Source organism: Mesoplodon bidens (genome assembly GCF_964165515.1).
Source record: "Mesoplodon bidens genome assembly, chromosome: Y".
NCBI lineage: Eukaryota > Metazoa > Chordata > Mammalia > Artiodactyla > Ziphiidae > Mesoplodon > Mesoplodon bidens.
Genome location: NC_138180.1, coordinates 21,430,250 through 21,574,428, shown reverse-complemented (window position 1 = coordinate 21,574,428; position 144,179 = coordinate 21,430,250).

Below are 144,179 nucleotides of genomic sequence, written 5' to 3'. Positions count from 1 at the left end.
CCCCTGTAGCTGATTTCTTCATTATTGTGTAAATTTAGATCATGAGCTCATGTTTAGCTAAACATGTGACTTTGTAAGAGGCTTAGGTGTGAACACTCATAAGTTTCATTAGAAAGTCCGCAAAGAGTTATTTGTGTCCCACCAATGAGTTGCCCGCGAGGACCCCGTTTTCTACAAGGGTTGGTCCACTACTCCCTCTAGAGGCACGGCCTCAGACAAGGCTGCTTTGCGCCCCACGATCTGGGGCAGTGGCAGTGGGCGGCCTATGGCCCGTGTAGGAGCCTCTCTGCGTGAGTCCCAGGGACCCATCTGCCTGCGAGCTTCGGTCACCAGGCAGGAAGCTACGATGCCCAGACCTATGTTTAGCTGTGCAGCGAGGTGTACTGCGCGGACAGGTTCCACACACACTTCAAGTAAGAGTGCGGCCTGAGTGGAAAGGTGAGAATTTGGGCAGCTGTGCAGACAAAGAAGGCGCCCTTTGTCCTGGGCCTAAATGCTTGTGACACCCCACTGGGCCTATCGGGCTCTGAGGGCCCTGCCCTGGGGCCCCTGCTCCCCTGCCCTTTGTTCAGTCACAGCAGAGATGGCCACACCCACTCCCGCTGTGAGGGCAGTGTTCCAACCTCCCTCAGCCCCGACCCTTCTCCGCAGGTTACCATGGACTACCGATGCTGCATTCTGAGTCCAGGGCATACCGAGAATGCCAAGGGCAGACATGATGACCTTAAATGATTTCCTCTTTTGTCAGTTTTGGTAAACTTTAGGAGCTAGTAAATGGTCCTCTTTACACAAATGTTCAAATTTACTGGCATTTCATATATTCTCTCCTATAACATTGTCCTGATTCTTTCTGGATATTCTTTACTTATGTTTATGATTTCCTTAATCAAAGTGTGTCTTTTAAATCTTTTCAAAGAATATTCTTTGGACTTACTAAATCACCTGAATTTTATACGTTTTCTGTTGTATTAAGTTCTGCTCATATCTTTATTTATCTTTTTTTCTATGTTCTCAGGGTTTATAATTTTGATTTTCTGATGTCAAGTAAAACACTTGGTTATTCATTTTAATAAATCTTTTTACTTATAAAGATTTGAACTTTTAAAGATTCCAGCTTACTTGTACGTTTCTAAGGGTCCATTCCTCTACACTGTTGCCGGCCTAAGGCTTAGTTCACCATATAGCAATGTATATATTGACATATTATCCCCTCGGCTTTCTGTGATTCCCTACATCTCACCTTTCTTTTCAGACAAGCCATTTGAAATACCCTTAACTTATTTCACAGCCAATAAGTCTTTGAAATAATGTGTATTTTTTAGAGAAATCATCTTATATAATTAGGCAGAAAATCTCACCTTCCATAGTTTTCTAAACAGCATAACTTCACTCTTCTCACTGCTTAATTTGTTGTATTAAACAACCTTTGTGTATTTAGCTTTATCAAAGACATGTACTTTAAAAATGCTTTAGAGACCCTACCAGTCTTTGAAAACATCCTTGTTCCTTCTTTCCTTTCCAGGTTTATGTATATTTTCTGCCTAGCACCTGATTATTCCAACATCTGACGGGTGGCCTAGGGAATCTCATTCTGGTATTGATTGTTTTTGCTGAGTGTCTCCCTTTGTAGCTGATTTCTTCATTATTGTGTAAATTTAGATCATGAGCTCATGTTTAGCTAAACAGCTGTCCTTGTAAGAGGCTTAGGTGTGAACGCTCGAAAGTTTCAGCAAAAAGTCGGCAAAGATTTCATTGTGTCCCTCCAATGAGTTGCCCACAAGGACCCCGTTTTCTAGAAGTGTTGGTCCAATACTCCCTCTAGGGGTAGGGGACTTAGACAGGGCTGCTTTCGGTCCCCGATCTTGGGCAGGGGCAGTGGGCGGCCTGTGGCCCGGAGGAGGCTCTCTGCGTGTGATCCTGGGAATCATCTCTCCTGCGAACTTCGGTCACCTGGCAGGAAGCTACGATGCCAAGACCTATGGTTAGCTGTGCACCGAGGTATACTGCGTGGATAGGTTCCATACACACTTCAAATAAGTGGGTGGCCTGAGTGGAAAAGTGAGAGTTTGGGCAGCTGTGCAGACAAAGAAGGTGCCCTATGGCCTGGGCCTAAATGCTTGTGACACCCCACTGGGCCTGCCGGGCTCTGAGGGCCCTGCCCTGGGCCCCCTGCTCCCCTGCCCTTTGTTCAGTCACAGCAGAGATGGCCACACCCACTCCCTCAGTGAGGGCAGTGTTCCAGCCTCCCTCAGCCCCGCCCACTCTCCGCAGTTTACCATGGACTACAGATGCTGCATTCTGAGGCCAGGGCGTTCCGAGAATGCCAAGGGCAGACATGATGACCTTAAATAATTTCCTCTTGTGTCAGTTTTGGTAAACTGTAGGAGCTAGGAAATGGTCAACTTTACAGAAATGTCAAATTTACTGGCATTTCATATATTCTCTGCTATAACATTGTCCTGATTCTTTCTATATATTCCTTATTTATGTTTGTGTTTTCCTTAATCGAAGTGTGTCTTTTAAATCTTTTCAAAGAATATTCTTTGGACTTACTACCTCACCTGAATTTTATACGTTTTCTGTTGTATTAAGTTCTGCTCATATCTTTATTTATCTTTTTTCTATGTTCTCAGGGTTTATTGTTTTGATCTTCTGATGTCAATTAAAACACTTGGTTATTCATTTTCATCAATCTTTTTACTTATAAAGATTTGAACTTTTAAAGATTCCGGCTCACTTTTAAGTTTCTAAGGGTCAGGTCCTCTACATTGTGGCTGGCCTAAGGCTTAGTTCACTATATAGCAATGTATATATTGACATTTTCCCCTCGACTTTCTGTGATTCCCTACATCTCACCTTTCTTTGCAGACAAGCCATTTGAAATACACTTAACTTATTTCACAGCCAATAAGTCTTTGAAATAATGTCTATTTTTTAGAGAAATCTTCATATATAATTAGGCAGAAAATCTCACCTGCCATAGTTTTCAAAACAGCATAATTTCACTCTTCTCTATGCTTAATCTGTGGTATTAACAACCTTTGAGTATTAGGTTTATCAACGACAAGTACTTTAAAAATGTTTTAGAGATCCTACCAGCCTTTGAAAACCTCCTTGTTCCTTGTTTCAGTTCCAGTTTTATGTATATTTTCTGCCTTGCACCTGATGATTCCAACATCAGAGGGATGGCCTAGGGAATCTAATTCTGGTATTGATTGTTTTTGCTGATTGTCACACTTTGTAGTTGATTTCTTCAATATTGTGCAAATTTAGATCATGAGCTCATGTTTAGCTAAACAGCTGACCTTGTAAGAGGCTTAGGTGTGAACGCTGGTAAGCTTCAGCAGAAAGTCGGCTAAGATTTATTTGTGTCCCTCCAATGAGTTGCCCGCAAGGACCCCGTTTTCTACAAGTGTTGATCCAATACTCCTTCGAGAGACAGTGGACTCAGACATGGCTGCTTTTCAGCCTTCGATCTGGGGCAGGGCCAGTGGGCGGCCTGTGGCCCGGGCAGGAGCCTCTCCGCATGTGTCCCAGGGACCCATTTGCCTGCGAACTTCGGTCACATGGCAGGAAGTTACGATGCCCTGACCTATGGTTAGCTGTGCAGCGAGGTGTACTGCACGGACAGGTTCCCAACACACTTCAAATAAGAGGGCGGCCTGAGTGGAAAGGTGAGAGTTTGGGCAGCTGTGCAGACAAAGAAGGCGCCCTTTGGCCTGGGCCTAAATGCTTGTGACACCCCACTGGGTCTGCCGGGCTCTGAGGGCCCTGCCCTGGGCCCCCTGCTCCCCTGCCCTTTGTTCAGTCACAGCAGAGATGGCCACACCCACTCCCTCAGTGAGGGCAGTCTTCCAAGCTCCCTCAGCCACGCCCCCTCTCCGCAGGTTACCATGGACTACAGATGCTGCATTCTGAGGCCAGGGCGTTCCGAGAATGCCAAGGGCAGACATGATGACCTTAAATGATTTCCTCTTGTGTCAGTTTTGGTAAACTTTAGGAGCTAGGAAATGGTCCGCTTTACAGAAATGTTCAAATTTACTGGCATTTCATATATTCTCTGCTATAACATTGTCCTGATTCTTTCTGGATATTCTTTACTTATGTTTATGTTTTCCTTAATCAAAGTGTGTCTTTTAAATCTTTTCAAAGAATATTCTTTGGACTTACTAAATCACCTGAATTTTATACGTTTTCTGTTGTATTAAGTTCTGCTCATATCTTTATTTATCTTTTTTCTATGTTCTCAGGGTTTATAGTTTTGATTTTCTGATGTCAAGTAAAACACTTGGTTATTCATTTCAATAAGTCTTTTTACTTATAAAGATTTGAACTTTTAATGATTCCAGCTTACTTGTACGTTTCTAAGGGTCCATTCCTCTACACTGTTGCCGGCCTAAGGCTTAGTTCAACACATAGCTATGTATATATTGACATATTATCACCTCGGCTTTCTGTGATTCCCTACATCTCACCTTTGTTTGTAGACAAGCCATTTGAAATACCCTTAACTTATTTCACAGCCAATCAGTCTTTGAAAAAATGCGTATTTTTTAGAGAAATCATCTTATATAATTAGGCAGAAAATCTCACCTTCCATAGTTTTCTAAACAGCATAACTTCACTCTTCTCACTGCTTAATTTGTTGTATTAAACAACCTTTGTGTATTTAGCTTTATCCATGACATGTACTTTAAAAATGTTTTAGAGACCCTACCAGTCTTTGAAAACATCCTTGTTCCTTGTTTCATTTCCAGGTTTATGTATATTTTCTGCCTAGCACCTGATTATTCCAACATCTGACGGGTGGCCTAGGGAATCTAATTCTGGTATTGATTGTTTTTGCTGATTGTCTCCCTTTGTAGCTGATTTCTTCATTATTGTGTAAATTTAGATCATGAGCTCATGTTTAGCTAAACAGCTGACCTTGTAAGAGGCTTAGGTGTGAACGCTGGTAAGCTTCAGCAGAAAGTCGGCAAAGATTTCTTTGTGTCCCTCCAATGAGTTGCCCACAAGGACCCCGTTTTCTACAAGTGTTGGTCCAATACTCCTTCGAGAGGCAGTGGACACAGACATGGCTGCTTTTCAGCCTTCGATCTGGGGCAGGGCCAGTGGGCGGCCTGTGGCCCAGGCAGGATCCTCTCCGCATGTGTCCCAGGGACCCATTTGCCTGCGAACTTCGGTCACCTGGCAGGAAGCTACGATGCCCTGACCTATGGTTAGCTGTGCAGCGAGGTGTACTGCACGGACAGGTTCCCAACACACTTCAAATAAGAGGGCGGCCTGAGTGGAAAGGTGAGAGTTTGGGCAGCTGTGCAGACAAAGAAGGCGCCCTTTGGCCTGGGCCTAAATGCTTGTGACACCCCACTGGGTCTGCCGGGCTCTGAGGTCCCTGCCCTGGGCCCCCTGCTCCCCTGCCCTTTGTTCAGTCACAGCAGAGATGGCCACACCCACTCCCTCAGTGAGGGCAGTCTTCCAAGCTCCCTCAGCCACGCCCCCTCTCCGCAGGTTACCATGGACTACAGATGCTGCATTCTGAGGCCAGGGCGTTCCGAGAATGCCAAGGGCAGACATGATGACATTAAATGATATCCTCTTGTGTCAATTTTGGTAAACTTTAGGAGCTAGGAAATGGTCCGCTTTACAGAAATGTTCAAATTTACTGGCATTTCATATATTCTCTCCTATAACATTGTCCTGATTCTTTCTGGATATTCTTTACTTATGTTTATGTTTTCCTTAATCAAAGTGTGTCTTTTAAATCTTTTCAAAGAATATTCTTTGGACTTACTAAATCACCTGAATTTTATACGTTTTCTGTTGTATTAAGTTCTGCTCATACCTTATTTATCTTTTTTCTATGTTCTCAGGGTTTATAGTTTTGATTTTCTGATGTCAAGTAAAACACTTGGTTATTCATTTCAATAAATCTTTTTACTTATAAAGATTTGAACTTTTAAAGATTCCAGCTTACTTGTACGTTTCTAAGGGTCCATTCCTCTACACTGTTGCCAGCCTAAGGCTTAGTTCACCATATAGCAATGTATATATTGACATATTATCCCCTCGGCTTTCTGTGATTCCCTACATCTCACCTTTCTTTGCAGACAAGCCATTTGAAATACCCTTAACTTATTTCACAGCCAATAAGTCTTTGAAATAATGTGTATTTTTTAGAGAAATCATCTTATATAATTAGGCAGAAAATCTCACCTTCCATAGTTTTCTAAACAGCATAACTTCACTCTTCTCACTGCTTAATTTGTTGTATTAAACAACCTTGTGTATTTAGCTTTATCAAAGACATGTACTTTAAAAATGTTTTAGAGACCCTACCAGTCTTTGAAAACATCCTTGTTCCTTCTTTCCTTTCCAGGTTTATGTATATTTTCTGCCTAGCACCTGATTATTCCAACATCTGACGGGTGGCCTAGGGAATCTAATTCTGGTATTGATTGTTTTTGCTGAGTGTCTCCCTTTGTAGCTGATTTCTTCATTATTGTGTAAATTTAGATCATGAGCTCATGTTTAGCTAAACAGCTGACCTTGTAAGAGGCTTAGGTGTGAACGCTCGAAAGTTTCAGCAAAAAGTCGGCAAAGATTTCATTGTGTCCCTCCAATGAGTTGCCCACAAGGACCCCGTTTTCTAGAAGTGTTGGTCCAATACTCCCTCTAGGGGTAGGGGACTTAGACAGGGCTGCTTTCGGCCCCCGATCTTGGGCAGGGGCAGTGGGCGGCCTGTGGCCCGGGCAGGAGCCTCTCTGCGTGTGATCCTGGGAATCATCTCTCCTGCGAACTTCGGTCACCTGGCAGGAAGCTACGATGCCAAGACCTATGGTTAGCTGTGCAGCGAGGTATACTGCGTGGACAGGTTCCATACACACTTCAAATAAGTGGGTGGCCTGAGTGGAAAAGTGAGAGTTTGGGCAGCTGTGCAGACAAAGAAGGCGCCCTATGGCCTGGGCCTAAATGCTTGTGACACCCCACTGGGCCTGCTGGGCTCTGAGGGCCCTGCCCTGGGCCCCCTGCTCCCCTGCCCTTTGTTCAGTCACAGCAGAGATGGCCACACCCACTCCCTCAGTGAGGGCAGTGTTCCTGCCTCCCTCAGCCCCGCCCACTCTCCACAGGTTACCATGGACTACAGATGCTGCATTCTGAGGCCAGGGCGTTCCGAGAATGCCAAGGGCAGACATGATGACCTTAAATAATTTCATCTTGTGTCAGTTTTGGTAAACTTTAGGAGCTAGGAAATGGTCCGCTTTACAGAAATGTCAAATTTACTGGCATTTCATATATTCTCTGCTATAACATTGTCCTGATTCTTTCTATATATTCCTTATTTATGTTTGTGTTTTCCTTAATCAAAGTGTGTCTTTTAAATCTTTTCAAAGAATATTCTTTGAACTTACTACCTCACCTGAATTGTATACGTTTTCTGTTGTATTAAGTTCTGCTCATATCTTTATTTATCTTTTTTCTATGTTCTCAGGGTTTATTGTTTTGTTCTGATGTCAATTAAAACACTTGGTTATTCATTTTCATCAATCTTTTTACTTATAAAGATTTGAACTTTTAAAGATTCCAGCTCACTTTTAAGTTTCTAAGGGTCAGGTCCTCTACATTGTGGCTGGCCTAAGGCTTAGTTCACCATATAGCAATGTATATATTGACATTTTCCCCTCGACTTTCTGTGATTCCCTACATCTCACCTTTCTTTGCAGACAAGCCATTTGAAATACCCTTAACTTATTTCACAGCCAATAAGTCTTTGAAATAATGTCTATTTTTTAGAGAAATCTTCTTATATAATTAGGCAGAAAATCTCACCTGCCATAGTTTTTAAAACAGCATAATTTCACTCTTCTCAATGCTTAATCTGTGGTATTAACAACCTTTGAGTATTTAGGTTTATCAACGACATGTACTTTAAAAATGTTTTAGAGATCCTACCAGCCTTTGAAAACCTCCTTGTTCCTTGTTTCCGTTCCAGTTTTATGTGTATTTTCTGCCTTGCACCTGATGATTCCAACATCAGATGGATGGCCTAGGGAATCTAATTCTGGTATTGATTGTTTTTGCTGATTGTCTCACTTTGTAGTTGATTTCTTCAATATTGTGTAAATTTAGATCATGAGCTCATGTTTAGCTAAACAGCTGACCTTGTAAGAGGCTTAGGTGTGAACGCTGGTAAGCTTCAGCAGAAAGTCGGCAAAGATTTATTTGTGTCCCTCCAATGAGTTGCCCGCAAGGACCCCGTTTTCTACAAGTGTTGGTCCAATAATCCTTCGAGAGGCAGTGGACTCAGGCATGGCTGCTTTTCAGCCTTCGATCTGGGGCAGGGCCAGTGGGCGGCCTGTGGCCCGGGCAGGAGCCTCTCCGCATGTGTCCCAGGGACCCATTTGCCTGCGAACTTCGGTCACCTGGCAGGAAGCTACGATGCCCTGACCTGTGGTTAGCTGTGCAGCGAGGTGTACTGCACGGACAGGTTCCCAACACACTTCAAATAAGAGGGCGGCCTGAGTGGAAAGGTGAGAGTTTGGGCAGCTGTGCAGACAAAGAAGGCGCCCTTTGGCCTGGGCCTAAATGCTTGTGACACCCCACTGGGTCTGCCGCGCTCTGAGGGCCCTGCCCTGGGTCCCCTGCTCCCCTGCCCTTTGTTCAGTCACAGCAGAGATGGCCACACCCACTCCCTCAGTGAGGGCAGTCTTCCAAGCTCCCTCAGCCACGCCCCCTCTCCGCAGGTTACCATGGACTACAGATTCTGCATTCTGAGGCCAGGGCGTTCCGAGAATGCCAAGGGCAGACATGATGACCTTAAATGATTTCCTCTTGTGTCAGTTTTGGTAAACTTTAGGAGCTAGGAAATGGTCCGCTTTACAGAAATGTTCAAATTTACTGGCATTTCATATATTCTCTGCTATAACATTGTCCTGATTCTTTCTGGATATTCTTTACTTATGTTTATGTTTTCCTTAATCAAAGTGTGTCTTTTAAATCTTTTCAAAGAATATTCTTTGGACTTACTAAATCACCTGAATTTTATACGTTTTCTGTTGTATTAAGTTCTGCTCATATCTTTATTTATCTTTTTTCTATGTTCTCAGGGTTTATAGTTTTGATTTTCTGATGTCAAGTAAAACACTTGGTTATTCATTTCAATAAATCTTTTTACTTATAAAGATTTGAACTTTTAATGATTCCAGCTTACTTGTACGTTTCTAAGGGTCCATTCCTCTACACTGTTGCCGGCCTAAGGCTTAGTTCAACACATAGCTATGTATATATTGACATATTATCCCCTCGGCTTTCTGTGATTCCCTACATCACACCTTTGTTTGCAGACAAGCCATTTGAAATACCCTTAACTTATTTCACAGCCAATAAGTCTTTGAAAAAATGTGTATTTTTTAGAGAAATCATCTTATATAATTAGGCAGAAAATCTCACCTTCCATAGTTTTCTAAACAGCATAACTTCACTCTTCTCACTGCTTAATTTGTTGTATTAAACAACCTTTGTGTATTTAGCTTTATCCATGACATGTACTTTAAAAATGTTTTAGAGACCCTACCAGTCTTTGAAAACATCCTTGTTCCTTCTTTCATTTCCAGGTTTATGTATATTTTCTGCCTAGCACCTGATTATTCCAACATCTGACGGGTGGCCTAGGGAATCTCATTCTGGTATTGATTGTTTTTGCTGATTGTCTCCCTTTGTAGCTGATTTCTTCATTATTGTGTAAATTTAGATCATGAGCTCATGTTTAGCTAAACAGCTGACCTTGTAAGAGGCTTAGGTGTGAACGCTCGGAAGTTTCAGCAAAAAGTCGGCAAAGATTTATTTGTGTCCCTCCAATGAGTTGCCCACAAGGACCCCGTTTTCTAGAAGTGTTGGTCCAATACTCCCTCTAGGGGTAGGGGACTTAGACAGGGCTGCTTTCGGCCCCCGATCTTGGGCAGGGGCAGTGGGCGGCCTGTGGCCCGGGCAGGATTTTCTCTGCGTGTGAACCTGGGAATCATCTCTCCTGCGAACTTCGGTCACCTGGCAGGAAGCTACGATGCCCAGACCTATGGTTAGCTGTGCAGCGAGGTATACTGCCTGGACAGGTTCCATACACACTTCAAATAAGTGGGTGGCCTGAGTGGAAAAGTGAGAGTTTGGGCAGCTGTGCAGACAAAGAAGGCGCCCTATGGCCTGGGCCTAAATGCTTGTGACACCCCACTGGGCCTGCCGGGCTCTGAGGGCCCTGCCATGGGTCCACTGCTCCCCTGGCCTTTGTTCAGTCACTGCAGAGATGGCCACACCCACTCCCTCAGTGAGGGCAGTGTTCCAGCCTCCCTCAGCCCCGCCCACTCTCCGCAGGTTACCATGGACTACAGATGCTGCATTCTGAGGCCAGGGCATTCCGAGAATGCCAAGGGCAGACATGATGACCTTAAATGATTTCCTCTTGTGTCAGTTTTGGTAAACTGTAGGAGCTAGGAAATGGTCATCTTTACAGAAATGTTCAAATTTACTGGCATTTCATATATTCTCTGCTATAATATTGTCCTGATTCTTTCTATATATTCCTTAATTATGTTTGTGTTTTCCTTAATCAAAGTGTATCTTTTAAATCTTTTCAAAGAATATTCTTTGGACTTACTACCTCACCTGAATTTTATACGTTTTCTGTTGTATTAAGTTCTGCTCATATCTTTATTTATCTTTTTTCTATGTTCTCAGGGTTTATTGTTTTGATCTGATGTCAATTAAAACACTTGGTTATTCATTTTCATCAATATTTTACTTATAAAGATTTGAACTTTTAAAGATTCCAGCTCACTTTTAAGTTTCTAAGGGTCAGGTCCTCTACATTGTGGCTGGCCTAAGGCTTAGTTCACCATATAGCAATGTATATACTGACATTTTCCCCTCGACTTTCTGTGATTCCCTACATCTCACCTTTCTTTGCAGACAAGCCATTTGAAATACCCTTAACTTATTTCACAGCCAATAAGTCTTTGAAATAATGTCTATTTTTTAGAGAAATCTTCTTATATAATTAGGCAGAAAATCTCACCAGCCATAGTTTTCAAAACAGCATAATTTCACTCTTCTCAATGCTTAATCTGTGGTATTAACAACCTTTGAGTATTTAGGTTTATCAACGACATGTACTTTAAAAATGTTTTAGAGATCCTACCAGCCTTTGAAAACCTCCTTGTTCCTTGTTTCCGTTCCAGTTTTATGTGTATTTTCTGCCTTGCACCTGATGATTCCAACATCAGATGGATGGCCTAGGGAATCTAATTCTGGTATTGATTGTTTTTGCTGATTGTCTCACTTTGTAGTTGATTTCTTCAATATTGTGTAAATTTAGATCATGAGCTCATGTTTAGCTAAACAGCTGACCTTGTAAGAGGCTTAGGTGTGAACGCTGGTAAGCTTCAGCAGAAAGTCGGCAAAGATTTATTTGTGTCCCTCCAATGAGTTGCCCGCAAGGACCCCGTTTTCTACAAGTGTTGGTCCAATACTCCTTCGAGAGGCAGTGGACTCAGGCATGGCTGCTTTTCAGCCTTCGATCTGGGGCAGGGCCAGTGGGCGGCCTGTGGCCCGGGCAGGAGCCTCTCCGCATGTGTCCCAGGGACCCATTTGCCTGCGAACTTCGGTCACCTGGCAGGAAGCTACAATGCCCTGACCTATGGTTAGCTGTGCAGCGAGGTGTACTGCACGGACAGTTTCCACACACACGTCAAATAAGAGGGCGGCCTGAGTGGAAAGGTGAGAGTTTGGGCAGCTGTGCAGACAAAGAAGGCGCCCTTTGGCCTGGGCCTAAATGCTTGTGACACCCCACTGGGTCTGCCCGGCTCTGAGGGCCCTGCCCTGGGCACCCTGCTCCCCTGCCCTTTGTTCAGTCACAGCAGAGATGGCCACACCCACTCCCTCAGTGAGGGCAGTGTTCCAGCCTCCCTCAGCCCCGCCCACTCTCCGCAGGTTACCATGGACTACAGATTCTGCATTCTGAGGCCAGGGCGTTCCGAGAATGCCAAGGGCAGACATGATGACCTTAAATGATTTCCTCTTGTGTCAGTTTTGGTAAACTTTAGGAGGTAGGAAATGGTCCGCTTTACAGAAATGTTCAAATTTCCTGGCATTTCATATATTCTCTGCTATAACATTGTCCTGATTCTTTCTGGATATTTTTTACTTATGTTTATGTTTTCCTTAATCAAAGTGTGTCTTTTAAATCTTTTCAAAGAATATTCTTTGGACTTACTAAATCACCTGAATTTTATACGTTTTCTGTTGTATTAAGTTCTGCTCATATCTTTATTTATCTTTTTTCTATGTTCTCAGGGTTTATAGTTTTGCTTTTCTGATGTCAAGTAAAACACTTGGTTATTCATTTCAATAAATCTTTTTACTTATAAAGATTTGAACTTTTAAAGATTCCAGCTTACTTGTACGTTTCTAAGGGTCCATTCCTCTACACTGTTGCCGGCCTAAGGCTTAGTTCAACACATAGCTATGTATATATTGACATATTATCCCCTCGGCTTTCTGTGATTCCCTACATCACACCTTTCTTTGCAGACAAGCCATTTGAAATACCCTTAACTTATTTCACAGCCAATAAGTCTTTGAAAAAATGTGTATTTTTTAGAGAAATCATCTTATATAATTAGGCAGAAAATCTCACCTTCCATAGTTTTCAAAACAGCATAACTTCACTCTTCTCACTGCTTAAATTGTTGTATTAAACAACCTTTGTGTATTTAGCTTTATCAAAGACATGTACTTTAAAAATGTTTTAGAGACCCTACCAGTCTTTGAAAACATCCTTGTTCCTTGTTTCATTTCCAGGTTTATGTATATTTTCTGCCTAGCACCTGATTATTCCAACATCTGACGGGTGGCCTAGGGAATCTAATTCTGGTATTGATTGTTTTTGCTGATTGTCTCCCTTTGTAGCTGATTTCTTCATTATTGTGTAAATATAGGTCATGAGCTCATGTTTAGCTAAACAGCTGACCTTGTAAGAGGCTTAGGTGTGAACGCTCGAAAGTTTCAGCAAAAAGTCGGCAAAGATTTATTTGTGTCCCTCCAATGAGTTGCCCACAAGGACCCCTTTTTCTAGAAGTGTTGGTCCAATACTCCCTCTAGGGGTAGGGGACTTAGACAGGGCTGCTTTCGGCCCCCGATCTTGGGCAGGGGCAGTGGGCGGCCTGTGGCCCTGGCAGGATTTTCTCTGCGTGTGAACCAGGGAATCATCTCTCCTGCGAACTTCGGTCACCTGGCAGGAAGCTACGATGCCCAGACCTATGGTTAGCTGTGCAGCGAGGTATACTGCCTGGACAGGTTCCATACACACTTCAAATAAGTGGGTGGCCTGAGTGGAAAAGTGAGAGTTTGGGCAGCTGTGCAGACAAAGAAGGCGCCCTTTGGCCTGGGCCTAAATGCTTGTGACACCCCACTGGGTCTGCCGGGCTCTGAGGGCCCTGCCCTGGTCCCCCTGCTCCCCTGCCCTTTGTTCAGTCACAGCAGAGATGGCCACACCCACTCCCTCAGTGAGGGCAGTCTTCCAACCTCCCTCAGCCACGCCCCCTCTCTGCAGGTTACCATGGACAACAGATGCTGCATTCTGAGGCCAGGGCGTTCCGAGAATGCCAAGGGCAGACATGATGACCTTAAATGATTTCCTCTTGTGTCAGTTTTGGTAAACTTTAGGAGCTAGGAAATGGTCCGCTTTACAGAAATGTTCAAATTTACTGGCATTTCATACATTCTCTGCTATAAAATTGTCCTGATTCTTTCTGGATATTTTTTACTTATGTTTATGTTTTCCTTAATCAAAGTGTGTCTTTTAAATCTTTTCAAAGAATATTCTTTGGACTTACTAAATCACCTGAATTTTATACGTTTTCTGTTGTATTAAGTTCTGCTCATATCTTTATTTATCTTTTTTCTATGTTCTCAGGGTTTATAATTTTGATTTTCTGATGTCAAGTAAAACACTTGGGTATTCATTTTAATAAATCTTTTTACTTATAAAGATTTGAAATTTTAAAGATTCCAGCTTATTTGTACGTTTCTAAGGGTCCATTCCTCTACACTGTTGCCGGCCAAAGGCTTAGTTCAACACATAGCTATGTATATATTGACATATTATCCCCTCGGCTTTCTGTGATTCCCTACATCACACCTTTGTTTGCAGACAAGCCATTTGAAATACCCTTAACTTATTTCACAGCCCATAAGTCTTTGAAATAATGTGTATTTTTTAGCGAAATCTTCTTATATAATTATGCAGAAAATCTGACCTGCCATAGTTTTCAAAACAGCATAATTTCACTCTTCTCAATGATGAATCTGTTGTATTACACAACCATTGAGTATTTAGCTTTATCTACGACATGTACTTTAAAAATGTTTTAGAGATCCTACCAGTCTTTGAAAACATCTTTGTTCCTTGTTTCAGTTCCAGTTTTATGTATATTTTCTGCCTTGCACCTGATTATTCCAACGTCTGATCGATGGCCTAGGGAATCTAATTCTGGTATTGATTGTTTTTGTTGATTGTCCTCCCCTTGTAGCTGATTTCTTCATTATTGTGTAAATTTAGATCATGAGCTCATGTTTAGCTAAACAGCTGACCTTGTAAGAGGCTTAGGTGTGAACGCTCATAAGCTTCATCAATAAGTCGGCAAAGATTTATTTGTGTCCCTCCAATGAGTTGCCCACGAGGACCCCGTTTTCTACAAGTGTTGGTCCAATACTTCCTCTAGAGGCAGGGACTCAGACACGGCTGCTTTGCGGCCCCCGATCTGGGGCAGTGGCAGTGAGCGGCCTGTGGCCCGGGCAAGAGCCTCTCCGAGTGTGTACCACGGACCCATCTGCCTGTTAACTTCAGTCACCTGGCAGGAAGATACGATGCCCAGACCTTTGGTTAGCTGTGCAGCGAGGTGTATTGCGCGGACAGGTTTCACACACACTTCAAGTAAGAGGGCGGCCTGAGTGGATAGGTGAGAGTTTGGGCGGCTGTGCAGACAAAGACGGCGCTATTCGGCCGGGGCCTAAATGCTTGTGACACCCCACTGCCACTGCTGGGCTCTGAGGGCCCTGACCTGGGCCACTGCTCACCTGCCCTTTGTTCAGTCACAGCAGAGATGGCCACTCCCACTCCCTCAGTGAGGGCAGTGTTCGAACCTCCCTCAGCCCCGCCCCCTCTCCGCAGGTTACCATGGACTACAGATGCTGCATTCTGAGGCCAGGGCTTTCCGAGAATGCCAAGGGCAGACATGATGACCTTAAATGATTTCCTCTTTTGTCAGTTTTGGTAAACTTTAGGAGCTAGTAAATGGTCCTCTTTACAGAAATGTTCTAATTTACTGCCATTTCCTATATTCTCTGCTGTAACATTGTCGTGATTCTTTCTGTATATTCTTTACTTATGTTTGTGTTTTCCTATATCAAAGTGTGTCTTTTAAATATTTTCAAAGAATATTCTTTGGACTTACTACATCACCAGAATTTTATACGTTTTCTGTTGTATTAAGTTCTGCTCATATATTTATTTATCTTTTTTCTATGTTCTCAGGGTTTATTATTTTGATCTTGTGATGTCAATTAAAACACTTGGTTATTCATTTTAATAAAATTTTTACTTATAAAAATTTGAATTTTTCAAGATTCCAGCTTACTTTTAAGTTTCTAAGGGTCAGGTCCTCTACATTGTGGCTGGCCAAATGCTTAGTTCACAATATAGCAAAGTATATATTGACCTATTTTCCCCTCGACTTTCTGTGATTTCCTACATCTCACCTTTCTTTACAGACAAGCCATTTGAAATAACTTTAACTTATTTCACAGCCAATAAGTCTTTGAAATAATGTGTAGTTTTCAGAGAAATCTTCTTATATATTCAGGCAGAAAATCGGACCTGCCATAGTTTTCAAAACAGCATAATATCACTCTTCTCAATGATGAATCTGTTGTATTACACAACCTTTGAGTATTTAGCTTTATCAATGACATGTACTGTAAAAATGTTTTAGAGATCCTACTAGTCTTTGAAAACATCCTTGTTCCTTGTTTCAGTTCCAGTTTATGTATATTTTCTGCCTTGCACCTGATTATTCCAACGTCTGATCGATGGCCTAGGGAATCTAATTCTGGTATTGATTGTTTTTGCTGATTGTCTCCCCCTGTAGCTGATTTCTTCATTATTGTGTAAATTTAGATCATGAGCTCATGTTTAGCTAAACATGTGACTTTGTAAGAGGCTTAGGTGTGAACACTCATAAGTTTCATTAGAAAGTCCGCAAAGAGTTATTTGTGTCCCACCAATGAGTTGCCCGCTAGGACCACGTTTTCTACAAGGGTTGGTCCACTACTCCCTCTAGAGGCACGGCCTCAGACAAGGCTGCTTTGCGCCCCACGATCTGGGGCAGTTGTAGTGGGCGGCCTGTGGCCCGGGTAGGAGCCTCTCTGCGTGAGTCCCAGGGACCCATCTGCCTGCGAGCTTCGGTCACCAGGCAGGAAGCTACGATGCCCAGACCTAAGTTTAGCTGTGCAGCGAGGTGTACTGCGCGGACAGGTTCCACACACACTTCAAGTAAGAGTGCGGCCTGAGTGGAAAGGTGAGAATTTGGGCAGCTGTGCAGACAAAGAAGGCGCCCTTTGTCCTGGGCCTAAATGCTTGTGACACCCCACTGGGCCTATCGGGCTCTGAGGGACCTGCCCTGGGGCCCCTGCTCCCCTGCCCTTTGTTCAGTCACAGCAGAGATGGCCACACCCACTCCCTCAGTGAGGGCAGTGTTCCAACCTCCCTCAGCCCCGCCCCCCCTCCGCAGGTTACCATGGACTACAGATGCTGCATTATGAGGCCAGGGCGTTCCGAGAATGCCAAGGGCAGACATGATGACCTTAAATGATTTCCTCTTGTCTCAGTTTTGGTAAACTTTAGGAGCTAGGAAATGGTCCTCTTTACAGAAATGTTCTAATTTACTGGCATTTCCTATATCCTCTGCTTTAACATTGTCCTGATTCTTTCTGTATATTCTTTACTTATGTTTGTGTTTTCCTAAATCAAAGTGTGTCTTTTAAATCTTTGCAAAGAATATACTTTGGACTTACTACATCACCTCAATTTTATACGTTTTCTGTTGTATTAAATTATGCTCATATCTTTATTTATCTTTTTTCTATGTACTCAGGGTTTATTGTTTTGATGTTCTGATGTCAATTAAAACACTTGGTTATTCATTTTAATAAAACTTATTCCTAATAAAGATTTGAACTTTGAAGATTCCAGCTTACTTGTAAGTTTCTAAAGGTCAGGTCCTCTACATTGTTGCTGGCCTAAGGCTTAGTTCAACATAAAACAATGTTTATATTTACCTATTTTCCCCTCGACCCTCGGTGATTCCCTACAGCTCACCTTTCTTTGCAGAGAAGCCATTTGAGATACCCTTAACTTATTTCACAGCCCATAAGTCTTTGAAATAATGTGTATTTTTTAGCGAAATCTTCTTATATAATTAGGCAGAAAATCTGACCTGCCATAGTTTTCAAAACAGCATAATTTCACTCTTCTCAATGATGAATCTGTTGTATTACACAACCATTGAGTATTTAGCTTTATCAATGACATGTACTTTAAAAATGTTTTAGAGATCCTACCAGTCTTTGAAAACATTTTTGTTCCTTGTTTCAGTTCCAGTTTTATGTATATTTTCTACCTTGCACCTGATTATTCCAACGTCTGATCGATGGCCTAGGGAATCTAATTCTGGTATTGATTGTTTTTGTTGATTGTCCTCCCCTTGTAGCTGATTTCTTCATTATTGTGTAAATTTAGATCATGAGCTCATGTTTAGCTAAACAGCTGACCTTGTAAGAGGCTTATGTGTGAACGCTCATAAGCTTCATCAGAAAGTCGGCAAAGATTTATTTGTGTCCCTCCAATGAGTTGCCCCCGAGGACCCCGTTTTCTACAAGTGTTTGTCCAATACTTCCTCTAGAGGCAGGGACTCAGACACGGCTGCTTTGCGGCCCCCGATCTGGGGCAGTGGCAGTGAGCGGCCTGTGGCCCGGGCAAGAGCCTCTCCGAGTGTGTACCACGGACCCATCTGCCTGTTAACTTCAGTCACCTGGCAGGAAGATACGATGCCCAGACCTTTGGTTAGCTGTGCAGCGAGGTGTATTGCGCGGACAGGTTTCACACACACTTCAAGTAAGAGGGCGGCCTGAGTGGATAGGTGAGAGTTTGGGCGGCTGTGCAGACAAAGACGGCGCTATTCGCCCGGGGCCTAAATGCTTGTGACACCCCACTGCCACTGCTGGGCTCTGAGGGCCCTGACCTGGGCCACTGCTCACCTGCCCTTTGTTCAGTCACATCAGAGATGGCCACTCCCACTCCCTCAGTGAGGGCAGTGTTCGAACCTCCCTCAGCCCCGCCCCCTCTCCGCAGGTTACCATGGACTACAGATGCTGCATTCTGAGGCCAGGGCTTTCCGAGAATGCCAAGGGCAGACATGATGACCTTAAATGATTTCCTCTTTTGTCAGTTTTGGTAAACTTTAGGAGCTAGTAAATGGTCCTCTTTACAGAAATGTTCTAATTTACTGCCATTTCCTATATTCTCTGCTGTAACATTGTCGTGATTCTTTCTGTATATTCTTTACTTATGTTTGTGTTTTCCTAAATCAAAGTGTGTCTTTTAAATCTTTTCAAAGAATATTCTTTGGACTTACTACATCACCAGAATTTTATACGTTTTCTGTTGTATTAAGTTCTGCTCATATATTTATTTATCTTTTTTCTATGTTCTCAGGGTTTATTATTTTGATCTTGTGATGTCAAATAAAACACTTGGTTATTCATTTTAATAAAATTTTTACTTATAAAAATTTGAATTTTTCAAGATTCCAGCTTACTTTTAAGTTTCTAAGGGTCAGGTCCTCTACATTGTGGCTGGCCAAATGCTTAGTTCACAATATAGCAAAGTATATATTGACCTATTTTCCCCTCGACTTTCTGTGATTTCCTACATCTCAACTTTCTTTGCAGACAAGCCATTTGAAATAACCTTAACTTATTTCACAGCCAATAAGTCTTTGAAATAATGTGTAGTTTTCAGAGAAATCTTCTTATATATTCAGGCAGATAATCGGACCTGCCATAGTTTTCAAAACAGCATAATATCACTCTTCTCAATGATGAATCTGTTGTATTACACAACCTTTGAGTATTTAGCTTTATCAATGACATGTACTGTAAAAATGTTTTAGAGATCCTACTAGTCTTTGAAAACATCCTTGTTCCTTGTTTCAGTTCCAGTTTATGTATATTTTCTGCCTTGCACCTGATTATTCCAACGTCTGATCGATGGCCTAGGGAATCTAATTCTGGTATTGATTGTTTTTGCTGATTGTCTCCCCCTGTAGCTGATTTCTTCATTATTGTGTAAATTTAGATCATGAGCTCATGTTTAGCTAAACATGTGACTTTGTAAGAGGCTTAGGTGTGAACACTCATAAGTTTCATTAGAAAGTCCGCAAAGAGTTATTTGTGTCCCACCAATGAGTTGCCCGCGAGGACCACGTTTTCTACAAGGGTTGGTCCACTACTCCCTCTAGAGGCACGGCCTCAGACAAGGCTGCTTTGCGCCCCACGATCTGGGGCAGTGGCAGTGGGCGGCCTATGGCCCGTGTAGGAGCCTCTCTGCGTGAGTCCCAGGGACCCATCTGCCTGCGAGCTTCGGTCACCAGGCAGGAAGCTACGATGCCCAGACCTATGTTTAGCTGTGCAGCGAGGTGTACTGCGCGGACAGGTTCCACACACACTTCAAGTAAGAGTGCGGACTGAGTGGAAAGGTGAGAATTTGGGCAGCTGTGCAGACAAAGAAGGCGCCCTTTGTCCTGGGCCTAAATGCTTGTGACACCCCACTGGTCCTATCGGGCTCTGAGGGCCCTGCACTGGGGCCCCTGCTCCCCTGCCCTTTGTTCAGTCACAGCAGAGATGGCCACACCCACTCCCGCTGTGAGGGCAGTGTTCCAACCTCCCTCAGCCCCGCCCCTTCTCCGCAGGTTACCATGGACTACCGATGCTGCATTCTGAGTCCAGGGCATTCCGAGAATGCCAAGGGCAGACATGATGACCTTAAATGATTTCCTCTTGTGTCAGTTTTGGTAAACTTTAGGAGCTAGGAACTGGTCCACTTTACACAAATGTTCAAATTTACTGGCATTTCATATATTCTCTGCTATAACATTCTCCTTATTCTTTCTGTATATTCTTTAATTATGTTTTGGTTTTCCTTAATCAAAGTTTGTCTTTTAATCTTGTCAAAGAATATTCTTTGGACCTACTATATCACCTCAATTTTATACGTTTTCTATTGTATTAAGTTCTGCTCATATCTTTATTTATATTTTTTCTATGTTCTCAGGTTTATTGTTTTGATATACTGATGTCAATTAAAACACTTGGTTATTCATTTTAATAAATCTTTTTACTTATACACATTTGAACTTTTCAAGATTCCAGCTTACTTGTAAGTTTCTAAGGGTCAGGTCCTCTACATTGTGGCTGGCCTAAGCCTTAGTTCACCATATAGCAATGTATATATTGACCAATTTTCCCCTCGACTCTCTGTGATTCCCTACATCTCACCTTTCTTTGCAGACAAGCCATTTGAAATACCCTTAACTTATTTCACAGCCAATAAGTGTTTGAAATAATGTGTATTTTTTAGAGAAATCTTCTTATATAATTCGGCAGAAAATCTGACCTGCCATAGTTTTCAAAACAGCATAATTTCACTCTTCTCAATGTTGAATCTGTTGTATTACATAACCATTGAGTATTTAGCTTTATCAATGACATGTACTTTAAAAATGTTTTAGAGATCCTACCAGTCTTTGAAAACATCCTTGTTCCTTGTTTCAGTTCAAGTTTTATGTATACTTTCTGCCTTGCACCTGATTATTCCAACATCTGATGGTTGGCCTAGGGAATCGAATTCTGGTATTGAATGTTTTTGCTGCTTGTCTCCCCTTGTAGCTGATTTCTTCATTATTGTGTAAATTTAGATCATGAGCTCATGTTTAGCTAAAGAGCTGACCTTGTAAGAGGCTTAGGTGTGAACGCTCGTAAGCTTCAGCAGAAAGACCGCAAAGATTTTTTTGTGTCCCTCCAATGAGTTACCCGCGCGGACCCCTTTTTCTACAAGTGTTGGTCCACTACTCCTTCTAGAGGCTGGGACTCAGACAGGACTGCTTTGCTGCCCCCGATCTGGGATAGTGGCTTTGGGCGGCCTGTGGCCTGGGCAGGAGGCTCCCCAGGTGTGTCCCACGACCCATCTGCCTGCGAACTTCGGTCACCTGGCAGGAAGCTATGATGCCCAGACCTATGGTTAGCTTTGCATCGAGGTGTACTGCGCGGACCGGTTCCACACACACTTCAAGTAAGAGGGCGGCCTGAGTGGAAAGGTGAGAGTTTGGGCAGCTGTGCAGACAAAGAAGGCGCACTTTGGCCTGGGCCTAAATGCTTGTGACACACGACTGGACCTGCCGGGCTCTGAGGGCCCTGCCGTTGGCCCCCTTCTCCCCTGCCTTTTGATCAGTCACAGCAGAGATGGCCCCACCCACTCCCTCAGTGAAGGCAGTGTTCCAACCTCCCTCAGCCCCGCCCCCTCTCCGCAGGTTACCATGTTCTACAGATGCTGCATTCTGAGGCCAGGGCATTCCGAGAATGCCAAGGGCAGACATGATGACCTTAAATGATTTCCTCTTGTGTCAATTTTCGTAAGCTTTAGGAGCTAGGAAATGGTCCACTTTACACAAATGTTTAAATTTACTGGCATTTCATATATTCTCTGCTATAACATTCTCCTGATTCTTTCTGTATATTCTTTACTTATGTTTTGGTTTTCCTTAATCAAAGTGTGTCTTTTAAATCTTGTCAAAGAATATTCTTTGGACTTACTACCTCAACTGAATTTTATATGTTTTCTGTTGTATTAAGTTCTGCTCATATCTTCATTTATCTTTTTTCTATGTTCTCTGGGTTTATTGTTTTGATCTTCTTATGTCAATGAAAACACTTGGTTATTCATTTAAATAAATCTTTTTACTTATAAAGATTTGAATTTTTAAAGATTCCAGCTTACTTGTAAGTTTCTAAGGGTCAGGTCCTCTACATTGTGGCTGGCCAAAGGCTTAGTTCACAATATAGCAAAGTATATATTGACCTATTTTCCCCTCGACTTTCTGTGATTCCCTACATCTCACCTTTCTTTGCAGACAAGCCATTTGAAATACCCTTAACTTTTTTCACAGCCCATAAGTCTTTGAAATAATGTGTATTTTTTAGCGAAATCTTCTTATATAATTAGGCAGAAAATCTGACCTGCCATAGTTTTCAAAACAGCATAATTTCACTCTTCTCAATGATGAATCTGTTTTGAGTATTTAGCTGTATCAAGGGCATGTACTTTAAAAATGTTTTAGAGATCCTACCAGTCTTTGAAAACATCCTTGTTCCTTGTTTCAGTTCCAGTTTTATGTATATTTGCTGCCTTGCACATGGTTATTCCAACATCTGATGGATGGCCTAGGGAATCTAATTCTGGTATTGATTGTTTTTGCTGATTGTCCACCCCTTGTAGCCGATTTCTTCATTATTGTGTAAATTTAGATCATGGGCTCATGTTTAGCTAAACAGCTGTCCTTGTAAGAGGCTTAGGTGTGAACGCTCGTAAGCTTCATCAGAAAGTCGGCAAAGATTTATTTGTGTCCCTCCAATGAGTTGCCCGCGAGGACCCCGTTTTCTACAAGTGTTGGTCCAATACTTCCTGTAGAGGCACGGCATCAGACAGGGCTGCTTTGCGGCCCCCGATCTGGGGCAGTGGCAGTGGGCGGCCTGTGGCCCGGGCAGGAGCCTCTACGCGTGTGTCCCAGGGACCCATCTGCCTGTGAAATTCAGTCACCTGGCAGGAAGCTACGATGCCCAGACCTTTGCTTAGCTGTGCAGCGAGGTGTATTGCGCGGACAGGTTTCACACACACTTCAACTAAGAGGGCGGCCTGAGTGGATAGGTGAGAGTGTGGGCGGCTGTGCTGACAAAGAAGGCCCACTTCGGCATGGGCCTAAATGCTTGTGACACCCCACTGCCCCTGCCGGGCTCTGAGGGCCCTGCCCTGGGCCCCTGCTCCCCAGCCCTTTGTTCAGTCACAGCAGAGATGGCCACTCCCACTCCCTCAGTGAGGGCAGTGTTCCAACCTCCCTCAGCCCCGCCCCCCCTCCGCAGTTTACCATGGACTACAGATGCTGCATTATGAGGCCAGGGCGTTCCGAGAATGCCAAGGGCAGACATGATGACCTTAAATGATTTCCTCTTGTGTCAGTTTTGGTAAACTTTAGGAGCTAGGAAATGGTCCTCTTTACAGAAATGTTCTAATTTACTGGCATTTCCTATATTCTCTGCTGTAACATTGTCCTGATTCTTTCTGTATATTCTTTACTTATGTTTGTGTTTTCCTAAATCAAAGTGTGTCTTTTAAATCTTTGCAAAGAATATACTTTGGACTTACTACATCACCTCAATTTTATACGTTTTCTGTTGTATTAAATTATGCTCATATCTTTATTTATCTTTTTTCTATGTACTCAGGGTTTATTGTTTTGATGTTCTGATGTCAATTAAAACACTTGGTTATTCATTTTAATGAAACTTATTCCTAATAAAGATTTGAACTTTGAAGATTCCAGCTTACTTGTAAGTTTCTAAAGGTCTGGTCCTCTACATTGTTGCTGGCCTAAGGCTTAGTTCAACATAAAACAATGTTTATATTTACCTATTTTCCCCTCGACCCTCGGTGATTCCCTACAGCTCACCTTTCTTTGCAGAGAAGCCATTTGAGATACCCTTAACTTATTTCACAGCCCATAAGTCTTTGAAATAATGTGTATTTTTTAGCGAAATCTTCTTATATAATTAGGCAGAAAATCTGACCTGCCATAGTTTTCAAAACAGCATAATTTCACTCTTCTCAATGATGAATCTGTTGTATTACACAACCATTGAGTATTTAGCTTTATCAATGACATGTACTTTAAAAATGTTTTAGAGATCCTACCAGTCTTTGAAAACATTTTTGTTCCTTGTTTCAGTTCCAGTTTTATGTATATTTTCTACCTTGCACCTGATTATTCCAACGTCTGATCGATGGCCTAGGGAATCTAATTCTGGTATTGATTGTTTTTGTTGATTGTCCTCCCCTTGTAGCTGATTTCTTCATTATTGTGTAAATTTAGATCATGAGCTCATGTTTAGCTAAACAGCTGACCTTGTAAGAGGCTTATGTGTGAACGCTCATAAGCTTCATCAGAAAGTCGGCAAAGATTTATTTGTGTCCCTACAATGAGTTGCCCCCGAGGACCCCGTTTTCTACAAGTGTTTGTCCAATACTTCCTCTAGAGGCAGGGACTCAGACACGGCTTCTTTGCGGCCCCCGATCTGGGGCAGTGGCAGTGAGCGGCCTGTGGCCCGGGCAAGAGCCTCTCCGAGTGTGTACCACGGACCCATCTGCCTGTTAACTTCAGTCACCTGGCAGGAAGATACGATGCCCAGACCTTTGGTTAGCTGTGCAGCGAGGTGTATTGCGCGGACAGGTTTCACACACACTTCAAGTAAGAGGGCGGCCTGAGTGGATAGGTGAGAGTTTGGGCGGCTGTGCAGACAAAGACGGCGCTATTCGCCCGGGGCCTAAATGCTTGTGACACCCCACTGCCACTGCTGGGCTCTGAGGGCCCTGACCTGGGCCACTGCTCACCTGCCCTTTGTTCAGTCACAGCAGAGATGGCCACTCCCACTCCCTCAGTGAGGGCAGTGTTCGAACCTCCCTCAGCCCCGCCCCCTCTCCGCAGGTTACCATGGACTACAGATGCTGCATTCTGAGGCCAGGGCTTTCCGAGAATGCCAAGGGCAGACATGATGACCTTAAATGATTTCCTCTTTTGTCAGTTTTGGTAAACTTTAGGAGCTAGTAAATGGTCCTCTTTACAGAAATGTTCTAATTTACTGCCATTTCCTATATTCTCTGCTGTAACATTGTCGTGATTCTTTCTGTATATTCTTTACTTATGTTTGTGTTTTCCTAAATCAAAGTGTGTCTTTTAAATCTTTTCAAAGAATATTCTTTGGACTTACTACATCACCAGAATTTTATACGTTTTCTGTTGTATTAAGTTCTGCTCATATATTTATTTATCTTTTCTATGTTCTCAGGGTTTATTATTTTGATCTTGTGATGTCAAATAAAACACTTGGTTATTCATTTTAATAAAATTTTTACTTATAAAAATTTGAATTTTTTAAGATTCCAGCTTACTTTTAAGTTTCTAAGGGTCAGGTCCTCTACATTGTGGCTGGCCAAATGCTTAGTTCACAATATAGCAAAGTATATATTGACCTATTTTCCCCTCGACTTTCTGTGATTTCCTACATCTCACCTTTCTTTGCAGACAAGCCATTTGAAATAACCTTAACTTATTTCACAGCCAATAAGTCTTTGAAATAATGTGTAGTTTTCAGAGAAATCTTCTTATATATTCAGGCAGAAAATCGGACCTGCCATAGTTTTCAAAACAGCATAATATCACTCTTCTCAATGATGAATCTGTTGTATTACACAACCTTTGAGTATTTAGCTTTATCAATGACATGTACTGTAAAAATGTTTTAGAGATCCTACTAGTCTTTGAAAACATCCTTGTTCCTTGTTTCAGTTCCAGTTTATGTATATTTTCTGCCTTGCACCTGATTATTCCAACGTCTGATCGATGGCCTAGGGAATCTAATTCTGGTATTGATTGTTTTTGCTGATTGTCTCCCCCTGTAGCTGATTTCTTCATTATTGTGTAAATTTAGATCATGAGCTCATGTTTAGCTAAACATGTGACTTTGTAAGAGGCTTAGGTGTGAACACTCATAAGTTTCATTAGAAAGTCCGCAAAGAGTTATTTGTGTCCCACCAATGAGTTGCCCGCGAGGACCACGTTTTCTACAAGGGTTGGTCCACTACTCCCTCTAGAGGCACGGCGTCAGACAAGGCTGCTTTGCGCCCCACAATCTGGGGCAGTGGCAGTGGGCGGCCTATGGCCCGTGTAGGAGCCTCTCTGCGTGAGTCCCAGGGACCCATCTGCCTGCGAGCTTCGGTCACCAGGCAGGAAGCTACGATGCCCAGACCTATGTTTAGCTGTGCAGCGAGGTGTACTGCGCGGACAGGTTCCACACACACTTCAAGTAAGAGTGCGGCCTGAGTGGAAAGGTGAGAATTTGGGCAGCTGTGCAGACAAAGAAGGCGCCCTTTGTCCTGGGCCTAAATGCTTGTGACACCCCACTGGGCCTATAGGGCTCTGAGGGCCCTGCCCTGGGGCCCCTGCTCCCCTGCCCTTTGTTCAGTCACAGCAGAGATGGCCACACCCACTCCCGCTGTGAGGGCAGTGTTCCAACCTCCCTCAGCCCCGCCCCTTCTCCGCAGGTTACCATGGACTACCGATGCTGCATTCTGAGTCCAGGGCATTCCGAGAATGCCAAGGGCAGACATGATGACCTTAAATGATTTCCTCTTGTGTCAGTTTTGGTAAACTTTAGGAGCTAGGAACTGGTCCACTTTACACAAATGTTCAAATTTACTGGCATTTCATATATTCTCTGCTATAACATTCTCCTTATTCTTTCTGTATATTCTTTAATTATGTTTTGGTTTTCCTTAATCAAAGTTTGTCTTTTAATCTTGTCAAAGAATATTCTTTGGACCTACTATATCACCTCAATTTTATACGTTTTCTATTGTATTAAGTTCTGCTCATATCTTTATTAATATTTTTTCTATGTTCTCAGGTTTATTGTTTTGATATACTGATGTCAATTAAAACACTTGGTTATTCATTTTAATAAATCTTTTTACTTATACACATTTGAACTTTTCAAGATTCCAGCTTACTTGTAAGTTTCTAAGGGTCAGGTCCTCTACATTGTGGCTGGCCTAAGCCTTAGTTCACCATATAGCAATGTATATATTGACCAATTTTCCCCTCGACTCTCTGTGATTCCCTACATCTCACCTTTCTTTGCAGACAAGCCATTTGAAATACCCTTAACTTATTTCACAGCCAATAAGTCTTTGAAATAATGTGTATTTTTTAGAGAAATCTTCTTATATAATTAGGCAGAAAATCTGACCTGCCATAGTTTTCAAAACAGCATAATTTCACTCTTCTCAATGTTGAATCTGTTGTATTACATAACCATTGAGTATTTAGCTTTATCAATGACATGTACTTTAAAAATGTTTTAGAGATCCTACCAGTCTTTGAAAACATCCTTGTTCCTTGTTTCAGTTCAAGTTTTATGTATACTTTCTGCCTTGCACCTGATTATTCCAACATCTGATGGTTGGCCTAGGGAATCGAATTCTGGTATTGAATGTTTTTGCTGCTTGTCTCCCCTTGTAGCTGATTTCTTCATTATTGTGTAAATTTAGATCATGAGCTCATGTTTAGCTAAAGAGCTGACCTTGTAAGAGGCTTAGGTGTGAACGCTCGTAAGCTTCAGCAGAAAGACCGCAAAGATTTTTTTGTGTCCCTCCAATGAGTTACCCGCGCGGACCCCTTTTTCTACAAGTGTTGGTCCACTACTCCTTCTAGAGGCTGGGACTCAGACAGGACTGCTTTGCTGCCCCCGATCTGGGATAGTGGCTTTGGGCGGCCTGTGGCCTGGGCAGGAGGCTCCCCAGGTGTGTCCCACGACCCATCTGCCTGCGAACTTCGGTCACCTGGCAGGAAGCTATGATGCCCAGACCTATGGTTAGCTTTGCATCGAGGTGTACTGCGCGGACCGGTTCCACACACACTTCAAGTAAGAGGGCGGCCTGAGTGGAAAGGTGAGAGTTTGGGCAGCTGTGCAGACAAAGAAGGCGCACTTTGGCCTGGGCCTAAATGCTTGTGACACACGACTGGACCTGCCGGGCTCTGAGGGCCCTGCCGTTGGCCCCCTTCTCCCCTGCCCTTTGATCAGTTACAGCAGAGATGGCCCCACCCACTCCCTCAGTGAAGGCAGTGTTCCAACCTCCCTCAGCCCCGCCCCCTCTCCGCAGGTTACCATGTTCTACAGATGCTGCATTCTGAGGCCAGGGCATTCCGAGAATGCCAAGGGCAGACATGATGACCTTAAATGATTTCCTCTTGTGTCAATTTTCGTAAGCTTTAGGAGCTAGGAAATGGTCCACTTTACACAAATGTTCACATTTACTGGCATTTCATATATTCTCTGCTATAACATTGTCCTGATTCTTTCTGTATATTCTTTACTTATGTTTTGGTTTTCCTTAAACAAAGTGTGTCTTTTAAATCTTGTCAAAGAATATTCTTTGGACTTACTACCTCAACTGAATTTTATATGTTTTCTGTTGTATTAAGTTCTGCTCATATCTTCATTTATCTTTTTTCTATGTTCTCTGGGTTTATTGTTTTGATCTTCTTATGTCAATGAAAACACTTGGTTATTCATTTAAATAAATCTTTTTACTTATAAAGATTTGAATTTTTAAAGATTCCAGCTTACTTGTAAGTTTCTAAGGGTCAGGTCCTCTACATTGTGGCTGGCCAAAGGCTTAGTTCACAATATAGCAAAGTATATATTGACCTATTTTCCCCTCGACTTTCTGTGATTCCCTACATCTCACCTTTCTTTGCAGACAAGCCATTTGAAATACCCTTAACTTTTTTCACAGCCCATAAGTCTTTGAAATAATGTGTATTTTTTAGCGAAATCTTCTTATATAATTAGGCAGAAAATCTGACCTGCCATAGTTTTCAAAACAGCATAATTTCACTCTTCTCAATGATGAATCTGTTTTGAGTATTTAGCTGTATCAAGGGCATGTACTTTAAAAATGTTTTAGAGATCCTACCAGTCTTTGAAAACATCCTTGTTCCTTGTTTCAGTTCCAGTTTTATGTATATTTGCTGCCTTGCACATGATTATTCCAACATCTGATGGATGGCCTAGGGAATCTAATTCTGGTATTGATTGTTTTTGCTGATTGTCCACCCCTTGTAGCCGATTTCTTCATTATTGGTAAATTTAGATCATGGGCTCATGTTTAGCTAAACAGCTGTCCTTGTAAGAGGCTTAGGTGTGAACGCTCGTAAGCTTCATCAGAAAGTCGGCAAAGATTTATTTGTGTCCCTCCAATGAGTTGCCCGCGAGGACCCCGTTTTCTACAAGTGTTGGTCCAATACTTCCTGTAGAGGCACGGCATCAGACAGGGCTGCTTTGCGGCCCCCGATCTGGGGCAGTGGCAGTGGGCGGCCTGTGGCCCGGGCAGGAGCCTCTACGCGTGTGTCCCAGGGACCCATCTGCCTGTGAAATTCAGTCACCTGGCAGGAAGCTACGATGCCCAGACCTTTGCTTAGCTGTGCAGCGAGGTGTATTGCGCGGACAGGTTTCACACACACTTCAACTAAGAGGGCGGCCTGAGTGGATAGGTGAGAGTGTGGGCGGCTGTGCTGACAAAGATGGCCCACTTCGACATGGGCCTAAATGCTTGTGACACCCCACTGCCCCTGCCGGGCTCTGAGGGCCCTGCCCTGGGCCCCTGCTCCCCTGCCCTTTGTTCAGTCACAGCAGAGATGGCCACTCCCACTCCCTCAGTGAGGGCAGTGTTCCAACCTCCCTCAGCCCCGCCCCCCCTCCGCAGGTTACCATGGACTACAGATGCTGCATTATGAGGCCAGGGCGTTCCGAGAATGCCAAGGGCAGACATGATGACCTTAAATGATTTCCTCTTGTGTCAGTTTTGGTAAACTGTAGGAGCTAGGAAATGGTCCTCTTTACAGAAATGTTCTAATTTACTGGCATTTCCTATATTCTCTGCTGTAACATTGTCCTGATTCTTTCTGTATATTCTTTACTTATGTTTGTGTTTTCCTAAATCAAAGTGTGTCTTTTAAATCTTTGCAAAGAATATACTTTGGACTTACTACATCACCACAATTTTATACGTTTTCTGTTGTATTAAATTATGCTCATATCTTTATTTATCTTTTTTCTATGTACTCAGGGTTTATTGTTTTGATGTTCTGATGTCAATTAAAACACTTGGTTATTCATTTTAATTAATCTTATTCCTAAAAAAAATTTGAACTTTGAAGATTCCAGCTTACTTGTAAGTTTCTAAAGGTCAGGTCCTCTACATTGTTGCTGGCCTAAGGCTTAGTTCAACATAAAACAATGTTTATATTTACCTATTTTCCCCTCGACCCTCGGTGATTCCCTACAGCTCACCTTTCTTTGCAGAGAAGCCATTTGAGATACCCTTAACTTATTTCACAGCCCATAAGTCTTTGAAATAATGTGTATTTTTTAGCGAAATCTTCTTATATAATTAGGCAGAAAATCTGACCTGCCATAGTTTTCAAAACAGCATAATTTCACTCTTCTCAATGATGAATCTGTTGTATTACACAACCATTGAGTATTTAGCTTTATCAATGACATGTACTTTAAAAATGTTTTAGAGATCCTACCAGTCTTTGAAAACATCTTTGTTCCTTGTTTCAGTTCCAGTTTTATGTATATTTTCTACCTTGCACCTGATTATTCCAACGTCTGATCGATGGCCTAGGGAATCTAATTCTGGTATTGATTGTTTTTGTTGATTGTCCTCCCCTTGTAGCTGATTTCTTCATTATTGTGTAAATTTAGATCATGAGCTCATGTTTAGCTAAACAGCTGACCTTGTAAGAGGCTTATGTGTGAACGCTCATAAGCTTCATCAGAAAGTCGGCAAAGATTTATTTGTGTCCCTCCAATGAGTTGCCCCCGAGGACCCCGTTTTCTACAAGTGTTTGTCCAATACTTCCTCTAGAGGCAGGGACTCAGACACGGCTGCTTTGCGGCCCCCGATCTGGGGCAGTGGCAGTGAGCGGCCTGTGGCCCGGGCAAGAGCCTCTCCGAGTGTGTACCACGGACCCATCTGCCTGTTAACTTCAGTCACCTGGCAGGAAGATACGATGCCCAGACCTTTGGTTAGCTGTGCAGCGAGGTGTATTGCGCGGACAGGTTTCACACACACTTCAAGTAAGAGGGCGGCCTGAGTGGATAGGTGAGAGTTTGGGCGGCTGTGCAGACAAAGACGGCGCTATTCGCCCGGGGCCTAAATGCTTGTGACACCCCACTGCCACTGCTGGGCTCTGAGGGCCTTGACCTGGGCCACTGCTCACCTGCCCTTTGTTCAGTCACAGCAGAGATGGCCACTCCCACTCCCTCAGTGAGGGCAGTGTTCGAACCTCCCTCAGCCCCGCCCCCTCTCCGCAGGTTACCATGGACTACAGATGCTGCATTCTGAGGCCAGGGCTTTCCGAGAATGCCAAGGGCAGACATGATGACCTTAAATGATTTCCTCTTTTGTCAGTTTTGGTAAACTTTAGGAGCTAGTAAATGGTCCTCTTTACACAAATGTTCTAATTTACTGGCATTTCCTATATTCTCTGCTGTAACATTGTTGTGATTCTTTCTGTATATTCTTTACTTATGTTTGTGTTTTCCTAAATCAAAGTGTGTCTTTTAAATCTTTTCAAAGAATATTCTTTGGACTTACTACATCACCAGAATTTTATACGTTTTCTGTTGTATTAAGTTCTGCTCATATATTTATTTATCTTTTTTCTATGTTCTCAGGGTTTATTATTTTGATCTTGTGATGTCAAATAAAACACTTGGTTATTCATTTTAATAAAATTTTTACTTATAAAAATTTGAATTTTTCAAGATTCCAGCTTACTTTTAAGTTTCTAAGGGTCAGGTCCTCTACATTGTGGCTGGCCAAATGCTTAGTTCACAATATAGCAAAGTATATATTGACCTATTTTCCCCTCGACTTTCTGTGATTTCCTACATCTCACCTTTCTTTGCAGACAAGCCATTTGAAATAACCTTAACTTATTTCACAGCCAATAAGTCTTTGAAATAATGTGTAGTTTTCAGAGAAATCTTCTTATATATTCAGGCAGAAAATCGGACCTGCCATAGTTTTCAAAACAGCATAATATCACTCTTCTCAATGATGAATCTGTTGTATTACACAACCTTTGAGTATTTAGCTTTATCAATGACATGTACTGTAAAAATGTTTTAGAGATCCTACTAGTCTTTGAAAACATCCTTGTTCCTTGTTTCAGTTCCAGTTTATGTATATTTTCTGCCTTGCACCTGATTATTCCAACGTCTGATCGATGGCCTAGGGAATCTAATTCTGGTATTGATTGTTTTTGCTGATTGTCTCCCCCTGTAGCTGATTTCTTCATTATTGTGTAAATTTAGATCATGAGCTCATGTTTAGCTAAACATGTGACTTTGTAAGAGGCTTAGGTCTGAACACTCATAAGTTTCATTAGAAAGTCCGCAAAGAGTTATTTGTGTCCCACCAATGAGTTGCCCGCGAGGACCACGTTTTCTACAAGGGTTGGTCCACTACTCCCTCTAGAGGCACGGCCTCAGACAAGGCTGCTTTGCGCCCCACGATCTGGGGCAGTGGCAGTGGGCGGCCTATGGCCCGTGTAGGAGCCTCTCTGCGTGAGTCCCAGGGACCCATCTGCCTGCGAGCTTCGGTCACCAGGCAGGAAGCTACGATGCCCAGACCTATGTTTAGCTGTGCAGCGAGGTGTACTGCGCGGACAGGTTCCACACACACTTCAAGTAAGAGTGCGGCCTGAGTGGAAAGGTGAGAATTTGGGCAGCTGTGCAGACAAAGAAGGCGCCCTTTGTCCTGGGCCTAAATGCTTGTGACACCCCACTGGGCCTATCGGGCTCTGAGGGCCCTGCCCTGGGGCCCCTGCTCCCCTGCCCTTTGTTCAGTCACAGCAGAGATGGCCACACCCACTCCCGCTGTGAGGGCAGTGTTCCAACCTCCCTCAGCCCCGCCCCTTCTCCGCAGGTTACCATGGACTACCGATGCTGCATTCTGAGTCCAGGGCATTCCGAGAATGCCAAGGGCAGACATGATGACCTTAAATGATTTCCTCTTGTGTCAGTTTTGGTAAACTTTAGGAGCTAGGAACTGGTCCACTTTACACAAATGTTCAAATTTACTGGCATTTCATATATTCTCTGCTATAACATTCTCCTTATTCTTTCTGTATATTCTTTAATTATGTTTTGGTTTTCCTTAATCAAAGTTTGTCTTTTAATCTTGTCAAAGAATATTCTTTGGACCTACTATATCACCTCAATTTTATACGTTTTCTATTGTATTAAGTTCTGCTCATATCTTTATTTATATTTTTTCTATGTTCTCAGGTTTATTGTTTTGATATACTGATGTCAATTAAAACACTTGGTTATTCATTTTAATAAATCTTTTTACTTATACACATTTGAACTTTTCAAGATTCCAGCTTACTTGTAAGTTTCTAAGGGTCAGGTCCTCTACATTGTGGCTGGCCTAAGTCTTAGTTCACCATATAGCAATGTATATATTGACCAATTTTCCCCTCGACTCTCTGTGATTCCCTACATCTCACCTTTCTTTGCAGACAAGCCATTTGAAATACCCTTAACTTATTTCACAGCCAATAAGTCTTTGAAATAATGTGTATTTTTTAGAGAAATCTTCTTATATAATTCGGCAGAAAATCTGACCTGCCATAGTTTTCAAAACAGCATAATTTCACTCTTCTCAATGTTGAATCTGTTGTATTACATAACCATTGAGTATTTAGCTTTATCAATGACATGTACTTTAAAAATGTTTTAGAGATCCTACCAGTCTTTGAAAACATCCTTGTTCCTTGTTTCAGTTCAAGTTTTATGTATACTTTCTGCCTTGCACCTGATTATTCCAACATCTGATGGTTGGCCTAGGGAATCGAATTCTGGTATTGAATGTGTTTGCTGCTTGTCTCCCCTTGTAGCTGATTTCTTCATTATTGTGTAAATTTAGATCATGAGCTCATGTTTAGCTAAAGAGCTGACCTTGTAAGAGGCTTAGGTGTGAACGCTCGTAAGCTTCAGCAGAAAGACCGCAAAGATTTTTTTGTGTCCCTCCAATGAGTTACCCGCGCGGACCCCTTTTTCTACAAGTGTTGGTCCACTACTCCTTCTAGAGGCTGGGACACAGACAGGACTGCTTTGCGGCCCCCGATCTGGGATAGTGGCTTTGGGCGGCCTGTGGCCTGGGCAGGAGGCTCCCCAGGTGTGTCCCACGACCCATCTGCCTGCGAACTTCGGTCACCTGGCAGGAAGCTATGATGCCCAGACCTATGGTTAGCTTTGCATCGAGGTGTACTGCGCGGACCGGTTCCACACACACTTCAAGTAAGAGGGCGGCCTGAGTGGAAAGGTGAGAGTTTGGGCAGCTGTGCAGACAAAGAAGGCGCACTTTGGCCTGGGCCTAAATGCTTGTGACACACGACTGGACCTGCCGGGCTCTGAGGGCCCTGCCTTTGGCCCCCTTCTCCCCTTCCCTTTGATCAGTCACAGCAGAGATGGCCCCACCCACTCCCTCAGTGAAGGCAGTGTTCCAACCTCCCTCAGCCCCGCCCCCTCTCCGCAGGTTACCATGTTCTACAGATGCTGCATTCTGAGGCCAGGGCATTCCGAGAATGCCAAGGGCAGACATGATGACCTTAAATGTTTTCCTCTTGTGTCAATTTTCGTAAGCTTTAGGAGCTAGGAAATGGTCCACTTTACACAAATGTTCACATTTACTGGCATTTCATATATTCTCTGCTATAACATTGTCCTGATTCTCTCTGTATATTCTTTACTTATGTTTTGGTTTTCCTTAATCAAAGTGTGTCTTTTAAATCTTGTCAAAGAATATTCTTTGGACTTACTACCTCAACTGAATTTTATATGTTTTCTGTTGTATTAAGTTCTGCTCATATCTTCATTTATCTTTTTTCTATGTTCTCTGGGTTTATTGTTTTGATCTTCTTATGTCAATGAAAACACTTGGTTATTCATTTAAATAAATCTTTTTACTTATAAAGATTTGAATTTTTAAAGATTCCAGCTTACTTGTAAGTTTCTAAGGGTCAGGTCCTCTACATTGTGGCTGGCCAAAGGCTTAGTTCACAATATAGCAAAGTATATATTGACCTATTTTCCCCTCGACTTTCTGTGATTCCCTACATCTCACCTTTCTTTGCAGACAAGCCATTTGAAATACCCTTAACTTTTTTCACAGCCCATAAGTCTTTGAAATAATGTGTATTTTTTAGCGAAATCTTCTTATATAATTAGGCAGAAAATCTGACCAGCCGTAGTTTTCAAAACAGCATAATTTCACTCTTCTCAATGATGAATCTGTTTTGAGTATTTAGCTGTATCAAGGGCATGTACTTTAAAAATGTTTTAGAGATCCTACCAGTCTTTGAAAACATCCTTGTTCCTTGTTTCAGTTCCAGTTTTATGTATATTTGCTGCCTTGCACATGGTTATTCCAACATCTGATGGATGGCCTAGGGAATCTAATTCTGGTATTGATTGTTTTTGCTGATTGTCCACCCCTTGTAGCCGATTTCTTCATTATTGTGTAAATTTAGATCATGGGCTCATGTTTAGCTAAACAGCTGTCCTTGTAAGAGGCTTAGGTGTGAACGCTCGTAAGCTTCATCAGAAAGTCGGCAAAGATTTATTTGTGTCCCTCCAATGAGTTGCCCGCGAGGACCCCGTTTTCTACAAGTGTTGGTCCAATACTTCCTGTAGAGGCACGGCATCAGACAGGGCTGCTTTGCGGCCCCCGATCTGGGGCAGTGGCAGTGGGCGGCCTGTGGCTCGGGCAGGAGCCTCTACGCGTGTGTCCCAGGGACCCATCTGCCTGTGAAATTCAGTCACCTGGCAGGAAGATACGATGCCCAGACCTTTGCTTAGCTGTGCAGCGAGGTGTATTGCGCGGACAGGTTTCACACACACTTCAACTAAGAGGGCGGCCTGAGTGGATAGGTGAGAGTGTGGGCGGCTGTGCTGACAAAGAAGGCCCACTTCGGCATGGGCCTAAATGCTTGTGACACCCCACTGCCCCTGCCGGGCTCTGAGGGCCCTGCCCTGGGCCCCTGCTCCCCTGCCCTTTGTTCAGTCACAGCAGAGATGGCCACTCCCACTCCCTCAGTGAGGGCAGTGTTCCAACCTCCCTCAGCCCCGCCCCCCCTCCGCAGGTTACCATGGACTACAGATGCTGCATTATGAGGCCAGGGCGTTCCGAGAATGCCAAGGGCAGACATGATGACCTTAAATGATTTCCTCTTGTGTCAGTTTTGGTAAACTTTAGGAGCTAGGAAATGGTCCTCTTTACAGAAATGTTCTAATTTACTGGCATTTCCTATATTCTCTGCTGTAACATTGTCCTGATTCTTTCTGTATATTCTTTACTTATGTTTGTGTTTTCCTAAATCAAAGTGTGTCTTTTAAATCTTTGCAAAGAATATACTTTGGACTTACTACATCACCTCAATTTTATACGTTTTCTGTTGTATTAAATTATGCTCATATCTTTATTTATCTTTTTTCTATGTACTCAGGGTTTATTGTTTTGATGTTCTGATGTCAATTAAAACACTTGGTTATTCATTTTAATTAATCTTATTCCTAAAAAAAATTTGAACTTTGAAGATTCCAGCTTACTTGTAAGTTTCTAAAGGTCAGGTCCTCTACATTGTTGCTGGCCTAAGGCTTAGTTCAACATAAAACAATGTTTATATTTACCTATTTTCCCCTCGACCCTCGGTGATTCCCTACAGCTCACCTTTCTTTGCAGAGAAGCCATTTGAGATACCCTTAACTTATTTCACAGCCCTTAAGTCTTTGAAATAATGTGTATGTTTTAGCGAAATCTTCTTATATAATTAGGCAGAAAATCTGACCTGCCATAGTTTTCAAAACAGCATAATTTCACTCTTCTGAATGATGAATCTGTTGTATTACACAACCATTGAGTATTTAGCTTTATCAATGACATGTACTTTAAAAATGTTTTAGAGATCCTACCAGTCTTTGAAAACATCTTTGTTCCTTGTTTCAGTTCCAGTTTTATGTATAATTTCTGCCTTGCACCTGATTATTCCAACGTCTGATCGATGGCCTAGGGAATCTAATTCTGGTATTGATTGTTTTTGTTGATTGTCCTCCCCTTGTAGCTGATTTCTTCATTATTGTGTAAATTTAGATCATGAGCTCATGTTTAGCTAAACAGCTGACCTTGTAAGAGGCTTAGGTGTGAACGCTCATAAGCTTCATCAGAAAGTCGGCAAAGATTTATTTGTGTCCCTCCAATGAGTTGCCCGCGAGGACCCCGTTTTCTACAAGTGTTGGTCCAATACTTCCTCTAGAGGCAGGGACTCAGACACGGCTGCTTTGCGGCCCCCGATCTGGGGCAGTGGCAGTGAGCGGCCTGTGGCCCGGGCAAGAGCCTCGCCTAGAGTGTACCACGGACCCATCTGCCTGTTAACATCAGTCACCTGGCAGGAAGATACGATGCCCAGACCTATGGTTAGCTGTGCAGCGAGGTGTATTGCGCGGACAGGTTTCACACACACTTCAAGTAAGAGGGCGGCCTGAGTGGATAGGTGAGAGTTTGGGCGGCTGTGCAGACAAAGATGGCGCTATTCGGCCGGGGCCTAAATGCTTGTGACAACCCACTGCCACTGCTGGGCTCTGAGGGCCCTGACCTGGGCCACTGCTCCCCTGCCCTTTGTTCAGTCACAGCAGAGATGGCCACACACACTCCCTCAGTGAGGACAGTTTTCCATACTCCCTCAGCCACACCACCTCTCCGCAGGTTACCATGGAATACAGATGCTGCATTCTGAGGCAAGGGCGTTCCGAGAATGCCAAGGGCAGACATGATGACCTTAAATGATTTCCTCTTGTGTCAATTTTGGTAAACTTTAGGAGCTAGGAAATGGTCCACTTTACAAAAATGTTCAAATTTACTGGCATTTCATATATTCTCTGCTATAACATTGTCCTGATTCTTTCTGTATATTCTTTACTTATGTTTTGGTTTTCCTTAATCAAAGTGTGTCTTTTAAATCTTTTCAAAAATATTCTTTGGACTTACTACAGCACCTCAATTTTATACGTTTTCTGTTGTATTAAATTCTGCTCATATCTTTATTTATCTTTTTTCTATGTACTCAGGGTTTATTGTTTTGATGTTCTGATGTCAATTAAAACACTTGGTTTTTCATTTTAATAAATCTTTTTCCTTATAAAGATTTGAACTTTGAAGATTCCAGCTTACTTGTAAGTTTCTAAATGTCAGGTCCTCTACATTGTTGCTGGCCTAAGGCTTAGTTCAACATATAACAATGTTTATATTTACGTATTCTCCCCTCGACTTTCTGTGATTCCCTACATCTCACCTTTCTTTGCAGACAAGCCATTTGAGATACCCTTAACTTATTACACAGCCAATAAGTCTTTGAAATAATGTGTACTTTTTAGCGAAATCTTCTTTTGTAATTAGGCAGAAAATCCGACCTGCCATAGTTTTCAAAACAGCATAATTTCACTCTTCTCAAAGATTACTCTGTTGTATTACACAACCTTTGAATATTTAGGTTTGTCAATGACACGTACTTTAAAAATGTTTAATTGATCCTACCAGTCTTTGAAAACATCCTTGTTCCTTTTATCAGTTCCAGTTTTATTTATATTTTCTGCCTTGCACGTGATTATTCCAACATCTGATGGATGGCCTTGGGAATCTAATTCTGGTATTGATATGTTTTTGCTGATTGTCTCCCCTTGTAGCTGATTTCTTCATTATTGTGTAAATTTAGATCATGAGCTCATGTTTAGTTAAACAGCTGACCATGTAATAGGCTTAGGTGTGAAGGCTCGTAAGCTTCATTAGAAAGTCGGCAAAGATTTATTGGTGTCGCTCCAATGAGTTGCCCGCGAGGACCCCGTTTTCTATAACTGTTGGTCCCATACTCCCTCTAGAGGCAGGGACTCAGACAGGGCTGCTTTGCGGCCCCCGATCTGGGGCAGGGGCAGTGGGCGGCCAGTGGCCCGGGCAGGAGCCTCTCCGCGTGGGTGCCAGGGACCCAACAGCCTGCGATCTTCGGTCCCCTGGCAGGAAGCTACGATGCCCAGTCCTATGGTTAGCTGTGCAGCAAGGTGTACTGCGCGGACAGGTTCCACACACACTTCAAGTATGAGGGTGGGCTGAGTGGAAAGGTTAGTGTTTGGGCAGCTGTGCAGACAAAGAAGGCGCCCTTTGGCCTGTGTCTAAATGCTTGTGACACCCCACTGGGCCTGCCATGCTCTGAGGGCCCTGCCCTGGGCCACCTGCTCCCTTGCCTTTGTTCAGTCACAGCAGAGATGGCCACACACACTCCCTCAGTGAGGGCAGTGTTCCAACCTCCCTCAGCGCCTCCCCCTCTCCGCAGGTTTCCATGGACTACAGATGCTGCATTCTGAGGCCAGGGCGTTCCGAGAATGCCAAGGGCAGACATGATGACCTTAAATGATTTCCTCTTGTGTCAGTTTTGGTAAACTTTAGGAGCTAGGAAATGGTCCACTTTACAGAAATGTTCAAATTTACTGGCATTTCATATATTCTCTGCTATAACTTTGTCCTGATTCTTTCTGTATATTGTTTACTTATGTTTTTGTTTTCCTAAATGAAAGGGTGTCATTTAAATATTTTCAAAGAATATTCTTTGGACGTACTAAATCACCTCAATTTTATTCGTTTTCTGTTGTATTAAATTCTGCTCATATATTTATTTATCTTTTTTCTATGTTCTCAGGGTTTATAGTTTGGATGTTCTGATGTCAATTAAAGCACTTGGTTATTCATTTCAATAAATCTTTTTACTTATAAAGATTTGAACTTTTGAAGATTCCAGCTTACTTGTAAGTTTCTAAGGATCAGGTCCTCTACATTGTTGTTGCCCTAAGGCTTAGTGCACCCTATAGCAATGTTTATATTGACCTATTTTCCCCTCGACTTTCTGTGATTCCCTACATCTCACCTTTCTTTGCAGACAAGCGATTTGAAATACACTTAACTTATTTCACAGCCCTAAGCCTTTGAAATAATGTATATTTTTAAGAGAAATCTTCTTATATAATAAGGCAGAAAATCTGACCTGCCATAGTTTTCAAAACAGCATAATTTCACTCTTCTCAATGATGAATCTGTTTTGAGTATTTAGCTTTATCAATGACATGTACTTTAAAAATGTTTTAGAGATCCTACCAGTCTTTGAAAACATCCTTGTTCCTTGTTTCAGTTCCAGTTTTATGTATATTTTCTGCCTTTCACCTGATTATTCCAACGTCTGATGGATGGCCTAGGGAATCTAATTCTGGTATTGATTGTTTTTGTTGATTGTTCTTCCCTTGTCGCTGATTTCTTCATTATTGTGTAAATTTAGATCATGAGCTCATGTTTAGCTAAACAGCTGACCTTGTAAGAGGCTTAGGTGGGCAGGCTCATAAGCTTCATTAGAAAGTCGGCAAAGATTTATTTGTGTCCCTCCAATGAGTTGCCCGCGAGGACCCCGTTTTCTACAAGTGTTGGTCCAATACTTCCTCTAGAGGCAGGGACTCAGACACGGCTGCTTTGCGGCCCCCGATCTGGGGCAGTGGCAGTGAGCGGCCTGTGGCCCGGGCAAGAGCCTCTCCGAGTGTGTACCATGGACCCATCTGCCTGTGAACTTCAGTCACCTGGCAGGAAGATACGATGCCCAGACATTTGGTTAGCTGTGCAGCGAGGTGTGTTGCGCGGACAGGTTTCACACACACTTCATGTAAGAGGGCGGCCTGAGTGGATAGGTGAGAGTTTGGGCGGCTGTGCAGACAAAGACGGCGCTATTCGCCCGGGGCCTAAATGCTTGTGACACCCCACTGCCACTGCTGGGCTCTGAGGGCCCTGACCTGGGCCACTGCTCACCTGCCCTTTGTTCAGTCACAGCAGAGATGGCCACTCCCACTCCCTCAGTGAGGGCAGTGTTCCAACCTCCCTCAGCCCCGCCCCCTCTCCACAGGTTACCATGGACTACAGATGCTGCATTCTGAGGCCAGGGCGTTCCGAGAATGCCAAGGGCAGACATGATGACCTTAAATGATTTCCTCTTTTGTCAGTTTTGGTAAACTTTAGGAGCTAGGAAATGGTCCTCTTTACAGAAATGTTCTAATTTACTGGCATTTCCTATCTTCTCTGCTGTAACATTGTCGTGATTCTTTCTGTATATTCTTTACTTATGTTTGTGTTTTCCTAAATCAAAGTGTGTCTTTTAAATCTTTTCAAAGAATATTCTTTGGACTTACTACATCAGCAGAATTTTATACGTTTTCTGTTGTATTAAGTTCTGCTCATATATTTATTTATCTTTTTTCTATGTTCTCAGGGTTTATTGTTTTGATCTTCTAATGTCAATTAAAACACTTGGTTATTCATTTTAATAAATCTTTTTACTTACAAAGATTTGAACTTTTGAAGATTCCAGCTTACTTGTAAGTTTCTAAGGGTCAGGTCCTCTACATTGTTGCTGGCCTAAGGTTTAGTTCAACATATAGCAATGTTTATATTGACCTATTTTCCCCTCGACTTTCTGTGATTCCCTACATCTCACCTTTCTTTGCAGACAAGCCATTTGAGATACCCTTAACTTATTTCACAGCCAATAAGTCTTTGAAATAATGTGTATTTTTTAGCGAAATCTTCTTATATAATTAGGCAGAATATCTGACCTGCCATAGTTTTCTAAACAGCATAATTTCACTCTTCTCAAAGATGAATCTGTTGTATTACACAACCTTTGAATATTTAGCTTTGTCAATGACATGTACTTTAAAAATGTTTTAAAGATCCTACCATACTTTGAAAACATCCTTGTTCCTTGTTTCAGTTCCAGCTTTATGTATATTTTCTGCCTTGAACCTGATTATAACAACATCTGATGGATGGCCTTGGGAATCTCATTCTGGTATTGCTTGTTTTGGTGATTGTCTCCCCCTTGTAGCTGATTTTTTCATTATTGTGTAAATTTAGATCATGAGCTCATGTTTAGCTAAACAGCTGACCTTGTAAGAGGCTTAGGTGTGAATGCTCGTAAGCTTCATCAGAAAGTCGGCAAAGATTTATTTGTGTCGCTCCAATGAGTTGCCCGCGAGGACCCCGTTTTCTATAACTGTTGGTCCAATACTCCCTCTAGAGGCAGGGACTCAGACAGGGCTGCCTTGCAGCCCCCGATCTGGGAGAGTGGCAGTGGGATGCCTGTGGCCCGGGCAGGAGCCTCTCCGCGTGGGTGCCAGGGACGGACCTGCCTGTGATCTTCGGTCCCCTGGCAGAAAGCTACGATGCCCAGTCCTATGGTTAGCTGTGCAGCAAGGTGTACTGCGCGGACAGGTTCCACACACACTTCAAGTATGAGGGTGGGCTGAGTGGAAAGGTTAGTGTTTGGGCAGCTGTGCAGACAAAGAAGGCGCCCTTTGGCCTGTGTCTAAATGCTTGTGACACCCCACTGGGCCTGCCATGCTCTGAGGGCCCTGCACTGGGCCACCTGCTCCCTTGCCTTTGTTCAGTCACAGCAGAGATGGCCACACACACTCCCTCAGTGAGGGCAGTGTTCCAACCTCCCTCAGCGCCTCCCCCTCTCCGCAGGTTTCCATGGACTACAGATGCTGCATTCTGAGGCCAGGGCGTTCCGAGAATGCCAAGGGCAGACATGATGACCTTAAATGATTTCCTCTTGTGTCAGTTTTGGTAAACTTTAGGATCTAGGAAATGGTCCACTTTACACAAATGTTCAAATTTACTGGCATTTCATATATTCTCTGCTATAACTTTGTCCTGATTCTTTCTGTATATTGTTTACTTATGTTTTTGTTTTCCTTAATCAAAGTGTGTCTTTTAAATCTTTTCAAAGAATATTCTTCGGACGTACTAAATCACCTCAATTTTATACGTTTTCTGTTGTATTAAATTCTGCTCATATATTTATTTATCTTTTTTCTATGTTCTCAGGGTTTATAGTTTGGATGTTCTGATGTCAATTAAAACATTTGGTTATTCATGTTAATAAATATTTTTACTTATAATGATTTGAACTTTTGAAGATTCCAGCTTACTTGTAAGTTTCTAAGGGTCAGGTCCTCTACATTGTGGCTGGCCTAAGGTTTACTTCACCCTATAGCAATGTATATATTGGCCTATTTTCCCCTCGACTTTCTGTGATTCCCTACATCTCACCTTTCTTTGCAGACAAGCCATTTGAAATACCCTTAACTTTTTTCACAGCCCATAAGTCTTTGAAATAATGTGTATTTTTTAGCGAAATCTTCTTATATAATTAGGCAGAAAATCTGACCTGCCATAGTTTTCAAAACAGCATAATTTCACTCTTCTCAATGATGAATCTGTTTTGAGTATTTAGCTTTATCAATGACATGTACTTTAAAAATGTTTTAGAGATCCTACCAGTCTTTGAAAACATCCTTGTTCCTTGTTTCAGTTCCAGTTTTATGTATATTTTCTGCCTTGCACCTGATTATTCCCACATCTGATGGATGGTCTAGGGAATCTAATTCTGGTATTGATTCTTTTTGCTGATTGTCTTCCCCTTGTAGCTGATTTCTTCATTATTGTGTAAATTTAGATCATGAGCTCATGTTTAGCTAAACAGCTGACCTTGTAAGAGGCTTAGGTGTGAACGCTCGTAAGCTTCAGCAGAAATTCCGCAAAGATTTTTTTGTGTCCCTCCAATGAGTTGCCCGCGAGGACCCCGTTTTCTATAACTGATGGTCCAATACTCCCTCTAGAGGCAGGGACTCAGACAGGGCTGTTTTGCGGCCCCGGATCTGGAGCAGGGGCAGTGGGAGGCCTGTGGTCCGGGCCGGAGCCTCTTCATGTGGGTGCCAGGGACCTAAATGACTGCGATCTTCGGTCCCCTGGCAGGAAGCTACAATGCCCAGACCTATGGATTGCTGTGCAGCGAGGTGTACTGCGTGGACAGGTTCCACACACACTTCAAGTATGAGGGCGGCCTGAGTGGGAAGGTATGTGTTTGGGCAGCTGTGCAGACAAAGAAGGCACACTTTGGCCTGTGCCTAAATGCTTGTGACACCCCACTGGGCCTTGCGGGCTCTGAGGGCACTGCCCTTGGCCCCCTGCTCCCTTGCCTTTGTTCAGTCACAGCAGAGATGGCCACATCAACTCCCTTAGTGAGGGCAGTGTTCCAACCTCCCTCAGACCCGCCACCTCTCCGCAGGTTACCATGGACTACAGATGCTGCATTCTGACGCCAGGGCGTTCCGAGAATGCCAAGGGAAGACATGATGACCTTAAATGATTTCCTCTTGTGTCAATTTTGGTAAACTTTAGGAGCTAAGAAATGGTCCACTTTACAGAAATGTTCAAATTTACAGGCATTTCCTATATTCTCTGCTATAACTTTGTCCTGATTCTTTCTGTATATTCTTTACTTATGTTTTTGTTTTCCTTAATCAAAGTGTGTCTTTTAAATCTTTTCAAAGAATATTCTTTGGACTTACTAATCACCTGAATATTATACGTTTTCTGTTGTATTAAATTCTGATCATATCTTTATTTATCTTTTTTCTATGTTCTCAGTGTTTATAGATTGGAGGTTCTGATGGCAATTAAAACACTTGGTTATTCATTTTAATAAATCTTTTTACTTATAAAGATTTGAACTTTTGAAGATTCCACCTTACTTGTAAATTTCTAAGGGTCACGTCCTCTACATTGTTGCTGGCCTAAGGCTTAGTTCTCCCTATAGCAATGTATATATTGACCTATTTTCCCCTCGACTTTCTGTGATACCCTACATCTCACATTTGTTTGCAGACAAGCCATTTGAAATACCCTTAACTTAGTTCACAGCCAATAAGTCTTTTAAATAATGTGTATTTTTTAGAGAAATCTTCTTATATAATTAGGCAGAAAATCTGACCTGCCATAGTTTTCAAAACAGCCTAATTTCACTCTTCTCAAATATTAATCTGTTGTATTACACAACCTTTGAATATTTAGCTTTGTCAATGACATGTACTTTAAAAATGTTTTACAAATCCTACCAGTCTTTAAAAACATCCTTGTTCCTTTTTTCAGTTCCAGTTTTATGTATATTTTCTGCCTTGCACCTGATTATTCCAACATCTGATGGATGGCCCTGGGAATCTAATTCTGTTATTGATTGTTTTTGCTGATTGTCTCCCCCTGTAGCTGATTTCTTCATTATTGTGTAAATTTAGATCATGAGCTCATGTTTATCTATACAGCTGACCTTGTAAGAGGCTTAGGTGTGAAGGCTCGAAAGCTTCATTAGAAAGTCGACAAAGATTTATTTGTGTCCCTCCAATGAGTTGCCCACTAGGACCCCGTTTTCTATAACTGTTGGTCCAATACTCCCTCTAGAGGCAGGGACTCAGACAGGGCTGTTTTGCGGCCCCGGATCTGGGGCAGGGTCAGTGGGAGGCCTGTGGCTAGGGCAGGAGCCTCTTCGCGTGGGTGCCAGGGACCCAACTGACTGCGATCTTCAGTCCCCTGGCAGGAAGCTACAATGCACAGACCTATGGTTAGCTGTGCAGCGAGGTGTACTGCGCGGAAAGGTTCCACACACACTTCAAGTATGAGGGCGGGCAGAGTGGAAAGGTAAGAGTTTGGTCAGCTGTGCAGACAAAGAAGGCGCCTTTTGGCCTGGGCCTAAATGCTTGTGACACCACACTGGGCCTGCTGTGCATTGAGGGCCCTGCCCTGGGCACCCTTCTCCCTTGCATTTGTTCAGTCACAGCAGAGATGGCCACACCGACTCCCTCAGTGAGGGCAGTCTTCCAACCTACCTCAGCCACGTCCCCTCTCCGCAGGTTACCATGGACTACAGATGCTGCATTCTGCGGACAGGGCGTTCCGAGAATGCGAAGGGCAGACATAATGACGTTAAATGATTTCCTCTTCTGTCAGTTTTGGTAAACTTTAGGAGCTAGGAAATGGTCCACATTACAGAAATATTCAAATTTACTGTCATTTCAGATATTCTCTGCTATAACGTTGTCCTGATTCTTTCTTTATATTCTTTACTTATATTTTTGTTTTGCTTAATCAAAGTGTATCTTTTAAATCTTTTCAAAGAATATTCTTTATACTTACTACATCACCTGAATTTTATACGTTTTCTGTTGTATTAAGTTCTGCTCATATCTTTATTTATCTTTTTTCTACATTCTCAGGGTTTATTATTTTGATCTTCTGATGTCAATTAAAACACTTGATTATTCATTTTCGTAAATCTTTTTCCTTATAAAGATTTGAACTTTTGTAGATTCCAGCTTACTTCTAAGTTTCTAAGGGTCAGGTCCTCTACATTGTTGCTGGCCTAAAGCTTAGTTCAACATATAGCAATGTTTATATTGACCTATTTTCCCCTCGACTTTCTGTGATTTCCTACATCTCACCTTTCTTTGCAGACAAGCCATTTGAAATACCCTTAACTTATTTCACAGCCAATAAGTTTTTGAAATAATGTGTATTTTTTAGAGAAATCTTCTTATATATTTAGGCAGAAAATCTGACCTGCCATAGTTTTCAAAACAGCATAATTTCACTCCTCTCAATGATGAATCTGTTGTATTACACAACCTTTGAGTATTTAGCTTTATCAATGACATGTACTGTAAATATGTTTTAGAGATCCTACCAGTCTTTGAAAACAATCTTGTTCCTTGCTTCAGTTCCAGTTTTATGTATATTTTCTGCCTTTCACCTGATTATTCCAATATCTGAATAATGGCCTTGGGAATCTAATTCTGGTATTGATTGTTATTGCTGATTGTCTCCCCTTGTAGCTGATTTTTCATTATTGTGTAAATTTAGATCATGAGCTCATGTTCAGCTAAACAGCTGAACTTGGTAGAGGCTTAGGTGTGAACGCTCGTAACCTTCATCAGAAAGTCGGCAAAGATATATTTCTGTCCCTCCAATGAGTTGCCCGCAAGGACCCCGTATCCTAGAAGTGTTGGTATAATACTCCCTCTAGAGGCAGGAGACTCAGACAGGGCCGCTTTGCGGCCCCCGATCTAGAGCACGGTCAGGGGGCGTCCTGTGGACCAGGCAAGAGCATATCTGCCTGGGTCAGGCACCCATCTGCCTGCGAACTTCAGTCACCTTGCAGGAACCAACGATGCCCAGACCTATGGTGAGATGTGCAGCGAGGTGTTGTGCGCGGAAACGATCCACGCACACTTCATGTAAGAGTGCGTCCTGAGTGGAAAGTTGAGAGCTTGGGTAGCTGTGCAGGCAAAGAAAGCACACTTTGGCCTGTGCCTAAATGCTTGTGACACGCCCCTGGTCCTGCTGGGTTCTGTGGGCCTTGACCTGGTCACCATGCTCCCCTGCCCTTTGTTCAGTCACAGCAGAGATGGCCACACCCACTCCCTCGCAAAGCAGCCCTTTCTGAGGCCGTGCCTCTAGAGGGAGTAGTGGACCAACACTTGTAGAGAACGGGGTCCTCACGGGTAACACATTGGAGGGACACAAAAATATCTTTGCGGTCTTTCTGCTGAAGCTTACGAGCGTTCACACCTAAGCCTCTTACAAGGTCAGCTGTTTAGCTAAACATGAGCTCATGATCTAAATTTACACAATAATGAAGAAATCAGCTACAAGGGGAGACAAGCAGCAAAAACAATCAATACAAGAATTAGATTCCCTAGGCCGTCCATCAGATGTTGGAATAATCAGGTGCAAGACAGAAAGTATACACAAAACTGGAACTGAAACAAGGAAGAAGGATGTTTTCAAAGACTGGTAGGATCTCTAAAATATTTTTAAAGTGCATGTCATTGATAAAGCTAAATACTCAATGGTTGTGTAATACAACAGATTCATCATTGAGAAGAGTGAAATTATGCTGTTTTGAAATCTATGGCAGGTCACATTTTCTGCCTATTTGTATACGAATATTTCTCTAAAAAATACACATGATTTCAAAGACTTATTGGCTGTGAAATAAGTTAAGGTTATTTCAAATGGCTTGTCTGCAAAGAAAGGTGAGATGTAGGGAATCACAGAAAGTCGAGGGGAAAATGGGTCAATATATACATTGCTCTATGGTGAACTAAGCCTTAGGCCAGCCACAATGTAGAGGACCTGACCCTTAGAAACTAACAAGTAAGCTGGAATCTTCAAAAGTTCAAATCTTTATAAGTAAAAAGATTTATAAAAATGAATAATCAAGTGTTTTAATTGACATCAGAGTATCAAAACAATAAAACCTGAGAATATAGAAAAAAGATAAATAAAGATATGAGCAGAACTTAATACAATAGAAAACGTATAAAATTCAGGTGATGTAGTAAGTCCAAAGAATAATCTTTGACAGGATGTAAAAGACACATTTTGATTAAGGAAAACCAAAACATAAATAAGAATATACAGAAAGAATCAGGACAATGTTATAGCAGAGAATATATGAAATGCCATTAAATTTGAACATTTCTGTAAAGTGGACCATTTCCTAGCTCCAAAAGTTTACCAAAACTGACACAAGAGGAAATCATTTAAGGTCATCATGTCTGCCCTTGGCATTCTCGGAATGCCTTGGACTCAGAATGCAGCATCTGTAGTCCATGGTAACCTGCGGAGAGGGGGCGGGGCTGAGGGAGTTTGGAACACTGCCCTCACAGAGGGAGTGGGTGTGGCCATCTGTGCTGTGACTGAACAAAGGCTAGGGGAGCAGGGGGCACAGGGCAGGGCCCTCAGAGCCCGGCAGGCCCAGTGGGGTTTCACAAGAATTTAGGCCTAGGACAAAGGGCGCCTTCTTTGTCTGCACAGCTGCACAAACTCTCACCTTCCACTCAGGCCGCACTCTTACTTGAAGTGTGTGTGGAACCTGTCCGTGCAGTACACCTCGCTGCACAGCTAACCATAGGTCTGGGCATCGTAGCTTCCTGCCAGGTGACCGAAGTTCGCAGGCAGATTGGTCCCTGGGACACAGGCAGAGAGGTTCCTACCCGGGCCACAGGCCGCCCACTGCCACTGCCCCAGATCGTGCGGCGCAAGGCAGCCCTGTCTGAGGCCGTGCCTCTAGAGGGAGTAGTGGACCAACCCTTGTAGAAAACGGGGTCCTCGCGGGCAACTCATTGGAGGGACACAAATAAATCTTTGCGGACTTTCTGATGAAGCTTACGAGTGTTCACACCTAAGCCTCTTACAAAGTCAGATGTTTAGCTAAACATGAGCTCATGATCTAAATTTACACAATAATGAAGAAATCAGCTACAGGGGGAGACAATCAGCAAAAACAATCAATACCAGAATTAGATTCCCTAGGCCATCGATCAAACGTTTGAATAATCAGGTGCAAGGCAGAAAATATACATAAAACTGGAACTGAAACAAGTAACAAGGATGTTTTCAAAGACTGGTAGGATCTCTAAAACATTTTTAAAGTACATGTCACTGATAAAGTTAAATACTCAAAGGTTGTGTAATACAACAGATTCATCATTGAGAAGAGTGAAATTATGCTGTTTTGAAAACTATGGCAGGTCAGATTTTCTGCCAAAATATATATATGAAGATTTCTCTGAAAACTACACATTATTTCAAAGATTTATTGGCTGTGAAATAAGTTAAGGTTATTTCAAATGGCTTGTCTGCAAAGAAAGGGGAGATGTAGGAAATCACAGAAAGTCGAGGGTAAAATAGGTCAATATATACTTTGCTATATTGTGAACTAAGCCTTTGGCCAGCCACAATGTAGAGGACCTGACCCTTAGAAACTTACAAGTAAGCTGGAATCTTTAAAAATTCAAATCTTTATAAGTAAAAAGATTTATTAAAATGAATAACCAAGTGTTTTAATTGACATCAGAAGATCAAAACAATAAACCCTGAGAACATAGGAAAAAGATAAATAAAGATATGAGCAGAACTTAATACCACAGAAAAGGTATAAAATTCAGTTGAGGTAGTAAGTCCAAAGAATACTCTTTGACAAGATTTAAAACACACTTTGATTAAGGAAAACCAAAACATAAGTAAAGAATATACAGAAAGAATCAGGACAATGTTATAGCAGAGAATATATGAAATGCCAGTAAATTTGAACATTTCTGTAAAGTGGACCATTTCCTAGCTCCTAAAGTTTACCAAAATTGACACAAGAGGAAATCATTTAAGGTCATCATGTCTGCCCTTGGCATTCTCGGAATGCCCTGGCCTCAGAATGCAGCATCTGTAGTCCATGGTAACCTGCGGAGAGGGGGCGGGGCTGAGGGAGGTTGGAACACTGCCTTCACTGAGGGTGTGGGTGTGGCCATCTCTGCTGTGACTGAACAAAGCGCAGGGGAGAAAGGGGCCAACGGCAGGGCCCTCAGAGCCCGGCAGGCCCAGTCGTGTGTCACAAGCATTTAGGCTCAGGCCAAAGTGCGCCTTCTTTGTCTGCACAGCTGCCCAAACTCTCACCTTTCCACTCAGGCCGCCCTCTTACTTGAAGTGTGTGTGGAACCGGTCCGCGCAGTACACCTCGATGCAAAGCTAACCATAGGTCTGGGCATCATAGCTTCCTGCCAGGTGACCGAAGTTCGCAGGCAGATGGGTCGTGGGACACACGTGGTGAGCCTCCTGCCCAGGCCACAGGCCTCCCAAAGCCACTATCCCAGATCGGGGGCAGCAAAGCAGTCCTGTCTGAGTCCCAGCCTCTAGAGGGAGTAGTGGACCAACCCTTGTAGAAAACGGGGTCCTCGCGGGCAACTCATTGGAGGGACACAAATAAATCTTTGCGGACTTTCTGATGAAGCTTACGAGTGTTCACACCTAAGCCTCTTACAAAGTCAGATGTTTAGCTAAACATGAGCTCATGATCTAAATTTACACAATAATGAAGAAATCAGCTACAGGGGGAGACAATCAGCAAAAACAATCAATACCAGAATTAGATTCCCTAGGCCATCGATTAAACGTTTGAATAATCAGGTGCAAGGCAGAAAATATACATAAAACTGGAACTGAAACAAGTAACAAGGATGTTTTCAAAGACTGGTAGGATCTCTAAAACATTTTTAAAGTACATGTCACTGATAAAGTTAAATACTCAAAGGTTGTGTAATACAACAGATTCATCATTGAGAAGAGTGAAATTATGCTGTTTTGAAAACTATGGCAGGTCAGATTTTCTGCCAAAATATATATATGAAGATTTCTCTGAAAACTACACATTATTTCAAAGATTTATTGGCTGTGAAATAAGTTAAGGTTATTTCAAATGGCTTGTCTGCAAAGAAAGGGGAGATGTAGGAAATCACAGAAAGTCGAGGGTAAAATAGGTCAATATATACTTTGCTATATTGTGAACTAAGCCTTTGGCCAGCCACAATGTAGAGGACCTGACCCTTAGAAACTTACAAGTAAGCTGGAATCTTTAAAAATTCAAATCTTTATAAGTAAAAAGATTTATTAAAATGAATAACCAAGTGTTTTAATTGACATCAGAAGATCAAAACAATAAACCCTGAGAACATAGGAAAAAGATAAATAAAGATATGAGCAGAACTTAATACCACAGAAAAGGTATAAAATTCAGTTGAGGTAGTAAGTCCAAAGAATACTCTTTGACAAGATTTAAAACACACTTTGATTAAGGAAAACCAAAACATAAGTAAAGAATATACAGAAAGAATCAGGACAATGTTATAGCAGAGAATATATGAAATGCCAGTAAATTTGAACATTTCTGTAAAGTGGACCATTTCCTAGCTCCTAAAGTTTACCAAAATTGACACAAGAGGAAATCATTTAAGGTCATCATGTCTGCCCTTGGCATTCTCGGAATGCCCTGGACTCAGAATGAAGCATCTGTAGTCCATGTTATCCTGAGGAGATGGGGCGGGGCTGAGGGAGTTTGGAACACTGCCCTCACAGAGGGAGTGGGTGTGGCCATCTCTGCTGTGACTGAACAAAGGGTAGGGGAGCAGGGGGCACAGGGCAGGGCCCTCAGAGCCCGGCAGGCCCAGTGGGGTTTCACAAGAATTTAGGCCCAGGACAAAGGGCCCCTTCTTTGTCTGCACAACTGCCCAAACTCTCACATTCCACTCAGGCCGCACTCTTACTTGAAGTGTGTGTGGAACCTGTCTGCGCAGTACACCTCGCTGCACAGCTAACCATAGGTCTGGACATCGTAGCTTCCTGCCAGGTGACCGAAGTTCGCAGGCAGATGGGTCCCTGGGACAGAGGCAGAGAGTTTCCTACCCGGGCCACAGGCCGCCCACTGCCACTGCCCCAGATCGTGGGGCGCAAGGCAGCCCTGTCTGAGACTGTGACTCTAGAGGGAGTAGTGGACCAACCCTTGTAGAAAACGGGGCCCTCGTGGGCAACTCATTGGAGGGACACAAATAAATCTTTGCGGACTTTCAGATGAAGCTTACGAGTGTTCACACCTAAGCCTCTTACAAAGTCAGATGTTTAGCTAAACATGAGCTCATGATCTAAATTTACACAATAATGAAGAAATCAGCTACAGGGGGAGACAATCAGCAAAAACAATCAATACCAGAATTAGATTCCCTAGGCCATCGATCAGACGTTGGAATAATCAGGTGCAAGGCAGAAAATATACATAAAACTGGAACTGAAACAAGGAACAAGGATGTTTTCAAAGACTGGTAGGATCTCTAAAACATTTTTAAAGTACATGTATTGATAAAGCTAAATACTCAAAGGTTGTGTAATACAACAGATTCATCATTGAGAAGAGTGAAATTATGCTGTTTTGAAAACTATGGCAGGTCAGATTTTCTGCCAAAATATATATATGAAGATTTCTCTGAAAACTACACATTATTTCAAAGACTTATTGGCTGTGAAATAAGTTAAGGGTATTTCAAATGGCTTGTCTGCAAAGAAAGGTGAGATGTAGGAAATCACAGAAAGTCGAGGGGAAAATAGGTCAATATATACTTTGCTATATTGTGAACTAAGACTTAGGCCAGCCACAATGTAGAGGACCTGACCCTTAGAAACTTACAAGTAAGCTGGAATCTTTAAAAATTAAAATCTTTATAAGTAAAAAGATTTATTAAAATGAATAACCAAGTGTTTTAATTGACATCAGAAGATCAAAACAATAAACCCTGAGAACATAGGAAAAAGATAAATAAAGATATGAGCAGAACTTAATACCACAGAAAAGGTATAAAATTCAGTTGAGGTAGTAAGTCCAAATAATATTCTTTGACAAGTTTTAAAAGACACACTTTGATTAAGGAAAACCAAAACATAAGTAAAGAATATACAGAAAGAATCAGGACAATGTTATAGCAGAGAATATATGAAATGCCAGTCAATTTGAACATTTCTGTAAAGTGGACCATTTCATAGCTCCTAAAGTTTACCAAAATTGACACAAGAGGAAATCATTTAAGGTCATCATGTCTGCCCTTGGCATTCTCGGAATGCCCTGGCCTCAGAATGCAGCATCTGTAGTCCGTGGTAACCTGCGGAGAGGGGGCGGGGCTGAGGGAGTTTGGAACACTGCCCTTACAGAGGGAGTGGGTGTGGCCATCTGTGCTGTGACTGAACAAAGGCTAGGGGAGCAGGGGGCACAGGGCAGGGCCCTCAGAGCCCGGCAGGCCCAGTGGGGTTTCACAAGAATTTAGGCCCAGGACAAAGGGCGCCTTCTTTGTCTGCACAGCTGCACAAACTCTCACCTTCCACTCAGGCCGCACTCTTACTTGAAGTGTGTGTGGAACCTGTCCACGCAGTACACCTTGCTGCACAGCTAACCATAGGTCTGGGCATCGTAGCTTCCTGCCAGGTGACCGAAGTTCGCAGGCAGATTGGTCCCTGGGACACAGGCAGAGAGGTTCCTACCCGGGCTACAGGCCGCCCACTGCCACTGCCCCAGATCGTGCGGCGCAAGGCAGCCCTGTCTGAGGCCGTGCCTCTAGAGGGAGTAGTGGACCAACCCTTGTAGAAAACGGGGTCCTCGCGGGCAACTCATTGGAGGGACACAAATAAATCTTTGCGGACTTTCTGATGAAGCTTACGAGTGTTCACACCTAAGCCTCTTACAAAGTCAGATGTTTAGCTAAACATGAGCTCATGATCTAAATTTACACAATAATGAAGAAATCAGCTACAGGGGGAGACAATCAGCAAAAACAATCAATACCAGAATTAGATTCCCTAGGCCATCGATTAAACGTTTGAATAATCAGGTGCAAGGCAGAAAATATACATAAAACTGGAACTGAAACAAGTAACAAGGATGTTTTCAAAGACTGGTAGGATCTCTAAAACATTTTTAAAGTACATGTCACTGATAAAGTTAAATACTCAAAGGTTGTGTAATACAACAGATTCATCATTGAGAAGAGTGAAATTATGCTGTTTTGAAAACTATGGCAGGTCAGATTTTCTGCCAAAATATATATATGAAGATTTCTCTGAAAACTACACATTATTTCAAAGATTTATTGGCTGTGAAATAAGTTAAGGTTATTTCAAATGGCTTGTGTGCAAAGAAAGGTGAGATGTAGGAAATCACAGAAAGTCGAGGGTAAAATAGGTCAATATATACTTTGCTATATTGTGAACTAAGCCTTTGGCCAGCCACAATGTAGAGGACCTGACCCTTAGAAACTTACAAGTAAGCTGGAATCTTTAAAAATTCAAATCTTTATAAGTAAAAAGATTTATTAAAATGAATAACCAAGTGTTTTAATTGACATCAGAAGATCAAAACAATAAACCCTGAGAACATAGGAAAAAGATAAATAAAGATATGAGCAGAACTTAATACCACAGAAAAGGTATAAAATTCAGTTGAGGTAGTAAGTCCAAAGAATACTCTTTGACAAAATTTAAAACACACTTTGATTAAGGAAAACCAAAACATAAGTAAAGAATATACAGAAAGAATCAGGACAATGTTATAGCAGAGAATATATGAAATGCCAGTAAATTTGAACATTTCTGTAAAGTGGACCATTTCCTAGCTCCTAAAGTTTACCAAAATTGACACAAGAGGAAATCATTTAAGGTCATCATGTCTGCCCTTGGCATTCTCGGAATGCCCTGGCCTCAGAATGCAGCATCTGTAGTCCATGGTAACCTGCGGAGAGGGGGCGGGGCTGAGGGAGGTTGGAACACTGCCTTCACTGAGGGAGTGGGTGTGGCCATCTCTGCTGTGACTGAACAAAGCGCAGGGGAGAAAGGGGCCAACGGCAGGGCCCTCAGAGCCCGGCAGGCCCAGTCGTGTGTCACAAGCATTTAGGCTCAGGCCAAAGTGCGCCTTCTTTGTCTGCACAGCTGCCCAAACTCTCACCTTTCCACTCAGGCCGCCCTCTTACTTGAAGTGTGTGTGGAACCGGTCCGCGCAGTACACCTCGATGCAAAGCTAACCATAGGTCTTGGCATCATAGCTTCCTGCCAGGTGACCGAAGTTCGCAGGCAGATGGGTCGTGGGACACACGTGGTGAGCCTCCTGCCCAGGCCACAGGCCCCCCAAAGCCACTATCCCAGATCGGGGGCAGCAAAGCAGTCCTGTCTGAGTCCCAGCCTCTAGAGGGAGTAGTGGACCAACACTTGTAGAAAAACGGGTCCGCGCGGGTAACTCATTGGAGGGACACAAACAAATCTTTGCGGACTTTCTGCTGAAGCTTACGAGCGTTCACACCTAAGCCTCTTACAAGGTCAGCTGTTTAGCTAAACATGAGCTCATGATCTAAATTTACACAATAATGAAGAAATCAGCTACAAGGGGAGACAAGCAGCAAAAACAATCAATACCAGAATTAGATTTCCTAGGCCAACCATCAGATGTTGGAATAATCAAGTGCAAGGCAGAAAGTATACACAAAACAGGAACTGAAACAAGGAACAAGGATGTTTTCAACGACTGGTACGATCTCTAAAACATTTTTAAAGTACATGTCATTGATAAAGCTAAATACTCAATGGTTGTGTAATACAACAGATTCATCATTGAGAAGAGTGAAATTATGCTGTTTTGAAAACTATGGCAGGTCAGATTTTCTGCCGAATTATATAAGAAGATTTCTCTAAAAAATACACATTATTTCAAAGACTTATTGGATGTGAAATAAGTTAAGGGTATTTCAAATGGCTTGTCTGCAAAGAAAGGTGAGATGTAGGGAATCACAGAAAGTCGAGGGGAAAATAGGTCAATATATACATTGCTATATGGTGAACTAAGACTTAGGCCAGCCACAATGTAGAGGACCTGACCCTTAGAAACTTACATGTAAGCTGGAATCTTGAATAGTTCAAATCTTTATAAGTAAAAATATTTATTAAAATGAATAACCAAGTGTTTTAATTAACATCAGAATATCAAAACAATAAACCTGGAAACATAGAAAAAATATAAATAAAGATAGGAGCAGAACTTAATACAATAGAAAACGTATAAAATTCAGGTGATGTAGTAAGTCCAAAGAATATTCTTTGACAAGATTAAAAGACACACTTTGATTAAGGAAAACCAAAACATAAGTAAAGAATATACAGAAAGAATCAGGAGAATGTTATAGAAGAGAGTATATGAAATGCCAGTAAATTTGAGCGTTTGTGAAAAGTGGACCAGTTCCTAGCTCCTAAAATTTACCAAAACTGACACAAGAGGAAATCATTTAAGGTCATCATGTCTGCCCTTGGCATTCTCGGAATGCCCTGGACTCAGAATGAAGCATCTGTAGTCCATGTTATCCTGAGGAGATGGGGCGGGGCTGAGGGAGTTGGAACACTGCCATCACAGAGGGAGTGGGTGTGGACATCTCTGCTGTGACTGAACAAAGGGTAGGGGAGCAGGGGGCACAGGGCAGGGCCCTCAGAGCTCGGCAGGCCCAGTGGGGTTTCACAAGAATTTAGGCCCAGGACAAAGGGCCCCTTCTTTGTCTGCACAACTGCCCAAACTCTCAACTTCCACTCAGGCCGCACTCTTACTTGAAGTGTGTGTGGAACCTGTCTGCGCAGTACACCTCGCTGCACAGCTAACCATAGGTCTGGGCATCGTAGCTTCCTGCCAGGTGACCGAAGTTCGCAGGCAGATGGGTCCCTGGGACAGAGGCAGAGAGTTTCCTACCCGGGCCACAGGCCGCCCACTGCCACTGCCCCAGATCGTGGGGCGCAAGGCAGCCCTGTCTGAGGCCGTGCCTCTAGAGGGAGTAGTGGACCAACCCTTGTAGAAAACGGGGTCCTCGTGGGCAACTCATTGGAGGGACACAAATAAATCTTTGCGGACTTTCAGATGAACCTTACGAGTGTTCACACCTAAGCCTCTTACAAAGTCAGATGTTTAGCTAAACATGAGCTCGTGATCTAAATTTACACATTAATGAAGAAATCAGCTACAGGGGGAGACAATCAGCAAAAACAATCAATACCAGAATTAGATTCCCTAGGCCATCGATCAGACGTTGGAATAATCAGGTGCAAGGCAGAAAATATACATAAAACTGGAACTGAAACAAGGAACAAGGATGTTTTCAAAGACTGGTAGGATCTCTAAAACATTTTTAAAGTACATGTCATTGATAAAGCTAAATACTCAAAGGTTGTGTAATACAACAGATTCATCATTGAGAAGAGTGAAATTATGCTGTTTTGAAAACTATGGCAGGTCAGATTTTCTGCCAAAATATATATATGAAGATTTCTCTGAAAACTACACATTATTTCAAAGATTTATGGGCTGTGAAATAAGTTAAGGTTATTTCAAATGGCTTGTGTGCAAAGAAAGGTGAGATGTAGGAAATCACAGAAAGTCGAGGGGAAAATAGGTCAATATATACTTTGCTATATTGTGAACTAAGCCTTTGGCCAGCCACAATGTAGAGGACCTGACCCTTAGAAACTTACAAGTAAGCTGGAATCTTTAAAAATTCTAATCTTTATAAGTAAAATTATTTATTAAAATGAATAACCAAGTGTTTTAATTGACATCAGAAGATCAAAACAATAAACCCTGAGAACATAGAAAAAAGATAAATAAAGATATGAGCAGAACTTAATACCACAGAAAACGTATAACATTCAGTTGAGGTAGGAAGTCCACAGAATATTCTTTGACAAGATTTAAAAGACACACTTTGATTAAGGAAAACCAAAACATAACTAAAGAATATACAGAAAGAATCAGGAGAATGTTATAGCAGAGAATATATGAAATGCCAGTAAATTTGAACATTTGTGTAAAGTGGACCAGTTCCTAGCTCCTAAAGTTTACCAAAACTGACACAAGAGGAAATTATTTAAGGGCATCATGTCTGCCCTTGGCATTCTCGGAATGCCCTGGACTCAGAATGCAGCATCGGTAGTCCATGGTAACCTGCTGAGAAGGGGCGGGGCTGAGGGAGGTTGGAACACTGCCCTCACAGAGGGAGTGGGTGTGGCCATCTCTGCTGTGACTGAACAAAGGGCAGGGGAGAAGGGGGCCCAAGGCAGGGCCCTCAGAGCCCGGCAGGCCCAGTGGTGTGTCACAAGCATTTAGGCCCAGGACAAAGGGCGCCATCTTTGTCTGCACATCTGCCCAAACTCTCACCTTTCCACGCAGGCCACCCACTTACTTGAAGTGTGTGTGGAACCTGTCCGCGCAGTACACCTCGCTGCACAGCTAATCATAGGTCTGGGCATCGTAGCTTCCTGCCAGGTGACCGAAGTTCGCAGGCAGATGTGTCCCTGGGACACACGCAGGGAGGCACCTGCCCGGGCCACAGGCCACCCACTGCCACTGCCACAGATCGTGGGGCACAAAGCAGCCCTGTCTGAGGCCGTGTACCTGGAGGGAGTAGTGGACCAACCCTTGTAGGAAACGTGGTCCTCGCGGGCACCTCATTGGAGGGACACAAATAAATCTTTGCGGACTTTCTGATGAAACTTACGAGTGTTCACACCTAAGCCTCTTACAAAGTCATATGTTTAGCTAAACATGAGCTCATGATCTAAATTTACACAATAATGAAGAAATCAGCTACAGGGGGAGATAATCAGCAAATACAATCAATACCAGAATTAGATTCCCTACGCCATCGATCAGACGTTGGAATAATCAGGTGAAAGGCAGAAAATACACATAAAACGGGAACTGAAACAAGGAACAAGGATGTTTTCAAAGACTGCTAGGATCTCTAAAACATTTTTAAAGTACATGTCATTGATAAAGCTAAATACTCAAAGGTTGTGTAATACAACAGATTCATCATTGAGAAGAGTGAAATTATGCTGTTTTGAAAACTATGGCAGGTAAGATTTTCTGCCTAAATATATAAGAAGATTTCTCTGAAAACTACACATTATTTCACAGACTTATTGGCTGTGAAATAATTTAAGGGTATTTCAAATGGCTTGTCTGCAAAGAAAGGTGAGATGTAGGAAATCACAGAAAGTCGAGGGGAAAATAGGTCAATATATAATTTGCTATATTGTGAACTAAGACTTAGGCCAGCCACAATGTAGAGGACCTGACCCTTAGAAACTTACAAGTAAGCTGGAATCTTTAAAAATTCAAATCTTTATAAGTAAAAAGATTTATTAAAATGAATAACCAAGTGTTTTAATTGACATCAGAAGATCAAAACAATAAACCCTGAGAACATAGGAAAAAGATAAATAAAGATATGAGCAGAACTTAATACCACAGAAAAGGTATAAAATTCAGTTGAGGTAGTAAATCCAAATAATATTCTTTGACAAGATTTAAAAGACACACTTTGATTAAGGAAAACCAAAACATAAGTAAAGAATATACAGAAAGAATCAGGACAATGTTATAGCAGAGAATATATGAAATGCCAGTCAATTTGAACATTTCTGTAAAGTGGACCATTTCCTAGCTCCTAAAGTTTACCAAAATTGACACAAGAGGAAATCATTTAAGGTCATCATGTCTGCCCTTGGCATTCTCGGAATGCCCTGGCCTCAGAATGCAGCATCTGTAGTCCATGGTAACCTGCACAGAGGGGGCGGGGCTGAGGGAGGTTCAACACTGCCTTCACTGAGGGAGTGGGTGTGGCCATCTCTGCTGTGAATGAACAAAGGGCAGGGGAGCAGGGGGCCAACGGCAGGGCCCTCAGAGCCCGGCCGGCCCAGTCGTGTGTCACAAGCATTTAGGCTCAGGCCAAAGTGCGCCTTCTTTGTCTGCACAGCTGCCCAAACTCTCACCTTTCCACTCAGGCCGCCCTCTTACTTGAAGTGTGTGTGGAACCGGTCCACGCAGTACACCTCGATGCAAAGCTAACCATAGGTCTGGGCATCATAGCTTCCTGCCAGGTGACCGAAGTTCGCAGGCAGATGGGTCGTGGGACACACGTGGGTCGCCTCCTTCCCAGGCCACAGGCCGCCCAAAGCCACTATCGCAGATCGGGGGCAGCAAAGCAGTCCTGTCTGAGTCCCAGCCTCTAGAGGGAGTAGTGGACCAACACTTGTAGAAAAACGGGTCCGCGCGGGTAACTCATTGGAGGGACACAAACAAATCTTTGCGGACTTTCTGCTGAAGCTTACGAGCGTTCACACCTAAGCCTCTTACAAGGTCAGCTGTTTAGCTAAACATGAGCTCATGATCTAAATTTACACAATAATGAAGAAATCAGGTACAAGGGGAGAGAAACAGCAAAAATAATCAATACCAGAATTAGATTTCCTAGGCCAACCATCAGATGTTGGAATAATCAAGTGCAAGGCTGAAAGTATACACAAAACAGGAACTGAAACAAGGAACAAGGATGTTTTCAAAGACTGGTAGGATCTCTAAAACATTTTTAAAGTACATGTCATTGATAAAGCTAAATACTCAATGGTTGTGTAATACAACAGATTCATCATTGAGAAGAGTGAAATTATGCTGTTTTGAAAACTATGGCAGGTCAGATTTTCTGCCTAATTATATAAGAAGATTTCTCTAAAAAATACACATTATTTCGAAGACTTATTGGCTGTGAAATAAGTTAAGGGTATTTCAAATGGCTTGTCTGCAAAGAAAGGTGAGATGTAGGGAATCACAGAAAGTCGAGGGTAAAATAGGTCAATATATACTTTGCTATATTGTGAACTAAGCCTTTGGCCAGCCACAATGTAGAGGACCTGACCCTTAGAAACTTACAAGTAAGCTGGAATCTTTAAAAATTCAAATCTTTATAAGTAAAAAGATTTATTAAAATGAATAACCAAGTGTTTTAATTGACATCAGAAGATCAAAACAATAAACCCTGAGAACATAGGAAAAAGATAAATAAAGATATGAGCTGAACTTAATACCACAGAAAAGGTATAAAATTCAGTTGAGGTAGTAAGTCCAAAGAATACTCTTTGACAAGATTTAAAACACACTTTGATTAAGGAAAACCAAAACATAAGTAAAGAATATACAGAAAGAATCAGGACAATGTTATAGCAGAGAATATATGAAATGCCAGTAAATTTGAACATTTCTGTAAAGTGGACCATTTCCTAGCTCCTAAAGTTTACCAAAATTGACACAAGAGGAAATCATTTAAGGTCATCATGTCTGCCCTTGGCATTCTCGGAATGCCCTGGCCTCAGAATGCAGCATCTGTAGTCCATGGTAACCTGCGGAGAGGGGGCGGGGCTGAGGGAGGTTGGAACACTGCCTTCACTGAGGGAGTGGGTGTGGCCATCTCTGCTGTGACTGAACAAAGCGCAGGGGAGAAAGGGGCCAACGGCAGGGCCCTCAGAGCCCGGCAGGCCCAGTCGTGTGTCACAAGCATTTAGGCTCAGGCCAAAGTGCGCCTTCTTTGTCTGCACAGCTGCCCAAACTCTCACCTTTCCACTCAGGCCGCCCTCTTACTTGAAGTGTGTGTGGAACCGGTCCGCGCAGTACACCTCGATGCAAAGCTAACCATAGGTCTGGGCATCATAGCTTCCTGCCAGGTGACCGAAGTTCGCAGGCAGATGGGTCGTGGGACACACGTGGTGAGCCTCCTGCCCAGGCCACAGGCCTCCCAAAGCCACTATCCCAGATCGGGGGCAGCAAAGCAGTCCTGTCTGAGTCCCAGCCTCTAGAGGGAGTAGTGGACCAACACTTGTAGAAAAACGGGTCCGCGCGGGTAACTCATTGGAGGGACACAAACAAATCTTTGCGGACTTTCTGCTGAAGCTTACGAGCGTTCACACCTAAGCCTCTTACAAGGTCAGCTGTTTAGCTAAACATGAGCTCATGATCTAAATTTACACAATAATGAAGAAATCAGCTACAAGGGGAGACAAGAGGCAAAAACAATCAATACCAGAATTAGATTTCCTAGGCCAACCATCAGATGTTGGAATAATCAAGTGCAAGGCTGAAAGTATACACAAAACAGGAACTGAAACAAGGAACAAGGATGTTTTCAAAGACTGGTACGATCTCTAAAACATTTTTAAAGTACATGTCATTGATAAAGCTAAATACTCAATGTTTGTGTAATACAACAGATTCATCATTGAGAAGAGTGAAATTATGCTGTTTTGAAAACTATGGCAGGTCAGATTTTCTGCCGAATTATATAAGAAGATTTCTCTAAAAAATACACATTATTTCAAAGACTTATTGGCTGTGAAATAAGTTAAGGGTATTTCAAATGGCTTGTCTGCAAAGAAAGGTGAGATGTAGGGAATCACAGAAAGTCGAGGGGAAAATAGGTCAATATATACATTGCTATATGGTGAACTAAGACTTAGGCCAGCCACAATGTAGAGGACCTGACCCTTAGAAACTTACATGTAAGCTGGAATCTTGAAAAGTTCAAATCTTTATAAGTAAAAATATTTATTAAAATGAATAACCAAGTGTTTTAATTAACATCAGAATATCAAAACAATAAACCTGGAAACATAGAAAAAATATAAATAAAGATAGGAGCAGAACTTAATACAATAGAAAACGTATAAAATTCAGGTGATGTAGTAAGTCCAAAGAATATTCTTTGACAAGATTAAAAGACACACTTTGATTAAGGAAAACCAAAACATAAGTAAAGAATATACAGAAAGAATCAGGAGAATGTTATAGAAGAGAGTATATCAAATGCCAGTAAATTTGAACGTTTGTGAAAAGTGGACCAGTTCCTAGCTCCTAAAATTTACCAAAACTGACACAAGAGGAAATCATTTAAGGTCATCATGTCTGCCCTTGGCATTCTCGGAATGCTCTGGACTCAGAATGAAGCATCTGTAGTCCATGTTATCCTGAGGAGATGGGGCGGGGCTGAGGGAGTTTGGAACACTGCCCTCACAGAGGGAGTGGGTGTGGCCATCTCTGCTGTGACTGAACAAAGGGTAGGGGAGCAGGGGGCACAGGGCAGGGCCCTCAGAGCCCGGCAGGCCCAGTGGGGTTTCACAAGAATTTAGGCCCAGGACAAAGGGCCCCTTCTTTGTCTGCACAACTGCCCAAACTCTCACCTTCCACTCAGGCCGCACTCTTACTTGAAGTGTGTGTGGAACCTGTCTGCGCAGTACACCTCGCTGCACAGCTAACCATAGGTCTGGGCATCGTAGCTTCCTGCCAGGTGACCGAAGTTCGCAGGCAGATGGGTCCCTGGGACAGAGGCAGAGAGTTTCCTACCCGGGCCACAGGCCGCCCACTGCCACTGCCCCAGATCGTGGGGCGCAAGGCAGCCCTGTCTGAGGCCGTGCCTCTAGAGGGAGTAGTGGACCAACCCTTGTAGAAAACGGGGCCCTCGTGGGCAACTCATTGGAGGGACACAAATAAATCTTTGCGGACTTTCAGATGAAGCTTACGAGTGTTCACACCTAAGCCTCTTACAAAGTCAGATGTTTAGCTAAACATGAGCTCATGATCTAAATTTACACAATAATGAAGAAATCAGCTACAGGGGGAGACAATCAGCAAAAACAATCAATACCAGAATTAGATTCCCTAGGCCATCGATCAGACGTTGGAATAATCAGGTGCAAGGCAGAAAATATACATAAAACTGGAACTGAAACAAGGAACAAGGATGTTTTCAAAGACTGGTAGGATCTCTAAAACATTTTTAAAGTACATGTCATTGATAAAGCTAAATACTCAAAGGTTGTGTAATACAACAGATTCATCATTGAGAAGAGTGAAATTATGCTGTTTTGAAAACTATGGCAGGTCAGATTTTCTGCCAAAATATATATATGAAGATTTCTCTGAAAACTACACATTATTTCAAAGATTTATTGGCTGTGAAATAAGTTAAGGTTATTTCAAATGGCTTGTCTGCAAAGAAAGGTGAGATGTAGGAAATCACAGAAAGTCGAGGGGAAAATAGGTCAATATATACTTTGCTATATTGTGAACTAAGCCTTTGGCCAGCCACAATGTAGAGGACCTGACCCGTAGAAACTTACAAGTAAGCTGGAATCTTTAAAAATTCAAATCTTTATAAGTAAAAAGATTTATTAAAATGAATAACCAAGTGTTTTAATAGACATCAGAAGATCAAAACAATAAACCCTGAGAACATAGAAAAAAGATAAATAAAGATATGAGCAGAACTTAATACCCCAGAAAACGTATAACATTCAGTTGAGGTAGGAAGTCCACAGAATATTCTTTGACAAGATTTAAAAGACACACTTTGATTAAGGAAAACCAAAACATAAGTAAAGAATATACAGAAAGAATCAGGAGAATGTTATAGCAGAGAATATATGAAATGCCAGTAAATTTGAACATTTGTGTAAAGTGGACCAGTTCCTAGCTCCTAAAGTTTACCAAAATTGACACAAGAGGAAATCATTTAAGGTCATCATGTCTGCCCTTGGCATTCTCGGAATGCCCTGGCCTCAGAATGCAGCATCTGTAGTCCATGGTAACCTGCAGAGAGGGGGCGAGGCTGAGGGTGGTTGGAACACTGCCTTCACTGAGGGAGTGGGTGGGGCCATCTCTGCTGTGACTGAACAAAGGGCAGGGGTGAAGGGGGCCAACGGCAGGGCCCTCAGAGCCCGGCAGGCCTAGTCGTGTGTCACAAGCATTTAGGCCCATGCCAAAGTGCGCCTTCTTTGTCTGCACAGCTGCCCAAACTCTCACCTTTCCACACAGGCCGCCCTCTTACTTGAAGTGTGTGTGGAATGGGACCGTGCAGTACACCTCGATGCAAAGCTAACCATAGGTCTGAGCATCATAGCTTCCTGCCAGGTGACCGAAGTTCGCAGGCAGATGTGTCGTGAGACACACGTGGTGAGCCTCCTGCCCAGGCCACAGGCCGCCCTAAGACATTATCCCAGATCTGGGGCAGCAAAGCAGTCCTGTCTGAGTCCCAGCCTCTAGAGTGAGTAGTGGACCAACACTTGTAGAAAAAGGGGTCCGCGCGGGTAACTCATTGGAGGTACACAAACAAATCTTTGCGGACTTTCTGCTGAAGCTTACGAGCGTTCACACCTAAGCCTCTTACAAGGTCAGCTGTTTAGCTAAACATGAGCTCATGATCTAAATTTACACAATAATGAAGAAATCAGCTACCAGGGGAGACAAGCGACAAAAACAATCAATACCAGAATGAGATTCCCTAGGCCAACCATCAGATGTTGGAATAATCAGGTGCAAGGCAGAAAGTATACACAAAACTGGAACTGAAACAAGGAACAAGGATGTTTTCAAAGACTGGTAGGATCTCTAAAACATTTTTAAAGTACATGTCATTGATAAAGCTAAATACTCAATGGTTGTGTAATACAACAGGTTCATCATTGAGAAGAGTGAAATTATGCTGTTTTGAAAACTATGGCAGGTGAGATTTTCGGCCTAATTATATAAGAAGATTTCTCTAAAAAATACACATTATTTCAAAGACTTATTGGCTGTGAAATAAGTTAAGGGTATTTCAAATGGCTTGTCTGCAAAGAAAGGTGAGATGTAGGAAATCACAGAAAGTCGAGGGGAAAATAGGTCAATATATACTTTGCTATATTGTGAACTAAGACTTAGGCCAGCCACAATGTAGAGGACCTGACCCTTAGAAACTTACAAGTAAGCTGGAATCTTTAAAAATTAAAATCTTTATAAGTAAAAAGTTTTATTAAAATGAATAACCAAGTGTTTTAATTGACATCAGAAGATCAAAACAATAAACCCTGAGAACATAGGAAAAAGATAAATAAAGATATGAGCAGAACTTAATACCACAGAAAAGGTATAAAATTCAGTTGAGGTAGTAAGTCCAAATAATATTCTTTGACAAGTTTTAAAAGACACACTTTGATTAAGGAAAACCAAAACATAAGTAAAGAATATACAGAAAGAATCAGGACAATGTTATAGCAGAGAATATATGAAATGCCAGTCAATTTGAACATTTCTGTAAAGTGGACCATTTCATAGCTCCTAAAGTTTACCAAAATTGACACAAGAGGAAATCATTTAAGGTCATCATGTCTGCCCTTGGCATTCTCGGAATGCCCTGGCCTCAGAATGCAGCATCTGTAGTCCGTGGTAACCTGCGGAGAGGGGGCGGGGCTGAGGGAGTTTGGAACACTGCCCTCACAGAGGGAGTGGGTGTGGCCATCTGTGCTGTGACTGAACAAAGGCTAGGGGAGCAGGGGGCACAGGGCAGGGCCCTCAGAGCCCGGCAGGCCCAGTGGGGTTTCACAAGAATTTAGGCCCAGGACAAAGGGCGCCTTCTTTGTCTGCACAGCTGCACAAACTCTCACCTTCCACTCAGGCCGCACTCTTACTTGAAGTGTGTGTGGAACCTGTCCACGCAGTACACCTCGCTGCACAGCTAACCATAGGTCTGGGCATCGTAGCTTCCTGCCAGGTGACCGAAGTTCGCAGGCAGATTGGTCCCTGGGACACAGGCAGAGAGGTTCCTACCCGGGCCACAGGCCGCCCACTGCCACTGCCCCAGATCGTGCAGCGCAAGGCAGCCCTGTCTGAGGCCGTGCCTCTAGAGGGAGTAGTGGACCAACCCTTGTAGAAAACGGGGTCCTCGCGGGCAACTCATTGGAGGGACACAAATAAATCTTTGCGGACTTTCTGATGAAGCTTACGAGTGTTCACACCTAAGCCTCTTACAAAGTCAGATGTTTAGCTAAACATGAGCTCATGATCTAAATTTACACAATAATGAAGAAATCAGCTACAGGGGGAGACAATCAGCAAAAACAATCAATACCAGAATTAGATTCCCTAGGCCATCGATTAAACGTTTGAATAATCAGGTGCAAGGCAGAAAATATACATAAAACTGGAACTGAAACAAGTAACAAGGATGTTTTCAAAGACTGGTAGGATCTCTAAAACATTTTTAAAGTACATGTCACTGATAAAGTTAAATACTCAAAGGTTGTGTAATACAACAGATTCATCATTGAGAAGAGTGAAATTATGCTGTTTTGAAAACTATGGCAGGTCAGATTTTCTGCCAAAATATATATATGAAGATTTCTCTGAAAACTACACATTATTTCAAAGATTTATTGGCTGTGAAATAAGTTAAGGTTATTTCAAATGGCTTGTCTGCAAAGAAAGGGGAGATGTAGGAAATCACAGAAAGTCGAGGGTAAAATAGGTCAATATATACTTTGCTATATTGTGAACTAAGCCTTTGGCCAGCCACAATGTAGAGGACCTGACCCTTAGAAACTTACAAGTAAGCTGGAATCTTTAAAAATTCAAATCTTTATAAGTAAAAAGATTTATTAAAATGAATAACCAAGTGTTTTAATTGACATCAGAAGATCAAAACAATAAACCCTGAGAACATAGGAAAAAGATAAATAAAGATATGAGCAGAACTTAATACCACAGAAAAGGTATAAAATTCAGTTGAGGTAGTAAGTCCAAAGAATACTCTTTGACAAGATTTAAAACACACTTTGATTAAGGAAAACCAAAACATAAGTAAAGAATATACAGAAAGAATCAGGACAATGTTATAGCAGAGAATATATGAAATGCCAGTAAATTTGAACATTTCTGTAAAGTGGACCATTTCCTAGCTCCTAAAGTTTACCAAAATTGACACAAGAGGAAATCATTTAAGGTCATCATGTCTGCCCTTGGCATTCTCGGAATGCCCTGGACTCAGAATGAAGCATCTGTAGTCCATGTTATCCTGAGGAGATGGGGCGGGGCTGAGGGAGTTTGGAACACTGCCCTCACAGAGGGAGTGGGTGTGGCCATCTCTGCTGTGACTGAACAAAGGGTAGGGGAGCAGGGGGCACAGGGCAGGGCCCTCAGAGCCCGGCAGGCCCAGTGGGGTTTCACAAGAATTTAGGCCCAGGACAAAGGGCCCCTTCTTTGTCTGCACAACTGCCCAAACTCTCACCTTCCACTCAGGCCGCACTCTTACTTGAAGTGTGTGTGGAACCTGTCTGCGCAGTACACCTCGCTGCACAGCTAACCATAGGTCTGGACATCGTAGCTTCCTGCCAGGTGACCGAAGTTCGCAGGCAGATGGGTCCCTGGGACAGAGGCAGAGAGTTTCCTACCCGGGCCACAGGCCGCCCACTGCCACTGCCCCAGGTCGTGGGGCGCAAGGCAGCCCTGTCTGAGGCTGTGCCTCTAGAGGGAGTAGTGGACCAACCCTTGTAGAAAACGGGGCCCTCGTGGGCAACTCATTGGAGGGACACAAATAAATCTTTGCGGACTTTCAGATGAAGCTTACGAGTGTTCACACCTAAGCCTCTTACAAAGTCAGATGTTTAGCTAAACATGAGCTCATGATCTAAATTTACACAATAATGAAGAAATCAGCTACAGGGGGAGACAATCAGCAAAAACAATCAATACCAGAATTAGATTCCCTAGGCCATCGATCAGACGTTGGAATAATCAGGTGCAAGGCAGAAAATATACATAAAACTGGAACTGAAACAAGGAACAAGGATGTTTTCAAAGACTGGTAGGATCTCTAAAACATTTTTAAAGTACATGTATTGATAAAGCTAAATACTCAAAGGTTGTGTAATACAACAGATTCATCATTGAGAAGAGTGAAATTATGCTGTTTTGAAAACTATGGCAGGTCAGATTTTCTGCCAAAATATATATATGAAGATTTCTCTGAAAACTACACATTATTTCAAAGACTTATTGGCTGTGAAATAAGTTAAGGGTATTTCAAATGGCTTGTCTGCAAAGAAAGGTGAGATGTAGGAAATCACAGAAAGTCGAGGGGAAAATAGGTCAATATATACTTTGCTATATTGTGAACTAAGACTTAGGCCAGCCACAATGTAGAGGACCTGACCCTTAGAAACTTACAAGTAAGCTGGAATCTTTAAAAATTAAAATCTTTATAAGTAAAAAGTTTTATTAAAATGAATAACCAAGTGTTTTAATTGACATCAGAAGATCAAAACAATAAACCCTGAGAACATAGGAAAAAGATAAATAAAGATATGAGCAGAACTTAATACCACAGAAAAGGTATAAAATTCAGTTGAGGTAGTAAGTCCAAATAATATTCTTTGACAAGTTTTAAAAGACACACTTTGATTAAGGAAAACCAAAACATAAGTAAAGAATATACAGAAAGAATCAGGACAATGTTATAGCAGAGAATATATGAAATGCCAGTCAATTTGAACATTTCTGTAAAGTGGACCATTTCATAGCTCCTAAAGTTTACCAAAATTGACACAAGAGGAAATCATTTAAGGTCATCATGTCTGCCCTTGGCATTCTCGGAATGCCCTGGCCTCAGAATGCAGCATCTGTAGTCCGTGGTAACCTGCGGAGAGGGGGCGGGGCTGAGGGAGTTTGGAACACTGCCCTTACAGAGGGAGTGGGTGTGGCCATCTGTGCTGTGACTGAACAAAGGCTAGGGGAGCAGGGGGCACAGGGCAGGGCCCTCAGAGCCCGGCAGGCCCAGTGGGGTTTCACAAGAATTTAGGCCCAGGACAAAGGGCGCCTTCTTTGTCTGCACAGCTGCACAAACTCTCACCTTCCACTCAGGCCGCACTCTTACTTGAAGTGTGTGTGGAACCTGTCCACGCAGTACACCTCGCTGCACAGCTAACCATAGGTCTGGGCATCGTAGCTTCCTGCCAGGTGACCGAAGTTCGCAGGCAGATTGGTCCCTGGGACACAGGCAGAGAGGTTCCTACCCGGGCCACAGGCCGCCCACTGCCACTGCCCCAGATCGTGCGGCGCAAGGCAGCCCTGTCTGAGGCCGTGCCTCTAGAGGGAGTAGTGGACCAACCCTTGTAGAAAACGGGGTCCTCGCGGGCAACTCATTGGAGGCACACAAATAAATCTTTGCGGACTTTCTGATGAAGCTTACGAGTGTTCGCACCTAAGCCTCTTACAAAGTCAGATGTTTAGCTAAACATGAGCTCATGATCTAAATTTACACAATAATGAAGAAATCAGCTACAGGGGGAGACAATCAGCAAAAACAATCAATACCAGAATTAGATTCCCTAGGCCATCGATTAAACGTTTGAATAATCAGGTGCAAGGCAGAAAATATACATAAAACTGGAACTGAAACAAGGAACAAGGATGTTTTCAAAGACTGGTAGGATCTCTAAAACATTTTTAAAGTACATGTCATTGATAAAGCTAAATACTCAAAGGTTGTGTAATACAACAGATTCATCATTGAGAAGAGTGAAATTATGCTGTTTTGAAAACTATGGCAGGTCAGATTTTCTGCCAAAATATATATATGAAGATTTCTCTGAAAACTACACATTATTTCAAAGATTTATTGGCTGTGAAATAAGTTAAGGTTATTTCAAATGGCTTGTCTGCAAAGAAAGGTGAGATGTAGGAAATCACAGAAAGTCGAGGGGAAAATAGGTCAATATATACTTTGCTATATTGTGAACTAAGCCTTTGGCCAGCCACAATGTAGAGGACCTGACCCGTAGAAACTTACAAGTAAGCTGGAATCTTTAAAAATTCAAATCTTTATAAGTAAAAAGATTTATTAAAATGAATAACCAAGTGTTTTAATAGACATCAGAAGATCAAAACAATAAACCCTGAGAACATAGAAAAAAGATAAATAAAGATATGAGCAGAACTTAATACCCCAGAAAACGTATAACATTCAGTTGAGGTAGGAAGTCCACAGAATATTCTTTGACAAGATTTAAAAGACACACTTTGATTAAGGAAAACCAAAACATAAGTAAAGAATATACAGAAAGAATCAGGAGAATGTTATAGCAGAGAATATATGAAATGCCAGTAAATTTGAACATTTGTGTAAAGTGGACCAGTTCCTAGCTCCTAAAGTTTACCAAAATTGACACAAGAGGAAATCATTTAAGGTCATCATGTCTGCCCTTGGCATTCTCGGAATGCCCTGGCCTCAGAATGCAGCATCTGTAGTCCATGGTAACCTGCAGAGAGGGGGCGAGGCTGAGGGTGGTTGGAACACTGCCTTCACTGAGGGAGTGGGTGGGGCCATCTCTGCTGTGACTGAACAAAGGGCAGGGGTGAAGGGGGCCAACGGCAGGGCCCTCAGAGCCCGGCAGGCCTAGTCGTGTGTCACAAGCATTTAGGCCCATGCCAAAGTGCGCCTTCTTTGTCTGCACAGCTGCCCAAACTCTCACCTTTCCACACAGGCCGCCCTCTTACTTGAAGTGTGTGTGGAATGGGACCGTGCAGTACACCTCGATGCAAAGCTAACCATAGGTCTGAGCATCATAGCTTCCTGCCAGGTGACCGAAGTTCGCAGGCAGATGTGTCGTGAGACACACGTGGTGAGCCTCCTGCCCAGGCCACAGGCCGCCCTAAGACATTATCCCAGATCTGGGGCAGCAAAGCAGTCCTGTCTGAGTCCCAGCCTCTAGAGTGAGTAGTGGACCAACACTTGTAGAAAAAGGGGTCCGCGCGGGTAACTCATTGGAGGTACACAAACAAATCTTTGCGGACTTTCTGCTGAAGCTTACGAGCGTTCACACCTAAGCCTCTTACAAGGTCAGCTGTTTAGCTAAACATGAGCTCATGATCTAAATTTACACAATAATGAAGAAATCAGCTACCAGGGGAGACAAGCGACAAAAACAATCAATACCAGAATGAGATTCCCTAGGCCAACCATCAGATGTTGGAATAATCAGGTGCAAGGCAGAAAGTATACACAAAACTGGAACTGAAACAAGGAACAAGGATGTTTTCAAAGACTGGTAGGATCTCTAAAACATTTTTAAAGTACATGTCATTGATAAAGCTAAATACTCAATGGTTGTGTAATACAACAGGTTCATCATTGAGAAGAGTGAAATTATGCTGTTTTGAAAACTATGGCAGGTGAGATTTTCGGCCTAATTATATAAGAAGATTTCTCTAAAAAATACACATTATTTCAAAGACTTATTGGCTGTGAAATAAGTTAAGGGTATTTCAAATGGCTTGTCTGCAAAGAAAGGTGAGATGTAGGAAATCACAGAAAGTCGAGGGGAAAATAGGTCAATATATACTTTGCTATATTGTGAACTAAGACTTAGGCCAGCCACAATGTAGAGGACCTGACCCTTAGAAACTTACAAGTAAGCTGGAATCTTTAAAAATTAAAATCTTTATAAGTAAAAAGTTTTATTAAAATGAATAACCAAGTGTTTTAATTGACATCAGAAGATCAAAACAATAAACCCTGAGAACATAGGAAAAAGATAAATAAAGATATGAGCAGAACTTAATACCACAGAAAAGGTATAAAATTCAGTTGAGGTAGTAAGTCCAAATAATATTCTTTGACAAGTTTTAAAAGACACACTTTGATTAAGGAAAACCAAAACATAAGTAAAGAATATACAGAAAGAATCAGGACAATGTTATAGCAGAGAATATATGAAATGCCAGTCAATTTGAACATTTCTGTAAAGTGGACCATTTCATAGCTCCTAAAGTTTACCAAAATTGACACAAGAGGAAATCATTTAAGGTCATCATGTCTGCCCTTGGCATTCTCGGAATGCCCTGGCCTCAGAATGCAGCATCTGTAGTCCGTGGTAACCTGCGGAGAGGGGGCGGGGCTGAGGGAGTTTGGAACACTGCCCTCACAGAGGGAGTGGGTGTGGCCATCTGTGCTGTGACTGAACAAAGGCTAGGGGAGCAGGGGGCACAGGGCAGGGCCCTCAGAGCCCGGCAGGCCCAGTGGGGTTTCACAAGAATTTAGGCCCAGGACAAAGGGCGCCTTCTTTGTCTGCACAGCTGCACAAACTCTCACCTTCCACTCAGGCCGCACTCTTACTTGAAGTGTGTGTGGAACCTGTCCACGCAGTACACCTCGCTGCACAGCTAACCATAGGTCTGGGCATCGTAGCTTCCTGCCAGGTGACCGAAGTTCGCAGGCAGATTGGTCCCTGGGACACAGGCAGAGAGGTTCCTACCCGGGCCACAGGCCGCCCACTGCCACTGCCCCAGATCGTGCAGCGCAAGGCAGCCCTGTCTGAGGCCGTGCCTCTAGAGGGAGTAGTGGACCAACCCTTGTAGAAAACGGGGTCCTCGCGGGCAACTCATTGGAGGGACACAAATAAATCTTTGCGGACTTTCTGATGAAGCTTACGAGTGTTCACACCTAAGCCTCTTACAAAGTCAGATGTTTAGCTAAACATGAGCTCATGATCTAAATTTACACAATAATGAAGAAATCAGCTACAGGGGGAGACAATCAGCAAAAACAATCAATACCAGAATTAGATTCCCTAGGCCATCGATTAAACGTTTGAATAATCAGGTGCAAGGCAGAAAATATACATAAAACTGGAACTGAAACAAGTAACAAGGATGTTTTCAAAGACTGGTAGGATCTCTAAAACATTTTTAAAGTACATGTCACTGATAAAGTTAAATACTCAAAGGTTGTGTAATACAACAGATTCATCATTGAGAAGAGTGAAATTATGCTGTTTTGAAAACTATGGCAGGTCAGATTTTCTGCCAAAATATATATATGAAGATTTCTCTGAAAACTACACATTATTTCAAAGATTTATTGGCTGTGAAATAAGTTAAGGTTATTTCAAATGGCTTGTCTGCAAAGAAAGGGGAGATGTAGGAAATCACAGAAAGTCGAGGGTAAAATAGGTCAATATATACTTTGCTATATTGTGAACTAAGCCTTTGGCCAGCCACAATGTAGAGGACCTGACCCTTAGAAACTTACAAGTAAGCTGGAATCTTTAAAAATTCAAATCTTTATAAGTAAAAAGATTTATTAAAATGAATAACCAAGTGTTTTAATTGACATCAGAAGATCAAAACAATAAACCCTGAGAACATAGGAAAAAGATAAATAAAGATATGAGCAGAACTTAATACCACAGAAAAGGTATAAAATTCAGTTGAGGTAGTAAGTCCAAAGAATACTCTTTGACAAGATTTAAAACACACTTTGATTAAGGAAAACCAAAACATAAGTAAAGAATATACAGAAAGAATCAGGACAATGTTATAGCAGAGAATATATGAAATGCCAGTAAATTTGAACATTTCTGTAAAGTGGACCATTTCCTAGCTCCTAAAGTTTACCAAAATTGACACAAGAGGAAATCATTTAAGGTCATCATGTCTGCCCTTGGCATTCTCGGAATGCCCTGGACTCAGAATGAAGCATCTGTAGTCCATGTTATCCTGAGGAGATGGGGCGGGGCTGAGGGAGTTTGGAACACTGCCCTCACAGAGGGAGTGGGTGTGGCCATCTCTGCTGTGACTGAACAAAGGGTAGGGGAGCAGGGGGCACAGGGCAGGGCCCTCAGAGCCCGGCAGGCCCAGTGGGGTTTCACAAGAATTTAGGCCCAGGACAAAGGGCCCCTTCTTTGTCTGCACAACTGCCCAAACTCTCACCTTCCACTCAGGCCGCACTCTTACTTGAAGTGTGTGTGGAACCTGTCTGCGCAGTACACCTCGCTGCACAGCTAACCATAGGTCTGGACATCGTAGCTTCCTGCCAGGTGACCGAAGTTCGCAGGCAGATGGGTCCCTGGGACAGAGGCAGAGAGTTTCCTACCCGGGCCACAGGCCGCCCACTGCCACTGCCCCAGGTCGTGGGGCGCAAGGCAGCCCTGTCTGAGGCTGTGCCTCTAGAGGGAGTAGTGGACCAACCCTTGTAGAAAACGGGGCCCTCGTGGGCAACTCATTGGAGGGACACAAATAAATCTTTGCGGACTTTCAGATGAAGCTTACGAGTGTTCACACCTAAGCCTCTTACAAAGTCAGATGTTTAGCTAAACATGAGCTCATGATCTAAATTTACACAATAATGAAGAAATCAGCTACAGGGGGAGACAATCAGCAAAAACAATCAATACCAGAATTAGATTCCCTAGGCCATCGATCAGACGTTGGAATAATCAGGTGCAAGGCAGAAAATATACATAAAACTGGAACTGAAACAAGGAACAAGGATGTTTTCAAAGACTGGTAGGATCTCTAAAACATTTTTAAAGTACATGTATTGATAAAGCTAAATACTCAAAGGTTGTGTAATACAACAGATTCATCATTGAGAAGAGTGAAATTATGCTGTTTTGAAAACTATGGCAGGTCAGATTTTCTGCCAAAATATATATATGAAGATTTCTCTGAAAACTACACATTATTTCAAAGACTTATTGGCTGTGAAATAAGTTAAGGGTATTTCAAATGGCTTGTCTGCAAAGAAAGGTGAGATGTAGGAAATCACAGAAAGTCGAGGGGAAAATAGGTCAATATATACTTTGCTATATTGTGAACTAAGACTTAGGCCAGCCACAATGTAGAGGACCTGACCCTTAGAAACTTACAAGTAAGCTGGAATCTTTAAAAATTAAAATCTTTATAAGTAAAAAGTTTTATTAAAATGAATAACCAAGTGTTTTAATTGACATCAGAAGATCAAAACAATAAACCCTGAGAACATAGGAAAAAGATAAATAAAGATATGAGCAGAACTTAATACCACAGAAAAGGTATAAAATTCAGTTGAGGTAGTAAGTCCAAATAATATTCTTTGACAAGTTTTAAAAGACACACTTTGATTAAGGAAAACCAAAACATAAGTAAAGAATATACAGAAAGAATCAGGACAATGTTATAGCAGAGAATATATGAAATGCCAGTCAATTTGAACATTTCTGTAAAGTGGACCATTTCATAGCTCCTAAAGTTTACCAAAATTGACACAAGAGGAAATCATTTAAGGTCATCATGTCTGCCCTTGGCATTCTCGGAATGCCCTGGCCTCAGAATGCAGCATCTGTAGTCCGTGGTAACCTGCGGAGAGGGGGCGGGGCTGAGGGAGTTTGGAACACTGCCCTTACAGAGGGAGTGGGTGTGGCCATCTGTGCTGTGACTGAACAAAGGCTAGGGGAGCAGGGGGCACAGGGCAGGGCCCTCAGAGCCCGGCAGGCCCAGTGGGGTTTCACAAGAATTTAGGCCCAGGACAAAGGGCGCCTTCTTTGTCTGCACAGCTGCACAAACTCTCACCTTCCACTCAGGCCGCACTCTTACTTGAAGTGTGTGTGGAACCTGTCCACGCAGTACACCTCGCTGCACAGCTAACCATAGGTCTGGGCATCGTAGCTTCCTGCCAGGTGACCGAAGTTCGCAGGCAGATTGGTCCCTGGGACACAGGCAGAGAGGTTCCTACCCGGGCCACAGGCCGCCCACTGCCACTGCCCCAGATCGTGCGGCGCAAGGCAGCCCTGTCTGAGGCCGTGCCTCTAGAGGGAGTAGTGGACCAACCCTTGTAGAAAACGGGGTCCTCGCGGGCAACTCATTGGAGGCACACAAATAAATCTTTGCGGACTTTCTGATGAAGCTTACGAGTGTTCGCACCTAAGCCTCTTACAAAGTCAGATGTTTAGCTAAACATGAGCTCATGATCTAAATTTACACAATAATGAAGAAATCAGCTACAGGGGGAGACAATCAGCAAAAACAATCAATACCAGAATTAGATTCCCTAGGCCATCGATTAAACGTTTGAATAATCAGGTGCAAGGCAGAAAATATACATAAAACTGGAACTGAAACAAGTAACAAGGATGTTTTCAAAGACTGGTAGGATCTCTAAAACATTTTTAAAGTACATGTCACTGATAAAGTTAAATACTCAAAGGTTGTGTAATACAACAGATTCATCATTGAGAAGAGTGAAATTATGCTGTTTTGAAAACTATGGCAGGTCAGATTTTCTGCCAAAATATATATATGAAGATTTCTCTGAAAACTACACATTATTTCAAAGATTTATTGGCTGTGAAATAAGTTAAGGTTATTTCAAATGGCTTGTGTGCAAAGAAAGGTGAGATGTAGGAAATCACAGAAAGTCGAGGGTAAAATAGGTCAATATATACTTTGCTATATTGTGAACTAAGCCTTTGGCCAGCCACAATGTAGAGGACCTGACCCTTAGAAACTTACAAGTAAGCTGGAATCTTTAAAAATTCAAATCTTTATAAGTAAAAAGATTTATTAAAATGAATAACCAAGTGTTTTAATTGACATCAGAAGATCAAAACAATAAACCCTGAGAACATAGGAAAAAGATAAATAAAGATATGAGCAGAACTTAATACCACAGAAAAGGTATAAAATTCAGTTGAGGTAGTAAGTCCAAAGAATACTCTTTGACAAGATTTAAAACACACTTTGATTAAGGAAAACCAAAACATAAGTAAAGAATATACAGAAAGAATCAGGACAATGTTATAGCAGAGAATATATGAAATGCCAGTAAATTTGAACATTTCTGTAAAGTGGACCATTTCCTAGCTCCTAAAGTTTACCAAAATTGACACAAGAGGAAATCATTTAAGGTCATCATGTCTGCCCTTGGCATTCTCGGAATGCCCTGGCCTCAGAATGCAGCATCTGTAGTCCATGGTAACCTGCGGAGAGGGGGCGGGGCTGAGGGAGGTTGGAACACTGCCTTCACTGAGGGAGTGGGTGTGGCCATCTCTGCTGTGACTGAACAAAGCGCAGGGGAGAAAGGGGCCAACGACAGGGCCCTCAGAGCCCGGCAGGCCCAGTCGTGTGTCACAAGCATTTAGGCTCAGGCCAAAGTGCGCCTTCTTTGTCTGCACAGCTGCCCAAACTCTCACCTTTCCACTCAGGCCGCCCTCTTACTTGAAGTGTGTGTGGAACCGGTCCGCGCAGTACACCTCGATGCAAAGCTAACCATAGGCCTTGGCATCATAGCTTCCTGCCAGGTGACCGAAGTTCGCAGGCAGATGGGTCGTGGGACACACGTGGTGAGCCTCCTGCCCAGGCCACAGGCCCCCCAAAGCCACTATCCCAGATCGGGGGCAGCAAAGCAGTCCTGTCTGAGTCCCAGCCTCTAGAGGGAGTAGTGGACCAACACTTGTAGAAAAACGGGTCCGCGCGGGTAACTCATTGGAGGGACACAAACAAATCTTTGCGGACTTTCTGCTGAAGCTTACGAGCGTTCACACCTAAGCCTCTTACAAGGTCAGCTGTTTAGCTAAACATGAGCTCATGATCTAAATTTACACAATAATGAAGAAATCAGCTACAAGGGGAGACAAGCAGCAAAAACAATCAATACCAGAATTAGATTTCCTAGGCCAACCATCAGATGTTGGAATAATCAAGTGCAAGGCAGAAAGTATACACAAAACAGGAACTGAAACAAGGAACAAGGATGTTTTCAACGACTGGTACGATCTCTAAAACATTTTTAAAGTACATGTCATTGATAAAGCTAAATACTCAATGGTTGTGTAATACAACAGATTCATCATTGAGAAGAGTGAAATTATGCTGTTTTGAAAACTATGGCAGGTCAGATTTTCTGCCGAATTATATAAGAAGATTTCTCTAAAAAATACACATTATTTCAAAGACTTATTGGATGTGAAATAAGTTAAGGGTATTTCAAATGGCTTGTCTGCAAAGAAAGGTGAGATGTAGGGAATCACAGAAAGTCGAGGGGAAAATAGGTCAATATATACATTGCTATATGGTGAACTAAGACTTAGGCCAGCCACAATGTAGAGGACCTGACCCTTAGAAACTTACATGTAAGCTGGAATCTTGAAAAGTTCAAATCTTTATAAGTAAAAATATTTATTAAAATGAATAACCAAGTGTTTTAATTAACATCAGAATATCAAAACAATAAACCTGGAAACATAGAAAAAATATAAATAAAGATAGGAGCAGAACTTAATACAATAGAAAACGTATAAAATTCAGGTGATGTAGTAAGTCCAAAGAATATTCTTTGACAAGATTAAAAGACACACTTTGATTAAGGAAAACCAAAACATAAGTAAAGAATATACAGAAAGAATCAGGAGAATGTTATAGAAGAGAGTATATGAAATGCCAGTAAATTTGAGCGTTTGTGAAAAGTGGACCAGTTCCTAGCTCCTAAAATTTACCAAAACTGACACAAGAGGAAATCATTTAAGGTCATCATGTCTGCCCTTGGCATTCTCGGAATGCCCTGGACTCAGAATGAAGCATCTGTAGTCCATGTTATCCTGAGGAGATGGGGCGGGGCTGAGGGAGTTGGAACACTGCCATCACAGAGGGAGTGGGTGTGGACATCTCTGCTGTGACTGAACAAAGGGTAGGGGAGCAGGGGGCACAGGGCAGGGCCCTCAGAGCCCGGCAGGCCCAGTGGGGTTTCACAAGAATTTAGGCCCAGGACAAAGGGCCCCTTCTTTGTCTGCACAACTGCCCAAACTCTCAACTTCCACTCAGGCCGCACTCTTACTTGAAGTGTGTGTGGAACCTGTCTGCGCAGTACACCTCGCTGCACAGCTAACCATAGGTCTGGGCATCGTAGCTTCCTGCCAGGTGACCGAAGTTCGCAGGCAGATGGGTCCCTGGGACAGAGGCAGAGAGTTTCCTACCCGGGCCACAGGCCGCCCACTGCCACTGCCCCAGATCGTGGGGCGCAAGGCAGCCCTGTCTGAGGCCGTGCCTCTAGAGGGAGTAGTGGACCAACCCTTGTAGAAAACGGGGTCCTCGTGGGCAACTCATTGGAGGGACACAAATAAATCTTTGCGGACTTTCAGATGAACCTTACGAGTGTTCACACCTAAGCCTCTTACAAAGTCAGATGTTTAGCTAAACATGAGCTCATGATCTAAATTTACACAATAATGAAGAAATCAGCTACAGGGGGAGACAATCAGCAAAAACAATCAATACCAGAATTAGATTCCCTAGGCCATCGATCAGACGTTGGAATAATCAGGTGCAAGGCAGAAAATATACATAAAACTGGAACTGAAACAAGGAACAAGGATGTTTTCAAAGACTGGTAGGATCTCTAAAACATTTTTAAAGTACATGTCATTGATAAAGCTAAATACTCAAAGGTTGTGTAATACAACAGATTCATCATTGAGAAGAGTGAAATTATGCTGTTTTGAAAACTATGGCAGGTCAGATTTTCTGCCAAAATATATATATGAAGATTTCTCTGAAAACTACACATTATTTCAAAGATTTATGGGCTGTGAAATAAGTTAAGGTTATTTCAAATGGCTTGTCTGCAAAGAAAGGTGAGATGTAGGAAATCACAGAAAGTCGAGGGGAAAATAGGTCAATATATACTTTGCTATATTGTGAACTAAGCCTTTGGCCAGCCACAATGTAGAGGACCTGACCCTTAGAAACTTACAAGTAAGCTGGAATCTTTAAAAATTCTAATCTTTATAAGTAAAATGATTTATTAAAATGAATAACCAAGTGTTTTAATTGACATCAGAAGATCAAAACAATAAACCCTGAGAACATAGAAAAAAGATAAATAAAGATATGAGCAGAACTTAATACCCCAGAAAACGTATAACATTCAGTTGAGGTAGGAAGTCCACAGAATATTCTTTGACAAGATTTAAAAGACACACTTTGATTAAGGAAAACCAAAACATAAGTAAAGAATATACAGAAAGAATCAGGAGAATGTTATAGCAGAGAATATATGAAATGCCAGTAAATTTGAACATTTGTGTAAAGTGGACCAGTTCCTAGCTCCTAAAGTTTACCAAAACTGACACAAGAGGAAATTATTTAAGGGCATCATGTCTGCCCTTGGCATTCTCGGAATGCCCTGGACTCAGAATGCAGCATCGGTAGTCCATGGTAACCTGCTGAGAAGGGGCGGGGCTGAGGGAGGTTGGAACACTGCCCTCACAGAGGGAGTGGGTGTGGCCATCTCTGCTGTGACTGAACAAAGGGCAGGGGAGAAGGGGGCCCAAGGCAGGGCCCTCAGAGCCCGGCAGGCCCAGTGGTGTGTCACAAGCATTTAGGCCCAGGACAAAGGGCGCCATCTTTGTCTGCACATCTGCCCAAACTCTCACCTTTCCACGCAGGCCACCCACTTACTTGAAGTGTGTGTGGAACCTGTCCGCGCAGTACACCTCGCTGCACAGCTAATCATAGGTCTGGGCATCGTAGCTTCCTGCCAGGTGACCGAAGTTCGCAGGCAGATGTGTCCCTGGGACACACGCAGGGAGGCACCTGCCCGGGCCACAGGCCACCCACTGCCACTGCCACAGATCGTGGGGCACAAAGCAGCCCTGTCTGAGGCCGTGTACCTGGAGGGAGTAGTGGACCAACCCTTGTAGGAAACGTGGTCCTCGCGGGCACCTCATTGGAGGGACACAAATAAATCTTTGCGGACTTTCTGATGAAACTTACGAGTGTTCACACCTAAGCCTCTTACAAAGTCATATGTTTAGCTAAACATGAGCTCATGATCTAAATTTACACAATAATGAAGAAATCAGCTACAGGGGGAGATAATCAGCAAATACAATCAATACCAGAATTAGATTCCCTACGCCATCGATCAGACGTTGGAATAATCAGGTGAAAGGCAGAAAATACACATAAAACGGGAACTGAAACAAGGAACAAGGATGTTTTCAAAGACTGCTAGGATCTCTAAAACATTTTTAAAGTACATGTATTGATAAAGCTAAATACTCAAAGGTTGTGTAATACAACAGATTCATCATTGAGAAGAGTGAAATTATGCTGTTTTGAAAACTATGGCAGGTAAGATTTTCTGCCTAAATATATAAGAAGATTTCTCTGAAAACTACACATTATTTCAAAGACTTATTGGCTGTGAAATAAGTTAAGGGTATTTCAAATGGCTTGTCTGCAAAGAAAGGTGAGATGTAGGAAATCACAGAAAGTCGAGGGGAAAATAGGTCAATATATAATTTGCTATATTGTGAACTAAGACTTAGGCCAGCCACAATGTAGAGGACCTGACCCTTAGAAACTTACAAGTAAGCTGGAATCTTTAAAAATTCAAATCTTTATAAGTAAAAAGATTTATTAAAATGAATAACCAAGTGTTTTAATTGACATCAGAAGATCAAAACAATAAACCCTGAGAACATAGGAAAAAGATAAATAAAGATATGAGCAGAACTTAATACCACAGAAAAGGTATAAAATTCAGTTGAGGTAGTAAGTCCAAATAATATTCTTTGACAAGATTTAAAAGACACACTTTGATTAAGGAAAACCAAAACATAAGTAAAGAATATACAGAAAGAATCAGGACAATGTTATAGCAGAGAATATATGAAATGCCAGTCAATTTGAACATTTCTGTAAAGTGGACCATTTCCTAGCTCCTAAAGTTTACCAAAATTGACACAAGAGGAAATCATTTAAGGTCATCATGTCTGCCCTTGGCATTCTCGGAATGCCCTGGCCTCAGAATGCAGCATCTGTAGTCCATGGTAACCTGCACAGAGGGGGCGGGGCTGAGGGAGGTTCAACACTGCCTTCACTGAGGGAGTGGGTGTGGCCATCTCTGCTGTGAATGAACAAAGGGCAGGGGAGCAGGGGGCCAACGGCAGGGCCCTCAGAACCCCGCCGGCCCAGTCGTGTGTCACAAGCATTTAGGCTCAGGCCAAAGTGCGCCTTCTTTGTCTGCACAGCTGCCCAAACTCTCACCTTTCCACTCAGGCCGCCCTCTTACTTGAAGTGTGTGTGGAACCGGTCCACGCAGTACACCTCGATGCAAAGCTAACCATAGGTCTGGGCATCATAGCTTCCTGCCAGGTGACCGAAGTTCGCAGGCAGATGGGTCGTGGGACACACGTGGGTCGCCTCCTTCCCAGGCCACAGGCCGCCCAAAGCCACTATCGCAGATCGGGGGCAGCAAAGCAGTCCTGTCTGAGTCCCAGCCTCTAGAGGGAGTAGTGGACCAACACTTGTAGAAAAACGGGTCCGCGCGGGTAACTCATTGGAGGGACACAAACAAATCTTTGCGGACTTTCTGCTGAAGCTTACGAGCGTTCACACCTAAGCCTCTTACAAGGTCAGCTGTTTAGCTAAACATGAGCTCATGATCTAAATTTACACAATAATGAAGAAATCAGGTACAAGGGGAGAGAAACAGCAAAAACAATCAATACCAGAATTAGATTTCCTAGGCCAACCATCAGATGTTGGAATAATCAAGTGCAAGGCTGAAAGTATACACAAAACAGGAACTGAAACAAGGAACAAGGATGTTTTCAAAGACTGGTAGGATCTCTAAAACATTTTTAAAGTACATGTCATTGATAAAGCTAAATACTCAATGGTTGTGTAATACAACAGATTCATCATTGAGAAGAGTGAAATTATGCTGTTTTGAAAACTATGGCAGGTCAGATTTTCTGCCTAATTATATAAGAAGATTTCTCTAAAAAATACACATTATTTCGAAGACTTATTGGCTGTGAAATAAGTTAAGGGTATTTCAAATGGCTTGTCTGCAAAGAAAGGTGAGATGTAGGGAATCACAGAAAGTCGAGGGTAAAATAGGTCAATATATACTTTGCTATATTGTGAACTAAGCCTTTGGCCAGCCACAATGTAGAGGACCTGACCCTTAGAAACTTACAAGTAAGCTGGAATCTTTAAAAATTCAAATCTTTATAAGTAAAAAGATTTATTAAAATGAATAACCAAGTGTTTTAATTGACATCAGAAGATCAAAACAATAAACCCTGAGAACATAGGAAAAAGATAAATAAAGTTATGAGCTGAACTTAATACCACAGAAAAGGTATAAAATTCAGTTGAGGTAGTAAGTCCAAAGAATACTCTTTGACAAGATTTAAAACACACTTTGATTAAGGAAAACCAAAACATAAGTAAAGAATATACAGAAAGAATCAGGACAATGTTATAGCAGAGAATATATGAAATGCCAGTAAATTTGAACATTTCTGTAAAGTGGACCATTTCCTAGCTCCTAAAGTTTACCAAAATTGACACAAGAGGAAATCATTTAAGGTCATCATGTCTGCCCTTGGCATTCTCGGAATGCCCTGGCCTCAGAATGCAGCATCTGTAGTCCATGGTAACCTGCGGAGAGGGGGCGGGGCTGAGGGAGGTTGGAACACTGCCTTCACTGAGGGAGTGGGTGTGGCCATCTCTGCTGTGACTGAACAAAGCGCAGGGGAGAAAGGGGCCAACGGCAGGGCCCTCAGAGCCCGGCAGGCCCAGTCGTGTGTCACAAGCATTTAGGCTCAGGCCAAAGTGCGCCTTCTTTGTCTGCACAGCTGTCCAAACTCTCACCTTTCCACTCAGGCCGCCCTCTTACTTGAAGTGTGTGTGGAACCGGTCCGCGCAGTACACCTCGATGCAAAGCTAACCATAGGTCTGGGCATCATAGCTTCCTGCCAGGTGACCGAAGTTCGCAGGCAGATGGGTCGTGGGACACACGTGGTGAGCCTCCTGCCCAGGCCACAGGCCCCCCAAAGCCACTATCCCAGATCGGGGGCAGCAAAGCAGTCCTGTCTGAGTCCCAGCCTCTAGAGGGAGTAGTGGACCAACACTTGTAGAAAAACGGGTCCGCGCGGGTAACTCATTGGAGGGACACAAACAAATCTTTGCGGACTTTCTGCTGAAGCTTACGAGCGTTCACACCTAAGCCTCTTACAAGGTCAGCTGTTTAGCTAAACATGAGCTCATGATCTAAATTTACACAATAATGAAGAAATCAGCTACAAGGGGAGACAAGCAGCAAAAACAATCAATACCAGAATTAGATTTCCTAGGCCAACCATCAGATGTTGGAATAATCAAGTGCAAGGCAGAAAGTATACACAAAACAGGAACTGAAACAAGGAACAAGGATGTTTTCAACGACTGGTACGATCTCTAAAACATTTTTAAAGTACATGTCATTGATAAAGCTAAATACTCAATGGTTGTGTAATACAACAGATTCATCATTGAGAAGAGTGAAATTATGCTGTTTTGAAAACTATGGCAGGTCAGATTTTCTGCCGAATTATATAAGAAGATTTCTCTAAAAAATACACATTATTTCAAAGACTTATTGGATGTGAAATAAGTTAAGGGTATTTCAAATGGCTTGTCTGCAAAGAAAGGTGAGATGTAGGGAATCACAGAAAGTCGAGGGGAAAATAGGTCAATATATACATTGCTATATGGTGAACTAAGACTTAGGCCAGCCACAATGTAGAGGACCTGACCCTTAGAAACTTACATGTAAGCTGGAATCTTGAAAAGTTCAAATCTTTATAAGTAAAAATATTTATTAAAATGAATAACCAAGTGTTTTAATTAACATCAGAATATCAAAACAATAAACCTGGAAACATAGAAAAAATATAAATAAAGATAGGAGCAGAACTTAATACAATAGAAAACGTATAAAATTCAGGTGATGTAGTAAGTCCAAAGAATATTCTTTGACAAGATTAAAAGACACACTTTGATTAAGGAAAACCAAAACATAAGTAAAGAATATACAGAAAGAATCAGGAGAATGTTATAGAAGAGAGTATATCAAATGCCAGTAAATTTGAACGTTTGTGAAAAGTGGACCAGTTCCTAGCTCCTAAAATTTACCAAAACTGACACAAGAGGAAATCATTTAAGGTCATCATGTCTGCCCTTGGCATTCTCGGAATGCCCTGGACTCAGAATGAAGCATCTGTAGTCCATGTTATCCTGAGGAGATGGGGCGGGGCTGAGGGAGTTTGGAACTCTGCCCTCACAGAGGGAGTGGGTGTGGCCATCTCTGCTGTGACTGAACAAAGGGTAGGGGAGCAGGGGGCACAGGGCAGGGCCCTCAGAGCCCGGCAGGCCCAGTGGGGTTTCACAAGAATTTAGGCCCAGGACAAAGGGCCCCTTCTTTGTCTGCACAACTGCCCAAACTCTCACCTTCCACTCAGGCCGCACTCTTACTTGAAGTGTGTGTGGAACCTGTCTGCGCAGTACACCTCGCTGCACAGCTAACCATAGGTCTGGGCATCGTAGCTTCCTGCCAGGTGACCGAAGTTCGCAGGCAGATGGGTCCCTGGGACAGAGGCAGAGAGTTTCCTACCCGGGCCACAGGCCGCCCACTGCCACTGCCCCAGATCGTGGGGCGCAAGGCAGCCCTGTCTGAGGCCGTGCCTCTAGAGGGAGTAGTGGACCAACCCTTGTAGAAAACGGGGCCCTCGTGGGCAACTCATTGGAGGGACACAAATAAATCTTTGCGGACTTTCAGATGAAGCTTACGAGTGTTCACACCTAAGCCTCTTACAAAGTCAGATGTTTAGCTAAACATGAGCTCATGATCTAAATTTACACAATAATGAAGAAATCAGCTACAGGGGGAGACAATCAGCAAAAACAATCAATACCAGAATTAGATTCCCTAGGCCATCGATCAGACGTTGGAATAATCAGGTGCAAGGCAGAAAATATACATAAAACTGGAACTGAAACAAGGAACAAGGATGTTTTCAAAGACTGGTAGGATCTCTAAAACATTTTTAAAGTACATGTCATTGATAAAGCTAAATACTCAAAGGTTGTGTAATACAACAGATTCATCATTGAGAAGAGTGAAATTATGCTGTTTTGAAAACTATGGCAGGTCAGATTTTCTGCCAAAATATATATATGAAGATTTCTCTGAAAACTACACATTATTTCAAAGATTTATTGGCTGTGAAATAAGTTAAGGTTATTTCAAATGGCTTGTCTGCAAAGAAAGGTGAGATGTAGGAAATCACAGAAAGTCGAGGGAAAATAGGTCAATATATACTTTGCTATATTGTGAACTAAGCCTTTGGCCAGCCACAATGTAGAGGACCTGACCCGTAGAAACTTACAAGTAAGCTGGAATCTTTAAAAATTCAAATCTTTATAAGTAAAAAGATTTATTAAAATGAATAACCAAGTGTTTTAATTGACATCAGAAGATCAAAACAATAAACCCTGAGAACATAGAAAAAAGATAAATAAAGATATGAGCAGAACTTAATACCCCAGAAAACGTATAACATTCAGTTGAGGTAGGAAGTCCACAGAATATTCTTTGACAAGATTTAAAAGACACACTTTGATTAAGGAAAACCAAAACATAAGTAAAGAATATACAGAAAGAATCAGGAGAATGTTATAGCAGAGAATATATGAAATGCCAGTAAATTTGAACATTTGTGTAAAGTGGACCAGTTCCTAGCTCCTAAAGTTTACCAAAATTGACACAAGAGGAAATCATTTAAGGTCATCATGTCTGCCCTTGGCATTCTCGGAATGCCCTGGCCTCAGAATGCAGCATCTGTAGTCCATGGTAACCTGCAGAGAGGGGGCGAGGCTGAGGGTGGTTGGAACACTGCCTTCACTGAGGGAGTGGGTGGGGCCATCTCTGCTGTGACTGAACAAAGGGCAGGGGTGAAGGGGGCCAACGGCAGGGCCCTCAGAGCCCGGCAGGCCTAGTCGTGTGTCACAAGCATTTAGGCCCATGCCAAAGTGCGCCTTCTTTGTCTGCACAGCTGCCCAAACTCTCACCTTTCCACACAGGCCGCCCTCTTACTTGAAGTGTGTGTGGAATCGGACCGTGCAGTACACCTCGATGCAAAGCTAACCATAGGTCTGAGCATCATAGCTTCCTGCCAGGTGACCGAAGTTCGCAGGCAGATGTGTCGTGAGACACACGTGGTGAGCCTCCTGCCCAGGCCACAGGCCGCCCTAAGACATTATCCCAGATCTGGGGCAGCAAAGCAGTCCTGTCTGAGTCCCAGCCTCTAGAGTGAGTAGTGGACCAACACTTGTAGAAAAAGGGGTCCGCGCGGGTAACTCATTGGAGGTACACAAACAAATCTTTGCGGACTTTCTGCTGAAGCTTACGAGCGTTCACACCTAAGCCTCTTACAAGGTCAGCTGTTTAGCTAAACATGAGCTCATGATCTAAATTTACACAATAATGAAGAAATCAGCTACAAGGGGAGACAAGCGACAAAAACAATCAATACCAGAATGAGATTCCCTAGGCCAACCATCAGATGTTGGAATAATCAGGTGCAAGGCAGAAAGTATACACAAAACTGGAACTGAAACAAGGAACAAGGATGTTTTCAAAGACTGGTAGGATCTCTAAAACATTTTTAAAGTACATGTCATTGATAAAGCTAAATACTCAATGGTTGTGTAATACAACAGGTTCATCATTGAGAAGAGTGAAATTATGCTGTTTTGAAAACTATGGCAGGTGAGATTTTCGGCCTAATTATATAAGAAGATTTCTCTAAAAAATACACATTATTTCAAAGACTTATTGGCTGTGAAATAAGTTAAGGGTATTTCAAATGGCTTGTCTGCAAAGAAAGGTGAGATGTAGGAAATCACAGAAAGTCGAGGGGAAAATAGGTCAATATATACTTTGCTATATTGTGAACTAAGACTTAGGCCAGCCACAATGTAGAGGACCTGACCCTTAGAAACTTACAAGTAAGCTGGAATCTTTAAAAATTAAAATCTTTATAAGTAAAAAGTTTTATTAAAATGAATAACCAAGTGTTTTAATTGACATCAGAAGATCAAAACAATAAACCCTGAGAACATAGGAAAAAGATAAATAAAGATATGAGCAGAACTTAATACCACAGAAAAGGTATAAAATTCAGTTGAGGTAGTAAGTCCAAATAATATTCTTTGACAAGTTTTAAAAGACACACTTTGATTAAGGAAAACCAAAACATAAGTAAAGAATATACAGAAAGAATCAGGACAATGTTATAGCAGAGAATATATGAAATGCCAGTCAATTTGAACATTTCTGTAAAGTGGACCATTTCATAGCTCCTAAAGTTTACCAAAATTGACACAAGAGGAAATCATTTAAGGTCATCATGTCTGCCCTTGGCATTCTCGGAATGCCCTGGCCTCAGAATGCAGCATCTGTAGTCCGTGGTAACCTGCGGAGAGGGGGCGGGGCTGAGGGAGTTTGGAACACTGCCCTCACAGAGGGAGTGGGTGTGGCCATCTGTGCTGTGACTGAACAAAGGCTAGGGGAGCAGGGGGCACAGGGCAGGGCCCTCAGAGCCCGGCAGGCCCAGTGGGGTTTCACAAGAATTTAGGCCCAGGACAAAGGGCGCCTTCTTTGTCTGCACAGCTGCACAAACTCTCACCTTCCACTCAGGCCGCACTCTTACTTGAAGTGTGTGTGGAACCTGTCCACGCAGTACACCTCGCTGCACAGCTAACCATAGGTCTGGGCATCGTAGCTTCCTGCCAGGTGACCGAAGTTCGCAGGCAGATTGGTCCCTGGGACACAGGCAGAGAGGTTCCTACCCGGGCCACAGGCCGCCCACTGCCACTGCCCCAGATCGTGCGGCGCAAGGCAGCCCTGTCTGAGGCCGTGCCTCTAGAGGGAGTAGTGGACCAACCCTTGTAGAAAACGGGGTCCTCGCGGGCAACTCATTGGAGGGACACAAATAAATCTTTGCGGACTTTCTGATGAAGCTTACGAGTGTTCACACCTAAGCCTCTTACAAAGTCAGATGTTTAGCTAAACATGAGCTCATGATCTAAATTTACACAATAATGAAGAAATCAGCTACAGGGGGAGACAATCAGCAAAAACAATCAATACCAGAATTAGATTCCCTAGGCCATCGATTAAACCTTTGAATAATCAGGTGCAAGGCAGAAAATATACATAAAACTGGAACTGAAACAAGAAACAAGGATGTTTTCAAAGACTGGTAGGATCTCTAAAACATTTTTAAAGTACATGTCACTGATAAAGTTAAATACTCAAAGGTTGTGTAATACAACAGATTCATCATTGAGAAGAGTGAAATTATGCTGTTTTGAAAACTATGGCAGGTCAGATTTTCTGCCAAAATATATATATGAAGATTTCTCTGAAAACTACACATTATTTCAAAGATTTATTGGCTGTGAAATAAGTTAAGGTTATTTCAAATGGCTTGTCTGCAAAGAAAGGGGAGATGTAGGAAATCACAGAAAGTCGAGGGTAAAATAGGTCAATATATACTTTGCTATATTGTGAACTAAGCCTTTGGCCAGCCACAATGTAGAGGACCTGACCCTTAGAAACTTACAAGTAAGCTGGAATCTTTAAAAATTCAAATCTTTATAAGTAAAAAGATTTATTAAAATGAATAACCAAGTGTTTTAATTGACATCAGAAGATCAAAACAATAAACCCTGATAACATAGGAAAAAGATAAATAAAGATATGAGCAGAACTTAATACCACAGAAAAGGTATAAAATTCAGTTGAGGTAGTAAGTCCAAAGAATACTCTTTGACAAGATTTAAAACACACTTTGATTAAGGAAAACCAAAACATAAGTAAAGAATATACAGAAAGAATCAGGACAATGTTATAGCAGAGAATATATGAAATGCCAGTAAATTTGAACATTTCTGTAAAGTGGACCATTTCCTAGCTCCTAAAGTTTACCAAAATTGACACAAGAGGAAATCATTTAAGGTCATCATGTCTGCCCTTGGCATTCTCGGAATGCCCTGGCCTCAGAATGCAGCATCTGTAGTCCATGGTAACCTGCGTAGAGGGGGCGGGGCTGAGGGAGGTTGGAACACTGCCTTCACTGAGGGAGTGGGTGTGGCCATCTCTGCTGTGACTGAACAAAGCGCAGGGGAGAAAGGGGCCAACGGCAGGGCCCTCAGAGCCCGGCAGGCCCAGTCGTGTGTCACAAGCATTTAGGCTCAGGCCAAAGTGCGCCTTCTTTGTCTGCACAGCTGCCCAAACTCTCACCTTTCCACTCAGGCCGCCCTCTTACTTGAAGTGTGTGTGGAACCGGTCCGCGCAGTACACCTCGATGCAAAGCTAACCATAGGTCTGGGCATCATAGCTTCCTGCCAGGTGACCGAAGTTCGCAGGCAGATGGGTCGTGGGACACACGTGGTGAGCCTCCTGCCCAGGCCACAGGCCTCCCAAAGCCACTATCCCAGATCGGGGGCAGCAAAGCAGTCCTGTCTGAGTCCCAGCCTCTAGAGGGAGTAGTGGACCAACACTTGTAGAAAAACGGGTCCGCGCGGGTAACTCATTGGAGGGACACAAACAAATCTTTGCGGACTTTCTGCTGAAGCTTACGAGCGTTCACACCTAAGCCTCTTACAAGGTCAGCTGTTTAGCTAAACATGAGCTCATGATCTAAATTTACACAATAATGAAGAAATCAGCTACAAGGGGAGACAAGCAGCAAAAACAATCAATACCAGAATTAGATTTCCTAGGCCAACCATCAGATGTTGGAATAATCAAGTGCAAGGCAGAAAGTATACACAAAACAGGAACTGAAACAAGGAACAAGGATGTTTTCAACGACTGGTACGATCTCTAAAACATTTTTAAAGTACATGTCATTGATAAAGCTAAATACTCAATGTTTGTGTAATACAACAGATTCATCATTGAGAAGAGTGAAATTATGCTGTTTTGAAAACTATGGCAGGTCAGATTTTCTGCCGAATTATATAAGAAGATTTCTCTAAAAAATACACATTATTTCAAAGACTTATTGGCTGTGAAATAAGTTAAGGGTATTTCAAATGGCTTGTCTGCAAAGAAAGGTGAGATGTAGGGAATCACAGAAAGTCGAGGGGAAAATAGGTCAATATATACATTGCTATATGGTGAACTAAGACTTAGGCCAGCCACAATGTAGAGGACCTGACCCTTAGAAACTTACATGTAAGCTGGAATCTTGAAAAGTTCAAATCTTTATAAGTAAAAATATTTATTAAAATGAATAACCAAGTGTTTTAATTAACATCAGAATATCAAAACAATAAACCTGGAAACATAGAAAAAATATAAATAAAGATAGGAGCAGAACTTAATACAATAGAAAACGTATAAAATTCAGGTGATGTAGTAAGTCCAAAGAATATTCTTTGACAAGATTAAAAGACACACTTTGATTAAGGAAAACCAAAACATAAGTAAAGAATATACAGAAAGAATCAGGAGAATGTTATAGAAGAGAGTATATCAAATGCCAGTAAATTTGAACGTTTGTGAAAAGTGGACCAGTTCCTAGCTCCTAAAATTTACCAAACCTGACACAAGATGAAATCATTTAAGGTCATCATGTCTGCCCTTGGCATTCTCGGAATGCCCTGGACTCAGAATGAAGCATCTGTAGTCCATGTTATCCTGAGGAGATGGGGCGGGGCTGAGGGAGTTTGGAACACTGCCCTCACAGAGGGAGTGGGTGTGGCCATCTCTGCTGTGACTGAACAAAGGGTAGGGGAGCAGGGGGCACAGGGCAGGGCCCTCAGAGCCCGGCAGGCCCAGTGGGGTTTCACAAGAATTTAGGCCCAGGACAAAGGGCCCCTTCTTTGTCTGCACAACTGCCCAAACTCTCACCTTCCACTCAGGCCGCACTCTTACTTGAAGTGTGTGTGGAACCTGTCTGCGCAGTACACCTCGCTGCACAGCTAACCATAGGTCTGGGCATCGTAGCTTCCTGCCAGGTGACCGAAGTTCGCAGGCAGATGGGTCCCTGGGACAGAGGCAGAGAGTTTCCTACCCGGGCCACAGGCCGCCCACTGCCACTGCCCCAGATCGTGGGGCGCAAGGCAGCCCTGTCTGAGGCCGTGCCTCTAGAGGGAGTAGTGGACCAACCCTTGTAGAAAACGGGGCCCTCGTGGGCAACTCATTGGAGGGACACAAATAAATCTTTGCGGACTTTCAGATGAAGCTTACGAGTGTTCACACCTAAGCCTCTTACAAAGTCAGATGTTTAGCTAAACATGAGCTCATGATCTAAATTTACACAATAATGAAGAAATCAGCTACAAGGGGAGACAAGCAGCAAAAACAATCAATACCAGAATTAGATTCCCTAGGCCATCGATCAGACGTTGGAATAATCAGGTGCAAGGCAGAAAATATACATAAAACTGGAACTGAAACAAGGAACAAGGATGTTTTCAAAGACTGGTAGGATCTCTAAAACATTTTTAAAGTACATGTCATTGATAAAGCTAAATACTCAAAGGTTGTGTAATACAACAGATTCATCATTGAGAAGAGTGAAATTATGCTGTTTTGAAAACTATGGCAGGTCAGATTTTCTGCCAAAATATATATATGAAGATTTCTCTGAAAACTACACATTATTTCAAAGATTTATTGGCTGTGAAATAAGTTAAGGTTATTTCAAATGGCTTGTCTGCAAAGAAAGGTGAGATGTAGGAAATCACAGAAAGTCGAGGGGAAAATAGGTCAATATATACTTTGCTATATTGTGAACTAAGCCTTTGGCCAGCCACAATGTAGAGGACCTGACCCGTAGAAACTTACAAGTAAGCTGGAATCTTTAAAAATTCAAATCTTTATAAGTAAAAAGATTTATTAAAATGAATAACCAAGTGTTTTAATTGACATCGAAGATCAAAACAATAAACCCTGAGAACATAGAAAAAAGATAAATAAAGATATGAGCAGAACTTAATACCCCAGAAAACGTATAACATTCAGTTGAGGTAGGAAGTCCACAGAATATTCTTTGACAAGATTTAAAAGACACACTTTGATTAAGGAAAACCAAAACATAAGTAAAGAATATACAGAAAGAATCAGGAGAATGTTATAGCAGAGAATATATGAAATGCCAGTAAATTTGAACATTTGTGTAAAGTGGACCAGTTCCTAGCTCCTAAAGTTTACCAAAATTGACACAAGAGGAAATCATTTAAGGTCATCATGTCTGCCCTTGGCATTCTCGGAATGCCCTGGCCTCAGAATGCAGCATCTGTAGTCCATGGTAACCTGCAGAGAGGTGGCGAGGCTGAGGGTGGTTGGAACACTGCCTTCACTGAGGGAGTGGGTGGGGCCATCTCTGCTGTGACTGAACAAAGGGCAGGGGTGAAGGGGGCCAACGGCAGGGCCCTCAGAGCCCGGCAGGCCTAGTCGTGTGTCACAAGCATTTAGGCCCATGCCAAAGTGCGCCTTCTTTGTCTGCACAGCTGCCCAAACTCTCACCTTTCCACACAGGCCGCCCTCTTACTTGAAGTGTGTGTGGAATCGGACCGTGCAGTACACCTCGATGCAAAGCTAACCATAGGTCTGAGCATCATAGCTTCCTGCCAGGTGACCGAAGTTCGCAGGCAGATGTGTCGTGAGACACACGTGGTGAGCCTCCTGCCCAGGCCACAGGCCGCCCTAAGACATTATCCCAGATCTGGGGCAGCAAAGCAGTCCTGTCTGAGTCCCAGCCTCTAGAGTGAGTAGTGGACCAACACTTGTAGAAAAAGGGGTCCGCGCGGGTAACTCATTGGAGGTACACAAACAAATCTTTGCGGACTTTCTGCTGAAGCTTACGAGCGTTCACACCTAAGCCTCTTACAAGGTCAGCTGTTTAGCTAAACATGAGCTCATGATCTAAATTTACACAATAATGAAGAAATCAGCTACAAGGGGAGACAAGCGACAAAAACAATCAATACCAGAATGAGATTCCCTAGGCCAACCATCAGATGTTGGAATAATCAGGTGCAAGGCAGAAAGTATACACAAAACTGGAACTGAAACAAGGAACAAGGATGTTTTCAAAGACTGGTAGGATCTCTAAAACATTTTTAAAGTACATGTCATTGATAAAGCTAAATACTCAATGGTTGTGTAATACAACAGGTTCATCATTGAGAAGAGTGAAATTATGCTGTTTTGAAAACTATGGCAGGTGAGATTTTCGGCCTATTTATATAAGAAGATTTCTCTAAAAAATACACATTATTTCAAAGACTTATTGGCTGTGAAATAAGTTAAGGGTATTTCAAATGGCTTGTCTGCAAAGAAAGGTGAGATGTAGGAAATCACAGAAAGTCGAGGGGAAAATAGGTCAATATATACTTTGCTATATTGTGAACTAAGACTTAGGCCAGCCACAATGTAGAGGACCTGACCCTTAGAAACTTACAAGTAAGCTGGAATCTTTAAAAATTAAAATCTTTATAAGTAAAAAGTTTTATTAAAATGAATAACCAAGTGTTTTAATTGACATCAGAAGATCAAAACAATAAACCCTGAGAACATAGGAAAAAGATAAATAAAGATATGAGCAGAACTTAATACCACAGAAAAGGTATAAAATTCAGTTGAGGTAGTAAGTCCAAATAATATTCGTTGACAAGTTTTAAAAGACACACTTTGATTAAGGAAAACCAAAACATAAGTAAAGAATATACAGAAAGAATCAGGACAATGTTATAGCAGAGAATATATGAAATGCCAGTCAATTTGAACATTTCTGTAAAGTGGACCATTTCATAGCTCCTAAAGTTTACCAAAATTGACACAAGAGGAAATCATTTAAGGTCATCATGTCTGCCCTTGGCATTCTCGGAATGCCCTGGCCTCAGAATGCAGCATCTGTAGTCCGTGGTAACCTGCGGAGAGGGGGCGGGGCTGAGGGAGTTTGGAACACTGCCCTCACAGAGGGAGTGGGTGTGGCCATCTGTGCTGTGACTGAACAAAGGCTAGGGGAGCAGGGGGCACAGGGCAGGGCCCTCAGAGCCCGGCAAGCCCAGTGGGGTTTCACAAGAATTTAGGCCCAGGACAAAGGGCGCCTTCTTTGTCTGCACAGCTGCACAAACTCTCACCTTCCACTCAGGCCGCACTCTTACTTGAAGTGTGTGTGGAACCTGTCCACGCAGTACACCTCGCTGCACAGCTAACCATAGGTCTGGGCATCGTAGCTTCCTGCCAGGTGACCGAAGTTCGCAGGCAGATTGGTCCCTGGGACACAGGCAGAGAGGTTCCTACCCGGGCCACAGGCCGCCCACTGCCACTGCCCCAGATCGTGCGGCGCAAGGCAGCCCTGTCTGAGGCCGTGCCTCTAGAGGGAGTAGTGGACCAACCCTTGTAGAAAACGGGGTCCTCGCGGGCAACTCATTGGAGGGACACAAATAAATCTTTGCGGACTTTCTGATGAAGCTTACGAGTGTTCACACCTAAGCCTCTTACAAAGTCAGATGTTTAGCTAAACATGAGCTCATGATCTAAATTTACACAATAATGAAGAAATCAGCTACAGGGGGAGACAATCAGCAAAAACAATCAATACCAGAATTAGATTCCCTAGGCCATCGATTAAACGTTTGAATAATCAGGTGCAAGGCAGAAAATATACATAAAACTGGAACTGAAACAAGTAACAAGGATGTTTTCAAAGACTGGTAGGATCTCTAAAACATTTTTAAAGTACATGTCACTGATAAAGTTAAATACTCAAAGGTTGTGTAATACAACAGATTCATCATTGAGAAGAGTGAAATTATGCTGTTTTGAAAACTATGGCAGGTCAGATTTTCTGCCAAAATATATATATGAAGATTTCTCTGAAAACTACACATTATTTCAAAGATTTATTGGCTGTGAAATAAGTTAAGGTTATTTCAAATGGCTTGTCTGCAAAGAAAGGGGAGATGTAGGAAATCACAGAAAGTCGAGGGTAAAATAGGTCAATATATACTTTGCTATATTGTGAACTAAGCCTTTGGCCAGCCACAATGTAGAGGACCTGACCCTTAGAAACTTACAAGTAAGCTGGAATCTTTAAAAATTCAAATCTTTATAAGTAAAAAGATTTATTAAAATGAATAACCAAGTGTTTTAATTGACATCAGAAGATCAAAACAATAAACCCTGAGAACATAGGAAAAAGATAAATAAAGATATGAGCAGAACTTAATACCACAGAAAAGGTATAAAATTCAGTTGAGGTAGTAAGTCCAAAGAATACTCTTTGACAAGATTTAAAACACACTTTGATTAAGGAAAACCAAAACATAAGTAAAGAATATACAGAAAGAATCAGGACAATGTTATAGCAGAGAATATATGAAATGCCAGTAAATTTGAACATTTCTGTAAAGTGGACCATTTCCTAGCTCCTAAAGTTTACCAAAATTGACACAAGAGGAAATCATTTAAGGTCATCATGTCTGCCCTTGGCATTCTCGGAATGCCCTGGCCTCAGAATGCAGCATCTGTAGTCCATGGTAACCTGCGGAGAGGGGGCGGGGCTGAGGGAGGTTGGAACACTGCCTTCACTGAGGGAGTGGGTGTGGCCATCTCTGCTGTGACTGAACAAAGGGCAGGGGAGAAAGGGGTCAACGGCAGGGCCCTCAGAGCCCGGCAGGCCCAGTCGTGTGTCACAAGCATTTAGGCTCAGGCCAAAGTGCGCCTTCTTTGTCTGCACAGCTGCCCAAACTCTCACTTTTCCACTCAGGCCGCCCTCTTACTTGAAGTGTGTGTGGAACCGGTCCGCGCAGTACACCTCGATGCAAAGCTAACCATAGGTCTTGGCATCATTGCTTCCTGCCAGGTGACCGAAGTTCGCAGGCAGATGGGTCGTGGGACACACGTGGTGAGCCTCCTGCCCAGGCCACAGGCCCCCCAAAGCCACTATCCCAGTTCGGGGGCAGCAAAGCAGTCCTGTCTGAGTCCCAGCCTCTAGAGGGAGTAGTGGACCAACACTTGTAGAAAAACGGGTCCGCGCGGGTAACTCATTGGAGGGACACAAACAAATCTTTGCGGACTTTCTGCTGAAGCTTACGAGCGTTCACACCTAAGCCTCTTACAAGGTCAGCTGTTTAGCTAAACATGAGCTCATGATCTAAATTTACACAATAATGAAGAAATCAGCTACAAGGGGAGACAAGCAGCAAAAACAATCAATACCAGAATTAGATTTCCTAGGCCAACCATCAGATGTTGGAATAATCAAGTGCAAGGCAGAAAGTATACACAAAACAGGAACTGAAACAAGGAACAAGGATGTTTTCAACGACTGGTACGATCTCTAAAACATTTTTAAAGTACATGTCATTGATAAAGCTAAATACTCAATGGTTGTGTAATACAACAGATTCATCATTGAGAAGAGTGAAATTATGCTGTTTTGAAAACTATGGCAGGTCAGATTTTCTGCCGAATTATATAAGAAGATTTCTCTAAAAAATACACATTATTTCAAAGACTTATTGGATGTGAAATAAGTTAAGGGTATTTCAAATGGCTTGTCTGCAAAGAAAGGTGAGATGTAGGGAATCACAGAAAGTCGAGGGGAAAATAGGTCAATATATACATTGCTATATGGTGAACTAAGACTTAGGCCAGCCACAATGTAGAGGACCTGACCCTTAGAAACTTACATGTAAGCTGGAATCTTGAAAAGTTCAAATCTTTATAAGTAAAAATATTTATTAAAATGAATAACCAAGTGTTTTAATTAACATCAGAATATCAAAACAATAAACCTGGAAACATAGAAAAAATATAAATAAAGATAGGAGCAGAACTTAATACAATAGAAAACGTATAAAATTCAGGTGATGTAGTAAGTCCAAAGAATATTCTTTGACAAGATTAAAAGACACACTTTGATTAAGGAAAACCAAAACATAAGTAAAGAATATACAGAAAGAATCAGGAGAATGTTATAGAAGAGAGTATATCAAATGCCAGTAAATTTGAACGTTTGTGAAAAGTGGACCAGTTCCTAGCTCCTAAAATTTACCAAAACTGACACAAGAGGAAATCATTTAAGGTCATCATGTCTGCCCTTGGCATTCTCGGAATGCCCTGGACTCAGAATGAAGCATCTGTAGTCCATGTTATCCTGAGGAGATGGGGCGGGGCTGAGGGAGTTTGGAACACTGCCATCACAGAGGGAGTGGGTGTGGACATCTCTGCTGTGACTGAACAAAGGGTAGGGGAGCAGGGGGCACAGGGCAGGGCCCTCAGAGCCCGGCAGGCCCAGTGGGGTTTCACAAGAATTTAGGCCCAGGACAAAGGGCCCCTTCTTTGTCTGCACAACTGCCCAAACTCTCACCTTCCACTCAGGCCGCACTCTTACTTGAAGTGTGTGTGGAACCTGTCTGCGCAGTACACCTCGCTGCACAGCTAACCATAGGTCTGGGCATCGTAGCTTCCTGCCAGGTGACCGAAGTTCGCAGGCAGATGGGTCTCTGGGACAGAGGCAGAGAGTTTCCTACCCGGGCCACAGGCCGCCCACTGCCACTGCCCCAGATCGTGGGGCGCAAGGCAGCCCTGTCTGAGGCCGTGCCTCTAGAGGGAGTAGTGGACCAACCCTTGTAGAAAACGGGGTCCTCGTGGGCAACTCATTGGAGGGACACAAATAAATCTTTGCGGACTTTCAGATGAACCTTACGAGTGTTCACACCTAAGCCACTTACAAAGTCAGATGTTTAGCTAAACATGAGCTCATGATCTAAATTTACACAATAATGAAGAAATCAGCTACAGGGGGAGACAATCAGCAAAAACAATCAATACCAGAATTAGATTCCCTAGGCCATCGATCAGACGTTGGAATAATCAGGTGCAAGGCAGAAAATATACATAAAACTGGAACTGAAACAAGGAACAAGGATGTTTTCAAAGACTGGTAGGATCTCTAAAACATTTTTAAAGTACATGTCATTGATAAAGCTAAATACTCAAAGGTTGTGTAATACAACAGATTCATCATTGAGAAGAGTGAAATTATGCTGTTTTGAAAACTATGGCAGGTCAGATTTTCTGCCAAAATATATATATGAAGATTTCTCTGAAAACTACACATTATTTCAAAGATTTATTGGCTGTGAAATAAGTTAAGGTTATTTCAAATGGCTTGTCTGCAAAGAAAGGTGAGATGTAGGAAATCACAGAAAGTCGAGGGGAAAATAGGTCAATATATACTTTGCTATATTGTGAACTAAGCCTTTGGCCAGCCACAATGTAGAGGACCTGACCCGTAGAAACTTACAAGTAAGCTGGAATCTTTAAAAATTCTAATCTTTATAAGTAAAAAGATTTATTAAAATGAATAACCAAGTGTTTTAATTGACATCAGAAGATCAAAACAATAAATCCTGAGAACATAGAAAAAAGATAAATAAAGATATGAGCAGAACTTAATACCCCAGAAAACGTATAACATTCAGTTGAGGTAGGAAGTCCACAGAATATTCTTTGACAAGATTTAAAAGACACACTTTGATTGAGGAAAACCAAAACATAAGTAAAGAATATACAGAAAGAATCAGGAGAATGTTATAGCAGAGAATATATGAAATGCCAGTAAATTTGAACATTTGTGTAAAGTGGACCAGTTCCTAGCTCCTAAAGTTTACCAAAACTGACACAAGAGGAAATCATTTAAGGGCATCATGTCTGCCCTTGGCATTCTCGGAATGCCCTGGACTCAGAATGCAGCATCGGTAGTCCATGGTAACCTGCTGAGAAGGGGCGGGGCTGAGGGAGGTTGGAACACTGCCCTCACAGAGGGAGTGGGTGTGGCCATCTCTGCTGTGACTGAACAAAGGGCAGGGGAGAAGGGGGCCAAAGGCAGGGCCCTCAGAGCACGGCAGGCCCAGTGGTGGGTCACAAGCATTTAGGCCCAGGACAAAGGGCGCCATCTTTGTCTGCACAGCTGCCCAAACTCTCACCTTTCCACTCAGGCCACCCACTTACTTGAAGTGTGTGTGGAACCTGTCCGCGCAGTACACCTCGCTGCACAGCTAACCATAGGTCTGGGCATCGTAGCTTCCTGCCAGGTGACCGAAGTTCGCAGGCAGATGTGTCCCTGGGACACACGCAGGGAGGCACCTGCCCGGGCCACAGGCCGCCCACTGCCACTGCCACAGATCGTGGGGCACAAAGCAGCCCTGTCTGAGGGCGTGTACCTGGAGGGAGTAGTGGACCAACCCTTGTAGGAAACGTGGTCCTCGCGGGCAACTCATTGGAGGGACACAAATAAATCTTTGCGGACTTTCTGATGAAACTTACGAGTGTTCACACCTAAGCCTCTTACAAAGTCAGATGTTTAGCTAAACATGAGCTCATGATCTAAATTTACACAATAATGAAGAAATCAGCTACAGGGGGAGATAATCAGCAAATACAATCAATAGCAGAATTAGATTCCCTACGCCATCGATCAGACGTTGGAATAATCAGGTGAAAGGCAGAAAATACACATAAAACGGGAACTGAAACAAGGAACAAGGATGTTTTCAAAGACTGCTAGGATCTCTAAAACATTTTTAAAGTACATGTCATTGATAAAGCTAAATACTCAAAGGTTGTGTAATACAACAGATTCATCATTGAGAAGAGTGAAATTATGCTGTTTTGAAAACTATGGCAGGTCAGATTTTCTGCCTAAATATATAAGAAGATTTCTCTGAAAACTACACATTATTTCAAAGACTTATTGGCTGTGAAATAAGTTAAGGGTATTTCAAATGGCTTGTCTGCAAAGAAAGGTGAGATGTAGGAAATCACAGAAAGTCGAGGGGAAAATAGGTCAATATATAATTTGCTATATTGTGAACTAAGACTTAGGCCAGCCACAATGTAGAGGACCTGACCCTTAGAAACTTACAAGTAAGCTGGAATCTTTAAAAATTCAAATCTTTATAAGTAAAAAGATTTATTAAAATGAATAACCAAGTGTTTTAATTGACATCAGAAGATCAAAACAATAAACCCTGAGAACATAGGAAAAAGATAAATAAAGATATGAGCAGAACTTAATACCACAGAAAAGGTATAAAATTCAGTTGAGGTAGTAAGTCCAAATAATATTCTTTGACAAGATTTAAAAGACACACTTTGATTAAGGAAAACCAAAACATAAGTAAAGAATATACAGAAAGAATCAGGACAATGTTATAGCAGAGAATATATGAAATGCCAGTCAATTTGAACATTTCTGTAAAGTGGACCATTTCCTAGCTCCTAAAGTTTACCAAAATTGACACAAGAGGAAATCATTTAAGGTCATCATGTCTGCCCTTGGCATTCTCGGAATGCCCTGGCCTCAGAATGCAGCATCTGTAGTCCATGGTAACCTGCACAGAGGGGGCGGGGCTGAGGGAGGTTCAACACTGCCTTCACTGAGGGAGTGGGTGTGGCCATCTCTGCTGTGACTGAACAAAGGGCAGGGGAGCAGGGGGCCAACGGCAGGGCCCTCAGAGCCCGGCCGGCCCAGTCGTGTGTCACAAGCATTTAGGCTCAGGCCAAAGTGCGCCTTCTTTGTCTGCACAGCTGCCCAAACTCTCACCTTTCCACTCAGGCCGCCCTCTTACTTGAAGTGTGTGTGGAACCGGTCCACGCAGTACACCTCGATGCAAAGCTAACCATAGGTCTGGGCATCATAGCTTCCTGCCATGTGACCGAAGTTCGCAGGCAGATGGGTCGTGGGACACACGTGGGTCGCCTCCTTCCCAGGCCACAGGCCGCCCAAAGCCACTATCGCAGATCGGGGGCAGCAAAGCAGTCCTGTCTGAGTCCCAGCCTCTAGAGGGAGTAGTGGACCAACACTTGTAGAAAAACGGGTCCGCGCGGGTAACTCATTGGAGGGACACAAACAAATCTTTGCGGACTTTCTGCTGAAGCTTACGAGCGTTCACACCTAAGCCTCTTACAAGGTCAGCTGTTTAGCTAAACATGAGCTCATGATCTAAATTTACACAATAATGAAGAAATCAGCTACAAGGGGAGAGAAACAGCAAAAACAATCAATACCAGAATTAGATTTCCTAGTCCAACCATCAGATGTTGGAATAATCAAGTGCAAGGCTGAAAGTATACACAAAACAGGAACTGAAACAAGGAACAAGGATGTTTTCAAAGACTGGTACGATCTCTAAAACATTTTTAAAGTACATGTCATTGATAAAGCTAAATACTCAATGGTTGTGTAATACAACAGATTCATCATTGAGAAGAGTGAAATTATGCTGTTTTGAAAACTATGGCAGGTCAGATTTTCTGCCTAATTATATAAGAAGATTTCTCTAAAAAATACACATTATTTTGAAGACTTATTGGCTGTGAAATAAGTTAAGGGTATTTCAAATGGCTTGTCTGCAAAGAAAGGTGAGATGTAGGGAATCACAGAAAGTCGAGGGGAAAATAGGTCAATATATACATTGCTATATGGTGAACTAAGACTTAGGCCAGCCACAATGTAGAGGACCTGACCCTTAGAAACTTACAAGTAAGCTGGAATCTTGAAAAGTTCAAATCTTTATAAGTAAAAAGATTTATTAAACTGAATAACCAAGTGTTTTAATTGACATCAGAATATCAAAACAATAAACCTGGAAACATAGAAAAAATATAAATAAAGATAGGAGCAGAACTTAATACAATAGAAAACGTATAAAATTCAGGTGATGTAGTAAGTCCAAAGAATATTCTTTGACAAGATTAAAAGACACACTTTGATTAAGGAAAACCAAAACATAAGTAAAGAATATACAGAAAGAATCAGGAGAATGTTATAGAAGAGAGTGTATGAAATACCAGTAAATTTGAACGTTTGTGAAAAGTGCACCAGTTCCTAGCTCCTAAAATTTACCAAAACTGACACAAGAGGAAATCATTTAAGGTCATCATGTCTGCCCTTGGCATTCTCGGAATGCCCTGGACTCAGAATGAAGCATCTGTAGTCCATGTTATCCTGTGGAGAGGGGGCGGGGCTGAGGGAGTTTGGAACACTGCCTTCACTGAGGGAGTGGGTGTGGCCATCTCTGCTGTGACTGAACAAAGGGCTGGGGTGAAGGGGGCCAACGGCAGGGCCCTCAGAGCCCGGCAGGCTAAGTCGTGTGTCACAAGCATTTAGGCCCATGCCAAAGTGCGCCTTCTTTGTCTGCACAGCTGCCCAAACTCTCACCTTTCCACACAGGCCGCCCTCTTACTTGAAGTGTGTGTGGAATCGGACCGTGCAGTACACCTCGATGCAAAGCTAACCATAGGTCTGAGCATCATAGCTTCCTGCCAGGTGACCGAAGTTTGCAGGCAGATGTGTCGTGAGACACACGTGGAGAGCCTCCTGCCCAGGCCACAGGCCGCCCTAAGACATTATCCAAGATCTGGGGAAGCAAAGCAGTCCTGTCTGAGTCCCAGCCTCTAGAGGGAGTAGTGGACCAACACTTGTAGAAAAAGGGGTCCGCGCGGGTAACTCATTGGAGGGACACAAACAAATCTTGCGGACTTTCTGCTGAAGCTTACGAGCGTTCACACCTAAGCCTCTTACAAGGTCAGCTGTTTAGCTAAACATGAGCTCATGATCTAAATTTACACAATAATGAAGAAATCAGCTACAAGGGGAGACAAGCAACAAAAACAATCAATACCAGAATGAGATTCCCTAGGCCAACCATCAGATGATGGAAAATCAGGTGCAAGGCAGAAAGTATACACAAAACTTGAACTGAAACAAGGAACAAGGATGTTTTCAAAGACTGGTAGGATCTGTAAAACATTTTTAAAGTACATTTCATTGATAAAGCTAAATACTCAATGGTTGTGTAATACAACAGATTCATCATTGAGAAGAGTGAAATTATGCTGTTTTGAAAACTATGGCAGGTCAGATTTTCTGCCTAATTATATAAGAAGATTTCTCTAAAAAATACACATTATTTCAAAGACTTATTGGCGGTGAAATAAGTTAAGGGTATTTCAAATGGCTTGTCTGCAAAGAAAGGTGAGATGTAGGGAATCACAGAAAGTCGAGGGGAAAATAGGTCAATATATACATTGCTATATGAGGAACTAAGACTTAGCCCAGCCACAATGTAGAGGACCTGACGCTTAGAAACTTACAAGTAAGCTGGAATCTTGAAAAGTTCAAATCTTTATAAGTAAAAAGATTTATAAAAATGAATAACCAAGAGTTTTAATTGACATCAGAATATCAAAACAATAAACCTGAGAACATAGAAAAAATATAAATAAAGATATGAGCAGAACTTAATACAATAGAAAACGTATAAAATTCAGGTGATGTAGTAAGTCCAAAGAATATTCTTTGACAAGATTAAAAGACACACTTTGATTAAGGAAAACCAAAACATAAGTAAAGAATATACAGAAAGAATCAGGAGAATGTTATAGCAGAGAATATATGAAATGCCAATAAAATTGAACATTTGTGTAAAGTGGACCAGTTCCTAGCTCCTAACGTTTACCAAAACTGACACAAGAGGAAATCATTTAAGGTCATCATGTCTGCCCTTGGCATTCTCGGAATGCCCTGGACTCAGAATGCAGCATCTGTAGTCCATGGTAACCTGCGGAGAGGGGGCGGGGATGAGGGAGGTTGCAACAGTGCCCTCACAGAGGGAGTGGGAGTGGCCATCTCTGCTGTGACTGAACAAAGGGTAGGGGAGCAGGGGGCCCAGGTCAGGGCCCTCAGTGCCCGGCAGGCCCAGTGGGGTTTCACAAGAATTTAGGCCCAGGACAAAGGGCGCCTTCTTTGTCTGCACAGCTGCCCAAACTCTCACTTTTCCACTCAGGCCGCCCTCTTACTTGAAGTGTGTGTGGAACCTGTCCGCGCAGTACACCTCGCTGCACAGCAAACCATAGGTCTGAGCATCGTAGCTTCCTTCCAGGTGACCGAAGTTCGCAGGCAGATGGGTCCCTGGGACTCAGGCAGAGAGGCTCCTACCCGGGCAACAGGCCGCCCAGTGCCACTGCCCCAAATCTTGGGGCGCAAATCAGCCCTGTCTGAGGCCGTGCCTCTAGAGGGAGTAGTGGACCAACCCTTGTAGAAAACGGGGTCCTCGTGGGCAACTCATTGGAGGGACACAAATAAATCTTCGCGGACTTTCTGATGAAGCTTACGAGTGTTCACACCGAAGCCTCTTACAAAGTCAGATGTTTAGCTAAACATGAGCTCATGATCTAAATTTACACAATAATGAAGAAATCAGCTACAAGGGGAGACAAGCAGCAAAAACAATCAATACCAGAATTAGATTCCCTAGGCCAACCATCAGATGTTGGAATAATCAGGTGCAAGGCAGAAAGTATACACAAATCTTGAACTGAAACAAGGAACAAGGATGTTTTCAAAGACTGGTAGGATCTCTAAAACATTTTAAAGTACATGTCATTGATAAAGCTAAATACTCAATGGTTGTGTAATACAACAGATTCATCATTGAGAAGAGTGAAATTATGCTGTTTTGAAAACTATGGCAGGTCAGATTTTCTGCCTAATTATATAAGAAGATTTCTCTAAAAAATACACATTATTTCAAAGACTTATTGGCTGTGAAATAAGTTAAGGGTATTTCAAATGGCTTGTCTGCAAAGAAAGGTGAGATGTAGGGAATCACAGAAAGTCGAGGGGAAAATAGGTCAATATATACATTGCTATATGAGGAATTAAGACTTAGCCCAGCCACAATGTAGAGGACCTGACGCTTAGAAACTTACAAGTAAGCTGGAATCTTGAAAAGTTCAAATCTTTATAAGTAAAAAGATTTATAAAAATGAATAACCAAGAGTTTTAATTGACATCAGAATATCAAAACAATAAACCTGAGAACATAGAAAAAATATAAATAAAGATATGAGCAGAACTTAATACAATAGAAAACGTATAAAATTCAGGTGATGTAGTAAGTCCAAAGAATATTCTTTGACAAGATTAAAAGACACACTTTGATTAAGGAAAACCAAAACATAAGTAAAGAATATACAGAAAGAATCAGGAGAATGTTATAGCAGAGAATATATGAAATGCCAGTAAATTTGAACATTTGTGTAAAGTGGACCAGTTCCTAGCTCCTAACGTTTACCAAAACTGACACAAGAGGAAATCATTTAAGGTCATCATGTCTGCCCTTGGCATTCTCGGAATGCCCTGGACTCAGAATGCAGCATCTGTAGTCCATGGTAACCTGCGGAGAGGGGGCGGGGATGAGGGAGGTTGCAACAATGCCCTCACAGAGGGAGTGGGTGTGGCCATCTCTGCTGTGACTGAACAAAGGGTAGGGGAGCAGGGGGCCCAGGTCAGGGCCCTCAGTGCCCGGCAGGCCCAGTGGGGTTTCACAAGAATTTAGGCCCAGGACAAAGGGCGCCTTCTTTGTCTGCACAGCTGCCCAAACTCTCACTTTTCCACTCAGGCCGCCCTCTTACTTGAAGTGTGTGTGGAACCTGTCCGCGCAGTACACCTCGCTGCACAGCAAACCATAGGTCTGAGCATCGTAGCTTCCTTCCAGGTGACCGAAGTTCGCAGGCAGATGGGTCCCTGGGACACACGCAGAGAGGCTCCTGCCGGCGCCACAGGCCGCCCACTGCCACTGCAACAGATCGTGGGGCTCAAAGCAGCCCTGTCTGAGGCCGTGCCTCTAGAGGGAGTAGTGGACCAACACTTGTAGGAAACGGGGTCCTCGCGGGCAACTCATTGGAGGGACACAAATAAACCTTTGCGGACTTTCTGATGAAACTTACGAGTGTTCACGCCTAAGCCTCTTACAAAGTCAGATGTTTAGCAAAACATGAGCTCATGATCTAAATTTACACAATAATGAAGAAATCAGCTACAAGGGGAGACAAGCAGCAAAAACAATCAATACCAGAATTAGATTTCCTAGGCCAACCATCAGATGTTGGAATAATCAAGTGCAAGGCAGAAAGTATACACAAAACAGGAACTGAAACAAGGAACAAGGATGTTTTCAAAGACTGGTACGATCTCTAAAACATTTTTAAAGTACATGTCATTGATAAAGCTAAATACTCAATGGTTGTGTAATACAAAAGATTCATCATTGAGAAGAGTGAAATTATGCTGTTTTGAAAACTATGGCAGGTCAGATTTTCTGCCGAATTATATAAGAAGATTTCTCTAAAAAATACACATTATTTCAAAGACTTATTGGCTGTGAAATAAGTTAAGGGTATTTCAAATGGCTTGTCTGCAAAGAAAGGTGAGATGTAGGGAATCACAGAAAGTCGAGGGGAAAATATGTCAATATATACATTGCTATATGGTGATCTAAGACTTAGGTCACCCACAATGTAGAGGACCTGACCCTTAGAAACTTACAAGTAAGCTGGAATCTAGAAAAGTTCAAATCTTTATAAGTAAAAAGATTTATTAAAATGAATAACCAAGTGTTTTAATTGACATCAGAATATCAAAACAATAAACCTGAGAACATAGAAAAAATATAAATAAAGATAGGAGCAGAACTTAATACAATAGAAAACGTATAAAATTCAGGTGATGTAGTAAGTCCAAAGAATATTCTTTGACAAGATTAAAAGACACACTTTGATTAAGGAAAACCAAAATATAAGTAAAGAATATACAGAAAGAATCAGGAGAATGTTATAGAAGAGAGTATATGAAATGCCAGTAAATTTGAACCTTTGTGAAAAGTGGACCAGTTCCTAGCTCCTAAAATTTACCAAAACTGACACAAGAGGAAATCATTTAAGGTCATCATGTCTGCCCTTGGCATTCTCGGAATGCCCTGGACTCAGAATGCAGCATCTGTAGTCCTTGTTATCCTGTGGAGAGGGGGCGGGGCTGAGGGAGTTTGGAACACTGCCCTCACAGAGGGAGTGGGTGTGGCCATCTCTGCTGTGACTGAACAAAGGGTAGGGGAGCAGGGGGCCCAGGTCAGGGCCCTCAGAGCCCGGCAGGCCCAGTGGTGTGTCACAAGCATTTAGGCCCAGGACAAAGGGCGCCATCTTTGTCTGCACAGCTGCCCAAACTCTCACCTTTCCACTCAGGCCACCCACTTACTTGAAGTGTGTGTGGAACCTGTCCGCGCAGTACACCTCGCTGCACAGCCAACCATAGGTCTGGGCATCGTAGCTTCCTGCCAGGTGACCGAAGTTCGCAGGCAGATGTGTCCCTGGGACACACGCAGGGAGGCACCTGCCCGGGCCACAGGCCGCCCACTGCCACTGCCACAGATCGTGGGGCACAAAGCAGCCCTGTCTCAGGGCGTGTACCTGGAGGGAGTAGTGGACCAACCCTTGTAGGAAACGTGGTCCTCGCGGGCAACTCATTGGAGGGACACAAATAAATCTTTGCGGACTTTCTGATGAAACTTACGAGTGTTCACACCTAAGCCTCTTACAAAGTCAGATGTTTAGCTAAACATGAGCTCATGATCTAAATTTACACAATAATGAAGAAATCAGCTACAGGGGGAGATAATCAGCAAATACAATCAATAGCAGAATTAGATTCCCTACGCCATCGATCAGACGTTGGAATAATCAGGTGAAAGGCAGAAAATACACATAAACCTGGAAAGGAAAGAAGGAACAAGGATGTTTTCAAAGACTGCTAGGATCTCTAAAACATTTTTAAAGTACATGTCATTGATAAAGCTAAATACTCAAAGGTTGTGTAATACAACAGATTCATCATTGAGAAGAGTGAAATTATGCTGTTTTGAAAACTATGGCAGGTCAGATTTTCTGCCTAAATATATAAGAAGATTTCTCTGAAAACTACACATTATTTCAAAGACTTATTGGCTGTGAAATAAGTTAAGGGTATTTCAAATGGCTTGTCTGCAAAGAAAGGTGAGATGTAGGAAATCACAGAAAGTCGAGGGGAAAATAGGTCAATATATAATTTGCTATATTGTGAACTAAGACTTAGGCCAGCCACAATGTAGAGGACCTGACCCTTAGAAACTTACAAGTAAGCTGGAATCTTTAAAAATTCAAATCTTTATAAGTAAAAAGATTTATTAAAATGAATAACCAAGTGTTTTAATTGACATCAGAAGATCAAAACAATAAACCCTGAGAACATAGGAAAAAGATAAATAAAGATATGAGCAGAACTTAATACCACAGAAAAGGTATAAAATTCAGTTGAGGTAGTAAGTCCAAATAATATTCTTTGACAAGATTTAAAAGACACACTTTGATTAAGGAAAACCAAAACATAAGTAAAGAATATACAGAAAGAATCAGGACAATGTTATAGCAGAGAATATATGAAATGCCAGTCAATTTGAACATTTCTGTAAAGTGGACCATTTCCTAGCTCCTAAAGTTTACCAAAATTGACACAAGAGGAAATCATTTAAGGTCATCATGTCTGCCCTTGGCATTCTCGGAATGCCCTGGCCTCAGAATGCAGCATCTGTAGTCCATGGTAACCTGCACAGAGGGGGCGGGGCTGAGGGAGGTTCAACACTGCCTTCACTGAGGGAGTGGTTGTGGCCATCTCTGCTGTGACTGAACAAAGGGCAGGGGAGCAGGGGGCCAACGGCAGGGCCCTCAGAGCCCGGCCGGCCCAGTCGTGTGTCACAAGCATTTAGGCTCAGGCCAAAGTGCGCCTTCTTTGTCTGCACAGCTGCCCAAACTCTCACCTTTCCACTCAGGCCGCCCTCTTACTTGAAGTGTGTGTGGAACCGGTCCACGCAGTACACCTCGATGCAAAGCTAACCATAGGTCTGGGCATCATAGCTTCCTGCCAGGTGACCGAAGTTCGCAGGCAGATGGGTCGTGGGACACACGTGGGTCACCTCCTTCACAGGCCACAGGCCGCCCAAAGCCACTATCGCAGATCGGGGGCAGCAAAGCAGTCCTGTCTGAGTCCCAGCCTCTAGAGGGAGTAGTGGACCAACACTTGTAGAAAAACGGGTCCGCGCGGGTAACTCATTGGAGGGACAAAAACAAATCTTTGCGGACTTTCTGCTGAAGCTTACGAGCGTTCACACCTAAGCCTCTTACAAGGTCAGCTGTTTAGCTAAACATGAGCTCATGATCTAAATTTACACAATAATGAAGAAATCAGGTACAAGGGGAGAGAAACAGCAAAAACAATCAATACCAGAATTAGATTTCCTAGGCCAACCATCAGATGTTGGAATAATCAAGTGCAAGGCTGAAAGTATACACAAAACAGGAACTGAAACAAGGAACAAGGATGTTTTCAAAGACTGGTACGATCTCTAAAACATTTTTAAAGTACATGTCATTGATAAAGCTAAATACTCAATGGTTGTGTAATACAACAGATTCATCATTGAGAAGAGTGAAATTATGCTGTTTTGAAAACTATGGCAGGTCAGATTTTCTGCCTAATTATATAAGAAGATTTCTCTAAAAAATACACATTATTTCGAAGACTTATTGGCTGTGAAATAAGTTAAGGGTATTTCAAATGGCTTGTCTGCAAAGAAAGGTGAGATGTAGGGAATCACAGAAAGTCGAGGGGAAAATAGGTCAATATATACATTGCTATATGGTGAACTAAGACTTAGGCCAGCCACAATGTAGAGGACCTGACCCTTAGAAACTTACAAGTAAGCTGGAATCTTGAAAAGTTCAAATCTTTATAAGTAAAAAGATTTATTAAACTGAATAACCACGTGTTTTAATTGACATCAGAATATCAAAACAATAAACCTGGAAACATAGAAAAAATATAAATAAAGATAGGAGCAGAACTTAATACAATAGAAAACGTATAAAATTCAGGTGATGTAGTAAGTCCAAAGAATATTCTTTGACAAGATTAAAAGACACACTTTGATTAAGGAAAACCAAAACATAAGTAAAGAATATACAGAAAGAATCAGGAGAATGTTATAGAAGAGAGTGTATGAAATGCCAGTAAATTTGAACGTTTGTGAAAAGTGCACCAGTTCCTAGCTCCTAAAATTTACCAAAACTGACACAAGAGGAAATCATTTAAGGTCATCATGTCTGCCCTTGGCATTCTCGGAATGCCCTGGACTCAGAATGAAGCATCTGTAGTCCATGTTATCCTGTGGAGAGGGGGCGGGGCTGAGGGAGTTTGGAACACTGCCTTCACTGAGGGAGTGGGTGTGGCCATCTCTGCTGTGACTGAACAAAGGGCTGGGGTGAAGGGGGCCAACGGCAGGGCCCTCAGAGCCCGGCAGGCTAAGTCGTGTGTCACAAGCATTTAGGCCCATGCCAAAGTGCGCCTTCTTTGTCTGCACAGCTGCCCAAACTCTCACCTTTCCACACAGGCCGCCCTCTTACTTGAAGTGTGTGTGGAATCGGACCGTGCAGTACACCTCGATGCAAAGCTAACCATAGGTCTGAGCATCATAGCTTCCTGCCAGGTGACCGAAGTTCGCAGGCAGATGTGTCGTGAGACACACGTGGTGAGCCTCCTGCCCAGGCCACAGGCCGCCCTAAGACATTATCCAAGATCTGGGGAAGCAAAGCAGTCCTGTCTGAGTCCCAGCCTCTAGAGGGAGTAGTGGACCAACACTTGTAGAAAAAGGGGTCCGCGCGGGTAACTCATTGGAGGGACACAAACAAATCTTTGCGGACTTTCTGCTGAAGCTTACGAGCGTTCACACCTAAGCCTCTTACAAGGTCAGCTGTTTAGCTAAACATGAGCTCATGATCTAAATTTACACAATAATGAAGAAATCAGCTACAAGGGGAGACAAGCAGCAAAAACAATCAATACTAGAATGAGATTCCCTGGGCCAACCATCAGATGATGGAAAATCAGGTGCAAGGCAGAAAGTATACACAAAACTTGAACTGAAACAAGGAACAAGGATGTTTTCAAAGACTGGTAGGATCTGTAAAACATTTTTAAAGTACATGTCATTGATAAAGCTAAATACTCAATGGTTGTGTAATACAACAGATTCATCATTGAGAAGAGTGAAATTATGCTGTTTTGAAAACTATGGCAGGTCAGATTTTCTGCCTAATTATATAAGAAGATTTCTCTAAAAAATACACATTATTTCAAAGACTTATTGGCTGTGAAATAAGTTAAGGGTATTTCAAATGGCTTGTCTGCAAAGAAAGGTGAGATGTAGGGAATCACAGAAAGTCGAGGGGAAAATAGGTCAATATATACATTGCTATATGAGGAACTAAGACTTAGCCCAGCCACAATGTAGAGGACCTGACGCTTAGAAACTTACAAGTAAGCTGGAATCTTGAAAAGTTCAAATCTTTATAAGTAAAAAGATTTATAAAAATGAATAACCAAGAGTTTTAATTGACATCAGAATATCAAAACAATAAACCTGAGAACATAGAAAAAATATAAATAAAGATATGAGCAGAACTTAATACAATAGAAAACGTATAAAATTCAGGTGATGTAGTAAGTCCAAAGAATATTCTTTGACAAGATTAAAAGACACACTTTGATTAAGGAAAACCAAAACATAAGTAAAGAATATACAGAAAGAATCAGGAGAATGTTATAGCAGAGAATATATGAAATGCCAATAAAATTGAACATTTGTGTAAAGTGGACCAGTTCCTAGCTCCTAACGTTTACCAAAACTGACACAAGAGGAAATCATTTAAGGTCATCATGTCTGCCCTTGGCATTCTCGGAATGCCCTGGACTCAGAATGCAGCATCTGTAGTCCATGGTAACCTGCGGAGAGGGGGCGGGGATGAGGGAGGTTGCAACAGTGCCCTCACAGAGGGAGTGGGAGTGGCCATCTCTGCTGTGACTGAACAAAGGGTAGGGGAGCAGGGGGCCCAGGTCAGGGCCCTCAGTGCCCGGCAGGCCCAGTGGGGTTTCACAAGAATTTAGGCCCAGGACAAAGGGCGCCTTCTTTGTCTGCACAGCTGCCCAAACTCTCACTTTTCCACTCAGGCCGCCCTCTTACTTGAAGTGTGTGTGGAACCTGTCCGCGCAGTACACCTCGCTGCACAGCAAACCATAGGTCTGAGCATCGTAGCTTCCTTCCAGGTGACCGAAGTTCGCAGGCAGATGGGTCCCTGGGACTCAGGCAGAGAGGCTCCTACCCGGGCAACAGGCCGCCCAGTGCCACTGCCCCAAATCTTGGGGCGCAAATCAGCCCTGTCTGAGGCCGTGCCTCTAGAGGGAGTAGTGGACCAACCCTTGTAGAAAACGGGGTCCTCGTGGGCAACTCATTGGAGGGACACAAATAAATCTTCGCGGACTTTCTGATGAAGCTTACGAGTGTTCACACCGAAGCCTCTTACAAAGTCAGATGTTTAGCTAAACATGAGCTCATGATCTAAATTTACACAATAATGAAGAAATCAGCTACAAGGGGAGACAAGCAGCAAAAACAATCAATACCAGAATTAGATTCCCTAGGCCAACCATCAGATGTTGGAATAATCAGGTGCAAGGCAGAAAGTATACACAAATCTTGAACTGAAACAAGGAACAAGGATGTTTTCAAAGACTGGTAGGATCTCTAAAACATTTTAAAGTACATGTCATTGATAAAGCTAAATACTCAATGGTTGTGTAATACAACAGATTCATCATTGAGAAGAGTGAAATTATGCTGTTTTGAAAACTATGGCAGGTCAGATTTTCTGCCTAATTATATAAGAAGATTTCTCTAAAAAATACACATTATTTCAAAGACTTATTGGCTGTGAAATAAGTTAAGGGTATTTCAAATGGCTTGTCTGCAAAGAAAGGTGAGATGTAGGGAATCACAGAAAGTCGAGGGGAAAATAGGTCAATATATACATTGCTATATGAGGAACTAAGACTTAGCCCAGCCACAATGTAGAGGACCTGACGCTTAGAAACTTACAAGTAAGCTGGAATCTTGAAAAGTTCAAATCTTTATAAGTAAAAAGATTTATAAAAATGAATAACCAAGAGTTTTAATTGACATCAGAATATCAAAACAATAAACCTGAGAACATAGAAAAAATATAAATAAAGATATGAGCAGAACTTAATACAATAGAAAACGTATAAAATTCAGGTGATGTAGTAAGTCCAAAGAATATTCTTTGACAAGATTAAAAGACACACTTTGATTAAGGAAAACCAAAACATAAGTAAAGAATATACAGAAAGAATCAGGAGAATGTTATAGCAGAGAATATATGAAATGCCAGTAAATTTGAACATTTGTGTAAAGTGGACCAGTTCCTAGCTCCTAACGTTTACCAAAACTGACACAAGAGGAAATCATTTAAGGTCATCATGTCTGCCCTTGGCATTCTCGGAATGCCCTGGACTCAGAATGCAGCATCTGTAGTCCATGGTAACCTGCGGAGAGGGGGCGGGGATGAGGGAGGTTGCAACAATGCCCTCACAGAGGGAGTGGGTGTGGCCATCTCTGCTGTGACTGAACAAAGGGTAGGGGAGCAGGGGGCCCAGGTCAGGGCCCTCAGTGCCCGGCAGGCCCAGTGGGGTTTCACAAGAATTTAGGCCCAGGACAAAGGGCGCCTTCTTTGTCTGCACAGCTGCCCAAACTCTCACTTTTCCACTCAGGCCGCCCTCTTACTTGAAGTGTGTGTGGAACCTGTCCGCGCAGTACACCTCGCTGCACAGCAAACCATAGGTCTGAGCATCGTAGCTTCCTTCCAGGTGACCGAAGTTCGCAGGCAGATGGGTCCCTGGGACACACGCAGAGAGGCTCCTGCCGGCGCCACAGGCCGCCCACTGCCACTGCAACAGATCGTGGGGCTCAAAGCAGCCCTGTCTGAGGCCGTGCCTCTAGAGGGAGTAGTGGACCAACACTTGTAGGAAACGGGGTCCTCGCGGGCAACTCATTGGAGGGACACAAATAAACCTTTGCGGACTTTCTGATGAAACTTACGAGTGTTCACGCCTAAGCCTCTTACAAAGTCAGATGTTTAGCAAAACATGAGCTCATGATCTAAATTTACACAATAATGAAGAAATCAGCTACAAGGGGAGACAAGCAGCAAAAACAATCAATACCAGAATTAGATTTCCTAGGCCAACCATCAGATGTTGGAATAATCAAGTGCAAGGCAGAAAGTATACACAAAACAGGAACTGAAACAAGGAACAAGGATGTTTTCAAAGACTGGTACGATCTCTAAAACATTTTTAAAGTACATGTCATTGATAAAGCTAAATACTCAATGGTTGTGTAATACAAAAGATTCATCATTGAGAAGAGTGAAATTATGCTGTTTTGAAAACTATGGCAGGTCAGATTTTCTGCCGAATTATATAAGAAGATTTCTCTAAAAAATACACATTATTTCAAAGACTTATTGGCTGTGAAATAAGTTAAGGGTATTTCAAATGGCTTGTCTGCAAAGAAAGGTGAGATGTAGGGAATCACAGAAAGTCGAGGGGAAAATATGTCAATATATACATTGCTATATGGTGATCTAAGACTTAGGTCACCCACAATGTAGAGGACCTGACCCTTAGAAACTTACAAGTAAGCTGGAATCTAGAAAAGTTCAAATCTTTATAAGTAAAAAGATTTATTAAAATGAATAACCAAGTGTTTTAATTGACATCAGAATATCAAAACAATAAACCTGAGAACATAGAAAAAATATAAATAAAGATAGGAGCAGAACTTAATACAATAGAAAACGTATAAAATTCAGGTGATGTAGTAAGTCCAAAGAATATTCTTTGACAAGATTAAAAGACACACTTTGATTAAGGAAAACCAAAATATAAGTAAAGAATATACAGAAAGAATCAGGAGAATGTTATAGAAGAGAGTATATGAAATGCCAGTAAATTTGAACCTTTGTGAAAAGTGGACCAGTTCCTAGCTCCTAAAATTTACCAAAACTGACACAAGAGGAAATCATTTAAGGTCATCATGTCTGCCCTTGGCATTCTCGGAATGCCCTGGACTCAGAATGCAGCATCTGTAGTCCTTGTTATCCTGTGGAGAGGGGGCGGGGCTGAGGGAGTTTGGAACACTGCCCTCACAGAGGGAGTGGGTGTGGCCATCTCTGCTGTGACTGAACAAAGGGTAGGGGAGCAGGGGGCCCAGGTCAGGGCCCTCAGAGCCCGGCAGGCCCAGTGGTGTGTCACAAGCATTTAGGCCCAGGACAAAGGGCGCCATCTTTGTCTGCACAGCTGCCCAAACTCTCACCTTTCCACTCAGGCCACCCACTTACTTGAAGTGTGTGTGGAACCTGTCCGCGCAGTACACCTCGCTGCACAGCCAACCATAGGTCTGGGCATCGTAGCTTCCTGCCAGGTGACCGAAGTTCGCAGGCAGATGTGTCCCTGGGACACACGCAGGGAGGCACCTGCCCGGGCCACAGGCCGCCCACTGCCACTGCCACAGATCGTGGGGCACAAAGCAGCCCTGTCTCAGGGCGTGTACCTGGAGGGAGTAGTGGACCAACCCTTGTAGGAAACGTGGTCCTCGCGGGCAACTCATTGGAGGGACACAAATAAATCTTTGCGGACTTTCTGATGAAACTTACGAGTGTTCACACCTAAGCCTCTTACAAAGTCAGATGTTTAGCTAAACATGAGCTCATGATCTAAATTTACACAATAATGAAGAAATCAGCTACAGGGGGAGATAATCAGCAAATACAATCAATAGCAGAATTAGATTCCCTACGCCATCGATCAGACGTTGGAATAATCAGGTGAAAGGCAGAAAATACACATAAACCTGGAAAGGAAAGAAGGAACAAGGATGTTTTCAAAGACTGCTAGGATCTCTAAAACATTTTTAAAGTACATGTCATTGATAAAGCTAAATACTCAAAGGTTGTGTAATACAACAGATTCATCATTGAGAAGAGTGAAATTATGCTGTTTTGAAAACTATGGCAGGTCAGATTTTCTGCCTAAATATATAAGAAGATTTCTCTGAAAACTACACATTATTTCAAAGACTTATTGGCTGTGAAATAAGTTAAGGGTATTTCAAATGGCTTGTCTGCAAAGAAAGGTGAGATGTAGGAAATCACAGAAAGTCGAGGGGAAAATAGGTCAATATATAATTTGCTATATTGTGAACTAAGACTTAGGCCAGCCACAATGTAGAGGACCTGACCCTTAGAAACTTACAAGTAAGCTGGAATCTTTAAAAATTCAAATCTTTATAAGTAAAAAGATTTATTAAAATGAATAACCAAGTGTTTTAATTGACATCAGAAGATCAAAACAATAAACCCTGAGAACATAGGAAAAAGATAAATAAAGATATGAGCAGAACTTAATACCACAGAAAAGGTATAAAATTCAGTTGAGGTAGTAAGTCCAAATAATATTCTTTGACAAGATTTAAAAGACACACTTTGATTAAGGAAAACCAAAACATAAGTAAAGAATATACAGAAAGAATCAGGACAATGTTATAGCAGAGAATATATGAAATGCCAGTCAATTTGAACATTTCTGTAAAGTGGACCATTTCCTAGCTGCTAAAGTTTACCAAAATTGACACAAGAGGAAATCATTTAAGGTCATCATGTCTGCCCTTGGCATTCTCGGAATGCCCTGGCCTCAGAATGCAGCATCTGTAGTCCATGGTAACCTGCACAGAGGGGGCGGGGCTGAGGGAGGTTCAACACTGCCTTCACTGAGGGAGTGGTTGTGGCCATCTCTGCTGTGACTGAACAAAGGGCAGGGGAGCAGGGGGCCAACGGCAGGGCCCTCAGAGCCCGGCCGGCCCAGTCGTGTGTCACAAGCATTTAGGCTCAGGCCAAAGTGCGCCTTCTTTGTCTGCACAGCTGCCCAAACTCTCACCTTTCCACTCAGGCCGCCCTCTTACTTGAAGTGTGTGTGGAACCGGTCCACGCAGTACACCTCGATGCAAAGCTAACCATAGGTCTGGGCATCATAGCTTCCTGCCAGGTGACCGAAGTTCGCAGGCAGATGGGTCGTGGGACACACGTGGGTCACCTCCTTCACAGGCCACAGGCCGCCCAAAGCCACTATCGCAGATCGGGGGCAGCAAAGCAGTCCTGTCTGAGTCCCAGCCTCTAGAGGGAGTAGTGGACCAACACTTGTAGAAAAACGGGTCCGCGCGGGTAACTCATTGGAGGGACAAAAACAAATCTTTGCGGACTTTCTGCTGAAGCTTACGAGCGTTCACACCTAAGCCTCTTACAAGGTCAGCTGTTTAGCTAAACATGAGCTCATGATCTAAATTTACACAATAATGAAGAAATCAGGTACAAGGGGAGAGAAACAGCAAAAACAATCAATACCAGAATTAGATTTCCTAGGCCAACCATCAGATGTTGGAATAATCAAGTGCAAGGCTGAAAGTATACACAAAACAGGAACTGAAACAAGGAACAAGGATGTTTTCAAAGACTGGTACGATCTCTAAAACATTTTTAAAGTACATGTCATTGATAAAGCTAAATACTCAATGGTTGTGTAATACAACAGATTCATCATTGAGAAGAGTGAAATTATGCTGTTTTGAAAACTATGGCAGGTCAGATTTTCTGCCTAATTATATAAGAAGATTTCTCTAAAAAATACACATTATTTCGAAGACTTATTGGCTGTGAAATAAGTTAAGGGTATTTCAAATGGCTTGTCTGCAAAGAAAGGTGAGATGTAGGGAATCACAGAAAGTCGAGGGGAAAATAGGTCAATATATACATTGCTATATGGTGAACTAAGACTTAGGCCAGCCACAATGTAGAGGACCTGACCCTTAGAAACTTACAAGTAAGCTGGAATCTTGAAAAGTTCAAATCTTTATAAGTAAAAAGATTTATTAAACTGAATAACCACGTGTTTTAATTGACATCAGAATATCAAAACAATAAACCTGGAAACATAGAAAAAATATAAATAAAGATAGGAGCAGAACTTAATACAATAGAAAACGTATAAAATTCAGGTGATGTAGTAAGTCCAAAGAATATTCTTTGACAAGATTAAAAGACACACTTTGATTAAGGAAAACCAAAACATAAGTAAAGAATATACAGAAAGAATCAGGAGAATGTTATAGAAGAGAGTGTATGAAATGCCAGTAAATTTGAACGTTTGTGAAAAGTGCACCAGTTCCTAGCTCCTAAAATTTACCAAAACTGACACAAGAGGAAATCATTTAAGGTCATCATGTCTGCCCTTGGCATTCTCGGAATGCCCTGGACTCAGAATGAAGCATCTGTAGTCCATGTTATCCTGTGGAGAGGGGGCGGGGCTGAGGGAGTTTGGAACACTGCCTTCACTGAGGGAGTGGGTGTGGCCATCTCTGCTGTGACTGAACAAAGGGCTGGGGTGAAGGGGGCCAACGGCAGGGCCCTCAGAGCCCGGCAGGCTAAGTCGTGTGTCACAAGCATTTAGGCCCATGCCAAAGTGCGCCTTCTTTGTCTGCACAGCTGCCCAAACTCTCACCTTTCCACACAGGCCGCCCTCTTACTTGAAGTGTGTGTGGAATCGGACCGTGCAGTACACCTCGATGCAAAGCTAACCATAGGTCTGAGCATCATAGCTTCCTGCCAGGTGACCGAAGTTCGCAGGCAGATGTGTCGTGAGACACACGTGGTGAGCCTCCTGCCCAGGCCACAGGCCGCCCTAAGACATTATCCAAGATCTGGGGAAGCAAAGCAGTCCTGTCTGAGTCCCAGCCTCTAGAGGGAGTAGTGGACCAACACTTGTAGAAAAAGGGGTCCGCGCGGGTAACTCATTGGAGGGACACAAACAAATCTTTGCGGACTTTCTGCTGAAGCTTACGAGCGTTCACACCTAAGCCTCTTACAAGGTCAGCTGTTTAGCTAAACATGAGCTCATGATCTAAATTTACACAATAATGAAGAAATCAGCTACAAGGGGAGACAAGCAGCAAAAACAATCAATACTAGAATGAGATTCCCTGGGCCAACCATCAGATGATGGAAAATCAGGTGCAAGGCAGAAAGTATACACAAAACTTGAACTGAAACAAGGAACAAGGATGTTTTCAAAGACTGGTAGGATCTGTAAAACATTTTTAAAGTACATGTCATTGATAAAGCTAAATACTCAATGGTTGTGTAATACAACAGATTCATCATTGAGAAGAGTGAAATTATGCTGTTTTGAAAACTATGGCAGGTCAGATTTTCTGCCTAATTATATAAGAAGATTTCTCTAAAAAATACACATTATTTCAAAGACTTATTGGCTGTGAAATAAGTTAAGGGTATTTCAAATGGCTTGTCTGCAAAGAAAGGTGAGATGTAGGGAATCACAGAAAGTCGAGGGGAAAATAGGTCAATATATACATTGCTATATGAGGAACTAAGACTTAGCCCAGCCACAATGTAGAGGACCTGACGCTTAGAAACTTACAAGTAAGCTGGAATCTTGAAAAGTTCAAATCTTTATAAGTAAAAAGATTTATAAAAATGAATAACCAAGAGTTTTAATTGACATCAGAATATCAAAACAATAAACCTGAGAACATAGAAAAAATATAAATAAAGATATGAGCAGAACTTAATACAATAGAAAACGTATAAAATTCAGGTGATGTAGTAAGTCCAAAGAATATTCTTTGACAAGATTAAAAGACACACTTTGATTAAGGAAAACCAAAACATAAGTAAAGAATATACAGAAAGAATCAGGAGAATGTTATAGCAGAGAATATATGAAATGCCAATAAAATTGAACATTTGTGTAAAGTGGACCAGTTCCTAGCTCCTAACGTTTACCAAAACTGACACAAGAGGAAATCATTTAAGGTCATCATGTCTGCCCTTGGCATTCTCGGAATGCCCTGGACTCAGAATGCAGCATCTGTAGTCCATGGTAACCTGCGGAGAGGGGGCGGGGATGAGGGAGGTTGCAACAGTGCCCTCACAGAGGGAGTGGGAGTGGCCATCTCTGCTGTGACTGAACAAAGGGTAGGGGAGCAGGGGGCCCAGGTCAGGGCCCTCAGTGCCCGGCAGGCCCAGTGGGGTTTCACAAGAATTTAGGCCCAGGACAAAGGGCGCCTTCTTTGTCTGCACAGCTGCCCAAACTCTCACTTTTCCACTCAGGCCGCCCTCTTACTTGAAGTGTGTGTGGAACCTGTCCGCGCAGTACACCTCGCTGCACAGCAAACCATAGGTCTGAGCATCGTAGCTTCCTTCCAGGTGACCGAAGTTCGCAGGCAGATGGGTCCCTGGGACTCAGGCAGAGAGGCTCCTACCCGGGCAACAGGCCGCCCAGTGCCACTGCCCCAAATCTTGGGGCGCAAATCAGCCCTGTCTGAGGCCGTGCCTCTAGAGGGAGTAGTGGACCAACCCTTGTAGAAAACGGGGTCCTCGTGGGCAACTCATTGGAGGGACACAAATAAATCTTCGCGGACTTTCTGATGAAGCTTACGAGTGTTCACACCGAAGCCTCTTACAAAGTCAGATGTTTAGCTAAACATGAGCTCATGATCTAAATTTACACAATAATGAAGAAATCAGCTACAAGGGGAGACAAGCAGCAAAAACAATCAATACCAGAATTAGATTCCCTAGGCCAACCATCAGATGTTGGAATAATCAGGTGCAAGGCAGAAAGTATACACAAATCTTGAACTGAAACAAGGAACAAGGATGTTTTCAAAGACTGGTAGGATCTCTAAAACATTTTAAAGTACATGTCATTGATAAAGCTAAATACTCAATGGTTGTGTAATACAACAGATTCATCATTGAGAAGAGTGAAATTATGCTGTTTTGAAAACTATGGCAGGTCAGATTTTCTGCCTAATTATATAAGAAGATTTCTCTAAAAAATACACATTATTTCAAAGACTTATTGGCTGTGAAATAAGTTAAGGGTATTTCAAATGGCTTGTCTGCAAAGAAAGGTGAGATGTAGGGAATCACAGAAAGTCGAGGGGAAAATAGGTCAATATATACATTGCTATATGAGGAACTAAGACTTAGCCCAGCCACAATGTAGAGGACCTGACGCTTAGAAACTTACAAGTAAGCTGGAATCTTGAAAAGTTCAAATCTTTATAAGTAAAAAGATTTATAAAAATGAATAACCAAGAGTTTTAATTGACATCAGAATATCAAAACAATAAACCTGAGAACATAGAAAAAATATAAATAAAGATATGAGCAGAACTTAATACAATAGAAAACGTATAAAATTCAGGTGATGTAGTAAGTCCAAAGAATATTCTTTGACAAGATTAAAAGACACACTTTGATTAAGGAAAACCAAAACATAAGTAAAGAATATACAGAAAGAATCAGGAGAATGTTATAGCAGAGAATATATGAAATGCCAGTAAATTTGAACATTTGTGTAAAGTGGACCAGTTCCTAGCTCCTAACGTTTACCAAAACTGACACAAGAGGAAATCATTTAAGGTCATCATGTCTGCCCTTGGCATTCTCGGAATGCCCTGGACTCAGAATGCAGCATCTGTAGTCCATGGTAACCTGCGGAGAGGGGGCGGGGATGAGGGAGGTTGCAACAATGCCCTCACAGAGGGAGTGGGTGTGGCCATCTCTGCTGTGACTGAACAAAGGGTAGGGGAGCAGGGGGCCCAGGTCAGGGCCCTCAGTGCCCGGCAGGCCCAGTGGGGTTTCACAAGAATTTAGGCCCAGGACAAAGGGCGCCTTCTTTGTCTGCACAGCTGCCCAAACTCTCACTTTTCCACTCAGGCCGCCCTCTTACTTGAAGTGTGTGTGGAACCTGTCCGCGCAGTACACCTCGCTGCACAGCAAACCATAGGTCTGAGCATCGTAGCTTCCTTCCAGGTGACCGAAGTTCGCAGGCAGATGGGTCCCTGGGACACACGCAGAGAGGCTCCTGCCGGCGCCACAGGCCGCCCACTGCCACTGCAACAGATCGTGGGGCTCAAAGCAGCCCTGTCTGAGGCCGTGCCTCTAGAGGGAGTAGTGGACCAACACTTGTAGGAAACGGGGTCCTCGCGGGCAACTCATTGGAGGGACACAAATAAACCTTTGCGGACTTTCTGATGAAACTTACGAGTGTTCACGCCTAAGCCTCTTACAAAGTCAGATGTTTAGCAAAACATGAGCTCATGATCTAAATTTACACAATAATGAAGAAATCAGCTACAAGGGGAGACAAGCAGCAAAAACAATCAATACCAGAATTAGATTTCCTAGGCCAACCATCAGATGTTGGAATAATCAAGTGCAAGGCAGAAAGTATACACAAAACAGGAACTGAAACAAGGAACAAGGATGTTTTCAAAGACTGGTACGATCTCTTAAACATTTTTAAAGTACATGTCATTGATAAAGCTAAATACTCAATGGTTGTGTAATACAAAAGATTCATCATTGAGAAGAGTGAAATTATGCTGTTTTGAAAACTATGGCAGGTCAGATTTTCTGCCGAATTATATAAGAAGATTTCTCTAAAAAATACACATTATTTCAAAGACTTATTGGCTGTGAAATAAGTTAAGGGTATTTCAAATGGCTTGTCTGCAAAGAAAGGTGAGATGTAGGGAATCACAGAAAGTCGAGGGGAAAATATGTCAATATATACATTGCTATATGGTGATCTAAGACTTAGGTCACCCACAATGTAGAGGACCTGACCCTTAGAAACTTACAAGTAAGCTGGAATCTAGAAAAGTTCAAATCTTTATAAGTAAAAAGATTTATTAAAATGAATAACCAAGTGTTTTAATTGACATCAGAATATCAAAACAATAAACCTGAGAACATAGAAAAAATATAAATAAAGATAGGAGCAGAACTTAATACAATAGAAAACGTATAAAATTCAGGTGATGTAGTAAGTCCAAAGAATATTCTTTGACAAGATTAAAAGACACACTTTGATTAAGGAAAACCAAAATATAAGTAAAGAATATACAGAAAGAATCAGGAGAATGTTATAGAAGAGAGTATATGAAATGCCAGTAAATTTGAACCTTTGTGAAAAGTGGACCAGTTCCTAGCTCCTAAAATTTACCAAAACTGACACAAGAGGAAATCATTTAAGGTCATCATGTCTGCCCTTGGCATTCTCGGAATGCCCTGGACTCAGAATGCAGCATCTGTAGTCCTTGTTATCCTGTGGAGAGGGGGCGGGGCTGAGGGAGTTTGGAACACTGCCCTCACAGAGGGAGTGGGTGTGGCCATCTCTGCTGTGACTGAACAAAGGGTAGGGGAGCAGGGGGCCCAGGTCAGGGCCCTCAGAGCCCGGCAGGCCCAGTGGTGTGTCACAAGCATTTAGGCCCAGGACAAAGGGCGCCATCTTTGTCTGCACAGCTGCCCAAACTCTCACCTTTCCACTCAGGCCACCCACTTACTTGAAGTGTGTGTGGAACCTGTCCGCGCAGTACACCTCGCTGCACAGCCAACCATAGGTCTGGGCATCGTAGCTTCCTGCCAGGTGACCGAAGTTCGCAGGCAGATGTGTCCCTGGGACACACGCAGGGAGGCACCTGCCCGGGCCACAGGCCGCCCACTGCCACTGCCACAGATCGTGGGGCACAAAGCAGCCCTGTCTCAGGGCGTGTACCTGGAGGGAGTAGTGGACCAACCCTTGTAGGAAACGTGGTCCTCGCGGGCAACTCATTGGAGGGACACAAATAAATCTTTGCGGACTTTCTGATGAAACTTACGAGTGTTCACACCTAAGCCTCTTACAAAGTCAGATGTTTAGCTAAACATGAGCTCATGATCTAAATTTACACAATAATGAAGAAATCAGCTACAGGGGGAGATAATCAGCAAATACAATCAATAGCAGAATTAGATTCCCTACGCCATCGATCAGACGTTGGAATAATCAGGTGAAAGGCAGAAAATACACATAAACCTGGAAAGGAAAGAAGGAACAAGGATGTTTTCAAAGACTGCTAGGATCTCTAAAACATTTTTAAAGTACATGTCATTGATAAAGCTAAATACTCAAAGGTTGTGTAATACAACAGATTCATCATTGAGAAGAGTGAAATTATGCTGTTTTGAAAACTATGGCAGGTCAGATTTTCTGCCTAAATATATAAGAAGATTTCTCTGAAAACTACACATTATTTCAAAGACTTATTGGCTGTGAAATAAGTTAAGGGTATTTCAAATGGCTTGTCTGCAAAGAAAGGTGAGATGTAGGAAATCACAGAAAGTCGAGGGGAAAATAGGTCAATATATAATTTGCTATATTGTGAACTAAGACTTAGGCCAGCCACAATGTAGAGGACCTGACCCTTAGAAACTTACAAGTAAGCTGGAATCTTTAAAAATTCAAATCTTTATAAGTAAAAAGATTTATTAAAATGAATAACCAAGTGTTTTAATTGACATCAGAAGATCAAAACAATAAACCCTGAGAACATAGGAAAAAGATAAATAAAGATATGAGCAGAACTTAATACCACAGAAAAGGTATAAAATTCAGTTGAGGTAGTAAGTCCAAATAATATTCTTTGACAAGATTTAAAAGACACACTTTGATTAAGGAAAACCAAAACATAAGTAAAGAATATACAGAAAGAATCAGGACAATGTTATAGCAGAGAATATATGAAATGCCAGTCAATTTGAACATTTCTGTAAAGTGGACCATTTCCTAGCTGCTAAAGTTTACCAAAATTGACACAAGAGGAAATCATTTAAGGTCATCATGTCTGCCCTTGGCATTCTCGGAATGCCCTGGCCTCAGAATGCAGCATCTGTAGTCCATGGTAACCTGCACAGAGGGGGCGGGGCTGAGGGAGGTTCAACACTGCCTTCACTGAGGGAGTGGTTGTGGCCATCTCTGCTGTGACTGAACAAAGGGCAGGGGAGCAGGGGGCCAACGGCAGGGCCCTCAGAGCCCGGCCGGCCCAGTCGTGTGTCACAAGCATTTAGGCTCAGGCCAAAGTGCGCCTTCTTTGTCTGCACAGCTGCCCAAACTCTCACCTTTCCACTCAGGCCGCCCTCTTACTTGAAGTGTGTGTGGAACCGGTCCACGCAGTACACCTCGATGCAAAGCTAACCATAGGTCTGGGCATCATAGCTTCCTGCCAGGTGACCGAAGTTCGCAGGCAGATGGGTCGTGGGACACACGTGGGTCACCTCCTTCACAGGCCACAGGCCGCCCAAAGCCACTATCGCAGATCGGGGGCAGCAAAGCAGTCCTGTCTGAGTCCCAGCCTCTAGAGGGAGTAGTGGACCAACACTTGTAGAAAAACGGGTCCGCGCGGGTAACTCATTGGAGGGACAAAAACAAATCTTTGCGGACTTTCTGCTGAAGCTTACGAGCGTTCACACCTAAGCCTCTTACAAGGTCAGCTGTTTAGCTAAACATGAGCTCATGATCTAAATTTACACAATAATGAAGAAATCAGGTACAAGGGGAGAGAAACAGCAAAAACAATCAATACCAGAATTAGATTTCCTAGGCCAACCATCAGATGTTGGAATAATCAAGTGCAAGGCTGAAAGTATACACAAAACAGGAACTGAAACAAGGAACAAGGATGTTTTCAAAGACTGGTACGATCTCTAAAACATTTTTAAAGTACATGTCATTGATAAAGCTAAATACTCAATGGTTGTGTAATACAACAGATTCATCATTGAGAAGAGTGAAATTATGCTGTTTTGAAAACTATGGCAGGTCAGATTTTCTGCCTAATTATATAAGAAGATTTCTCTAAAAAATACACATTATTTCGAAGACTTATTGGCTGTGAAATAAGTTAAGGGTATTTCAAATGGCTTGTCTGCAAAGAAAGGTGAGATGTAGGGAATCACAGAAAGTCGAGGGGAAAATAGGTCAATATATACATTGCTATATGGTGAACTAAGACTTAGGCCAGCCACAATGTAGAGGACCTGACCCTTAGAAACTTACAAGTAAGCTGGAATCTTGAAAAGTTCAAATCTTTATAAGTAAAAAGATTTATTAAACTGAATAACCACGTGTTTTAATTGACATCAGAATATCAAAACAATAAACCTGGAAACATAGAAAAAATATAAATAAAGATAGGAGCAGAACTTAATACAATAGAAAACGTATAAAATTCAGGTGATGTAGTAAGTCCAAAGAATATTCTTTGACAAGATTAAAAGACACACTTTGATTAAGGAAAACCAAAACATAAGTAAAGAATATACAGAAAGAATCAGGAGAATGTTATAGAAGAGAGTGTATGAAATGCCAGTAAATTTGAACGTTTGTGAAAAGTGCACCAGTTCCTAGCTCCTAAAATTTACCAAAACTGACACAAGAGGAAATCATTTAAGGTCATCATGTCTGCCCTTGGCATTCTCGGAATGCCCTGGACTCAGAATGAAGCATCTGTAGTCCATGTTATCCTGTGGAGAGGGGGCGGGGCTGAGGGAGTTTGGAACACTGCCTTCACTGAGGGAGTGGGTGTGGCCATCTCTGCTGTGACTGAACAAAGGGCTGGGGTGAAGGGGGCCAACGGCAGGGCCCTCAGAGCCCGGCAGGCTAAGTCGTGTGTCACAAGCATTTAGGCCCATGCCAAAGTGCGCCTTCTTTGTCTGCACAGCTGCCCAAACTCTCACCTTTCCACACAGGCCGCCCTCTTACTTGAAGTGTGTGTGGAATCGGACCGTGCAGTACACCTCGATGCAAAGCTAACCATAGGTCTGAGCATCATAGCTTCCTGCCAGGTGACCGAAGTTCGCAGGCAGATGTGTCGTGAGACACACGTGGTGAGCCTCCTGCCCAGGCCACAGGCCGCCCTAAGACATTATCCAAGATCTGGGGAAGCAAAGCAGTCCTGTCTGAGTCCCAGCCTCTAGAGGGAGTAGTGGACCAACACTTGTAGAAAAAGGGGTCCGCGCGGGTAACTCATTGGAGGGACACAAACAAATCTTTGCGGACTTTCTGCTGAAGCTTACGAGCGTTCACACCTAAGCCTCTTACAAGGTCAGCTGTTTAGCTAAACATGAGCTCATGATCTAAATTTACACAATAATGAAGAAATCAGCTACAAGGGGAGACAAGCAGCAAAAACAATCAATACTAGAATGAGATTCCCTGGGCCAACCATCAGATGATGGAAAATCAGGTGCAAGGCAGAAAGTATACACAAAACTTGAACTGAAACAAGGAACAAGGATGTTTTCAAAGACTGGTAGGATCTGTAAAACATTTTTAAAGTACATGTCATTGATAAAGCTAAATACTCAATGGTTGTGTAATACAACAGATTCATCATTGAGAAGAGTGAAATTATGCTGTTTTGAAAACTATGGCAGGTCAGATTTTCTGCCTAATTATATAAGAAGATTTCTCTAAAAAATACACATTATTTCAAAGACTTATTGGCTGTGAAATAAGTTAAGGGTATTTCAAATGGCTTGTCTGCAAAGAAAGGTGAGATGTAGGGAATCACAGAAAGTCGAGGGGAAAATAGGTCAATATATACATTGCTATATGAGGAACTAAGACTTAGCCCAGCCACAATGTAGAGGACCTGACGCTTAGAAACTTACAAGTAAGCTGGAATCTTGAAAAGTTCAAATCTTTATAAGTAAAAAGATTTATAAAAATGAATAACCAAGAGTTTTAATTGACATCAGAATATCAAAACAATAAACCTGAGAACATAGAAAAAATATAAATAAAGATATGAGCAGAACTTAATACAATAGAAAACGTATAAAATTCAGGTGATGTAGTAAGTCCAAAGAATATTCTTTGACAAGATTAAAAGACACACTTTGATTAAGGAAAACCAAAACATAAGTAAAGAATATACAGAAAGAATCAGGAGAATGTTATAGCAGAGAATATATGAAATGCCAATAAAATTGAACATTTGTGTAAAGTGGACCAGTTCCTAGCTCCTAACGTTTACCAAAACTGACACAAGAGGAAATCATTTAAGGTCATCATGTCTGCCCTTGGCATTCTCGGAATGCCCTGGACTCAGAATGCAGCATCTGTAGTCCATGGTAACCTGCGGAGAGGGGGCGGGGATGAGGGAGGTTGCAACAATGCCCTCACAGAGGGAGTGGGTGTGGCCATCTCTGCTGTGACTGAACAAAGGGTAGGGGAGCAGGGGGCCCAGGTCAGGGCCCTCAGTGCCCGGCAGGCCCAGTGGGGTTTCACAAGAATTTAGGCCCAGGACAAAGGGCGCCTTCTTTGTCTGCACAGCTGCCCAAACTCTCACTTTTCCACTCAGGCCGCCCTCTTACTTGAAGTGTGTGTGGAACCTGTCCGCGCAGTACACCTCGCTGCACAGCAAACCATAGGTCTGAGCATCGTAGCTTCCTTCCAGGTGACCGAAGTTCGCAGGCAGATGGGTCCCTGGGACTCAGGCAGAGAGGCTCCTACCCGGGCAACAGGCCGCCCAGTGCCACTGCCCCAAATCTTGGGGCGCAAATCAGCCCTGTCTGAGGCCGTGCCTCTAGAGGGAGTAGTGGACCAACCCTTGTAGAAAACGGGGTCCTCGTGGGCAACTCATTGGAGGGACACAAATAAATCTTCGCGGACTTTCTGATGAAGCTTACGAGTGTTCACACCGAAGCCTCTTACAAAGTCAGATGTTTAGCTAAACATGAGCTCATGATCTAAATTTACACAATAATGAAGAAATCAGCTACAAGGGGAGACAAGCAGCAAAAACAATCAATACCAGAATTAGATTCCCTAGGCCAACCATCAGATGTTGGAATAATCAGGTGCAAGGCAGAAAGTATACACAAATCTTGAACTGAAACAAGGAACAAGGATGTTTTCAAAGACTGGTAGGATCTCTAAAACATTTTAAAGTACATGTCATTGATAAAGCTAAATACTCAATGGTTGTGTAATACAACAGATTCATCATTGAGAAGAGTGAAATTATGCTGTTTTGAAAACTATGGCAGGTCAGATTTTCTGCCTAATTATATAAGAAGATTTCTCTAAAAAATACACATTATTTCAAAGACTTATTGGCTGTGAAATAAGTTAAGGGTATTTCAAATGGCTTGTCTGCAAAGAAAGGTGAGATGTAGGGAATCACAGAAAGTCGAGGGGAAAATAGGTCAATATATACATTGCTATATGAGGAATTAAGACTTAGCCCAGCCACAATGTAGAGGACCTGACGCTTAGAAACTTACAAGTAAGCTGGAATCTTGAAAAGTTCAAATCTTTATAAGTAAAAAGATTTATAAAAATGAATAACCAAGAGTTTTAATTGACATCAGAATATCAAAACAATAAACCTGAGAACATAGAAAAAATATAAATAAAGATATGAGCAGAACTTAATACAATAGAAAACGTATAAAATTCAGGTGATGTAGTAAGTCCAAAGAATATTCTTTGACAAGATTAAAAGACACACTTTGATTAAGGAAAACCAAAACATAAGTAAAGAATATACAGAAAGAATCAGGAGAATGTTATAGCAGAGAATATATGAAATGCCAGTAAATTTGAACATTTGTGTAAAGTGGACCAGTTCCTAGCTCCTAACGTTTACCAAAACTGACACAAGAGGAAATCATTTAAGGTCATCATGTCTGCCCTTGGCATTCTCGGAATGCCCTGGACTCAGAATGCAGCATCTGTAGTCCATGGTAACCTGCGGAGAGGGGGCGGGGATGAGGGAGGTTGCAACAATGCCCTCACAGAGGGAGTGGGTGTGGCCATCTCTGCTGTGACTGAACAAAGGGTAGGGGAGCAGGGGGCCCAGGTCAGGGCCCTCAGTGCCCGGCAGGCCCAGTGGGGTTTCACAAGAATTTAGGCCCAGGACAAAGGGCGCCTTCTTTGTCTGCACAGCTGCCCAAACTCTCACTTTTCCACTCAGGCCGCCCTCTTACTTGAAGTGTGTGTGGAACCTGTCCGCGCAGTACACCTCGCTGCACAGCAAACCATAGGTCTGAGCATCGTAGCTTCCTTCCAGGTGACCGAAGTTCGCAGGCAGATGGGTCCCTGGGACACACGCAGAGAGGCTCCTGCCGGCGCCACAGGCCGCCCACTGCCACTGCAACAGATCGTGGGGCTCAAAGCAGCCCTGTCTGAGGCCGTGCCTCTAGAGGGAGTAGTGGACCAACACTTGTAGGAAACGGGGTCCTCGCGGGCAACTCATTGGAGGGACACAAATAAACCTTTGCGGACTTTCTGATGAAACTTACGAGTGTTCACGCCTAAGCCTCTTACAAAGTCAGATGTTTAGCAAAACATGAGCTCATGATCTAAATTTACACAATAATGAAGAAATCAGCTACAAGGGGAGACAAGCAGCAAAAACAATCAATACCAGAATTAGATTTCCTAGGCCAACCATCAGATGTTGGAATAATCAAGTGCAAGGCAGAAAGTATACACAAAACAGGAACTGAAACAAGGAACAAGGATGTTTTCAAAGACTGGTACGATCTCTAAAACATTTTTAAAGTACATGTCATTGATAAAGCTAAATACTCAATGGTTGTGTAATACAAAAGATTCATCATTGAGAAGAGTGAAATTATGCTGTTTTGAAAACTATGGCAGGTCAGATTTTCTGCCGAATTATATAAGAAGATTTCTCTAAAAAATACACATTATTTCAAAGACTTATTGGCTGTGAAATAAGTTAAGGGTATTTCAAATGGCTTGTCTGCAAAGAAAGGTGAGATGTAGGGAATCACAGAAAGTCGAGGGGAAAATATGTCAATATATACATTGCTATATGGTGATCTAAGACTTAGGTCACCCACAATGTAGAGGACCTGACCCTTAGAAACTTACAAGTAAGCTGGAATCTAGAAAAGTTCAAATCTTTATAAGTAAAAAGATTTATTAAAATGAATAACCAAGTGTTTTAATTGACATCAGAATATCAAAACAATAAACCTGAGAACATAGAAAAAATATAAATAAAGATAGGAGCAGAACTTAATACAATAGAAAACGTATAAAATTCAGGTGATGTAGTAAGTCCAAAGAATATTCTTTGACAAGATTAAAAGACACACTTTGATTAAGGAAAACCAAAATATAAGTAAAGAATATACAGAAAGAATCAGGAGAATGTTATAGAAGAGAGTATATGAAATGCCAGTAAATTTGAACCTTTGTGAAAAGTGGACCAGTTCCTAGCTCCTAAAATTTACCAAAACTGACACAAGAGGAAATCATTTAAGGTCATCATGTCTGCCCTTGGCATTCTCGGAATGCCCTGGACTCAGAATGCAGCATCTGTAGTCCTTGTTATCCTGTGGAGAGGGGGCGGGGCTGAGGGAGTTTGGAACACTGCCCTCACAGAGGGAGTGGGTGTGGCCATCTCTGCTGTGACTGAACAAAGGGTAGGGGAGCAGGGGGCCCAGGTCAGGGCCCTCAGAGCCCGGCAGGCCCAGTGGTGTGTCACAAGCATTTAGGCCCAGGACAAAGGGCGCCATCTTTGTCTGCACAGCTGCCCAAACTCTCACCTTTCCACTCAGGCCACCCACTTACTTGAAGTGTGTGTGGAACCTGTCCGCGCAGTACACCTCGCTGCACAGCCAACCATAGGTCTGGGCATCGTAGCTTCCTGCCAGGTGACCGAAGTTCGCAGGCAGATGTGTCCCTGGGACACACGCAGGGAGGCACCTGCCCGGGCCACAGGCCGCCCACTGCCACTGCCACAGATCGTGGGGCACAAAGCAGCCCTGTCTCAGGGCGTGTACCTGGAGGGAGTAGTGGACCAACCCTTGTAGGAAACGTGGTCCTCGCGGGCAACTCATTGGAGGGACACAAATAAATCTTTGCGGACTTTCTGATGAAACTTACGAGTGTTCACACCTAAGCCTCTTACAAAGTCAGATGTTTAGCTAAACATGAGCTCATGATCTAAATTTACACAATAATGAAGAAATCAGCTACAGGGGGAGATAATCAGCAAATACAATCAATAGCAGAATTAGATTCCCTACGCCATCGATCAGACGTTGGAATAATCAGGTGAAAGGCAGAAAATACACATAAACCTGGAAAGGAAAGAAGGAACAAGGATGTTTTCAAAGACTGCTAGGATCTCTAAAACATTTTTAAAGTACATGTCATTGATAAAGCTAAATACTCAAAGGTTGTGTAATACAACAGATTCATCATTGAGAAGAGTGAAATTATGCTGTTTTGAAAACTATGGCAGGTCAGATTTTCTGCCTAAATATATAAGAAGATTTCTCTGAAAACTACACATTATTTCAAAGACTTATTGGCTGTGAAATAAGTTAAGGGTATTTCAAATGGCTTGTCTGCAAAGAAAGGTGAGATGTAGGAAATCACAGAAAGTCGAGGGGAAAATAGGTCAATATATAATTTGCTATATTGTGAACTAAGACTTAGGCCAGCCACAATGTAGAGGACCTGACCCTTAGAAACTTACAAGTAAGCTGGAATCTTTAAAAATTCAAATCTTTATAAGTAAAAAGATTTATTAAAATGAATAACCAAGTGTTTTAATTGACATCAGAAGATCAAAACAATAAACCCTGAGAACATAGGAAAAAGATAAATAAAGATATGAGCAGAACTTAATACCACAGAAAAGGTATAAAATTCAGTTGAGGTAGTAAGTCCAAATAATATTCTTTGACAAGATTTAAAAGACACACTTTGATTAAGGAAAACCAAAACATAAGTAAAGAATATACAGAAAGAATCAGGACAATGTTATAGCAGAGAATATATGAAATGCCAGTCAATTTGAACATTTCTGTAAAGTGGACCATTTCCTAGCTCCTAAAGTTTACCAAAATTGACACAAGAGGAAATCATTTAAGGTCATCATGTCTGCCCTTGGCATTCTCGGAATGCCCTGGCCTCAGAATGCAGCATCTGTAGTCCATGGTAACCTGCACAGAGGGGGCGGGGCTGAGGGAGGTTCAACACTGCCTTCACTGAGGGAGTGGTTGTGGCCATCTCTGCTGTGACTGAACAAAGGGCAGGGGAGCAGGGGGCCAACGGCAGGGCCCTCAGAGCCCGGCCGGCCCAGTCGTGTGTCACAAGCATTTAGGCTCAGGCCAAAGTGCGCCTTCTTTGTCTGCACAGCTGCCCAAACTCTCACCTTTCCACTCAGGCCGCCCTCTTACTTGAAGTGTGTGTGGAACCGGTCCACGCAGTACACCTCGATGCAAAGCTAACCATAGGTCTGGGCATCATAGCTTCCTGCCAGGTGACCGAAGTTCGCAGGCAGATGGGTCGTGGGACACACGTGGGTCACCTCCTTCACAGGCCACAGGCCGCCCAAAGCCACTATCGCAGATCGGGGGCAGCAAAGCAGTCCTGTCTGAGTCCCAGCCTCTAGAGGGAGTAGTGGACCAACACTTGTAGAAAAACGGGTCCGCGCGGGTAACTCATTGGAGGGACAAAAACAAATCTTTGCGGACTTTCTGCTGAAGCTTACGAGCGTTCACACCTAAGCCTCTTACAAGGTCAGCTGTTTAGCTAAACATGAGCTCATGATCTAAATTTACACAATAATGAAGAAATCAGGTACAAGGGGAGAGAAACAGCAAAAACAATCAATACCAGAATTAGATTTCCTAGGCCAACCATCAGATGTTGGAATAATCAAGTGCAAGGCTGAAAGTATACACAAAACAGGAACTGAAACAAGGAACAAGGATGTTTTCAAAGACTGGTACGATCTCTAAAACATTTTTAAAGTACATGTCATTGATAAAGCTAAATACTCAATGGTTGTGTAATACAACAGATTCATCATTGAGAAGAGTGAAATTATGCTGTTTTGAAAACTATGGCAGGTCAGATTTTCTGCCTAATTATATAAGAAGATTTCTCTAAAAAATACACATTATTTCGAAGACTTATTGGCTGTGAAATAAGTTAAGGGTATTTCAAATGGCTTGTCTGCAAAGAAAGGTGAGATGTAGGGAATCACAGAAAGTCGAGGGGAAAATAGGTCAATATATACATTGCTATATGGTGAACTAAGACTTAGGCCAGCCACAATGTAGAGGACCTGACCCTTAGAAACTTACAAGTAAGCTGGAATCTTGAAAAGTTCAAATCTTTATAAGTAAAAAGATTTATTAAACTGAATAACCACGTGTTTTAATTGACATCAGAATATCAAAACAATAAACCTGGAAACATAGAAAAAATATAAATAAAGATAGGAGCAGAACTTAATACAATAGAAAACGTATAAAATTCAGGTGATGTAGTAAGTCCAAAGAATATTCTTTGACAAGATTAAAAGACACACTTTGATTAAGGAAAACCAAAACATAAGTAAAGAATATACAGAAAGAATCAGGAGAATGTTATAGAAGAGAGTGTATGAAATGCCAGTAAATTTGAACGTTTGTGAAAAGTGCACCAGTTCCTAGCTCCTAAAATTTACCAAAACTGACACAAGAGGAAATCATTTAAGGTCATCATGTCTGCCCTTGGCATTCTCGGAATGCCCTGGACTCAGAATGAAGCATCTGTAGTCCATGTTATCCTGTGGAGAGGGGGCGGGGCTGAGGGAGTTTGGAACACTGCCTTCACTGAGGGAGTGGGTGTGGCCATCTCTGCTGTGACTGAACAAAGGGCTGGGGTGAAGGGGGCCAACGGCAGGGCCCTCAGAGCCCGGCAGGCTAAGTCGTGTGTCACAAGCATTTAGGCCCATGCCAAAGTGCGCCTTCTTTGTCTGCACAGCTGCCCAAACTCTCACCTTTCCACACAGGCCGCCCTCTTACTTGAAGTGTGTGTGGAATCGGACCGTGCAGTACACCTCGATGCAAAGCTAACCATAGGTCTGAGCATCATAGCTTCCTGCCAGGTGACCGAAGTTCGCAGGCAGATGTGTCGTGAGACACACGTGGTGAGCCTCCTGCCCAGGCCACAGGCCGCCCTAAGACATTATCCAAGATCTGGGGAAGCAAAGCAGTCCTGTCTGAGTCCCAGCCTCTAGAGGGAGTAGTGGACCAACACTTGTAGAAAAAGGGGTCCGCGCGGGTAACTCATTGGAGGGACACAAACAAATCTTTGCGGACTTTCTGCTGAAGCTTACGAGCGTTCACACCTAAGCCTCTTACAAGGTCAGCTGTTTAGCTAAACATGAGCTCATGATCTAAATTTACACAATAATGAAGAAATCAGCTACAAGGGGAGACAAGCAGCAAAAACAATCAATACTAGAATGAGATTCCCTGGGCCAACCATCAGATGATGGAAAATCAGGTGCAAGGCAGAAAGTATACACAAAACTTGAACTGAAACAAGGAACAAGGATGTTTTCAAAGACTGGTAGGATCTGTAAAACATTTTTAAAGTACATGTCATTGATAAAGCTAAATACTCAATGGTTGTGTAATACAACAGATTCATCATTGAGAAGAGTGAAATTATGCTGTTTTGAAAACTATGGCAGGTCAGATTTTCTGCCTAATTATATAAGAAGATTTCTCTAAAAAATACACATTATTTCAAAGACTTATTGGCTGTGAAATAAGTTAAGGGTATTTCAAATGGCTTGTCTGCAAAGAAAGGTGAGATGTAGGGAATCACAGAAAGTCGAGGGGAAAATAGGTCAATATATACATTGCTATATGAGGAACTAAGACTTAGCCCAGCCACAATGTAGAGGACCTGACGCTTAGAAACTTACAAGTAAGCTGGAATCTTGAAAAGTTCAAATCTTTATAAGTAAAAAGATTTATAAAAATGAATAACCAAGAGTTTTAATTGACATCAGAATATCAAAACAATAAACCTGAGAACATAGAAAAAATATAAATAAAGATATGAGCAGAACTTAATACAATAGAAAACGTATAAAATTCAGGTGATGTAGTAAGTCCAAAGAATATTCTTTGACAAGATTAAAAGACACACTTTGATTAAGGAAAACCAAAACATAAGTAAAGAATATACAGAAAGAATCAGGAGAATGTTATAGCAGAGAATATATGAAATGCCAATAAAATTGAACATTTGTGTAAAGTGGACCAGTTCCTAGCTCCTAACGTTTACCAAAACTGACACAAGAGGAAATCATTTAAGGTCATCATGTCTGCCCTTGGCATTCTCGGAATGCCCTGGACTCAGAATGCAGCATCTGTAGTCCATGGTAACCTGCGGAGAGGGGGCGGGGATGAGGGAGGTTGCAACAGTGCCCTCACAGAGGGAGTGGGAGTGGCCATCTCTGCTGTGACTGAACAAAGGGTAGGGGAGCAGGGGGCCCAGGTCAGGGCCCTCAGTGCCCGGCAGGCCCAGTGGGGTTTCACAAGAATTTAGGCCCAGGACAAAGGGCGCCTTCTTTGTCTGCACAGCTGCCCAAACTCTCACTTTTCCACTCAGGCCGCCCTCTTACTTGAAGTGTGTGTGGAACCTGTCCGCGCAGTACACCTCGCTGCACAGCAAACCATAGGTCTGAGCATCGTAGCTTCCTTCCAGGTGACCGAAGTTCGCAGGCAGATGGGTCCCTGGGACTCAGGCAGAGAGGCTCCTACCCGGGCAACAGGCCGCCCAGTGCCACTGCCCCAAATCTTGGGGCGCAAATCAGCCCTGTCTGAGGCCGTGCCTCTAGAGGGAGTAGTGGACCAACCCTTGTAGAAAACGGGGTCCTCGTGGGCAACTCATTGGAGGGACACAAATAAATCTTCGCGGACTTTCTGATGAAGCTTACGAGTGTTCACACCGAAGCCTCTTACAAAGTCAGATGTTTAGCTAAACATGAGCTCATGATCTAAATTTACACAATAATGAAGAAATCAGCTACAAGGGGAGACAAGCAGCAAAAACAATCAATACCAGAATTAGATTCCCTAGGCCAACCATCAGATGTTGGAATAATCAGGTGCAAGGCAGAAAGTATACACAAATCTTGAACTGAAACAAGGAACAAGGATGTTTTCAAAGACTGGTAGGATCTCTAAAACATTTTAAAGTACATGTCATTGATAAAGCTAAATACTCAATGGTTGTGTAATACAACAGATTCATCATTGAGAAGAGTGAAATTATGCTGTTTTGAAAACTATGGCAGGTCAGATTTTCTGCCTAATTATATAAGAAGATTTCTCTAAAAAATACACATTATTTCAAAGACTTATTGGCTGTGAAATAAGTTAAGGGTATTTCAAATGGCTTGTCTGCAAAGAAAGGTGAGATGTAGGGAATCACAGAAAGTCGAGGGGAAAATAGGTCAATATATACATTGCTATATGAGGAATTAAGACTTAGCCCAGCCACAATGTAGAGGACCTGACGCTTAGAAACTTACAAGTAAGCTGGAATCTTGAAAAGTTCAAATCTTTATAAGTAAAAAGATTTATAAAAATGAATAACCAAGAGTTTTAATTGACATCAGAATATCAAAACAATAAACCTGAGAACATAGAAAAAATATAAATAAAGATATGAGCAGAACTTAATACAATAGAAAACGTATAAAATTCAGGTGATGTAGTAAGTCCAAAGAATATTCTTTGACAAGATTAAAAGACACACTTTGATTAAGGAAAACCAAAACATAAGTAAAGAATATACAGAAAGAATCAGGAGAATGTTATAGCAGAGAATATATGAAATGCCAGTAAATTTGAACATTTGTGTAAAGTGGACCAGTTCCTAGCTCCTAACGTTTACCAAAACTGACACAAGAGGAAATCATTTAAGGTCATCATGTCTGCCCTTGGCATTCTCGGAATGCCCTGGACTCAGAATGCAGCATCTGTAGTCCATGGTAACCTGCGGAGAGGGGGCGGGGATGAGGGAGGTTGCAACAATGCCCTCACAGAGGGAGTGGGTGTGGCCATCTCTGCTGTGACTGAACAAAGGGTAGGGGAGCAGGGGGCCCAGGTCAGGGCCCTCAGTGCCCGGCAGGCCCAGTGGGGTTTCACAAGAATTTAGGCCCAGGACAAAGGGCGCCTTCTTTGTCTGCACAGCTGCCCAAACTCTCACTTTTCCACTCAGGCCGCCCTCTTACTTGAAGTGTGTGTGGAACCTGTCCGCGCAGTACACCTCGCTGCACAGCAAACCATAGGTCTGAGCATCGTAGCTTCCTTCCAGGTGACCGAAGTTCGCAGGCAGATGGGTCCCTGGGACACACGCAGAGAGGCTCCTGCCGGCGCCACAGGCCGCCCACTGCCACTGCAACAGATCGTGGGGCTCAAAGCAGCCCTGTCTGAGGCCGTGCCTCTAGAGGGAGTAGTGGACCAACACTTGTAGGAAACGGGGTCCTCGCGGGCAACTCATTGGAGGGACACAAATAAACCTTTGCGGACTTTCTGATGAAACTTACGAGTGTTCACGCCTAAGCCTCTTACAAAGTCAGATGTTTAGCAAAACATGAGCTCATGATCTAAATTTACACAATAATGAAGAAATCAGCTACAAGGGGAGACAAGCAGCAAAAACAATCAATACCAGAATTAGATTTCCTAGGCCAACCATCAGATGTTGGAATAATCAAGTGCAAGGCAGAAAGTATACACAAAACAGGAACTGAAACAAGGAACAAGGATGTTTTCAAAGACTGGTACGATCTCTAAAACATTTTTAAAGTACATGTCATTGATAAAGCTAAATACTCAATGGTTGTGTAATACAAAAGATTCATCATTGAGAAGAGTGAAATTATGCTGTTTTGAAAACTATGGCAGGTCAGATTTTCTGCCGAATTATATAAGAAGATTTCTCTAAAAAATACACATTATTTCAAAGACTTATTGGCTGTGAAATAAGTTAAGGGTATTTCAAATGGCTTGTCTGCAAAGAAAGGTGAGATGTAGGGAATCACAGAAAGTCGAGGGGAAAATATGTCAATATATACATTGCTATATGGTGATCTAAGACTTAGGTCACCCACAATGTAGAGGACCTGACCCTTAGAAACTTACAAGTAAGCTGGAATCTAGAAAAGTTCAAATCTTTATAAGTAAAAAGATTTATTAAAATGAATAACCAAGTGTTTTAATTGACATCAGAATATCAAAACAATAAACCTGAGAACATAGAAAAAATATAAATAAAGATAGGAGCAGAACTTAATACAATAGAAAACGTATAAAATTCAGGTGATGTAGTAAGTCCAAAGAATATTCTTTGACAAGATTAAAAGACACACTTTGATTAAGGAAAACCAAAATATAAGTAAAGAATATACAGAAAGAATCAGGAGAATGTTATAGAAGAGAGTATATGAAATGCCAGTAAATTTGAACCTTTGTGAAAAGTGGACCAGTTCCTAGCTCCTAAAATTTACCAAAACTGACACAAGAGGAAATCATTTAAGGTCATCATGTCTGCCCTTGGCATTCTCGGAATGCCCTGGACTCAGAATGCAGCATCTGTAGTCCTTGTTATCCTGTGGAGAGGGGGCGGGGCTGAGGGAGTTTGGAACACTGCCCTCACAGAGGGAGTGGGTGTGGCCATCTCTGCTGTGACTGAACAAAGGGTAGGGGAGCAGGGGGCCCAGGTCAGGGCCCTCAGAGCCCGGCAGGCCCAGTGGTGTGTCACAAGCATTTAGGCCCAGGACAAAGGGCGCCATCTTTGTCTGCACAGCTGCCCAAACTCTCACCTTTCCACTCAGGCCACCCACTTACTTGAAGTGTGTGTGGAACCTGTCCGCGCAGTACACCTCGCTGCACAGCCAACCATAGGTCTGGGCATCGTAGCTTCCTGCCAGGTGACCGAAGTTCGCAGGCAGATGTGTCCCTGGGACACACGCAGGGAGGCACCTGCCCGGGCCACAGGCCGCCCACTGCCACTGCCACAGATCGTGGGGCACAAAGCAGCCCTGTCTCAGGGCGTGTACCTGGAGGGAGTAGTGGACCAACCCTTGTAGGAAACGTGGTCCTCGCGGGCAACTCATTGGAGGGACACAAATAAATCTTTGCGGACTTTCTGATGAAACTTACGAGTGTTCACACCTAAGCCTCTTACAAAGTCAGATGTTTAGCTAAACATGAGCTCATGATCTAAATTTACACAATAATGAAGAAATCAGCTACAGGGGGAGATAATCAGCAAATACAATCAATAGCAGAATTAGATTCCCTACGCCATCGATCAGACGTTGGAATAATCAGGTGAAAGGCAGAAAATACACATAAACCTGGAAAGGAAAGAAGGAACAAGGATGTTTTCAAAGACTGCTAGGATCTCTAAAACATTTTTAAAGTACATGTCATTGATAAAGCTAAATACTCAAAGGTTGTGTAATACAACAGATTCATCATTGAGAAGAGTGAAATTATGCTGTTTTGAAAACTATGGCAGGTCAGATTTTCTGCCTAAATATATAAGAAGATTTCTCTGAAAACTACACATTATTTCAAAGACTTATTGGCTGTGAAATAAGTTAAGGGTATTTCAAATGGCTTGTCTGCAAAGAAAGGTGAGATGTAGGAAATCACAGAAAGTCGAGGGGAAAATAGGTCAATATATAATTTGCTATATTGTGAACTAAGACTTAGGCCAGCCACAATGTAGAGGACCTGACCCTTAGAAACTTACAAGTAAGCTGGAATCTTTAAAAATTCAAATCTTTATAAGTAAAAAGATTTATTAAAATGAATAACCAAGTGTTTTAATTGACATCAGAAGATCAAAACAATAAACCCTGAGAACATAGGAAAAAGATAAATAAAGATATGAGCAGAACTTAATACCACAGAAAAGGTATAAAATTCAGTTGAGGTAGTAAGTCCAAATAATATTCTTTGACAAGATTTAAAAGACACACTTTGATTAAGGAAAACCAAAACATAAGTAAAGAATATACAGAAAGAATCAGGACAATGTTATAGCAGAGAATATATGAAATGCCAGTCAATTTGAACATTTCTGTAAAGTGGACCATTTCCTAGCTCCTAAAGTTTACCAAAATTGACACAAGAGGAAATCATTTAAGGTCATCATGTCTGCCCTTGGCATTCTCGGAATGCCCTGGCCTCAGAATGCAGCATCTGTAGTCCATGGTAACCTGCACAGAGGGGGCGGGGCTGAGGGAGGTTCAACACTGCCTTCACTGAGGGAGTGGTTGTGGCCATCTCTGCTGTGACTGAACAAAGGGCAGGGGAGCAGGGGGCCAACGGCAGGGCCCTCAGAGCCCGGCCGGCCCAGTCGTGTGTCACAAGCATTTAGGCTCAGGCCAAAGTGCGCCTTCTTTGTCTGCACAGCTGCCCAAACTCTCACCTTTCCACTCAGGCCGCCCTCTTACTTGAAGTGTGTGTGGAACCGGTCCACGCAGTACACCTCGATGCAAAGCTAACCATAGGTCTGGGCATCATAGCTTCCTGCCAGGTGACCGAAGTTCGCAGGCAGATGGGTCGTGGGACACACGTGGGTCACCTCCTTCACAGGCCACAGGCCGCCCAAAGCCACTATCGCAGATCGGGGGCAGCAAAGCAGTCCTGTCTGAGTCCCAGCCTCTAGAGGGAGTAGTGGACCAACACTTGTAGAAAAACGGGTCCGCGCGGGTAACTCATTGGAGGGACAAAAACAAATCTTTGCGGACTTTCTGCTGAAGCTTACGAGCGTTCACACCTAAGCCTCTTACAAGGTCAGCTGTTTAGCTAAACATGAGCTCATGATCTAAATTTACACAATAATGAAGAAATCAGGTACAAGGGGAGAGAAACAGCAAAAACAATCAATACCAGAATTAGATTTCCTAGGCCAACCATCAGATGTTGGAATAATCAAGTGCAAGGCTGAAAGTATACACAAAACAGGAACTGAAACAAGGAACAAGGATGTTTTCAAAGACTGGTACGATCTCTAAAACATTTTTAAAGTACATGTCATTGATAAAGCTAAATACTCAATGGTTGTGTAATACAACAGATTCATCATTGAGAAGAGTGAAATTATGCTGTTTTGAAAACTATGGCAGGTCAGATTTTCTGCCTAATTATATAAGAAGATTTCTCTAAAAAATACACATTATTTCGAAGACTTATTGGCTGTGAAATAAGTTAAGGGTATTTCAAATGGCTTGTCTGCAAAGAAAGGTGAGATGTAGGGAATCACAGAAAGTCGAGGGGAAAATAGGTCAATATATACATTGCTATATGGTGAACTAAGACTTAGGCCAGCCACAATGTAGAGGACCTGACCCTTAGAAACTTACAAGTAAGCTGGAATCTTGAAAAGTTCAAATCTTTATAAGTAAAAAGATTTATTAAACTGAATAACCACGTGTTTTAATTGACATCAGAATATCAAAACAATAAACCTGGAAACATAGAAAAAATATAAATAAAGATAGGAGCAGAACTTAATACAATAGAAAACGTATAAAATTCAGGTGATGTAGTAAGTCCAAAGAATATTCTTTGACAAGATTAAAAGACACACTTTGATTAAGGAAAACCAAAACATAAGTAAAGAATATACAGAAAGAATCAGGAGAATGTTATAGAAGAGAGTGTATGAAATGCCAGTAAATTTGAACGTTTGTGAAAAGTGCACCAGTTCCTAGCTCCTAAAATTTACCAAAACTGACACAAGAGGAAATCATTTAAGGTCATCATGTCTGCCCTTGGCATTCTCGGAATGCCCTGGACTCAGAATGAAGCATCTGTAGTCCATGTTATCCTGTGGAGAGGGGGCGGGGCTGAGGGAGTTTGGAACACTG